We start from the raw sequence: 144,179 nt of genomic DNA, 5'->3' as shown, positions 1-144,179 counted from the left end.
CCCTCACATGGGCCGTATTGTGAGGTCGAAGTTGCGGTACGTACTTTTCTCGTAACCGGACGGTCACTGCACATACATCTTGCTTCTGGAGCTCCCTGTGTAGTAGAAGTGCGAAACAGTTCCTCTGGTGGAACTTAATTGGTCTTTGTTTCGTCCAACAGATACCTGGGCAGGTTCCACGATTTCCCGTTATGTAGTTGGCTGTCGAGTGCATTGCATAACTCGTCCCATTGGTTGCAGTTAGTATCGGGCAGTGCTCCTCGATATTGCGGTTGATTCCGCAATTTTCTTTCAGAGTTTCCGATTGAATCTCTGTCCCTCCCATCTGGCCAGGATTGAATTCTTCGCCTCAGTGAGATGCGCCAATCGGCTGTCCATCTTTTCAGTTTCAACCTGGTCTCGACAGTCTTGGTTGACACTTTTGCATCTGCAACCTGTGAGCAGTTCCAGGCTCTGATGTCCGTGATCGCATCTCCCGAAGACTGTTTTTGGTATCGTATCTTTCTGAAACCTTCCAAGTCGGTCTTTCGGAGTTTTCGCTTACTGCCCTGCGCTTGGCCGGCATCCGGGCGTGTATTTCGACGATCATATGGACACTCGCCAGGTCAGTCGACATGTTTTTCTACGTGATGGCCGTCACCATGGTATTTAGGATGAACGTCAGGTCCGGAGTCGCGTCCCTGGTAGTGGAGTTGCCAATTCTTGTTGGGTGCGCCGGGGCCGTAAGTAAGGTGAAGTCGAGTTCCTACGTATCTTGTCCGAGTTGTCTTTCCTTGGTCGTGGTGTATCTGTAACGCAATGCCGTGTCTGCCGCGTTGAAATCGCCCCCTAATCAGTGTCCGGGATCCGTCAATCTTGAGTGCCTCTTGAAACAGCACACGGAAGAGTTGGCGGTGTTTCGACGGGTTGCTGTATACGTTCAGTATGAATAACTTTGTTTCCTCTGCTTGGTGGATATCAGTTCGATGAGACCATGTTCCATCTGGACGCCGCTTAGTTCGTGGTAAACGAATGTAAGACGCTTCTTAACGAGCGTACATACACACCTCCCCTTGATTTTGCTGTTAGGGTAAAGGTAGCCAGTTAAGGTAGCCGCATTGGTGAGTGTTTCTTGGAGTAATATTATGTCCGCTTTACTATGCTGCTGTAGAATCGCCTTTTTGCCGACGAAGCCGCAGCAGTTCCACTGCCGTATTACTATCGCTTGATTATCGTTGGCAACGTTGATGCTGAAGCGAGTTGCCGGCTGCCCTTGATGGTGGCTCGGTCCGGCATCACTGCTCGCCGGTACGTGTCCGTGTTGCATGAATACAGAGTGATTCATTGTTGTGTTCATGTTTCCTTCGAGGTTAGTGGTCCTGTTTGCTAGCCCGGGGATTGTTGCGGGTAGAAATCTCAATGGTAATTTGCATGGTGCACAGCATTGTCTTGATGTCTGTAATTTCCGCTCGAACCTGGCTCTCGAAACCGCCTTCGTGCTGTTATTGTATCCCCATTTCTTCGGGTCGGAGGCGTCCGTGTCAGGAATGCTCGTTAGCACCTGTTGTTGCGCGATGTTTGTTTTGTTCCACCACGCCGCGCTCGCGTCTGAGCTGCATATCTCACATGAGCATTCGATTTACCGCTTTTTCTTCTCGCATTTCACATTCCCTTTCCTGGGTGCCTCTAAAATGCCATTATTGTCTTTGCGATTTTGCCTTGGGACTGCAGGCGCTGTTAGGACTTTTTGTTTGGTTACGCAAGCTTGCCATAAGGCATATTAAGACAACCCATGTAAACTATTTTCCGTAAGGAACCGGAGAAGGCTTCTGCACTTATCGTTGTCGGTGAGCCATTTGGAGGAGTCCTCTTCCCTAGTTGCGGTTAGTCTAACTTCCTGCATAATATGTGTCCTTGATGCCCTTGTCCCTGAACCTCCTCCCGCGCGATGTTCCGGATAGTTCCGCCCAGCTGACCTCGTCTCCGGGTGTTGGTGTCCTAGATCTCGATGTCTTCTGTCGCGACTGCACTTTTTCCGGCTGCGGGAGCGCAATCCGTCACGCGAACTCAACGTGGATCTGAGTCTTGGCGGCTGGATGGGCGGGAAGTCTTGCTGTGTTAGTCAGACATGTGCTTTTAGGCGTTCCCATAGTCGCCTGCGAATTACGTGCGGAGTCTTTTATCTTGCTTTGCAGGCCTTGTCAGCCGTTATGTCAGTGCCACCACACAGGTTACACTTGAGCGAACATTGGTATCCCTGGTAGCGGTTGCGGTCTCCCCATCCCCTGGAAGTGCGGTTGGCGGGATTTGGGCGAACGTCCATGCGGTGGCAGAGGCATCCGCACTGGTAACAGATGCCAGTTTGCTTGCGATACAACGTGCAACGAACGAGTGTTGCACCGTTCCTGACGATGTTGGGCACTGAGTCCGTCGAAGGCAATAACAACCATGGTCGTAGTTCCTGTGCGTTTGGCCGCCAGTGCCAGTAGATTTGTCGGGTTTACGACGTTCTCGTCCAGTGCTTGGGATCCGTGTTCCGTGATCACTCCCTTGGTTGTATATCGGGTGCCGTTTCGTACGCGTTGACTGCGTGAATTTGCCGCATTTTGGCATAGTGGTCCGCGTTCGTTCGTTTCGGTGTGCTGATGACGACAATGTTCCGGTATGAGTTGGGATTCCTCCTTCGGTAATCTGGGCATGCGTTCCGCTTTGATAACATTTCCCTTGACATGCTTGAGTTTCGTACCTTGCTGGCCGGTGCCAGGCACGTTCGTTCTTGCATCGATGTCCTCCGTCGAATTCGCACCACGGTCTCGGAGTTTCGAATGCCGGGCTTCAACGGTCTTCCATCCGGCTCTTCGGTAATTACGTCGGCTGAAATGTTTTCCTCCATCATTTGCACGCTCATTCTTGAGTCACGTTCGTCGGCTTGTGCCACTTCGTTCGAAACTATTCGTATCAGTGCCTCCTTAAGTTATCCGTGCGTGCAGCGTTGGGGTTCTGCCTTCCGCCAAACTCTCTCCCTCTATTGCCACTCCCTTTCTCAATAGAGCATAATTATGTCTCCGTCTCGCGGCCACGTCGCGAATTTCCAATGAAGCAGCCGCTTGCAGGCAACTTCCGCGAATTTTAATGACCTTCAAGATGTTTTAAACCAACTGAAAATTAAAAATAGGGCTACGAATGTAAAAGCGTGCCTGCACATGTTTCGCGCGCGCGCGTAACACACGTATTGGTACAGGACGTAACGCTAGCGCCACCACACAGTCCCTCAGCGAAACAGACCGCCAATTTCAATACTATGGAGACAGGCGCGGCGCTGCAGGCACTGTTCTTCAGGAGGCACTGTTCATATAGGTGGCACCATGTTCGTCGGCGGCGCTCAACTGTTGCGCCGGCTAGGCCTAGCGTCTGGCGTACACACCTATGCCCAGCGAGGCTATGGCGTGGTCGGAGCGAAGAAAAATCAATATCTCAGCGAAGAATGGTGGCCCACCTCAAAACTGGTTATCCGCTGATGCCTCTTGACTTGATAGATTAGTTGGTGAAATATCCGCGGTAAGATACGGTTGAAATTACTGCATAAACAACTGTAGAATACAGAGAAGATGTGAAAGCGTTCGCTCACCTCGGCGATCGCAGCGCCACCCACAGAACCACAGATGGTAGCACTCGACTATACTACCTCTATCTCCCTTTCTTTCACTGCCGCCTTCCTCCCTTCATTTATGGTGCGGTTAGGCATCCTCCTATGTGTGTGACAGATGCTGCACATTTCCGTGATTATAACGAATTTGCTTTTACAATAAGTGCCTTTTATTAATGGGTAAGCAATGTGCCGCTATGTACGCTGGTTTTGCGTGGGCATGACTTGTCGACGCTGTAAAAGAAGAACTAGTTGGTATTTCGGAAAAAGAATTGACCATAGAATAGAACCTCAAGAAAAGGTGTGCAAGCAACAAGATGGTTGACGTCGGTTAATTAGGTAACTATTTAGAGCTAATTAAGTGTGTAATTGGAAGCCAAGACGGCCGCTAAGAAAATTCGAGTTTCATTTCTTAGCTTCCGATGACCTGTCTTAGTGGATTCCACGCGTCCCAGCGAAACGCCCTTTTCGTTCCTCTGAATGCATCGCAGTTCACCTACGTTTTATGATTGGTTTACAGGAAAAGAAAGGCGCAGTAGAAATCACAAGCGGGATCCCGCTGACAACACCGCAGCGCACATTTTCCCAGTGCAGATTCGGCAGTGCTCTCGGAAAATTTTCCACCCGTCTTCCCCAGAATGCGTGCCGGGGGCGGGAAAGAGGACGCCCATTTCGAATGGAAATAAAAGTTGCGCAAAAAACCAAACAACTCACTGGGGTGGCTATATGCACAGCGCGTTCACCCTTATAATGGCAGCCACGTTTTACCTAGAGGGGAACTGCAAAAGACGTCCATGTCGTCTGCAATATTAGAGAACTTCGAAGCGCTCAGGTTCTTGAATTTAATTCGAGCTCTCCGCTACGGTGAATCTTTATTTCCTTCTTAATGCCATCATTACTACATTATACTTGACAATGCAGTTGTACTGTACGATATGCATTACTGCTCCTTACTTTATCCTTCCTTTAAAATTTCATCAAGTGCATGGTGCTCCACCGCGGTGATACAGTGGTTGAGATGCCCGACAACTGTTTCGTCCCCACCGCGGTGGTGCAGTGTTCAGAGGCCAGACTGCTGTGTTGACGAACCTGGGTTCGATGCCGAACGGCGGCTGCTACGTTTCGATGGAGGCGAAAGGAAGAGGCGTTCATGGGCTGTGCGATGTCAGCGCACTTTGAAGATCTCCAGGTGGTCGAAATTACTCCGTAGTCCTCCACTACGGCTCCTGTTTCTTCCTTTCCACTTTCACTAACACTGTTCTCCCTTCCCTTACAGCTCGGGGCAAGTATTCACAGAGCAAGTGTGACAGATACTGTGGCTTTCCTTTCCTGTGAACTAGTTATTATATTCTTGAGTGCAGTATCTACGTGCTCGCGATCGTACCCTGACCACGTGCAAATAGCCGCGCCCGGTAGGTGTTAGGTAATTGTATTCCTTAATAATACGCCCTAGTTAGTACACGATCTAAAAAAAATACAGTGCGCAAAACAAACGACACGGAGGGAAGAAACTGTATTTCACGATAAAGATACTACGCGATCACCATGGATACTGCGAACTGTGAAGACGTTTTGCATCTGTATCAGGCAGATGCTTTTATAGAAACTTACTACAGTCTGTATTTGGAGGTGCGATGCTTGCCATTTACCAGCGTTCATTTCTGCGTCAGTCTGGAGGTCGCTACACTAAGTGGAGAACACCCTAAATAACTGCCGAATGAGGCTTCAGTATCACATATTGGTGGAAAAAGTGTCTTTTTCATTCAACACGGCCCAGACTTAGCCTCATCTTTATTTGGAAGCGCTGAGGCAGACTAGGACAAGGGAAGTGGATGGGGCAAACACTTTTTTCTTTTTTTTTTATCTTTATTTGCACAAAAACAGCAACTCTTTCTGCAGCGATGTCATTGACGTAATGCTGACGCACCTTTCAACCCAAGCGTTTGTCCCGTTCACTTCTCCCGTCCTTGTGTGCCTCAGTGCTTCCAAATGTTATGATGCTATACCAAGTATCCCAGCAATTAACCTTGTTTAACCACAGAGCCTGATCTCTTTACAGGAGAAGGAGGATAAACATTTATTAAGTCAGGCAGGCAGAAGATTCCGCGCTAGATTGCCAGGAGCCATTGAGCTCTGGCGACCTGGGTTGCACCCTCGATGGCCCGCAGTTTCATTAGAGAGTGCGAGCTGAGCATAGCAGCCTCCCACTGCTCGAAGGTTATAGAGCTGCAGAGTATTTTCTTGGTAACGCAATCAGTAGTGACTGCGGCAATCTCAATGTGAACAGGTCAGAAGTTTCTACACAGCCGCCTTCTAGTTTCTAGACAACCAAATCATACATTACGCTTTCTGGAGTGTCAAACGAGGCTGGTGAGTTTCGAACCTCTGATAATAAACGGAGAAACATATATATGACAATGACCAATACAGAGCTCTCTCACCTGTGACTGTTCTGCAGGCCTCTAGGGACGTAGGCATACACGTTTATGTTCTCTTGTCTCCAAAATACACAGTGCCAGCCACTTCTTCGTCTTTTGGTTCTTCCTTGGCTCAAGCATGCACACGCACGAGGGGGATTGGCGAGCGTTCAGTGAATTCAGCCAAGAGTACTGTATTTACCTGATTGTTTTATTCAATCAATGATGAACTAAGAAAAAAGAACCTATCATTTAAGACTGTTGATATGGATAAAAGCAAAAAATATCGAGCGATGTTTCTAAGTTTGTAAATTTTTGAATACAAGTAAGGAGGGAATCTGCCCGCCACTTTGTTGATGTATGTATTCACATGCTTGAGAAGGTGGAGGTGAAAAAACTTTCTTGAGCAACCGAGTTTGGACCCTTCCAGACGTTGACAGTCAATGGTGGATAGCAAGGGATCGTCTTACAAGGCAGCTGTATATTGATAGCGCTGAAAACGAAACATTCCGAAAATGAGATAATGGCACAGCGAGAGCTGCGTTTGCTAAAATATCTGCCGCTTTATTCTGGAAAATACCGCAGCGGCCTGGGAAAGAGATGAAACCTACCTCTTTCGCCCATTCGGGGATGAAATGTTAAAGTGAGCACTCAAAAGAGCATCATATGTTTACTACAATGAAATAAGACAAAAGTTTGATAGTAAAATGATTGGTTGCACATCGCAGGAAAGTTTTAAATAAGCAAGCGCAACAGCCATAAACTGTGCTAAAAATATTTATATGTAATCAGGGACGCGGACCGAAAAACTTCAGGAGAGAGAAAAATTTCCGTGATAGACACGCATCAGTGACAATTAAAGTGTAACCTGGAAACTTTTCAAGGTGCTCCTCTCCTCAATGAAGTCACGTATCTAAAACGTTAGGTTCACATAAATGTACCATAAGAGAGTTGACGTTATTTTACATTTTCATTATATTATTTATCATTATGATAAAAGAGAATTGTACAATTCTACATAAAGTAACAACAATATTAATGTTATTTTAGAGCTATTTTTGTGTCGAAACATTATGCAATGTTCATCTCGTCCTGGAAAGAGGGGGCGGCTATGAAAAGTTAGAAGAGGTAGTGAAAATGTCAGACGAGTACATAATGTGTTCGCTATCTGCCCGGATGTCCAGACAGTTGAAAAAGAAAGCTGTATCACGCCATCCGAAACGACAGAGAAAGGACGGCGTAAATAGAATGTTATTGTTTGCATTGCGAAAGTGTCCTTAGGTGTTGAGTAACGCGTACGTCTGGGTTAAGATTACACGGGGTTTTGTGAGGTTCTTGCAGCGTTCAGTTATTTTCTGCTTGTACGTCACGGCGTATTCCGCTGCCGTGGAATTTGGGGACATCTATTCAAGGACGCCTGGACAGTAATATTCACGGGATATTGTTACATTGATTCAAGCTCAGTGGTGTCCACACCAGCGAGACTACAATGTTTGGACAAGGGAAGATACATTATAATAGAAAGTATTAAAGTTTGGGTAAAGTGCCTAGAACGTGGAAAAAATTTTCTAATAACTATAATTTGGGTTTCAGTAGCAGGCGCTGCAGTTTACGTAGGCTTTAGTGCCGCGGTATACATACATATATATATATATATATATATATATATATATATATATATATATATATATATATATATATATATATATATATATATATGTATATATATATATATATGTATATATATATATGTATATATATATATATATATGTATATATATATATTGTGAGATTTCAAAATTTGCCAAAATTGCCCGCCCGCACAATCCGACGAACACCCTCTCTTATTCTTGGGGAGATCTTTCCCCTCCTGGCCTCCTTCCCCGGCGCTGTGGAGGAGAGGGCGGGGGTGAGAGAAAGGCCCCTTCTTCACCCTCCCCTCTCATATCGGCGGTCAGGATCTGCATCCAGGGAGACGACGCTGCGTCCCCGGAGCGCGCGGATGCTGCTACGACAGCGAAGAACAACATTGGGCATTCCCAATAAACAACTTGGCCCGCTGGCTATGTGTACCTCGGTGTGTCGTTCTTCACGACCACGGCTGTGGTCATATATATATATATATATATATATATATATATATATATATATATATATATATATATATATATATATATATATTCCTCTTCAGGTGCGTATACTGCGTGCGTGTATGTCAACATGTCAGAGCGTGTTTTGTACGTGTATATTCTCACAACTGTCTTGTCCCTGCTGTGATACTTCGTTACGCTTGACGTCAAGCCTGATGGAGGATTTGTGCTATATCCTAAAGCGAAAGCTCGATTAGTTAAGTCGGAGAGGCGAGCATAGGGAATATAACGGTGGTGTTAGCCGCACAGCGCAACATCACTCATTAGAAGTAGAAAAAAATTTGGAGGACGCTTAAGCTTCGCCTTCAAGAGTGGAACGTGATAGCGTTATTGCACCTCGTCGAGAAAACTTACTAAACGCAAGGGTATTGGGGCATCCTCGCACCGGTACCCGCGCGGCCCGAAGGGGAGAAGCGGGTGAGCGAAGATAGTGATCTAAAGAAAGGAAAGACGCTTGATTCTACAACCTGTGAGGGTGCACGGCGAAACGTCAGGGGTGAGTGGCGCGCCACGTGTCGGGGCAGCGCCGCACATTGCGAGGAGGGGTTCTTCTGTGTTTGCCGCAAGATGGCTCTGCATGTGCGCAGAGCGCAGAAGAAATGTAGCGGAAACGTACTTCGCTACTCGTGTAACTGCGACTTCTGTAAGTAACATGCTCATAATTACCGATATACACTGCAGTATAACGGTCTACGGCATGTTTCTAAGGCAACACCGCATTCACTAGAAGCGCTTTTGTACCGCTTTCAAGCATCGAACTCGTGGCTGAGTGGTAGCGTCTCCGTCACACACTCCGGAGACCCTGGTTCGATTCCCACCCAGCCCATCTTGGAACTTGCTTCTTATTTATGAAGTGCATGTTTATTTATGAAGTGCATGCCGGGATTTATAGCTCACTGGACGCCGACGACACCGGCTTTTCTGCGACACGAGCTCTTTAACGCTACCGCGTTAAAACAGAGTTGGAATGAATTATATGGGCGGAGCGAGGTGCCTAGAGGGTCTCGTCGGAAGGTCCTGAAGACCCCCTACTGCGCTGTGCATAGGGGAGGGCTCCATGCTCCTGTGTAGTAGAGCAGAGTGCTTAAGGCATGCCTTTCAGTTTTCTGGATGCGCCCGTGACTGCAGTCACTCTTGCCTACAGAGCCAGGCCCGCATGGGCAGCATACATACTGCTATGAAATGAGTGAAGTTATAATTTTTTTCTTATTCCGTGTGATATGATACCTTCTTACTCTTTTTGCGGTGGTTGTCATACTAGTCCGGTATAGTGGTGCAGTAGTTTTTTTTTAATGTATTTTCCTCCATTGTTTCTCTTGCCCGTGTATTTTCCGGTTAATATAATCTGGTTTAGTGGCGGACGTCTTTTCGCATCAGGCTAGATTTAATAGCTTTTTTCTCTTAATGTTTTGTCTACGTTTTACAGTTCTTTCTCATCCCCTCCCTCTTGTCTGTGGTGTCGGCACTTTCTCAATTTTTTTTGTTTGAATCTTCTGCTCTTTAATTTAGTATTTTTTCTCCCTTTGTGAATTTGTAGACCCACGAATACAATGCCGTAGGAGACTGCGATTCTCTATTGTTCACCCCATTTTTATCTCATTGTTGGGGACTGTCCTGTTTGCTGTTCTCCCTCAGTTTGCCTTTTCTCTCATGCTTTGGGTTTTGTACGTCTGCCTATCTCTCCGTATGTTATTTGTCATTTTGTATGACTGTTGTTTTGCTGCTGTTCCCTTCTTTTTTTTGGTTCACGTTTTGTTTCGTTTGCAGGTCTGGATGCTACCTTTTGGTTTTTATTTTTATTCTTCTTAAGCCAGCGTGGACCACCTTGCAACATGAACCTCGTTTTTTTTAAATACCCTTTTTTCGCTTTTTAAAAAGATTTTTTTTTTATCTGGAGCTTCTGCTCCCTTTTATGTATTTTTAATTAGTTTTAAGCCTGGCAAAGCTTTTGCTGGTCCGAGCTCCCTCTCCTTTTTTTTTGTAAAATGGTAAAATGGCGCAGCGCTAATGCTCAACGAGAGAGCCACTAGGGAACCACCCCGTCTGCTGCCTACATGCTACAGCGATTTATTTCTGGCCCAACAAAAGTTGAATATTCCTACACCGTTTACTGTGGCAACGGAGCAGGCCACCACGTGTCTCAGTGCTCAGTGCTTACGTGGCGGTGGCGGCGGCGAGAAGTAGGAGTCTGCCACAGTTATTTTGTTATCGCATTCCGCTACTCGCTGTCCAGCGCGACAACAGAGGCGCTCACCTTTGATTAGAGCTAAGTTTCCTCAAAATCTGCACTTTGTTTATGGCAACAGAACTTTGGTTTGTGGGGTTTAACGTCCCAAAGCAACTCAGGCTATGAGAGATGCCGTAGTGGAGGACACCGGAAATTTCGACCACCTGAGGTTTTTTTCACGTGCATTGACATAGCACAGCACACGGGCGCCTTGCTTTTCACCTCCATCGAAAAGCGGCCGTCGAGACCGGGATTCGATCCCGCATACTTGGGAACAGTGGTCGAGCGCCGTAACCACTGCGCCACCCCGGCGGGGAACAGAACTTTAGACGGTACGCATGCATTCCCACAGTGAAACAACCTATGTGTAGCACTGACGAGACCACCAATTTGCATTTATTTCATCATCATCATCATCAGCCTGACTATACCCACTGCAGGGCGAAGGCCTCTCCCATATTTCTCCACTTAATCCGGTTCTGTGCTAGCTGCATCCACTTGACCCCTGCGAACTTCTTAACCTCATCCGCCCACCTAACTTTCTGCTGCCCCCTGCTACGCTTTCCTTCCCTTGGAATCCAGTTTGTTACCCTAAGCGACCATCGGTTATCCTCTCTTCGAACTACCTGTCCTGCCCATGCCCATTTCTTCTTCTTAATTTCCACTAGAAAGTCGGTAACCTGAGTTTTTTCTCTGACTCAATCTGCACGCTTCCTATCTCTTAATGTTACCCCTGCTATGATTCGTTCCATAGCCCTCTGGGTTGTCCTCAACTTAAGTAGAACTCTTGGTTAGCCTCCACGTTTCAGCCCCATAGGTGAGTACAAGTAAGATGCAACTGTTATATACTTTACCACTTTACGGCCAGCTCGTCCAGCGATGTCCCGCCGTGGCGCCAAGCATGGGTGCAGGGAGACGCCGTTAGTGAAGCTTTTTGCACTGCCACAAGCGCTCACTAAATGTCCTGCAGAAGGCGACAATAGGCGCGACCCTTGGCCCTCCCAAGTAGGCAATCAGCCCAGCGGCCTCCCGCTGTGTCGCGAGACATTGGGTCCGAGCAACGGCGACTGTACACTGCTCTGGGACAGTGCCCCCCCCCCCCCCCCCCCTTTTCCTCGAACGGGACGGCTGGGTGGCCTAGTCTCCAGATCCCTCGCCGCGTTTCTTTCACAAAGGCGCCAGCTGCCAGGTCGCGTCGCAAACACGCTGAGGAGGGGAGGCAAAGACAGGCGCCGTGTGAGAGGGTTTGGGGACCAGCGAGTGGAAAGAGTGTGTGTTTTGAATGTTTTATTTTTATTTGACGTAATTAAGGACCTGGGTCCGAGATTATTCCCAACCCAGTGGGGTTGTGGCATGTTTTTAAATAATTTGATTGGCTGCTTCATTTTCGGGGCGGATCACCTAAGGTGACCGCCCTTGGGTCTTTGTGGATGTCTGGTATCAAAAAGCGGTCCTCGGACCATGTTCGACAGTCAAGATTGAGGCTCCGTGCTTAGCATGTATTTACACCCCCTAGGCTTTAACCGAAACGCTCGGTAGGAAAGTGAGGGCCTGTAAAGTGACTTCTCTGTGTGAGAGTCTTCATTTTCTTTTAAGTTACAGTTGTCTGTGTGACTTGTTGCTGTAACTTTGCCTATGTATACTACTTTGCTTCTGTAAATATATGTCTCCTCCTGACCATCATCAAATCATCGTCTTCTGCTTCTTCACTGCCGAATGATCACGTTTGGAGAGGCTTCAGCCCCTCCGAAGATTGGCAACGAACAAGCTAAACATCACTATCCCCCGAGTTGCTTAGCAAAACAATGTCATCAGCAAATCGCAGATTACAGAGGCATTCTCCATCTACCCTTATCCCTAACTGCTCCCATTCCAAGTCTCTGAATACTTCCTCTAAGCAAGCTATGAATAGTAGTGGGGAGTTTGCGTCTCCTTGCCTAACACCTTTCTTTATGGGAATTTTGTTACTTTTTTTATGCAGAACAATGGTTGCTGTGCAGCCACTATATATCTTCCAGCACTTTCACGTATGGCTCGTCTACCCCCTGATTTCGCAATGCCTGCATCACCGCCGAGGTTTCAACTGAGTCAAATGCTTTGAATTTATTTATTTATACAAAATCCCCTAAATTTCCTCACGCATGAGGGTGTCAGCATAGTGGAGGAGGTACAGGCAAATTATGAAAAACTGACAAAGCCACGACATTGTTGCGGCGAGCAGCGAGAGCCTTTTTCGCAACAAATGCATTTTCGCTTCGAACTACTCTGGTAGTCAACAAAAAAAAGTAGAAAGCCACCGAATCATGCGGACTTACCACATGCACACATACGGTTAACCCAACCAGCGACTGCTATATGCTAATTTTTCAAACGGGGTTTTCATAGTTGTAGCAGAGGGCGATACAATATCAGAACTAGAAATTAAAGAAACAAGTGCGACTTTACTTGCAATATTGTAAAAATGAACCATCTGGCCCTAGAATTAAGCTAAATAGCACGAACAAACATAACAAACTCGTCGGTCTCTGTAACAATGACGCTGAAAAGCCGATGTGCATCACACACTGTAAAAGGAATATTAGCACTACGCAGCTTACTAAGGCTCTGGTGATCCGACTCCAGTGCAAGGGGCTATTGTAACACGCGCGAAAGTATGCAGTCCCGCAAAAGTTGCTCCGGCCGACACATGTGAACACGCAGCTTAAACAAAATCCCAAAATCATTACAGATTCTGCACTGGGCCGGTATTTCGAGTTAGCGTTGTTATCGTAGTGTGGCTATGTCACGTGACCTCGAGCCATCTGATATGCCGAAACGGCGGAACCGGAAAAGGTGGAAACATCATGTTCCGGCGTGTTCACCAATCAGATGACTCGAAGTCGGGGAGATAGCGACTTTCGATAACGACGCAAACTCGGATTGCGGGCCCTGGTCAAATTCGTAAGTGCTCCGCCGTGGTGGTGCATTGGTAAGACGCCACGACTACTGTGCCGGAGTTCCCCGGTTTGAACTCGACCATGGCGGCTGCGTTTCGATGGAGGCGAAACGAAGTTGCGTCCATGTGCAGTGCGATGTCAGCGCAAAGATCTACACCGTAGCCCTCCACTACGGCTCTTCTTCTCTTTCCATTTGCACTCCCACCTTCATCCCTTCCCTTACGGCGGGGTTCAGATGTCCACAGAGCAAGTGTGACAGATAGTGTGCCTTTCCCTTCATATGAACCAGTTACATATGTAAATGCGCAAGCCTGAGCGTTGCTGTATTGTCGGAAGGGTGGCAGTTCTTGGCCCAACGGGGCTGGGACTAAAGAGGTTTTAGCTGGGACGGTTGGCCATCGGGGGATAGCCAGCCACCGAATTTTTTCGATTGTAGGCCGTCATTGCAGCCGCCACTGCTTGTTGTTGTGGTTGTTGTGGCTGTAGGAAGAATGAAAAGAAAATGCACGGGTCTACTACTCGCTCTGTAGCTGAGCCACCTCCGCTGCCTGAATGATTGATTTATAGGAAGATAAAGGCGCACTAACTGTCTCACTTGTTTTCTGTGGACACATCAACCGTGCCGTAAGGGAAGGGAGGAAGGTGGGAGTGAAAGTGGAAAGAGTGAAGGAGGAGCCATAGTGGAGGGCGACGGAGTAATTTCGACCACCTGGGGATCTTTAACGTGCGTTGACATCGCACCGCACAGGCTCTGTGCGGACAGAAAAGGAAATAAAGAAGAAAGAAAAAGAAGAGGGATGCTGCAACAACAGCCATCGTCCACCAGCGAAACGGTGGCAGGTGAAACGACGGCCTACAACAGATAAAAATTTTGTGGCTGGCTAGCCCCCGCCGCAAGAGGCGTTGACCTACCATTCCAGCACCGTAGGGCCAGGAACAGCCACCCTTCCCGCCACTGGTTGGTTGCACAACTTTTAATTCCATCGCAAATGGGCGTCCTCTTCCCCGCCCCCGGCACGCGTGCCAGGGAAGACGGGGAGTCGTGCACCCGCGGATTAGAGGCTGGCAGGTAGCCCTTGGATTTTTGCGGCCTCTTCCGCCAGATGGACGGTGCGGTACTGGATCGCAAGGTCCGCGCTTCGCAGCAGGGTATCCCAGGCTACTCGTAATATTTTGCCCTATCCCTGGAGATTGCGGGCACTCCCAAATTATGTGGTCGAGGGTCCCTCTCGCCCCACAGTGTTTGAACAGATCATTATCAATAAGTCCCGCCACTGCTTCGGTGGTGGACGACGGCTGTTGTTACGGCACGTGTCTTTCTCTCCCTCTTCTTTTTCCTTTCTTCGCTATTTTCTCTTCTGTCCGCACCAGGCAGCGGAGGTGGCTCAACTACAGATCCAGTAGCAGGCCCGTGCATTTTTTTTTCTTCCTACAGGCACAACAACAACAACGATTGTGTTGTTGTTGTGCCTGCGTGCCAGGAGCGGGGAGTAGGGGCCTCCTAAATCTGCTGAAATTAAAATTTAACCATCATCATCATCTCCGCGACTAAGGACTGGCGAATATACATTGATTATTCGCGGCCTCAGCCGCCAGGCGGACGGTGTTTTGTGATCAGCGGGGACGTCGCTTCGCAGCAGGGTTACCCAGGCTTCTCTACTTTTAATGTTGTCCCTAGCGCTCGGAGACTTAGGGCATTTCCAAAGTATATGATCGAGGGTCCCCCTCGGTTTGCAGGCTTTACATTTATCATTATTTCTTTCATCTACTTGGGTGTGAAACAACCAGACAGGGTTCGGGAAATTTCCGGTTTGTAATCGCCGCCAGGCTATTGCCTCTTTATTATTTAAGCTAGGATCCGGTGGCGACATCAGACGTCTTCCTAATTAATAATTTTCGATTATTTCTTTATAGGTTTGAAAACGTTCGTCCATCGCCGGGCAGTCGGGCGGCTCTGCGATTGCGCGCAAGGAGAGATCTCCGGCTAAATCATGGGCCGCCTCGTTGCCGGGGACGGACGTGTATGCTGGGACCCAAATTAGGGTGATTTTGCGATCGATTTTAGCTGCAGCTGTTAGAATTCGGGCGGCTTCTTGCGAGACCCTGCCTTTTCCGTTATTCCAGAGAGCAGTTTTACTGTCGCTAAAGATCTATCTAGCCTTCGTTCCGACGCAAGTGAGCGCTATTGCGAACTCTTCAGCCGTGTCGTATGTTTCTGCTTTGGATGGTGGCGGAGACGACTGGTGCGCCGCTACCGTCGACTACCGCGGCGACTGCCGCCTCTGATCGGCCGCTTGCAGCGTCTACGTAGGCAACTTCTTTTACTCTGAATTCTTTTGCTCTTTTAACCAGTGCTTCTGCACTCTTCTCCCGTCTCTCCTTGTGGCATGGCAGTGAAACTGCCGAGGAATCCCGCGCAAGCGAGCGTTAGTGCAACAACATCACGAGCAAATAGTTGAAAAACCTCTAGCCGTAGCCCTACAGGAAACTGGCCAAGGAGTGATTAAATTATCAGGATATCAAGCGTTTGCTAGTGGACGGGGAGAAAAATATCGGGTCACTACATTCGTCAAAAGGAACGTAGCGGTGATCGAACATGAAATTAGTTCTCGCGACATTGAGGCAGTTTTCGTTGAAATCATCACGGGCAGGAAGAAGGAACCCAGTATTTTCGTCCTAAACATATATAGCTCTCCTCAGCAGCGCAAAGTTAGGTTCAAGACATTATTTCGCAAAGCAATGAAGGCAGCCGGAGCCAACCCCCTGCTAATTGTAGGAGACTTCAACGCCTGCCACCAAGAGTGGGGATATAATTGGCAAGATCAGAAGGGCAGGCAGTTATGGGAAGATTTTCACGAATTAAACCTCACCCTGCTGACAGACTTTGGCTACCCGACCAGGGAGGGAACAGTGTGAGCAAAGACACAACTCCAGACTTAACATTCACCAGAAACATAGAGAAGCTTAGGTGGAAGAACACAGAGCTCAATTTTGGAAGCGGTCATTACGTCCTCGAAATAACGCTTAAAAGGGGAGTCAAAGTAAGACGAGAAACGATCATCAGCGCAATCAAATGGGAAAAATTCAGACACATTACGTAATCAGCAAACATGGACGAAAATATTCAGAACATCGAGGATTGGGCAGAAACCCTCATGCACCACGTTAAATCCGCTACCATTACCCTAGAGGGTGATGATGCACCGAAAACAGTCGACAAAAAACTCCTACACATGTGGGAAGCAAAAAAAAGGTATGGAAAGACGCCTCTGGTGTCAGAGATGGAACCGAAAACTAAGGCGAAAAATAGCCAGGCACAATAAGGAAATTGAGGATTATGCAGTTACACTCTGTGAGCAAATCTGGTGCAACGGGTGCGATGAAATGGAGGGCAACATGAGTCTTTCAAAGACGTGGAGCCTGTTACGATATCTTCTTGATCCTGACAGTTCGAAAACACAATCAAACACAACAATAGTAAAGGCAAGACAAGCGTTCGAGAGGCCTGACGCGGAACTAACAGCTAAACTGGTAGACACATATGTCGGCGATACATCCCTCCCTCTTACGCAATGCGCTGGTCCTCCGAACAAGGTCCTCGACGCGCCCATCTCAGAAGCGGAAGTTAGAACCAAAGTCCTGAGCTTAAGACGCGATCAGCTCCCGGTCCCGATGGAATAACAAATAAAATGCTACGAAACCTAGACGAAGCTTCCATAACGGCACTCACCAACTACATGCAAGAAGTATGGAGTAGCGGTCGTCTTCCCCAGCAGTGGAAAACTGCAAACGTTGTGCTAATTCCAAAACCTGGCAAGTCACCGCAATTGGAAAATCTCAGACCTATTTCTCTAACCTCATGCATTGGAAAGCTTATGGAACGCGTAATCCAAACAAGACTAACTAATTTTATGGAGAAAAACGACCTGTGGCCGCACGAGATGGTCGGGTTCCGACCGGGCCTGTGCACACAGGACGTAATGCTCCGATTACGTCATGACATAATCGACTCGAAATTCAGAGACGCGAAGGTAATTCGGACTTCCGGTTATGATGTCACATCATATGACATCATCAGAAGTCAACCAGTCAGGTTTATAAACGTGACCTCCACTTTTATGGCTGCGGGCGTTTTGACCAAATTGACATATTGGTCCACCTGAAAGCAAACAGTGATGTTAACGCGCGAAAGGTTGAAGCAGTGTCTAAATGCGCGCATTAGAACAACGGGACACAGTTACTTCTTTAGGCACGCACTGTGTTCTTAAAACACTATGTGGGAGGCGGTAGTGACAGCGATGGGGCTGGGACAGGTAGGGCACCACCGCGGCGGAGGCTTTTCTGTCACCGAATTTTTTTATCTGTTGTAGGCCGTCATTGCGCCCTCCACCGCTTCGGTGGTGGACGGCGCTGTTGTTGCGGCACGCGTCTTTCTCTCACTCTTCCTTTTCTTCTCTATTTTCTCTTCTGTGTGCATGAGGCAGCAGAGGTGGTTAAGCTACAGAGCCAGTAGCAGGCCCGTGCATTTTCTTTTCCTTCTTCCTACAGCCACAACAACAACAACAACAGTATCACTTCAAGTCTTGCAAATTGCCACAACCATTCGACACCACCAGGATCTTGCCTGCGCAGGCGGCATCAATTTTGTCTCCAGCGTTTGGACGGGACGATGCACGCTTTTATGCGTCAATGACATGCAGGCCACACACCTCCAATCTACTTCGACCAGAGTAGCGGCTTATTGTACTTGTTGTTTCCCAAAACGCATCTCTCAGGCGCCGTTCGACAAGTGTCAATGGCATTTTATAATGACGCCAGTTACGAAATGGCATGTTGGGGCCAATGTCCCATTAAGAGGCAGTGGTAATTGAACGGAGAAGACTGGTCCCTTTGCTTGCATCTCGAAGTGACTTCTCCTTGTTATTGTTTCATGGCAGGTAATATTAAGAGCTAGACGTATTGAGGTGGTAGTGCGCCAATGAAACTACCAATGGTTACTCGTAGAAGGTTTTCGTATCCCCGTTAAAGGCTCGGCAATGAGATGAAGTGTTCCACCAGTGAAGCAGGTCCGGAACCAAAGATTTTGTTCTGAAGGATTCGCTGTACAGCTTGTGGCAGAGGGCACAGAACGTGTAGTACGTCCAGTTCCACACTTCGTACTTGCTTTTCCATTGGAAGTACCTGCTGTAGAGGCTGAAGCTATTGGCGACTTTTTCAAGGTATAGAGCCAGGTGCTTCGGCGACCGGAAACTTAGAACGTCAATGAATGATCCCGGTGGCGCCACGCGGCTGTAGTTGGCCCCCCCGAAGACCACGGGAACAATATCGTAGTTGAGGACCTTGAAAAACTTCTCTGTGACGTAATCCTTGCAGATGCAATTCTCGAAGGACAAGTAGAAAAAATAATGCGAGGCAAATAACTGGTAGCAATCTTCTTCCTTGCTGCGAGGGCACTCATATTCGCCGCATTCGCCATACACATCAACCAGCATGTACTTCTGCAGCTCACGCACGTACTCCTCGCGCTTTCCAGATGTATTGCAGCTGCTGACAGCCCATGCGGCCATCCTGCTCTTCTTTTGCCACAAACGCCTCAGGATACCATTGGAGTACACCTCACGGCCGGGTTCCTGGACACTCACCGCACCATAGGTGTCAAGAATGTCGGAATCCATCCTGCGAAGAGATAAATATATAGAGGGATACGAGATTCAAAGAGACATGCTGTTTCCACACTTTTGATTTTTTCTTTATGCATTGAACATTGTTATGGAAGCGACTGGTAAACTTACAAGGGAACTATAAATCAATGCATCAGTAGGCGCTTGTCATACGGCGGTCATAAAAGGTTAATCAGGTGATTAACGCCTATGAATGAAGGTACTTATTTCGGTTGCAATAAATACCGCAAGCAAATGAAGCAGATGCATCTCAACTAGGCAGTCAAAGGGCATGACATTCGACGCAGTGTCGCACAAACAAAGGTTGCTTCAAAATTTTAAAATTTAAAATTCTCTAGTTTATTCCTCAAGCAAAAGTTTACGTGGAGGGCAGGAAAAAAACTATCAAAACATCTTGAGGAGCCCAGCCTGACACCCCTACCACGCGGGCAGCAGAGAAGCCCGCGGCTGAGGAAAAACAGAATAATAAGATGAGAACATACATGATTCATAAAACATCGTTTGAAAAGGGGAAATTATAAATCAGTGAAAGTGAAGTTTCTATGTTATATTATTGTGCAAACACTGAGTGCAGTTCTCGTGGCGATATGCTGCTACGAAGACGAAGTAGTGTTGAGGAGAGCCAGGAAAAGGAAGAAGGAAATTGAGTTTGAGGGTTGCGCGTTCTTTTGGACCTTGCTTGGTGGTGTTTGTGCTACTGTCCCGCTTGCTGTGTGAACTTGGCCTGTAAAAGCTGGCAGAAAGTCCTTCTGGCCACGTTAAGGGCGTGCCATTGTGGTTGAGGTACCGGAGTAAAGATCGTAGACACTATTTTCAGCGCAGCTACAACTGGAGCATCGTAGGAGTCGTCGCATTGCTGGCCTTGAACCATTGACCGGTGCCATGCAACCTGCCTATGAACTGCCAGTAGCCCACAGTGACGCTGCAATCCAGGCTAGAGACCGGCCTGCGGGCGTAGGGACCGATTTCTCGTAACATTATCGGGAGCCCCGGACTTTCGCAGGAGCGACTGGTGAGAACGCTGACGAGTGGCTAACCCACTATCAACCGGTGAGGCGCTACAACCGATGGGATGCCGCTGCTCAACTTGAGAACGTGGTTTTCTTCCTGACAAATACCGCGTCAGTCTGGTTCGTAAACCACACGGACTCTCGGACAATCTGGGATTATTTTGTTACCCATTTGCGCCTGTGCTGTGGTGACTGCCTTACGCGGAAAAAACGCGCTGAACACTTGCTCGCACAAAGGGCTCAGCTACCGGGAGAAACGCGCGCGCCTCGAATCCCGAAGAGCGGACACCCGATTGTGACTCTTCTTGTCGCCAAAAGTTTCTACTAACATTGCATCCAATTCTTCGGCATTTCTACTCTTCTACCCCCCCTCCCCCCCTCCGGCAGTGCATACTGACGCCAGTGGTGTTGGCATCGGTGCTGTGTTGATTCAGCGTTATTGCGACAAGGAACATGTTATAGATTACGCCAGTCGCTCCTTAAACCTGAGAGCAATTACACAATTGCGCAAGATTGGCTCGCCGTAGTTTTCGCAGTTACGTGGTTTCGGTCATAGGTGTTACTGATAACCATTCCCTGTGTTGGCTGATCAACCTCTTTGACCCGCATGGCCCCCTTGCACAGTGGGCAATCCGTATGCAAAAAAAAAAAAAAATTGATTATACGTTGCCATACAAGAGCGTGCGCTGGCACGCTGACGAGGACAGTCTCGCACGTTTGGCGGTTGCGAAGACCGAAAGTGACGCCGACAAATTTGACGATTACATTGCTGCGGTATTATCTCCGTTCCTTGGTGCCCGCGCGTTCCGCACTGAGCAGAGGCAGGACGAGAAATCGAAGCCATTCTTTACCGCTGCACAGGTCTCTGCAGCTTCCCGTCCGTTTTTGTACGTAGCGTCCTTTTGTACAAGAAGGACAATTGTGGCACTAGCCTCTGCAACCTTCTGGTGGTACCCCACAGCCTACGATCCTCTGTTGTGTGCGCCATGCATGATGATCTCACTCCGGGACACCTGGGATCCGCGAGGATAGTCCATCGCATCCAAGAACGTTTCTATTGGCCGCGGATGCGGGAAACCACTGAGAAGTATTTGGTAAGCCGTGAATAGTATGCAAGTCAAAAACATCCCACTAATGCTCTCCTTGGTCTCTTACACCCTGTGAAGCCGCCAAGATATTTTGAGTCGGTTGGCGTAGACCCACTAGGGCTTTTTCCCCATTTTATGACTGTAACCGCTGGATCGTTATCTGCACTGATTATCACACGCGTTATTGTGAAACGGCAGCCCTTCCGTCAGCTACAGCACACCAGGTCTCCCTCTTCCTTTTACACTTCGTTATACTTCGCCGTGGGCAACCACGAGTATGGATCAATCAGCGACTGACGTCTCCAGTTTACCGCAAATGTTGTGGAAGAACTCCTGCGCTTGTGCACGACGCATTTGTGACACTCTAGACCTTATCATCCTCATGCAAGTGGACTTACCAAGCGAACAAACCGGGCAGTCACCAACACGCTTTCAATGTACATCGCCGCCGACTACAAGAACTGGGACTCTACTAACATTTATAAAACACGCATACAATACCGCTGAACAGGAAACAACACGTTACAGTCAGTTTTTTTCTTCAGTATGCCCGTCCTCCTCGAAAAACGCTCGACAGTATGCTTCCATTCTTCACAGACGCCGATCGTGTGGTTGCCTAGATCCTCTGGCGGGCTGAAGAAGCCCGCCGGATAGCCCGCCTGAGAACGCTCGTCTCGCAACAACGCTCTAAATACCGCTACGATGCCCATCAGCGCCCCGTCGCCTATCTCCGTGGCGGGTTGGTCTGGCTTTGGCGGCAAACACGGAAACGTGGTTTAAGCCAACAAATGCTTGCGCATTATGCCGGTCCCCACGTGATCTTGGACAAAATTAGTGACCGTACCTATCGGTTTGCGCGCCTCACCAAAAGTGGCCAACGTTTCACACGCACTGAGGTCCTCACGTGGCGAGACCCAAACCATGCCATCGTCGTCCTGACGAGTGACTCACCCGGAGGGCTTCGTCGAAGGAGGGGGAAGTGTTAAGGAAAAGTGTTCAATAAAGACAGGATAAAGGAAGAAAGAAAAGGAGTTCTAGGGGTGCGGTATCCGTTGGACCTTGTCTGGTGGCGCCTGTGCTAATGTCCCGCTTCTGTGTGAACCTGGCCTGTAAAACCTGCCAGAAGGTCTTCCTGGTCACGTTACGAGCGTGACAATGTCAGATGTCAGTCAATTGCTTGAATTATTCTATTTAGAAAGGTGGGTATTTTTAATTTCATCATCTGATGTTCACTTATGTTCTACACTTGGTTACACACCGCTTTTAGGATGGCGTACTTTATAACAAGAAAGTTTTCATTTAGCCGTGCTAGGCTTTGTATAGCATCATTATATTTATTAAATCAAATTTATACACACTTCATAGTTTGTAAGCATGCATTGATGAAACATGAATTATGTTGTGCTTCTTAATTCAACCTGCAGTATGAAAACGATATGGTACTTCACACGCGAGGCGTAAAGCTCTTTTTTGGAAGGCTGCAAGTTTGGTAATGTTTCCAGCTGTTATTTTTGACAGAAAAAAAACGCTTGACTTAATAAAGAAGAAAATAAAAATTATGTACGAGCATGTAAACAGAGGTAGAGAAAATTACCCCTGGTGTCGCATAATGCCGATCGTCCTTGACAGTTTATTAATAGTGTGGTTCACGTGATCATCCCATGTCATGTTTTGTGAAAAGTACACGCCAAGTGATTTAAAGTTTTCAGCCACTTCAATTTCTGTGTTATTTAACAAAATATGGGGCAATCGTACATGTGTGTGGCGGGGGTGAAATAAAACAGCATTCGTTTTACTATTGTTTAGTCTTAGGCAGTACATTTGACCCTCTCATTAATTTTAGACAGCGCTTTTCGTGTGACTACCCAAATCGATACATCTACCTGAAAAAAAAAAAGCTTCTGTCATCAGCATAAAAAATATTGTAGCGTTCTTGATGTTGCGACTTAAGGCAACGCTACTGCGACCAAACCACAATACACTCGACCAAGACAGCAGCTCCTCTACCACACACGTCTTCGTCCTCCTCCACTCTCAGCTCCTCTTCTTCATGCATCTAGTCTTAACATTTACCCCCCCCCCCCCCCCCCCCCTCTTTCGCAAACAAAGCCCTCCAGGCGAGTCAGGTGTTGTCACGAGTATGACACTTCTTCAGGCGGGCGACATGCGTAATCTCAGTGCGGTTTAATTGATGCAAACTACCTCATTCATGTAGCGGATGAATAGAAATGGTCCCAAAATGCTTCCCTGAGGGACACCTGTTATAATGCATTTTGTCGAGGAATGTTCTCCAATGATGACAAACTGAGAACGACATTGCAAAGAAGCTTTAAATAATTTGTGTGCGATCGCTCTTACGTGATAGTGATCAAGTTTCGCAATTACAATTTTATGATGTGATTAAGTCAAAGGATTTTCAAAAATTCAGAAAAAGCCCAAGTACTATATTTTTGCAGTCCATTTTTTCTAAAATTTATTCAATTCGGTCAAGTAATGCGAGGTTTGTAGATATGGTTTTGCGGAAACCATAACGTGAACACTTTATCAAGTTGATGCGGTGAGTAAAAGAAATCATGCGCTTAAAATATATTTTCTTCAAACCTTTGAACAACACAGGTAAGGTCGATATAGGACAGTAGCTGGACATGTAATTTCTATCACCCTTGTTTAATAAGAGTTACGTTTGCTATTTGCATATTTCGGTGAAAACGTCCTGTCGACCAACAAATATTGAAAACATGGGAAAGACAAAGTGCTAGTAGATCAATTGCGTGCTTTACAGGCTTCATTTCAATACTGCCTGGAGATACTGCTTTCCTATTAGTCAGGGTTCAAAATCTCGTTACAACCTCACTAGTTAAGACTGGCTCTAAAAATATGGTTTAGTTACTTTGCTGATTCATATATATTAGGTGAAAACTGTAGGTGGTAGCTTCACCGAGTGAAAAAAAGAAGTATTTGGATTCGTTGGCTAACTCAGCGCCTTGAATTTCTATACCATATTTAACAATTTTAATTACCGATTCTGATACACTAATAAATACGCTGTTAAGTGCCTTTTGAAACCCTTTCTGTGCGTCCCTGTGTAGAGTTAAACAGGCTAGAATAATATTGCTTCTTAGTATTACAAAGGTGTTTGGTCACAAAATTTATGTGGTTTTTGCGCTCTTTTAACGCCTCAAGGGATTTACTTATTTTTGTACGAAAGAGGGGATATCTGGCGCCACATAAAGGCCCATTTGTAATGACATAGGAGCAAATGGCAAGCGGCAGGCCACCAATGAAGAAAACTGTCTCTAGTAGGAATATCGGTTGCGTATGCGGCCATCCCATTCGCCTCATGGGATGGCATCGATCATGTTTTATGTTTTCTTTATATTATGGTGATGTCACAAAGTCAAGTGGCCTTGGTACCACTTCTTGATGCCATATGTTCGTCTTAAAATACCCGAAGCTCTCTAGCTCTGTTCAAGACCCTCACCAAATACTATCAGCCAAGGAAGCAGATCGGTCACGGCTCCAGCGACTAAGTACCTCCTATAAGGACCAGCGCTCTCGCTCGAATAGCCCTCCAAGGGCTTTCTTTTGCTTTGTGCGAGGGCCCTCCGTACATGGAGGAGCTTTCAAATGCCATGTAGGGGGTTACGCTCCCACCCTCTGTAATATTGGCAGTAAATGCTTCTACCACCACCGCCGCCGCCGCCGGCTGCCAGGCCACACTTCTGCGCTGCTATCACTTCAGGGAAACCACTTCTGGCCTCAGTTGAGAAGCTTCGCCCTCGTTCTTGTGTGCTGATCCTAAAATATTTAAGGCTGTCTTCACCTGCTTTGCAGCTGACGCATGCCATGGAGAGGAGCGCTTATTGCGAGTAGCTGAACGCATGGCACCCTCACGCAGTAGCGGAGCAAGTGGACGGATGCAGGGCGCGAAACCACTGCACTATGAACAAGGTGTACTTTTTTTTTTATTGACAAATAATTTATTTTCCCTGCATGCTAAAAGTTTGTCCTGCGTATTTTACGTTCCCATATGCGCCTTGCCTGCTTAACAGTTAAAAGCATTGCTGTTTGGCGCGCATCTCTGGTTGCTCTTTTTTTACTGACGCGTAACGAGAGAGCTTATGATTCGATACACACCGCGCATATCGTATTTGTGCAAAGAGTGAGCGCGTCGTAGTGGATTCGGGTTTATTTCTGACACCAATGCCGCATTGTCTTTTTTCTTGTGTGTTGCTACGATTCCGGCTTCATGGTGCTGTGCAATACTAAGCCTGGTCATCAAATGAGCCCGGTTGATTGGTTTTGTGCGAAAATGAATAACTGAGTTATTTCAATACCTTGTTTGTCTTAAAATTATAACGCGACGGTTAATTTTGATCAGGACCTTGAGAGTGAAATAACTAGAGATAGGGATTATTAAATAATCAGACATCAGAGCTCAAGAGGAAGTAATGCATGATCAAGAGGGTTAGGCTTGCATTTGTATAATACTAAAGAATCCTGGATAAGTGAATTTTCAATGGGATGTTGTAGAACAGATCTTTATCCTACTGATACACGTATTATAACAAATACAAGGTTTCGCATCGACCTTTAATGTGGGCTTCCCTCCACCATAAGGAGACCAGATGACAAAAGCCACAGAGTGCGCTGCACTATACGGCACTGGCTACCTTTGCGACGGTTGCGAGATATAGGGAGCGTTCGAATACTCGGTATTAGACGTCTACTTAGAAGGGGTAGCCGGATGGCCGCCATCTTGGGACACGTTTAAATTCTAGCGAAGGTATCCAAGAAGACTGCTTGGCTCAAGTCAACATCGATGCAGGCTACTTCGCTGTCTTAACATGGCGGACAGAGCGCGGGTCGCGCTGAGCGAGTCGTGTTCTTTGCAAGCGCCGGAGTACAGATATACACGACCTTTCAAACGTGAGTCATTACGAGAATGTGTACGCTAGCTATTTCAGCGGTTTTCATTGGCGTGAGATTCATAGCACTGCAGAATCTTCAATCGCGCAGAGCAAGGCGTGTCGTTGAGAGCTTTGCTAAAAGTTGGATCATGGATGCTGTTGGCCTGTTTGCTGCAGATCGGTTTTTAATTTCACGTGGACGGTTGCTTGAGCCTTGAATTTATCGACAAACTCTTCGCTCATTGGGCACCTCGCCGGGCGTCAGAACGCATGTTTGCGGCACGCAGATGTTTGTTTCTTGCTGTAGCGGCCGTATCAAACTCCTCCGTGCATTTTCAGTTAATCTAGGAAGAACAAACTCGCCTGACGATGCCGGTTTGTTGCACATTAATTTTACTTTGCTTGTAGATTATTGAAAGATTTTGCTGTTTTTGGTTTCCTCTTCTAATGAGCGCAGACGACAGACGTAATAACACGGAAAGTTCTCTCTTGAGTTATCTCAAGTTTTTAGCCGCTTGTATATTTTCATGCTTACAGGACAGTGTGGACGAATAAATCCAAGAAGAATGTATACCTCAGCATTATAAATTAAGAAGTACAAGCGTCCCTGTCGTTCTATTCTATCAAGCCGTGAGCACTGAGCTTGCCCGTTGTACGAGCAGTACTGCTACAGTAGACCGACCGATAGTCGATTTACAAAGTGATGATGAAACATGCAAAATTATTGCTGCGAAAAATCTGCAAATGTTTTTCACCTGTATTTTCGCAAAGTTTTAAACAGGGAACGTTATAATAGTTGTTCAAATGTTTTCGTTAATCGATTGTGCCGTGAGGTGGCGTGAGGTGTAGACGCGTTCCATTACACGAATTCCATTCCTTTGTAGCCGTATGGCTGCGCTTGGGTGGATGCAATGAGTAATTACTCCCTTATAACAAAACTACTCCACCTTGGGGGATTCCCCTAAATATTTGACCAACACCATTCCCACTTCGAGTTATAGATCAATTCGCTCTCGCCCTACCATCTGTTCTGCTGACCGTCCTGGTTAGCTCAGTCGGTAGAGCGACTGCCCCGGAAAGGCGGTGGTGCCGGGTTCGATTCCCGGATCAGGACGAATTTTTCTTTAACTACGAAGTTTCTGAGAAAGCTGTATAGCTTTCCTTTGTAGCCGTATGGCTGCGCTTGGGTGGATGCAATGAGTAATTACTCCCTTATAACAGTTCCATATTATATGATTTAAATCGGCCCTATCATTACATTTCTCTGCAATTGTATGAGTATTGTCTTTCGTAATAGAAGCTGCATAATTGGGGGTTTGGAAATGAGTTAATTTGGAGTCGTCCCCAAACCAATAAATTTATTTCCAGACAGAAATCACAGCGCGTTGTCCGTGAGAATACCTTCAGCCATTGGGCGGCACGGAAGTGAAATCATCCAGCCAATGATAGTGATAGATATCGAATAGCCTATCATTTTTCATTGGTCTATAGCTAATATAGCACTTGAGATACATGTGATGCCAAATGACATCCATGTTTTCTCGCTCAATATACAGACTGGTACAAAAGGTAAAATAATTAGAGGGTCCCTAAGATGTCTCCGAAGAAAGCGGCGAAAGCCTAGTTATAGAAAAGCCTAGTTTCGCAGTCGTGATGAGTCACGCCTAGTCATTGTAGCGATCACCCCCATAGCTAAACCTTTGTACTCATTTGAAATAAGCTGCGGTCATATAAAGTCATCGTGTGACATATTGGTCGTTTCGTAGTCATGATGAGCCTTGCCTAGTGCTTGTAGTTATTACCACGCATAGCTAACCACGTTTACTCCTTTACAATTAGTCGCGGACATTAAAAGTTGTAGTTTGACATTGTGTTCCTTTCGTAGTCATTAGCAATCATTACAAGTCACGCCTAGCTATTGTAGTCGTTACCACGCATCGCTAAGTAACTTTACTCAATAATTAAGCAGTTGCGGTCATTCCGAGACATTGTTTGACATATTAGTCATTACAAGACATTTTAGTCCTTATGATTTATCATTATTAGTCCTTAGCATTAGTCATTAGCTTTATCGATGTCAATAACTTTTATTAATTACCTTTCACTATCAATCGTTTTTATTTTCAAATCCCCCGCCTCATACGTCCGCTATTTGCGCGTGACACATCAGCGCACAGATGCTACGTACAGATCATGCACACAGCTCCCGCGCACAGTTTCGCTCAATGAGCCTAGAAGGGGTTTGTCCCTAAAACCTAGGGTTTACAGAGTGATACCGCCCTTCAATCTGCAAAGCATCGCTGCCCAACTTGGCTTGTTAATTTACTTCTTTTCTCCTCCCTCGTTGAAGTCAGAAATCAAAGAAAATATTGCTAAAAGAGACGCGCTGTTGTTGCCGGCGCCTCAGCTATGAAGGCGGCGGGCTCGCCTGGCCCGGCCGGAGACCGGGGCCATTAATGGCAAAGCACTGCTTGACGTCGTTGACGCCAGGAGATTTAATGGGCGGAAACTCCGAAAAGCGCCCGCCACCGCGCGTCCAGCCATAGCCTGGTCGCGCGTGGGCCGAAAGTAGGAGTTTTTATAGATTGGTTTGTGGCGTTTAACGTCCCAATGCGACTCAGGCTATGAGAGACGCCATGGTGGAGGGCTCCGGAGATTTTGACCACCTAAGAGTTTTTAACGTGCGCTGCATCACACAGCATAGGGGCACATTTCTCTTCGCCGCCATCGAAAACCGGCCGCCACGGCCGGGATTCGAGGAATTTTTAAAACCTAATTTTAAGTTATTTGGCAGCTTATGAGGATTTGGACGCGATTGCACGTTCAGTGGCATTTTGCTCTTCATAATTCAAGGATCTGATAACCAATTCCTGGGTCCCCTTTGAGGGACTCTTTAATAATAATCTTGAAGCCCTACGGAACTCACCTGTAGGTGAAGGTCCAGTTGAATGTTTCCTTGAGACCGGTGAATGTTTCCACAGGGGTGTGCCAGGGAGGCTCGAGGGACCAGAAGACCCATTTCTGGAACGGACTCCTTTGTTCTGGCATGAGGCTGGGGATCAGGTCGTGAGCGTAGAATACCACAGCGTCGCTGATATTTAGCGTACGACGGTCGTTGGTAATGTAACAGCGGTCGGAGCAATCAGCGGTCTGGAGCTCAGGATCTCCCACGTCTAAATCAGAAAACCAGTCGCCATAGATTTTAGTCCAGAAGAGGATCCTTGGCAGATCGGGCCTCAATCGGCGGTGGAACGAATTCCAAGCCCGTTTATCCATCAGACTGCCTGTGAGAGGATCCAAATATTACATCATCCCTTCTGACCGTAGACATCATATGTTATTATTTCTTGACGTATCAAGCTACAGACAAGATGCGTGCAATTAATATGCCGATGACAGCCGTTGCAGTGAAGTGTGGTATTCTTCAAGCTTTCTGTTCACACATGATTCTTGTGCGCGACACGCATCAAGTAAGACCACGAAAGAATATAAACGAGTAGATGTGTCGCATGCTTCACACGTACAACGCAATGCGATGGATTTAACGCAAAAGTTCACCTTCTCTTCAGTGCCGCATCAAGCGTTAGAATCCTAGCTCTGTATTTTTGCGGACATTCTGGTGACGCGTGTGCGCGCTGGAGACGACCTCAACATTTTATTCGACAAATTTGAGTATTTAGAAGCTGTCGTAAGGAAAACGTTTTCTTTCTGCTCTGCCACGGTCATTTAAACTTAGGGATTACTACCTGAAGTCAGAAACACTGCAATCCTACAGAATTCAGAATGAATTTGGACAATATATGTCGCGGTGTGACACTATCAAGCTAATTTTCCCGGTGGCCAATGAATCGTAAAAGAGTTAGCTCAGTATCATTGTTCGAGATCAATGTGATGGAGCGGTCGTGCTTTAAAAGTAATCGCATTTTTTTAGCTCCGGTTTAAGATAGCACTGTTGGGATATAATTCGCCCTATGAAATTGGAGGAAGACACAGTTTCTTTGCATCTACCCTTTCCCATAATTTTACATGGGGTTCCAGTTTGCTTACTGTTAGTTATGTATCTGTCACTTCTTCTTTTATGCATAGATTTCCACGAAAAATGCGTTGGCGGATTCCTGATTGGTTTATGCATTTCCTGAACGCTCTACTTTGTGTCAGCATAGTGAAAAGGTGCAGTTGGATAGTTAAAAAGGGCTATAAAATATGCAGCAGTGGTGGATTTAGGTACCCTTGGCAATCGCCGTATATTACAATGGCCATCACTGGTTTCTGAGGTGAACAACTTTCATAAAAGACGAATAACACTACGAGAACACTCCCTAGTGCGTAATGTAGCAGTTGCTGCACGTGACTACGATCGTTGGCGAATTAGAAACAAGCGTAGTTTTATTTTCTCAACAGTTTGGCCAGTGAACGTTGCCCCCTCAATTGAACCTCAGATGCTGCGAGAAACTGAGGACGAACGGAGTGAATTAAAAAGTTCCGGCATAGGATTCCTGAGCCATGCTAAAAACGAGGAAACTGAAACTCCCGAAACAGAAAACTCCTCGTGCCAACACAACTACAGATAAATTTAACTGGAAATTCAGGTGTTTTGAAATTGAACTGCTAATTACATTTCTCACTGTGCAGTGAAAGCAACGTCGTAGGAATTTCGGTTTCAATGTGCTTTGGACTCCCTTTACTCGTTTTTCCTTTCTGGAGTACAGCAGCATACGTACAACATTTCAACGTGCGTAGCACCACATCACCCTATGCACCATTATAGCTTATTCAGGTGTCTAAGTTTCTCCTCTGCAAACGCAGAAATGAGCCCGAGGATGGTTGTTGCAAACATTGAAATAAGTGGTATAGATAGTCTCACCCTTACCGATTCATTTTCGACTTTACTGGCCTCAACTTTTTAGATTTTCGCAAATACTGGCCGGTTTTAAATATGATGGTTGCTTTCATGCTGCCACCCCTTACAGAGGAAATATAAAGACTAAAGTTTAGCGCTGTATTCTTGCCACAGTGACAACTAGATATGTATTTCGCGTCTTGCCAGCACGCAGTGGGGTGATGCTTGTGTTGATCACGTGATGCGCGAGGCGCGCTTTTGCGATATTTCTTCAAAATAAACCGACAACACTTTGTCATGTCACACGAAGCGTCGCCATACCTCGGGTTCTGTTTGTCGTGAGTCCAAAACCCCATGTAGCCATTAAGTCCTAAAGAAGGTGGTAACGTAGTTTGCGCCTGCCGTTACTTGAGGGCACTGATGCGGAATCGCGAAGTATACAACCTTCTCTCGCTCACTCTCGAAAGCCCGATGCAGAACAGCAGCGTCGAGCGGTTTAGACCCTTCCACGTCGCTCGACATCCAGGAAATAATGCATGCTTGAAAGTCGTGCGCCATACGCCACTCGCAGTAACCCCGCTGCAGTGGCACGCAATATCTTGTTCTAAAAGGGGTCATAAGATCCGCGTCAGGAACGAAACCTGCTGTTCCGGAATGAGATTCGGGCAGTTGCATCGGCAGAAAACCACCAGGCTTCGCTGGTATGTAAATAATACGTTCGTCATTCATCATACAGAAATAGGTGGCCAATCGCGTTTCGGGGCTGCGGATGTCGCACTTATAATGTTTAGACCAGAAGAGGATTCTGGGCTTCTAGCAGCGATGGAGTGTATTGTGACCCCATGTTTCTACAACATCGCCTGTGAAAGGAATCTAAAGAAATACATCGTGTATCCTAATAGAAAACGGGTATTCATCGGATAAGCTTCAGAAGATGTTTCAATGCATGCATGCTTTTTAATGAACTCATAAATTATTTAATGTAACGTAATAAATATGTTATATATAACCATAAGCGTATATAAATACGGTTCAATATTTTAGATACGCACCAACTAGACCAAATGGTTACATTTGTTAAAGTTCTTTAATATGTTTCACACATTCTGTCCGTGTGCCAAATTAGTTCACAATTAGCTGATGCAGAAACAGCCTAATTTCAAAACTGAGTGTGTCAACTTCATGCATAGATTTACGACAACTCCATCAAACAGACGGAAAGCCCTACTTTGGCTTCAGAACAGCATACGTCGGCATCACTTTATTCCCAGAGTTCTGTTTGGGTATATACTTCTTGCCAGACTCGAACAGTGGTGTTTGACTTTTTATTGTGGGAATCAATGTTCCGTGACTCTGGACGCATTGTGACACGAATAAATACTCGTTTTGTTTCCTAAGGAAATAGAAAGTGGAATGCTATACCAAGTAAAATTGTTAACATTGCTAACTCTGATGTATTTTTCCAAAAAGCTGAACGTTTTTTTCGACGATAAAATTGATGTTATTTGACTGTGGGGGTTTTCAGTTTCTTATTTGCACTGTTGCTATGTGGGAGTGACTTGAACTACTCCTCTATGAGCCTGAAGAACGGTTACAGTATTAATAAAAAAAAAAACTACAAGACTTTGGTTGAAGTAAGTGTCAGTGGTCGCCATATATTGTAAATGAATATTTGCATTGAGCTCACTGGAGACACTTTACATACGTCGATCGGCTTGAAAACCAGTGGTCATTCATCTAGGGCGTACACTATTAGGGGAGATACAAAGAATACCTTGGAAAAACTACACTAATCCTGTCCTAGCATTTATTATGTTTGTGGTCTTCCGGGCTATCATTATGAAACACTGGTATACCTGTAACGACTTGCCTGCACCTGTTCAGCGGCTCGCGTACCTTTTGTGCGGATCCAAGTTTGTATAATGAAGTATTGTTAGCGTCATTCCGCCATACACCCTTCTCTGGGAGAGCTGTTATGTGGCTTATACTTTCGGAGCAGCTCCGCACGCACCTCAATCCACTTCTACGTCGCACCGCATCTTGCTTGCTAGCTATGCTTCCCCCTGAACCAGTGAGGTGGCGAGCGCCCCTTTCAGCACTAAATCAAAGTGGCTATTTTTACGCAGCGAAAACAGCAATAGTATTTTTGCATTATCTAAAGACCCGGTAACGGTTTACGTAGACTTCAGGGTTTATGCCGAGATTCACAATAGTGTGGCCGACAATCAGAAGATGCCAACTATCAGAGCTTTTATCAACAATCAGGATCATTTGGGGACGTCATCGAATGCAGTGACGGATTCGCAATGAGCTTGAAGCTACTACCTTGCTGGAAGACCTCACGAAAGAAGCGTGACAGATACTGTGCGTTTCCTTTCCTGTGAACCAATTTTTGTATATAGGAGCGAGCACTCTATTAAATACACTCTCCCTGTCAATGCCAAAACATAGACACCTGGAAACGAAGCCCATGAGTGAAAAGAGGTGGCGAATGGTCTCCCGCTGAAATCGTCTACATCACCGAAAACCAACATTTTCGCCAAACATTAGCTAACATTGTATGAATCGCAGAAATATGTTTGTAAGATTCACTATTCACGTTTCTTTATTTTTCCATATTCTCGTTTGTAACTGCTCCCCTCTTTAATGCCTCCGACCCTGAGGGTGCAATGATTAAATAAATAAATAAATAAATAAATATAGCCCCACCTCCCTCATTGCACCATATGTTGATACAGTAGAACATCTTAGACTACAGAGAATAAATTTTTAACCACGCCAAAAACAACTAACCTCCACAAACTCTATAGACAGGACGAGAATATAGGTGAACATATTCTATAACCTTCATATTTTAAACAAAAATAATCTAACAAAATCACCCAGGTTACTACCATTGATGGGAGCAAGCACCACGTTCAAGTAGACCATATATCTCTTAGGAGTGCCATGGAAAAACTCATAAAATGTGAATAGTGGCACACCTTCAAAGTATTATCTTTTATAAGCGTTTCGCCTCTGTCTCGCTTGTGCCCAGCGTTCTGACGACGATGACAATGAACCTTCCACTTAATAGCAGCGATGATCCGTCTGGATTATACTTACAAATTTAATATACATTTTTTTTTCTAAACAAAATCCTTGTTTCATTAACTACTATTCCTATCACCTCAAAGGTTTTCCTACTCATTTTAGCAACGCTAATTCCTAATTAAGAAGTTACATATCATAAGTCTAAATAGACATGATGAATTCTATTCTTACACCCGCAATAAACTCCGGCCAATCCGCCACTGTGGGTATGTCCCATGTGTAGTGAGAATGAAGAAGTAAAGAAGAAGTAAAGACGAAGTAAAGAAGAAGTAATGAAGTAAAGAAGAAGAAGAAGACAACGAAGCTAGCGGTGTCAAATTCAAGAGGCCAACAACAACAACAACAAAGTCATACGGTGCCCGAACACTCTTATGCACCTTGGCATAGGGTGGATGTGCTGCTGTTCTGTGTACCCTTAAAAAGTGCGCATCAACGGGGGCAGTGTGATCAGAGCACCCTTTAAAAATGCTGAGGCATGACAACCGTTTCTTCAGCAGTTTAGAACTTATGGCCATTTATGTTTTACAATGCACGCACCATTCGATTTAAAATTCATTTCGCCGCCACTGGTAGTGCCACTTTTCCCAGTCCGCCCACCAGCTTGATCACATGTCTCCACTTTCACTGGGCGAATGTAGTTCTTGCTGGCATACTGCGAGAAGAAGACGTAAGCAGCCAACGCTAGTGTCACAAGTGCACCAGCCCAAAGCCTCCGCCGCACCATCAGATCTGCTATACGTCGTTTGAACTCGGCAAGAGGTCCTGCAAGAATGGCAGAACTTATCAGGCAAAACCTGGAGGAAGGTAATGGTCACATTAAACGCGATGTCTTTCAGCAAAGGAGAGTTCAGTCGTTCAGACCAGTGTACCTAATAATTTTTATGCATATAAGGCCGATTAGCTTTTGCGTTGTAATCGTCCTGTATACGTGCCTGTTTCGCATTAAGATCTTTCAAACAAATAAACCAGCGGCTACTCTCTCTCAGAAATTTCATGTACTGTGAGCTGCTGTCTTATAAGTACCAGACAGCTGAACGGGTGGCGCCGCCTCTCGGTGCAGCGCTCATTGCTGGCATGCGCCGGCCCCAGCCGGCTCATTGCCTGCGTATTGGAGCGCGCTGTTTGTCGTTGGTTTGTGTGGAAATCGGAAATCCGAATGTTTAGATGATGTTGTGCGAGAATATGTCCTCAGGAGAGCAGAACGTTTGGCTAGTGTGTGAATATGTCCGGTAAAACGAAGTCTGGCCAAACAAGGCTGGCGAAACGTGGTGCGTTGTTAGCTGCACTGGCATCGCGAACTCGTCGGACGCTTTTAAATCGATTCATTTCTACGGGTGCCCACACAAGCATGAGTGGCGGGTGACATAAGCACTGTTCTTTGAAAGACAGAGGCATGCATCTACGAATTTGGTTACAGTGTGGTCGCGGAAAGCGCCGGATTTTTTAAAAATATTTCCTTCCCCAGGAGTGACGGCACAAGCGTCTCAGAGACGAAGTCGCACTCCTTCATCTCTAGTCACTTATTGACAATTGGAAATCGAAGAAGCTTGACAACGCAGGCTGAAACGCTAGTATTGTCCCGCCTGCGTTCAAGAAGACTCCAGCACGGAAAAGGAAAATGCAGCCACCATCGCCTTTCGGGCCGCGTTACGAGCTTCAATGATGGGCAGAGACAATGTTTGTGCAGCTACTTTCGCTGACATAGTTATAGAGAATCCTTTTTTCTCTTAACAGAAAGAGCAGATAGCAGGCATGGACAATTCCTATTAACATGATCTTGTACGTCCTTTTTCCTCTCTTCGTTTGTCAACCTCTTAAAATTTGTTAACATTTGTTTGTGGCATCTCTGTCTCGCCTAATAAAATCACTTATTTCAGAACTCATTCAATACCGCATGGTCACAAAATCTGCTATCAGCTTCATACAAAAGGCGAACGAGAAAAAAAAATACATTTTATTCGTTGGAAATGAGCATGAGCGTAGCTTTTTTTGTTTAATTTCGAAGGCACGCAGATTGCCGTTTAGAGTTTTAATAGGTTCCTCACATATTTCTTCTCAAGTAGCAAATATATTTTTTTTTATTTCACATTCACGTTGTACTTGACACGAGTTTACGTTTTTTCTCAGCAGTGCCCATTTCCTGGCCCGCCTAAATACAGTGTTTCTCATTCGCGTTTTAGTGAACCAGAGATTTCCTGATTATGGTGCAGTAAGGCAAGACCGATTTACCTCTCAGAAATTTCTTATATGGCCAATGCTGTAAACAAGCGGCAGTGTGGCAAGCTGCAGTGACAAGGTATGTAAAAGGAATGACTTTCAGTTATCCGGAATCCTTGGTGTGCAAATAGAAAACTACCTATACGGTCGTATCCCCTCACACTTATCAGGTATCGCGGTCAGGTATCGGCCCCAAAAGTTCGTGGTACGCTGAGAAAGTAAATCACCTTAGCGAACGAGCCATAAGAGAAATTCCTTTAACAATAGAAAGCCTTCTTAGTTGTCGGTGGCTTATCTTACAACACATCACACTGTCGGATTTTTTTTTTGAATTGTATTTAACAGTTTGGCAGTATTGGACTACTGCCTTCAAATGCTCAAGGCAGCTGCGGTCAATCACATTGAACTTCCTGCGCTGGGAGAACGCCTAAATAAGCAAAAGCTAAATACTCCCAAGACCCCTCTTTCCTACCAGGTGCGCGAAAAAATAGGGCCGCTCATAGCAGGGAAATTATTTGTTTTTCTTTTCGCTACCTCCGCAGCATGTCGATAGAAACGTATATATATCATAACATTTTCTAAGTCAATTATCCGCAGCAGCTCAGACGTGTTCAACTAAAGCATTGTCGTATACCGGGTGTCCCAGCTAACTTGAACCAAGGGTTACAAAATAATATATTTGAGGTAGGTTGTGAAACCAGTTGCATACAACTACCAGCCTGCTTGCGCACTACAGGCAATTTTTTGTTTTGCAATTAGTTAATTGGCTAATTATTTTAATTTTTATAATTTAATAAATATTCACCTTAGACCAAAAATGTGAATTGGAAAGTTGTAGAGCACCTTCAGAAACCCCCATTCCATTAATTACGATAAAGAAAGTCTCACGTGTATCTTTTTCTCCGGGCTCAAAAGAAAGCCCGCGAAATACAAATAATACCACGTGACTAGCGCATTTGAGCGCAGCGATCGTGGTGCTCTCAGTCGTGGTTTGAGCGAACGAAATCAGCTGCGGCCGTGACCCGATGGTCCCGTTGCAGCGGCAGGCAGAAATGTTGGCGATGGTTGGAGCGAGCTCGAGCTCGCCCGTCGTCCCCGCGATCTTGGCCAGGCCTGTGCACCGCAGCAGCCTACATCACGACAGGCGGATGACGATAAAACCGGCAAATGAAGGTGCAGCGCTAATTTTAGTCGAGTCACATGATGTCATCTCGCCCCTTTACCCAAGCCTGTATGCGCAGATTCAGTGGCTGATACCTTATCGCTCATACGTTTGCCGTAAAGTTCGCTGATGGGAGAGAAGGAGAGTTTGTTAGAATCCCGGTGCTGTCGGCTCGCCGCTCTCGGTGCTACTTGCACCATCACGTGGGCCGGCTGTCGGACGCGGGCGAAGAAGCCATCGCAGGCATATCGGCCTGCCGCTTTAGAGGGGAAAAGGAGACACGGCCGCAGCTAATTTCGTTCGCTCAAACCACGACTGAGAGCACCACAATCGCGGCGCACAAATGCGCTAGTCACGTGGTATTATTTGTATTTCGCGGGCTTTCTTTTAAGCCCAGAAAAAAAGATACACGTGAGACTTTCTTTATCGCAATTAATGGAATGGGGGTTTCTGGCTCTACAAGTTTCCAATTCACATGTTTGGTCTAAAGTCGATATTTAATCAATTAGAAAAATTAACATAATTAGCTAATTAAGTAATTGCAAAACAAAAAATCGCCTGTAGTGCGCAGTTAAATGCAATTGGTTTCACTGACCTACCTCAAATGTATTATTTTGTAACCCTTGGTTCAAGTTAGTTGGGACACCCGGTATATAGAAATGATGCTGAGGTAGTATTACTCATTTCGCTTATATTAGGATTAAGTTTCATAGTCCAAGACAGGGTCCAGTGACCTATTGTAGCGTAATTTTTCAGGAAGTCCTATAAGTAAGTTTGTTTGCTTTTCCTACCATAAAGATAATCCTACTTTTGCCTTTCTTTATTTTTCTCTCTTTCCAGCTCTCGTTGGGAGGTTGAAGGCGGAATGTCATCTGCTATTATTCTATTCTGAATCGTTTGAGCCTATTACCAAAAAAGACAGGTACAGCATCTTTTTCATTTTACATGAACGCTGACCATTACAACTACCACTACTATGGCTACACGGCTCGGTGGTATTTGATCTTCAATCGGGTTTCGACAAGAACACAGATAAGATAAACTCGCAGTGCAGGCGCAGTTTCCGTCTCCGAAGTCGTCTTCATAAGCACCTAACGAAGGCGTTTCTAGCACATGGTGAAATCGCTCGCTCGGAGTTTTCAAGTTATAAGAGAAGTAACATGCGCAGAGCGCTTTCACACACACGCGCAAAAAAAAAAGACAAAAAAAACACGCACGCCCTGCCGAGAACTGCCCTTTCCTTTTTCAAGATTTTCTGGTAGAAAAATACTCCTTGCGATTACTCAAAGTAGCTCAAAGCCGCACTGCAAAACGAAGGGTAGGGACATGCTCGAGTACGCCTCGCAGAACGGGAACGACTGCGCCGCTCAGCTGCCTCGGCACTCCGCTGCTTCGGCACTGCGCCGGCACTCCGTCTACATAATTTACGTTGTAAACGTTAACATTCTCGAACAAGCGTCGTGCGTTTGCTCGTAAGGGTGGTTGGAAGCTGCTTTGAAGACATACGATGGCCTTAAAGTCGCAGAAAATGACAGCCGAAATGCGTTCCGCTGTAGTATTGCAATGCAACAATACCGTCATACCATGAACGGTGCTTGGAGAGACCAAGCGAGCGATCGACGAGCAAAGGAACTACGCGTGTGCCTTGAGATAGTGTCTAGGTGTATTAGCGTTTGTCCGAATCAGTGTTTCTAGCAGTGCAAAGCTGACCTGTCAATATAATCTCTTCCGCTCATCTACTTGTGCAATTTATTGTCCCTCTCTTAATTCGTAAATTTAGACTTAACAGAAACGAGGATGAGAATTCCTGTTTTTGCGTGTGGTGTGACGGCATTCAACGTGGAACCGTGGTTTTACTGGGTACCGCGGATGTTGTTTCGATCTATTTCTCTATTTCAAGAAAGGACCGAACGCTTGCACGAATTGTTTTACGCCAGCGGCAGAGGTGTATGTTCGCCACCTGTCGTGCACTTGTGCAGGGACAAGGGCGTCAAGGAACCATTATACAGGAAGCGGTACTGCGGGCGACGAGGGAGAAGGATGTCTCCAAGTGGCATACTGACAACAATAAGAGCAGAGACCTTCTCCTGTTTCTGCTAGAAAATGGTTGGCACAATTTCACACAGCATGCCTATGGCAAGTTTACGAAGTGAAAAGAAAAATATGCAAGAAATCATGCGATGTTGTGATATGTGCTACCAGCTGTGCTTGTTTATGGCGTATGCTCCTGCAGTTCCATTCCAGCCTTATTGTGTCGCTTGACGTGATCAATCGGCCTTGATGCTAACCTTTTCCCTTCCTATTATGTTCTGTGCCATGTTGAGGGGCTGGAAATATGGGACTACAATGGCCGCCGGATCGATTATGACCTCGCTGCCTTCGCGAAGGCAGTCCAGGGGGTTACACATTCGAAAATATGAAGGTGATGGTATTTGGTGTCTGTCAACTCGCATTTTAAACTCGGTATGTAATCTGCCGGTGATTGCCTGATAGGCTGCACCTGGGATTGAATGAAGTGTTGCTGCATTAGGTCTAATATGTCGGGCAGCTATAGTGTCTGCCATAAGTGGCTTATGTCCGAAGTTCTTTGGAGGGTATACAGGACTGTACCTCCTGCTTTGGCATGTTGGTGAGGTTAAGGGAAGTGACAGTGGAAGTCGCATGGACGGGCTTGTCAACCATTTCAACAGGGCCGAGTGTTGTTCTGAGTGTAGACTCATGGGGTAGTTGTGCCTCCGGGGCCTGTGTTGACCTGGGGTAGGTCAGTAGCGGGAGCTCGAAAACTTTGTAGGGCGCTCGGTGGAAGCTGTCGGCGCTCGGGTTCTCCGTGGGATCCTCAGAAGCACCGCCTTCAACCGTTATTTTTGAGGCATCTTGCCCTCAAAGTTGTCATCCTTAAATGAGAGCCGTACCTATTCGGAAGGTGACAGAGCCTTTAAAGAGTTCTTTCGCGGTGGGAAATGGTAACATTCCTCTCATCGATGTCTAGACAGGAGCGGTCAGACGATGCCACGTGCCTGCAAATTTCATGAGTGACTGCGTGGAACTAGACATCGGCGATGTGGTGGGGTAATCTCGCAAAAGTTTATAATACGTGCACCCCTAAGAATGCTACTGGTTACTTTATTATTCTCTCAGTGAAATGCAATATCAACAACTGAATGCGTACGAATGCGGCGGTTTCTTTGGAGGAACGGTTAACTCGAAATTCTTGCGTCATTAAGTACTGCTCATGGAAAAGCTGTTCGTTACAGAGGCATGCGGCAAACGTACGGAAGTGATTTCAGAGTGTCACGAATTTTCGTGCGAAGAATACAACACGAGCTTAGTCGGTAGATTATTGAAACGGCTGAGGCAGCCGCCTTTCAATGGGGACGAAACATAAACGGCAACCATCTGCTGCGCTATGCCATCGCGCGCTAAAGCGCCCCAGGTAGACGACATAATAAAAACAGAATACTTTTGCTGCAGCAAACTTATGTTACATTGAAGGCACGCAATACGTTCTCATTCAGTCATTTTAGTCTTGTGTGTTAGCGTGGCGCACAGTAAAATTATCGCTTTTGGTTCGGTTGTTTGGTTTATGGGTTTAACGTCCCGAAGCTACTCAGGCTATAAGATACGCCGTATTTATAATTGCGCTTTTTATTTTAACAAATTTATTAAAATCTACAGACATTGGTTTCACTTCGAAAGGATCATTCACGGTAATAAGAATTGAACAGCGTCCAATTATGAATACATCGTATAGTAAAGGCAAAGTTTGCAGAATAAAATAAAGCTCCACTAGTACCAACACAAAATATTGCCTCAGTGAAAAAAAGGCATCCACATTAGTTTTGTGGTTGGAGAATTTCAGCCGTAAAATATGTATTATAGACAATATAGTCGATGTATAGTTGATGTTCGGGGCCTTTACTACAATCAGGGTTTCATTATCTAAAAAATAAACTTGCTTTAAAAGACTATAATTACATTTTATCGTATGAACATGAAGCTTTTTCCTCGCAAGGAATTTAACAATACTGTCAAATTGGAGGCCGGCGGCGTCAAAGACGAATGCATATTTAAAATATCCAAATATGCATTCATCACGGACTTAAGCGAGCGGAAAGTGTCAATAATTGAACCCTCACGTTCCGAAAGTACCTAACGCATTTGAAGGCTGTGAAACGAGGCAGCGTTTGCTGGACGTCAGGGAAGCCGGCCGACGTCTTTTCTGTGTGCACTACCGGAGATTCGTCGTTTGGGGAGAGGCAAGGCCACGTCAGACATGCGCACATGACCCAGCGTTACTTCGCTAGAGCTCATGACGTAGCCACCTCACTCGTCGCAAAAAACTGCGTTAAGTCCAACGGTCGAGCGGACCATGGCTAAGCCTTCCGTGTCTCACATGCACCCCCGTTATAACGACCCTTTTCCAGTGCCGACACTTGCTGCACTTCTATATTTTTGCTTTGAATGACTAAACCAATCGCACAGACTCTGTCTGGGGCAAGTTCAAATACACGAGTGCTAAACTTTGGCGTCTACGTGACTCAATCTTCACGACGAGCGCCACCCAAATTAGTCTGTGCGAAGGCAGCACAGCACCGCGAAAGCGATGCCTTCCTATCCGGCTGCCGCTTCAGTGGCCCGCCGGCATCGACTACTGTCACCTAAATGACTCCATAAGCCTCAGCGCCTTAAGCCTTACCCGCCTCGCGCGACACCACCTACGTAGACGAACGCTCGAAGCCAGCCCTCAAAGCGCGGATGCTCCGATTCCTCCGCGGCCACCATAATTGTGTCGGAAGGTGCCATTCGATACAATCCTGTACTTACCGTTTCTGCGACACCCGAGTTACCGCGACATCCTCTACGCAAAACACACCATGTTGCGATTGCCAACCCGGCTGTCGGCGCCTCTGCAAGGGGATCTCAAGATTATCCTCAGTTCACAGCTAGGGTAAAACACACCACGTGTCGTGATTGCCAACACGGCTATCGCCGCCTCTGAAAAGGAATTTCAAATTGTCTTCCTTTCACAACTAGGTGTGCAGCTCCTTCCATATGAGACATTACATCCAACTGGGGAAAGTGTATGTTGTTGAGGCAAAAGACACAGACATCTGTGCAACTTACGGATTAATGCACCGCCTCCAGCATTGCGACAGCGAGCGCACCGAGAGCAGAGACGGCAGATGTTTTGCGTGAGGTAATTCTGCTCCCTGACTGAGCACCAACGGGTGTACAGTCACACGTCGCACTTCTAGACGGGATCAAATGTGGCGTTATTCAAGGCGTAGACGAGGCAACTACAATTTACTACCTTCTACCTAACCAACGCATTCGCATGCTGAGAGTGAGGGCTGTGGAACCGCCAATGTAAGAGGGCTCCAACTTTTCGTGAGCACCGAAACTCCGTTTGAAGGTTAATACGGGCCAGTGTTAATCCCTTCTTTCTGCGGGTTTCTTGCCCCCTCATTAGGTCATGGGCATGCATTTTATACTCGTCTATTGCTTAATCGTTTACTCTATGCATGTGCTAAGAAATTTAACAAATAGTAGTGCGTATATAATGGTAGGCTAGGACACCATGTAAAAGTTCACCTGGCATAGATATGAAGCCCCGTTTAATTATGCCGTCTAAACTTCAGGTCCAATGTTCCCGGTGGGTTCGATTTCCATCCCACCCTCACATTTGAAAGGAGCTGCTTGTGTTAGCAGCTCCTGCGATCTGAACTACGTCAGGTGGCCGTGTGATGTCACACAACCCCCGACCCATCATGTAACCTGTCATCTAAAACTTGTAGTAGGCAAGCTACCAACAGCGACTGTGGTCGCCTGTCGCCCTTTTCGACAGCGCCGCCTGGCTTGTTACGGGCGCTATGAAATGGGCCATGGACAGACCCAAACGACGACCCACTAGGGCAGCCAGAAAATAGGAGTAGTGAACGCTCTCGCCTCAGCACTTTTCACCAGTGCATTTATCAAAGTATTTATAGTATTTCTACTCCAATTAAAAATGCGGCGTAATTAAAAATGCGGCATGAGTTTTGTAAAGAGCTCTCTATACAAATTTTGGTCGCGGCGGCCACTTCTTGATGCAGACAATAATTAGCTGTGGTTTAGCTCTGATGAAACCTGGATGGAAGCAGAAACTTCTTTTGCCTAGCTACGCCTGTGACCGAGCATGTGATTAAACCCACGGTTAAGCAATGGTTTAATGGTGTCATCTTTATTTATGCCAATGAGTAACCTGCGTTGGTCTTTGAAGTAGTGAGGGTTGGTTTTTACCTTATTTATCTGCATAGTGGAGCTGGCGGCTTTGCGCTGTGGGATAATCGTCCAGTTCCACCGAAAACCGGCTTCTGCCCCAGTCGTCTTTCCTACTCTCTTATAAACTACTATCAAACTACTATCACGATCTATCAACTTGATTACGTAGTCCCGCCCATTGTCCGTCGGTTTTCACGCTTCCAATAGTGTCTTCTATTTTCTTAGACATCGAGATTCCGACGTTTTTTCAGTCGTATAGCTCGTTCTTCTGGATTTTTGGCATGCTTCATCTTCCCGACGTCGTTCCATCGTTTCATGTTCGCTTTTCGCCGAGCTATCATAGCAAGATGTTCGTCCTCTTCTATTGCAAACCGGCTTGCAAACCGGCTTGCAAACCGGTCGTCTTTCCTACTTACTTATGTACTGCTACTGACGTCAGTAATGACGTTAGGGGACAATCCATCAACTGTTTTGCGTAGTTCAGCCTATTGTTCCAAGCTTGTTCAATCCCCGCACCGCAAACCGACTAGGTGACAATAGACATTTCAGTTTACCTCTGACCTTTCGATTTACCTTTGACGTAGCACATGGCCAAGCATACTTGCATCTATGGCCTACCTGACATCGCTTTAAGACTTGACCTTCAAGTTGCTCAAAGGCAAACCGACACTGACGCTGATGGCTTGAGCTGGCTGCCGTTTCAAAAAGCAAGGCCCCCGTGTCCTGTGCGATGTCAGTGCGCCTTAAGAATTCCATGTGGTCGGAAGCTTTTAAGCTTTCTACTATGGCCTCTCTCATAGCCTCAGTCGCTTCGGGACCTTAAAACCCGCAAACAAAAATGAACCAAACCTTCGTCCTCTAGGCCTACGCAGCATGTGAGGCTGAGAGGCCGGAAACTACACAATTCTATTATGGCTCTCCAACACGTCTTTGCAGCCAATAATATAGCCAAGGTTTAAATCTACCTCTCAATGGAAAGTAGACCAGCTGATACGTGCCTGCAATTTTGAGCACACTACGGCTTGGTTCCAACCAGCTGTTCGTAGTTCCACTATACGCCGGTTTGTACTTCTCGGAAACCTTAATTGTCAGGCTACAGCTAATGTGCAGCCAACATCGTTTATATACATTACTAAACAAATTCTTTATTTTTATAATCTTCATCGTTATAACCACTGGCATGCATCCGGTGGTGGCGTGTCTGAAGAAGATGTAATTGGCACGTTTTCGCAGATGCGCACTAGCGGCCACCTTAAAAACGGTCAAATGCGCTGCTGACTAGCGTAGTGTAGCTCTCGCTACAAACGTGTGACAGATACTACGCCTCTTCTTTCCTGTAAACCAATTATTATTTCGGAAGGAGCTTGTCGATATTGCGAATGAGATTTATTGTTACAAGTCATCATCATGATCAGCCTGACTATACCCACTGCAGAGAAATATGGGCCTCTCCCATATTTCTCCACCTAACCCGGTTCTGTGCTAGCTGCATCCACTTGACCCCTGCGAACTTCTTAACCTCATCTGCCCACATAACTTTCTGCCGCCCCCTGCTATGCTTTCCTTCCCTTGGAATCCAGTTTGTTACCCTAAGCGACCATCGGGTAAGGGCAGCGACGGTAGACGTGGCCTGCTTCTCCGCAGTGGAAGCATAGTGGGCGTTGGTCGGTGTTCCTCCACGCGTCAGCCTTGCTCATTCATTGCTACTGCGGACGAAGATCGTACACAGGGATACGGGGTTGTGCAGGCAAGTACTGACGGCGAGCAGGCGGCGGTGGTGGCTGCTGCGGCGGCGGGCGACTAGCAACGGACGCGTGCGTCTCAATGGGCTGAGTAGGTGAAGAAGCAACGGAGCACTGTGGATAAAGGGCACGTTGTACTTCTTCGCGGACAGCATCCGTGAGGGCGCAGGATGCCGTACCATCAGCAGATGGAAGCAGCTTCCGTATTTCCTCGCGTACAACTTCGCGGATGATCTCGCGTAGGTTTGCGGTGTCGAGGGAACCAACAGGAAAGCGAGCAGCTGAAAGGTTCGAAACGCTGGGACCTCCAGCAAGGCGACGATAATGGTCCGCTCACGTAACCAAGGCTCGCTCGATGTTCGTCGCCTCATTTACAAATTGTGCCACTGTAGTCGGCGGATCACGAATAAGCCCGCCGAAAATGTCACTCTTGACGCCCCGCATGAGTGCACACACCTTTTTTTCCTCGGTGGCACGGGGGTCGGCACGGGAGCTAAGTCGTAGGACGTCTTGAACAAAACTCGTTACAGTTTCGTCGGGTCGTTGTACTCTTGTTTGCAGAAGGCCTTCTGCTCGCTGTCGCCGATACTGATTGGCGAACGTCCGTCGCAGCTCTTCCTTACAGGTGTCCCAGGATGTAAGGGAGGCCTCGTGGTTTTCGAACCAGTGCCGAGCCGTACTGTCCAGGCAGAAATACAAATTTTGAAGACAGTTTTCGGCATTCCAGCCATTGTGGCGGGCCACACGTTTGTACTGCTCCAGCCAATCCTCCACATCTTCGGAGGCATCGCCATGGAACGTGGCAGCCGCTCGAGGAGCCATCGGTAGGTACACCACGGACGGTGCGAGAAACGAGTCCGTCTGTTGACATTGGGTCGTGGTACTCCGGGCCATTGTAAGTCGTGAAGAGCCTGAGTTCGACAACAGACCAAATTCAGGACCAAGCCCTTGAAGTCGCCGGCTGGCACGTATCTCGGCCTCCTCTTCGAAGGGGGCGGCTGAGACTTGGGGTAGAACTCAGAGTAGCTAGGTTTGAGGGGCTGTGCTGCATTTACCCCGCGTCTCCACCAGAATGTCACGGGTTCTACCGCTACCCAGACGGCAGTCCAGAAGGACAGGGTCAAAGGACAGGGTTGAGGCACAGGAGGCAGAGAGCAGGCGCTTGACCAGGCAAAAGCAGCGGCGTCCCAGAACCACGCGCACTCCGCAGAAAATCGTCTTCTTCTCCCTCCAGAACTGACACGGTTAGCGCGGGTTACAATACGACTGGCCCATCCCAGCCTGAGATTGCTTGCGCGAACGCGGCTGACACCGCGGTGGTCCCCGAACCATCGTGCGAGCCTTCAGCTATCGAGGCAGCTCCTGCCATATCGTCACCGGAACCTCAGTGCACGTCTCAAGTTCGCGGAGTCCAGGCCAAGCATGGAGTTCGCGGAAAGAAGGTGCAGTCGACATCTAAGGCTTTGGCTCCACCGAAAACCCGTGGTGCCCTCGGAACGCAGGCTGATCATATTATGAAGCTGGCGGGGACGCCGGCCACTACTGGCGTTTCTAAGATTCGCGGAGCCTTGGAGAAACAAACGGGGCGCGTTAAAAAACTACCGGCATTACGAAAAGACAAAGGAGTCACCTGAGGTTGTGAGCCAAAAACAGGATGTGGACGATTCCAAAAGCTCTTTCAGCCTTGGTGCCGGACACTCCCCGTCACTTTCAACGCTCAGTGAGTTTGATATGGACATCGAGCTCCAGCGAGAAGGGAATAAGCGCTGTTTCGTCGCTGACCTCAGGATCGGATGTGGCACAAGATCCCCTGGAGGAACACCCTCCCAAGAAGTCCCGTCCTTCTTCAGGGGGGCTGGGAAGCTCCACCTTATGTGAGTGCAAAACACGTTCGTGGTGCCACCTCAGGGCGCGCATCTGCCTTGGTGGCGTTCCGAACGCAATACCCAATAAGTAATCAAGACTAAAAATTCTTTCTTTCAACGCCCAGGAGTTTCGTAATATGCGAAAACAGACAGAAAGAGTAGATTAGGTTTTCCGAACAAACTGTGATATCTTGTCTTCAGGAAACAAATTTTACTACTTTCTGATGTATTGGCCTTTAAGCGCGATTTTTTATTGGAGTACTTATCGTTCGCCACTTAGCGCTCGAGTGGCGTAGGAATTGTGCTGAACAGATTCCTTTTCCGCGATCATCACTTCACATATGATGGGTTTCGGCGTGTGCTAGCGTTCGATTGCTTATTTGAGGCTTTGAGGTTGCGCATCTTGTGCATTTATGCTCCGGTGGACTCCAGCAATAACTCCTTTAAAGGGTTGGATGTTTACTTTTTAGATGACCGCCATGTAATAATAGTGGGCAATTTTAATTGTGTTATAGACTCATACGTAGATGTTCAAGGCCCTGGTCGAGGGTGACCGACTTGGGACGCACGTGAACTGCAGCGAATGGTTCAGCATTTTGCGCTTGTTGATGCCCACGAACTCATGCATGGGTCAGGTTTCTTCTGGACATGGCGACGTGGTTCATCTGCGAGCAGACTAGACCGCGCATATTTACCACAGTCCCTTTAACGTATGTGTCGGCTATGGATGTTGTGACCTTGCCTTAGACGCCCATTCATATTTCTGACTACCGGCCAGTTATGCTCAGCCTTTCCTTTCGTAACGCTGGCTCATTTCGTCCGGGGCGTCTTGATGTGCGCGTTCTACGCGATTCGCGTTCGCGTGAGAGCTTGTCGCGAGCTTTACGCGTCTAGCTTTCTGACAGTACAGAAAATGAATGGGACACGCTCAAATCAATTTGGCGCATGCACAGTTCGGTAGAGAGGTGCCCCGCCGGGGTGGTGCAGTGGTAAGACGACCGACTACTGTGCCGGAGTTCCCGGGTTCGAACCCAACCGCGGCGGCTGCGTTTCGATGGAGGCGAAACGAAGTGGCGTCCGTGTGCTGTGCGATGTCAGCGCACGTTAAAGATCCCCAGGTGGTCGAAATTACTTCGAAGCCCTCCACTACGGCTCCTCTTTCTCTCTTTCCACTTTCATTCCCACCTTCCTACCTTCCCTTACGGCGCGGTTCGGGTGTCCACAAAGCAAGTGTGACAGTTACTGCGCCTTTCCCTTCCTGTGAACCAATTTAACTTAACTTTAAGCTTTACGCGTCTAGCTTTCTCACAGTACAGAAAATGAATGGGACACTCAAATCAATTTGGCGCATGCACAGTTCGGTAGAGGGTCGTGCATAACGTTGTCGCATGTCTCAGGAGCTGATAGACACGGCTGCGAAGATCCGCATCGCACACAGAGTGGGTTGGCATAACCCTCTGATGCGCGCATGGTGCAACGAGTTACATAGTCAGCATCAGTTCCTTATTGGAGCCTCGTCTCTTTCAGCGGCAGCCTGGAGTGGAAGACGTAGTCCATCTGCACATCCTGAGATGCTGCAATTTGCACGGAGAACTTACATCCATAACTCAGCATTGAGCGACCGCCCCACTCTGCGTTCCATCAAACTAGGGATTGTATGCGTTTCTTGACGCACTTCAAAGGCATGGCGAGTTCAGATGCTACGATTGATGTAGGAGCTGTAGAGACGCATCCAATATTAGCTGGGTTGTCGCTGGTCAGCCCGGAGATACATGATAGGCTTTGTGCACTTCCCTCTTTAGAAGAGGTAAAGACAGCTTTGGAGTCAATGAAACGCGGGTCAGCGCCTGGGCCTGATGGGCTCCCTGTGTAACTTTATTTGGGTTTCTGGGACGTGGTCGGTACAGCACTGACCAATGTCCTTCGACAGTGCTTTGAGCATTTAGATTTTCCGGCCAGTTTTTGAAGAGGGAGAATAATTTTTATCCCAAAACGTGATCCTAAATCATCCCGACCAGAAGAGTGGAGGCCGATCACCCTTCTATACGTAGACTACAAGGCTCTCGCAGCCATCGTGGTTCGGCGCTTGAGGGGTGTGATGGCCTCCCTTATTGGTTGTCATCAGGTGTGCTCTGTTCCTGCAGGGAAATACATAGTTTGTCGTATGCCACTAGAGACATTATTGATTACACACAGAGATGCTTAGCTAGTGGCATCCCTTGTTTCTTTAGATCAAGAAAAAGCTTTTAACCGGATAGAACATGGCTACATATTGGGCGTTTTGGATGCTTTTCAGTTTCCGCAAAATTTAATATGTTTAAATAAAGCATCTATGATGGCATTCAAAGCATACTGGCGATAGATAGGTGTGAAAGTGCCCCTTTGCCTGTGACCCGAGGTGTCCGGCAAGGTTGTCTCCTCTCGCTTTGTTTGCTCTCAGCTTAGAGCCTTATTTGAGGGCAATAATTACAGACCAAAGTATCCGTGGCCTCCCTCTCCCGGGATGTCAGACGCTGCATGTGACTGCTTACGCGGATGATAATATGTTGTATTCGTGTGATGAGGTGAGTCTGCTGCCCTGCCTTCATCTTTTTGACAGATACGGCAAGGTGTCTGGGGCGGCTCTCAATTTGAAAAAAAGTAAATATCTTCTAATTGGCAGGCCAGAAGCGCTTCTTAATGGTGCCCTATCAATTATGCACAGTGAAACCATCCGCATACTTGGAATTGATTATGAGGTACGTGGGATACCAGCGTCCTAAACGAGGTGCGCAGCAAGGTGACCACAGCCAGTGCCTTTGAACCACCCATGTTGGAGAAACGCTACCTTGTCCACACTGCCTTCTGCGGGCGAATATGGTATCTCGCACATGTAGCGCGTACACCTCTCAGAATTTTTACGTTAACTTCAGTCTCTTTTAAGTTAATTTTTTTTGGGCAGGTCGCACGGAACTAGTATGCCGTGCGGCACTCGGCCAGCCACGTTCGAAGGGTGGGTTTGCCTTCCCTTCTTTGTCAGTCTGCTGTCGGCTGCTGGCTCTACGCTACCTTCTTCGTTTGCTGCAGGGTGATGAATGCCTAGCACTGGTGCTTGCTTTCTATTTTTAGGCACAAGTGTGAGGGAGCTTGTCCCTGACATACCACTCAACAGGGGCCCTCAGGCTTTCCGGATGCCTGTTTTTTATTCGTGTATAGTGGCATTTCGTCGCCACGCCCACCACGTGAGCCCTGACTTAGACATCTCGGCGAACAGAGTAGTGGAGTCAATGGGAACGTTACTACATCCGCTGGTGCCTGCGGAACGTAGCCGAAGGGCGGATTCCGCTTGTTGGTTACTACTCACAGCGTCGTTTCTCCCAGGGCATTTACGTGACTTTATGTGGCTTTTCTTTTGAAGTGGGGGGGGGGGGGGGGTGCCGACACGAGATCGGCTGCAGCGATGGGGCATTGTTGAGAGCGCAGTGCCCCAACTGCCCACTTCAAGAATCCAATCGTCACAAGGCCCAGAAATGCGTCGTTGTTTGCGTTTTTTGGAGGACAGATCATGCCGGTTTCTGAAGTCTAGGTATTAATCGATTTCAGTTAAACGGTAGATGTCCTCGCGGTCGTCTTGCACGATTGCTGGGTGTAGCTGGCGCTTTCGCGTTATGGCGCAATGGTTGTGAGGCTGTCGCATCGAGCCGGCGCCGACGTGCGCTCTTCCCTATCCTGGCGTATCAACCAAAGTAGATCGCAAGCTTTCTGGCTGAGGAACTTTTCTACCTTGGTGAACGAGAGTTCCTTCGCCAATGGTCTTGCCTTTTTTTTCCGTGTCGGATGGACGTGTCCGGGTGGTTTTTAACCCACCTTGGTACCTGTAATATAATGTAAATATTTATTCCAACTCACTCCTGTATACATCTCAACACAGATGTGCATCCACACATGTCGAATGGACGTGTACTTGGTGGTTTTTAACACACCTTGGTACCTGCAATATAATGTAAATATATATGTCCACTCACAGCTGCTCACAGCTGCTCACATTGAAACACCCATGTTCAATACATAATGTGCAAACGATTGCTGTATATGTTTATATTTATTTTATTTCGAAACTTTTCTACACTGTCTATACATTAATGTACTTACATTGCCATTAAAAATTTTATATATCATCATCACGAGTTGCTCAAATTTTGTTCTGTATGTAAATACTCATCTGTGATGTATTTGTTCGTTAGTATGTATTTTATGTACACTTTCCTTTGTTGTTAATCATGTGCAATTTCTGTTTTGGTAATTTGTCGCCGCTGATGTGAATGTCTAATGTGAATGTCTTATGTCTAATAAAGCTTTTTCTAAACATGCCGATACAAAGTCGCCTCTGTTAATGTTAATGTAGGCGACCTACCAGCCATACATATCAGCGAACTAGTTGCCGTTCGCAGGTTTTCAGCTGATGAGGAACGAGAGATCGCGGTCCCCAAATGGCGAGCGTGGGCAGCTTGTCGGTTGCTAAATGAAGTGCGAGATTTTGACTGGCTTAGGCGCTGGGGCGTCCTTCCAACGAGACAGCGCCGTGCCAGATGGGGTATTGTACCCAATTACCTGTGTGTCAACTGCAGTGCTCCCGAGAGCCTCTCGCATGTTTTTTTCGAATGTGTAGTTGCGAGAACAATGTGGCTGGCATATAGGATGTTTAACGTCCGCATGAACCCCGGCGTCAGGCGCCGGCGCAACCCTTTTGAACACCTTGTGTTCACTGTGGTTCTGTTTGTGTTTTTTGAGGTGCCTCGCTGAGGCGCACCGCACTCCAGCCCGCGCAATGTACCCAGTCTTGCAGAAGCTGCGCCCCATCGTCGTCTGGAAGCATCTGTATGGACAGTTAGAAACGGACGGCGAGACGAAGTTTTTGCGGCACTGGCGTTACGGGGGTATTTTAATTCGTTTACTGTTGCTCATGGTGGCTTCTTCGAGACGGTCTTTTTAGTCAGCGTACGTATAGGCTTGGGGAAAATCAGCTGGTGACTATATGACCATTATTTTCACATTTTGTGGGAAGCAGTATATGAGAGGTAAAAACGGGTGGAGAAATATGAAGCGGTTATTCCGAGGGCACTTCTCTATTATCATATCAGATTTCAACACCACGATAGGGTTTCACATGGCAACCTCCCCGTTATGTGAAACCAGGCGGGGAGAGGGGGGGTGGCGCAGGTGACAGTTGGTCTAATGCATGTGGATATAGTGGGATTTGCGAAAATTCAGAATTCATGGTCTGCGGTAGCGGTATATTTTGGGGGCGTCAATGGGTAGCTGCAATGAGCGTGGCTTTAACATCAAAGGAGAAGAGCTAGCTGAGAGCATTTTTCTCCATCCTGGGACTTGCTGAAAGCTAGAGCATTGTGACCGGGGCGGTACCGAGGGAGCGGGTGCGTATCGCAGTATATTCGATCCGCTTATTTCCAGGCGTGCTTGTATAGATTCGGGCTCTAGCAACAGCATAAACCTGAGGGCGAAGATCGCTGTATGTGTCGTGAGGGCCTAGGCGTGGTATTCATTGGTATCAATGTGATATATTTGTTCTCTTCGCGATCAACGACGTGCGCGGATTAGGATACTGCCCTATATATGTCCCAGCTGCGCGTTTTACCCGACCTATGCTGTGGCAGATTTGTTCTCTTAGCATTGTATCGGTCGGCGCGATTGACAGGTCTGGCCACCGTGTTGTTCACATGATATTGTTCCCTGCCATGTTGCCAGCCTGACGGAAAGGTGTGCACCTCGGACTACACGCCACTTGCGTGTTGTGTCCGGATCGGGGAAAGTTCCGAAAACCGAGACGAAGAGAGCTTCGTATCTGTCCAAGAGCTCTTGGAATGAGGCTTACAACCTGTTCGCCATGTCCTGCGTGAGTAGTGCCTAGGACCGTATCAGCTATGTTGGTTGTAAGGACCACATGAGCGGTACGTCACCGGGGAAGTGAAGTCTCGCTAGCCGACTGCAACCACGACAGTGCCTTAGCCCGATACTCTCACTGAAATCACATACCCCGAACATGGTTTGTAACGACTCCACCTCTTCCGCCTCTTCGGTAGCCTCGCTCAACCTATCCAGTGCGGCAACGTTCATACAGACAAGCGTTTGCCGACCCTTCCTCATTGGACCCACCTAGCCAGCAGATGCATTCAGAAAAAAAAAATTGAACTTACGGTTCGATGACACCTGAACTACCGCGAAATCCTCCACGCAAACCAAACCACGTGTGTTCACTGACGACTCGGCAGCCGCCGCTGCTGCACAAAGGATGCTTAAAAATTGTCTCCAGGTCACAACAAGAGCTGAGGAATATTATACACGAAATATATCAAACGATTAAATCTATTGTCATAGTAGTGAGCGGCCAGCTATCTGCGTACTTGATGGTTAGTGTGTACGTCTGTTCCAACAAAGCGAGAGTGAGCCTCAAAAGACAAGACAGCAGATGTTCTGTGTGAGCTGACTTCGCTATGATTAAACGACAACGCATGGGCGCGCCATGCATACGTTGCAGTTTAAGCGAGCTCAAACGCGGTGCCATTCACGGCCTACGCACGGAAACTACAGTGTATTTTACTTTACAGCCAACCTGCACGTTACCACGCTGGGAGTATGGGTTTCGAACGCCGGAATGTTAGGGGGCAGCACAAATGTTGTGTTCGCGTTCTGATCGGCTCACCGTTATGCGATTGGTCATACTCGTATACTGGAGGTTAAGTCAGCTGTCGTGTTTTCCGGTACACTGGTACAATCCTTAAATGGTGCGGTCAGACGCAATTCACACATGCATTAGCGATTCTTCACATGTGCCGCGACTGCGCACTGTGTACCCTCCAGTTTTATATTGCTGCAAAATCAAATGTCTTCTCTACATCCAACGAAATGTCGTTGGTACCCGTGAGTGCCGGCCCGTTTACAACAATCCTACAACTCGTTCATTAGGTTTCAGGCATCATCCCATACCACCATCACCCCCTACAACACCTTGTCTCAGTATACTAGAATTGCTATTATTTCTGATATTTTCTTGCTTGCTAGTTGGTCAGGGGCCTTGAAATAAGGACTGCTCTTTTAACTGTCTTATGAGCTGCCTTCCACTGTGCCGTTCCTTGTGGCCCTAATTGCTTTGAGCTTTTATTCTTATAAGTCAAAGAAACCTATTTGCTCAATTCACAAATAAAATACTTTCATAACCACCACCATCACTGGCACGTAGCAGGGTTACAAAGGCAAATCAGGCATCGCCTTGGCAGAGCATATTTTATTTTGCACTATTTTTTATTTCCCATTAGGTGGTTTAAAATTGTTCCTAAGAAGGAATAACACATATATCTACCAAAAGTTTGCTGATCCTATTGACCTGTATTTTACTGTCACAGTACTGACTGCTGCGTGATCATGAGCCATGCTTTGTAGCGAAGATGAAGACGCCCTATGAAATGGTTCTGACTTTACCTTGTTCTTGCTAAGACTTACATTTTTTCAAGTGCCTTTCCATCGGCTGCAGTTTTTCGAAGGTGAGGTGCCTACCGTATCCGTTTGGCCTTTAGGGTAAGCGAAATTCGTTATTTTGTAGTGGCGGAACAGATTGCGTTTTCTATGCCAAGTGTAAAAGCAAGAAACCTTTGCCATACCATCCCGAAACGACTGAATATCGGAAGGCCGATATTAGCGAGAAGACATTTTATTACATTTATGAAGCATAAGATTTAGTTTTGCTTTAAGGGAAGGAAAGAAAGTTGACTATATCCCCCCTGAACACCTAAGTCGTGCCGTAAGGGCCGAGAGGTTGTGGCAGCAAACGACGAAGAGAGAAATGTGCGTTGGTAGGGGAGGGCACTGGAATAATTTCGTCAACATGGAGAATTTCATTGTACACTGAAACCGCACGGCAGACAGGTGGTTTTTGTGTTTAGCATGCAGTGAAACGCGTCCGCCGTAGTCGGCATCGAGCCCCGTTGCTCATCCTTAACCGAGCCTTTTACCACTCAGCCACCACGGCGGGTAAAAACAAATTTTCGATTGAACAGCGTGGTCATTGAAGAGAGTTGAAGAGTCAGAACGTGCCAGGCAGGTAGAACTGACGGACTGATAGCCCTACTTGATCTTCCTATGTGCCAGCTACGAGGTCAGCGAAAGAACCTCTACTGTGAACTATAGTGTACGGCAAATGCATGGGATCACGAACGTTAAATCTTGAAGTACTATGAAAGGGTTGCGGACGCACAGCCATAGAGTATGTTGAGAAAAAGCGCCGGAAAGTAGACATCATTTGTGTCTCGTGCCTTATATTGTCACGTAGTGGTGACGAGGTCGACAACACAAATGAGGGGTCGATGACTGCACTAAAGAAACTCTTTATTTGGGCTGACTTGCACCCGCAAAAGAACTAAGCAACTCGGCGGCGGCGATAGAAACAAACGTGCTCGTCGATCGTCGAACAAAGAATGCTCGTCACTCGGCAACGCTCAATTTAAAGGCTGCACAGAAGAATCTAGATAACGTCGCAAACAGCTACCAGCATGGGCTGGAACATTGTGGAAAGACAAGCGAGTGGCCGGAACCTTCGAGACAGATCTCGGTGCGTCTTGCGCTACAACAAAACTGATAAAGGTGTGACTCGCGACATCGAGCAGTAACAAACAAAGATTACGGAACTGATACGCGGTCCAGAATCAGAGTGATAAGCCTGTATGCCGGCGGCTGTTAAAAAACAACAAATACTGTTTCGAAGGTTTCGCGGCATTACTCCCCCCTTAAAAAAAACATCGCCTCGATGTTCCAAAACAAAGAAACTTAAACATAAGCACTGCAAAGTTTAAACACCACAGATTCTTTAACGCGCGTAATATGGCTTCAGTCGTACAACATGTACAATTTCTGGGCGTGCGCGTCGCCGTTGTGATGCTGACGTTCCGTCGGGAATGACTTCATAGTCCAGTGGTCCGACGCGGCGAAGGATTTTGTATGGCCCGAAATATCGACGCAACAACTTTTCACTTAATCCGCGACGGCGAATTGGTGTCCAAACCCATACTTGGTCTCCTGGATTGTACTCTGCATGGCGTCGTCGTAAATTGTATCGTCGGCTGTCGGTGCGCTGTTGGTCTTTAATACGCAGCCGTGCGAGTCGTCGGGCTTCCTCTGCACGCTGCAGGTAGGCGGCGACGTCAAGGTTGTCTTCGCTGGTTACGTGCGGCAGCATTGCGTCGAGCGTCGTCGTGGGCTCCCTGCCGTACACAAGCTTAAACGGGGTCGCTCTGGTCGTCTCCTGGACTGCCGTGTTATACGCGAAGATCACGTACGGCAAGATGGTGTCCCAGGTCTTGTGTTCAGCGTCGACGTACATAGCGATCATGTCCGCGATCGTTTTGTTCAGGCGCTCCGTGAGGCCATTGGTCTGGGGATGGTATGCAGTTGTTCGTCGATGGCTTGTGTGACTGTATTCCAGGATGGCTTGCGTCAACTCTGCCGTAACGCCGTTCCCCTGTCCGTGATGAGCACTTCTGGGGCGCCGTGTCGCAAGAGAATTTGTTCGACAAAAAATTTGGCGGCTTCTGCCGCGCTACCATTTGGTAGTGCTCTTGCTTCGGCGTAACGGGTAAGGTAGTCAGTGGCCACGATGATCCACTTGTTACCCATAGACGAAGATGGAAAGGGGCCGAGGAGATCCATCCCAATTTGCTGAAAGGGCAGGATTGGGGGCGGAATCGGGTTTAGTAGTCCTGCTGGTCTGATCGGTGGCGTCTTGCGTCGTTGGCACTCACGACACGTCTTCACGTAGTGGGCAACTTCGGCAGGCAGTCGCGGCCAGTAATACTTCTCTTGGATTCGACGCAACGTGCGCGCAAATCCGAGGTGGCCTGCTGTGGGCTCATCGTGCAACGCCTGCAGAATTTCTTGCCGAAGGGTTTTAGGCACTACGAGAAGCTGCGCGGTCTTGTTGGGTGCGAAGTTCTTCTTCACGAGGAGGCCATTGCTTAACGTGAAGGATGATAAATGTCGCCTGAACACACCAGGAGGGGAAGCGGTCTTTCCTTCCAAGTAATCGGCTAGCGCTTTCAGCTCAGGGTCTGATCGCTGTTGTTCTGCGAAACTGCTGGCGCTTACCGGTCCCAAAAAGGCGTCGTCGTCATCGTCCTTCGGGGGAGCATCGACGGGAGCGCGGGATAAGCAGTCTGCGTCGGAATGCTTTCGGCCCGACTTATAGACTACAGTCATGTCAAATTCTTGAAGTCGTAGGCTCCATCTGGCAAGGCGGCCGGAAGGATCTTTCAAATTAGCCAGCCAGCAGAGCGCGTGATGGTCGCTTACCACCTTGAATGGTCGGCCGTATAGGTATGGACGAAACTTAGAAGTGGCCCAGATGATTGCAAGGCACTCCTTCTCGGTCGTCGAGTAATTGACTTCGGCTTTTGTGAGTGACCTGCTAGCGTAGGCGATTACTTTCTCCTGTCCGGTACTCTTCTGGACGAGAACGGCTCCTAGGCCCACACTGCTCGCGTCGGTGTGAATTTCGGTCTCGGCGTTTTCATCAAAGTGACCAAGTACGGGAGGGCATTGCAGGCGGCGCTTGAGTTCGTCGAAGGCTTCTCCTTGCGGCGCTTCCCATTTAAAAGGTACGTCAGCCTTTGTAAGCTGCGTCAACGGTTCGGCGATCCGCGAAAAGTTTCTGACAAATCGTCGATAATAAGCGCACAGCCCAAGGAATCGGCGCACAGCTTTCTTGTCGGCAGGCGGTGGGAATTGTGCGATTGCAGCTGTTTTCTCCGGGTCTGGGCGAATACCGTCCTTGCTAACAATGTGACCTAGGAACCGGAGTTCTTCGTAGGCGAAGTGACACTTCTCTGCTTTTAGCGTTAGTCCCGATGACTTGATGGCTTCCAACACTGTCTGTAGTCGTTTTAGGTGGTCTTCAAAGTTGGACGAGAAGACAACAACGTCGTGCAAATATACCAAACAAATTTGCCACTTCAACCCTGCCAGGACTGTGTCCATTACTCGTTGAAACGTGGCTGGTGCGGAGCAGAGGCCAAATGGCATCACCTTGAACTCATAAAGGCCGTCCGGTGTGATGAATGCGGTCTTCTCGCGATCTCTTTCGTCGACCTCAATTTGCCAATATCCGCTCTTTAGGTCCATCGATGAGAAGTACCTTGCATTGCAAAGTCGGTCGAGAGTGTCGTCGATGCGGGGAAGCGGGTAGACATCCTTCTTCGTTATGCTATTCAAGCGGCGGTAATCAACGCAGAAGCGAAGTGTGCTGTCTTTCTTCTTGACCAAAACGACTGGCGCCACCCAGGGGCTGTTCGATGGCTGGATTACGTCGCACGCAGCATTTCCTCAACTTGATCGCGAATGGCCTGCCGTTCTCGCGGCGATACACGATAAGGGCTTTGGCGCAGAGGTCGGTCGTGTTCGTCTGTTATAATGCGGTGCTTGGCCAGTGGTGTTTGTCGTACCTTCGATGATGACGAGAAGCACTCACTGTAGTTTCGAAGAAGACTGCGAATCTGGTTTTTCCTGCTGTGGGTCAATACTGGATTGATGTCAAATGTGGGCTGACGGAATTGGTCCGGTGCGTCTTCCAGTGGTTGGTCGTGGAAGGTGAATACGTCTTTGAGGTCCGCTAATTCGTCGAGAAAAGCGATGGTCGTGCCCTTGTTTAGATGCCGGTATTCTTCAGTGAAGTTTGTTACCAGCACCTGAGCTTGTCCTTTCCGGAATTTCGCGATGCCTCTTGCGATGCCGATACCTCGTTCCAAGAGCAATTGGATATTTCCTTCGACGATGCCTTCAGCGGTTTCAATGTCTGTGCTACCTACGCTGACGGCGACGCTTGATCGGGGCGGCACGGTCAATTCTCCGTCGAGGACGTTTAGAGCGACGTGTTGCGTCGAAGTCGTCGTAGCAGGAATGGCTTTGTCTGCAGAGAGCTTGATGAGCTTGGATCGGAGGTCGATGATAGCCCTATTTTCATTTAGGAAGTCCATGCCTAAAATCACGTCGCGGGAGCACTGCTGCAAGACCACAAAGCTGGTGGGGTAAGTACGCCCATTTACGGTTATTCTTGCAGTACACCGTCCCGATGGAGTAATCAGGTTGCCACCTGCGGTGCGAATCAGCGGGCCATCCCAAGCGGTTGTAACTTTCCTGAGATGGGAGGCTAACGGTCCACTGATGACTGAATAGTCAGCTCCGGTGTCTACAAGGGCAGTGACTCGGCGACCGTCGATATCAACTTCAAGGTCACTTGTTCGCGTCCTCGCATTGCACGTGGGCCTTGGCGCCCGATCTCGGCTGCGTCGTTTCTTCAGGTCATGGCTGGGGCATACCGTTGTTACTTCGCTGGGCGGCGGTGTCTGCTTACACTCTGGTCGTGTTGTCGTCGATGTCGTCGTGTGGAGCGGCGATGAAATGGTTGCGTCGTCGTTAGTGGTCGTCGGCGGCGGAGGATCTTCGTCTGTTCGCCGTTGAGCAACCTCACCTCCAAAGGTTGCTGCCTTTAGTTTCCCCTGCGCGGGCTTGGGGACCTTCCGGGCATACTCTCATAGTTACGGCCTGGCGACGCAAAGCGGGCCCTGTACGGCGATGGAGATCTGAACCGACGGCTTGGTGGCGCAATCTCACCGCTACGCAGGTAGTTGTCAATTTCTTGTGGCCGTTCACCTGGGCGTGGTCGTGGAGCGTCGACTGCAAATCCGCGGAGACCGATTCGTCGGTACGGGCAGTGGCGTAGAATGTGGCCGGCCTCACCGCAGTGGAAGCATAATGGCCGGTTGTTTGCAGTCCTCCAGGCGTCGCACTTCCTGGGGTTTGGGGGTCGTTGGTAGGCTTGGCGGGCGGGGGCCAAGGGGCGGTTTTCAGTAACAGGACGGTAGCGGCGAGGGCTGGGAAAGTCATCACGTCGGGGCGGAGGGCGACGTAATGCACCAGCGTAGTTCATCGCTAATGCTTCTTGTGCTGGAACAGTCGCAGCCGTCGCTTCAGGAACGCCCAGCGCCTGCTGAACTTCTTCACGGACGACGTCCGCGAGCGTCGCCACCTGGGGTTGTTGCGATGATGGCTGCATTCGGCGGAGCTCCTCTCGCACGATCTCCCGGATGAGGTCCCGAAGGTTCTCTCCGCTTGCAGATGCGCTGGGGTAGCAGCATGAGTAGTCTGGTTGAAGTGGTCGCTCGTAGTGGCGCATCCGGGTGTCCAATGTCTTCTCAATGGTCGATGCTTCACTTTCAAATTCTTCCACAGTTTTCGGCGGGTTCCGGACAAGCCCCGCAAAAAGCGACTCTTTAACTCCTCGCATTAGGAATTTCACTGTCTCACATTCGGTCATGTTAGGGTCGGCGCGGCGAAACAGGCGTTTCATCTCCTCTACGTAGGCCAGGACGGGCTCGTTTGGTAGTTGAATTCTTGATTGGAGGAGGGCCTGAGCTCTTTCTTTTCTGACAGAACTTGTAAAGGCCATCAAGAACTGTGCTTTGAATATCTCCCAATCCTTGAAAGAAATCTCGTGATTTTCAAACCAAACTCGGGCATGTCCTTGAAGAACAAAGTAGACCTGCCTGAGTTTCGCAGCGTCGTTCCAACCGTTGAATTCTGCCACACGGTCGAAAAGGTCCATCCAGTCACCCGCATCTTCATCCGCTCGTCCATGGAAGCAGGGGGGCTCACGGGGTTGGACAAAAACAACCGGTGCTGTAGGCTGGGCCATTGTCAGCGTCGATGCCTTCCGAGATCGACTGGGGTCAAGTAGCAGTCCGTGTTCGGGTTGTAGGCCTTGAAGTCGGCGGCTGGCTCGGTGACCTGTAGGCTGGTCTTCCAGGGCGTCAGGAACACGGCTTGGGTCTTCGCTTGAAGGATCAAAGGCAGCACCTCCACCAGATGTCACGTAGTGGTGACGAGGTCGACAACACAAATGAGGGGTCGATGACTGCACTAAAGAAACTCTTTATTTGGGCTGACTTGCGCCCGCAAAAGAACTAAGCAACTCGGCGGCGGCGATAGAAACAAACGTGCTCGTCGATCGTCGAACAAAGAATGCTCGTCACACTCGGCAACGCTCAATTTAAAGGCTGCACAGAAGAATCTAGATAACGTCGCAAACAGCTACCAGCATGGGCTGGAACATTGTGGAAAGACAAGCGAGTGGCCGGAACCTTCGAGACAGATCTCGGTGCGTCTTGCGCTACAACAAAACTGATAAAGGTGTGACTCGCGACATCGAGCAGTAACAAACAAAGATTACGGAACTGATACGCGGTCCAGAATCAGAGTGATAAACCTGTATGCCGGCGGCTGTTAAAAAACAACAAATACTGTTTTGAAGGTTTCGCGGCAATATGCTTTTTTCTCTTATACGGCATAAGGAATTGTCCACTCGCTCCACAGACAGATGCGCACATTGCAGTACCAGCTCACTTTTTGTGTTCGTTTTTACCTATACTGTCACAACATTTGTATAGTTAGGCAGCCTGCATGGCAGAGCCTTTTAGCGTATTGCAAAAGAAAAAGAAATATTTAATGGAAAAGCGGTTCAGCCAAGCATGGACGCGCAGTCGTGTACTGAAATCATTCTTACTGTGCAGACTATGAGCCAGAAGCGAAGGGTCACACTTCCTGGTCCCGCTTTTCCCGACGAACAGGCGTGAGTATGCTGCAGATGCAAGCTATCTTCTGCAAAAAAAAGAACAATAGAACATTTTTTTTCTTTATTTATTGTTTGGTGTCCTCACTTCGTGACTCATTTTGCCCAGGTCAACTTTAAAGCGCACGAATAGAAACTGTCAGACATTTTTAGTGTAATTATTATAATAATAATTGATTCACAGGAATGAAAAGACGCACTATCTGTCACACTTGCTGTGGGGTCACCAGAACCGCGCCGTAAGAAGGGGGAGCAAGGTGGGAGTGAAAGTGGAGAGAGAGAAAGGGAAGAACGTAGAGGAGGGCTACGGAGTAATTTCAACCACCTGGGGATCTTAACGTGCGTTGACAACGGACAGCACTTCGTTTTGCCTCTATCGGAGCGCAGCCGCCGCGGTCGGGATCGAACCAGGGAACTCCGGCACAGTAGTAGGGCGTCTTACCACTGCACCACCGCGGCGGGACAGTGTAATGGACCCCTTGCAAAAATCGTTAAGTTGGCTTTCCCACGCTGCTTCTTTCCCCAAACATGGCGTCACTGGCCGCCAGAAAAACGCCGATATAGATCTGAAATCGCATGTTGCTTCTACACAGATGCATGTAGTGGTAATAGAGCAATTATGCGAATATGTTCTGATGCATAAATGATATGAATTATGGCCATAATATAATGTTTCAATACATTGCTGTTCCGCCATTAGAGGGGAATGCAGCATAGAGGTGAAGCTGACTTAACATTTAGTAAAGGGGTCTATTAGTATGGCCTTCTTTTAATTTCTTCTAATTGTGCATTTCGTTGAGGTATTCAAAAAATGTGGTACGTCTAAATTACAAGGTACCAATCATACACTGCCGCTGGACGCTCAACTCATATTGCCAAGAATTTTGCATTGCTTCGACAGACTTCTCAGTTATGGCACGGCTGCAGAATCAGTGCCGGATTGAACAATAAGATAGTTTTGCTTTCCGGTTTCCAAATGAGAAAAAAAAAGGGGGGGGGGGGGGGGGGGGTCGGAGGCAGTGACATCGAAAGATGAAGCTCCAATTGCACCCGGCGTTAAAATAAAACACTGCCCGCGTCGCCTCATCAAATACGCCTCTTCCGCATCAGCGCTTGTCTTCACTTCACCCCATAGCTTATCATTTTTATTACCACCGCTCTTTTATATTAGGGCACATGGGCTCAATCTCTCCCATTGGCTTATAAAATGAATGACAGCCTTCTCTTCGTTTTGGTATTTTATTAAACTAGTCATGTAAATACAGGCCTGCTACCCCAGTGCATGATGCACTGTCAGAGAGAAGCAGAGGAGGAATCGAACGTAACATGAACACACTTCCAATGCGTGATATATATATATATATATATATATATATATATATATATATATATATATATATATATATATATATATATATATATATATATATATATATATATATATATATATATATATATATATATATTGGTTTTCGGTTATTAAACTATACAAATATGCACTATTTGGCGATACTGTCATATGAACAAATTTACATCAATCAAATAACCGTCGTATTCAGTGCCATTAATTTGAGCAGGGTAAATAGATGAACCTTAGGTCACTCCTTGCGCATTTCGTTGAGCTCTCCTTTAGTTCGGTGAACTCACTGAGTTGGCTTGAGCGCACCGCACGTTGGAACACACTGGGGAGGCGGCTTCCCGACGTAGCGAAATTCCTCTGAGAATAGAACTTCTCTTTCATAAATATAGTTCGGATAGTGCCGCTCTTGTCGAGCCTGAATAAATGTTTGCGCACCTCCTGCGCAACGGTAATGGTGCGATGCACCGGAAGCGGAACATTTTATATTAGTGTGCCCTGAGAAAGCTGCTGAACTGATTGCTTCTTCATCTAGGTAAGAGCAGGGTGGGACAATATGTGTGTATAGCTGCGAGCTCAGATATATGCAACGTGCCCAATGTATCTGTCCGGAGTTCGTCGTGTCATTACACGAAGTAATGTTTGTTGTGCATGTACACAAGTAGCCGATTCACCTTATGGAAATGACACAGAAGCAGATGGGGTGCGCGTGCAGATTGCCGGCGAATATGTATGCTGAATACTCACGTTTCTTCACCATATGACACAACGACTTCAATATGGCACCTTATGGTACAATATGTTGTTGTTGGTAAACAATACATTTGGTGATTTTACCCCTCTCGTGATCGCAGTAAATGATGCCAGAAGCGTAACAAACAAGCAGCTTTTCTTGTATTCGCTCTGCAATTGAAGGCGATTTTCTGAGAGTCAGCTTGGCAGCTCGCACTATTTGAGTATTCTCAGCAAGTAAGCGTTCAACGTGGAACCATGAAGCTACATGACTTGTTAATAATATTGGTAAGCAGATACCGGCTTTATACGACTTAAAGAAGTTCAAAAAACCAACTCACATCCCGAGTACGTAAGATCAACCGCCTAAACATGTGCGTCTCCGCTGCTGTAATTTATGAATATTCCTTTAGTGCTTCTGGCATTCTAGGCACCTTCCGATCAATTTACTGCAGTTTAATTTGTAGCGTCTTCGCTTAGAACTACTTGTATTCTGGCTGTCCCAGCACGTTTCATGCGAGCCAAAATTAGCTCAGCTCGATTGAACTAAAGGTGGTAGACGAAAATCTCCCCTCAATTCACCCCACCCTTTTAGTTGCGCAGTCCCCACAATATCTTAAGTATTTGCTTCACAAAGTCGCAATGGTTCGTGAGGTGCTTTGTATGAGCAATTTTCATCCCATGTACCTCTCTGAGATGTGAAGCCTGCAGTGCTTCATTGCGCAGAGCAGTCGTCGACAATGTCTCTTCTAATCCCGAATGATAGCAGTTGCTGTTCATCAAAAGGGCGATGTCTTGTGGTAATTACTCCAAAACCCCCGAAAACTGCCTTTAAAATAAAGTGGTGTCTATCTGCTCGTGGTAGTCGCCTGTCTTGTTAACGTGAAATATGTCCAAGCAGCCGTTGACGAAGCCTGCCCCGCCGGGGTGGCGCAGGGGTTACGGTGCTCGACTACTGTGCCCAAGGAAGCGGGATCGAATCCCAGCCTCGGCGGCTGTGTTTCGATGGAGGCGAAACGGAGTGGCCTCCGTGTGCTGTGTAATGTCAGTGCACGTTAAAGAACCCAAGTGGTCGAAATTTCCGGAGTTCTCCACTACGGCGCTCTCATAGCCTGAGTCGCTTTGGGACATTAAACCCCACAAGCCGTTGACGAAGCCATCCTCGCTGCTGATGTGCGTCACGGTCAGATGCTGCCCCTTCCCTGACGGCTCTGCTGCCACGTCATTGGTCCTCGCTTGAATGCTTGGTGTTGAGAAAAAAAAAATCATGTCCGCCCTCAAGTCGACAGAGTGTGTCATCCAGTCAATCAAGTTTCGTGTATGCAGAAGGCCTTCATTTCCTTGCAAGGGTGAAGGAACAGGCTAGTTGGTAAATCATCTTGGAAAGCAAAACAGCGCACTTCAAAACACAGACGCAGCGTAGTGTTCTTTCCTTTCTGTATCTGTGTTTTGAAGTGCGCTGTTTTGCTTTCCAAGATTTCAGTTCCTGTGCGCAGTATCCTACGATGTCATGCAGCTGCATTTTCTGGCTTAGGACGGTGTAGCCCGTTAAATCAACAGCCGTTCCCGGCCCTCTCACTCCTGAAACCTATATAAAAGAGCGGTATTTGTAGAAATATGCGCCAGACGTCTTTACTCTTGGGATCGCATTGCGAAGGAAAACCCAGCGTACTAAAAACAGGAACGCACACTGCGTGAAGTCCTCGTACACTTCTTAGTGTCATCTCTTGCCTCCACCTTTCGGGGGACTTCATGAGGGCGTCGGAATGTTTATATCATTTCCCGTCGCTTTCTTTCCCCAATGACTAATCTCACACCAACACCAGGAAGATCCCTCAACACGGAGCACATTTGTTCATCTCCCTCTAGCGACCGTACGAATTTCAAGTTACCTCCTGTCGACACCTGAGGACACGCCCGAGCTGGTATTTCACAGCATTGTGACATGTGTTAGCACACAACAATGTCGAATCGCATTGCAAATTCGTTTCGTTGGCTCCCACGGCGGAAAAGGGATGCGACGATGCGTGGAACAAGCAAGTGGTCTCGTCGAAACCCGCAGGTGCTGAAATTGGCCGCCAACAATATAATTGCAACTTTAATTTTTCGTTATACCTGTTCAGTTCTTATGGAAAACAAAGTGTTAAACCAGGATAAATATTTCGGCGGGAAATCCCCGCACTTTTAGAAATCATTTGCGAGCGCGGACACAGTCGAATGAGACGCGCTACCAGCGGTACTCATTCTGCAAGGCAATCCACGGTGATATCGGTGATTAGTATACCCTGTTGGTTGCAGGGGGTCCTCTGAAGGTGTAATGACACGATGTTGTTTCTTTATATTTAATCCTTCTATAGCCATTCGTACGCAAAATATTTTGTATGGCCCAACGAGTATTTCAGCGACTTTGATCTAATTAGGACAGTGTTGAAGATCATGTGAATAAAGGACGAAAACAAACTAAAACGTCATTCACAGTAAACCACTGTGCAGCATGGAGGACACTGAAATTTATTCATTTCAGTAGGACCTACACACAACTTTGTAATGTAGTCAAATCACATGAGATAGCGGGGTTTGCTTAAGAACGAATACGAAAGCCAGTTGCCCTAAAGGCAAATGCCTTTAAGTTGAAGTAAGCCCAATTCTCGAGTTGGCATTCTCCTCATGAACGACTACATTTCCCTTGCGGCCTCATCCCGAGGAAAATGATTTCCAAAATAGAAATATTTTGATAGAAATATTGCTTGCCTCTCACAAGTGCACCTAAAGGGGTTTTGGCTTCGATGAAGGCTGTGTTATATTTTTTTCCACCGTTTTGTTGTCTTGTGTCCAGCATATTGGACACTGGGTCGAAAAGGGATAGATAATGCAAATTACCCAGTACTCACAATGATCATTAACCAAACGTCAAGGCTGTTCAAATTGTTTTGCATGAATTTGAGTCATATAACATTCCAATATTCCAAAGCGAACTACAAAACATAGGCGCAATGTATTTACCTCACTATGAACGGAATATCACATATAATGCTCACTCTTTACCTATCTGCAGAATCGAGACAACTGGTTTAAGATGAAGACGCAAGACGTGGGCTTCGAGTAACGCCATAGTTCAGGGCTGCTGATTAATTTAGAATAGTTGTGCTTGTTTGACGTGAGCAGATAATCGCACACTGCAGGGCCTTCTTGTATTGCTCCGCACCAGCTGGTATCGAATGAGACACCAGCTTGGCTGCCATGGCAGGTCTACGTTTATCGTGTCCACCTTGTGCAGTGTCCGATACGAACAGATTGGCCAGGGGCTGCTTCAGTTCACGCTGGACCTTTATCGACAGCTGCGCCTCTCGGGCCGGACGGGTAACATCCTCTTTTCGCCGTACGTGGTGGCCAGCACGCTGGAAGTGCTGCTGAACGCCGCCAGGGGTGCCACCGCGAAGCAGATCGCACAGGCGCTGCATCTGCAACCCGTTCGCGGCCACCACCGGCCGCGCACGGACGACTACTTTGCCAAACTGCACGCCCAATGTCGCTCCTGTCGAGGGTGAGAGCCGGTTGTCGTCCTGATCGTGTGCGGTAGTTTCATTAAAAACAGGTCAAAACGTCAGCTTTCTTACTGTTCTTGCCAATTAGCGTGGTGCCGTTCCCGTACTTAAATTGCTTCAATTTGAGCAAGCGCTGAAGAGTCGTCGTTTCATGCTACGCGTGAGCATTACAGGGATTTGCAGTAAAGGATTTCTCTACTACCGTCTTCAGTTCCCATCGACTGGAGAGGTTAGTTAAATAAGAGACAGGGAACTAAAGAAAGATGATAGAATTTGAAGATAAATACATCTTATTTAAGCGCAGTTTTTCAACAATCTTATGAAACAATTACCTTGACTTATACAGTGTGTTTCACATTATTTTAGCGAAAACGTCCTGCGATACTGCTTGGTGAAACCAACGGCACATATTGTCCCTCTGTATGCTGCTCCTCGGAGCTTATTTTATTTAAGTGTCACCTAATTGAATATTAACTAAATATTTGGGTAAAACATTTATTATGCAATCCAGGCCCAAGCAAGTTTCGTCAAGTTAAAAAGCAAGCATTCTGATTGTTTCTAACAATATTTGCTCTGAGTGTTTTTAAGCATTTATATGAAGCCACTCTAAATATCAAAAAGACGTGATTGCGTTAATGCGGAGACGTATTGTGGCAGCGTGTTTTTAATAAACGAGACATGTGCTCTCACCGGATCAGTGAACTGCTGACTCCAATTTTTTAAGAACATGCGTGAGCACATTCTGCATAAGCGTAAGCATTGGTGCCTTCTACCAGAGCACCTGAGCCCGCTGACAGCCAATTTACATGGAGAATTTTATAGGCTCATGATTGTGGACAGGGTTTGTGCGCGTGTGGAGGGTGTCCCACCGTCATTGTCGAGAATTTATTGATTGGTGAGTAACATAATGGTTGCATTAGGTAGAGCGTGAAAAAGATGTGTGTGTGTGTGTGTGTGTGTGTGTGTGTGTGTGTGTGTGTGTGTGTGTGTGTGTGTGTGTGTGTGTGTGTGTGTGTGTGTGTGTGTGTGTGTGTGTGTGTGTGTGTGTGTGTGTGTGTGTGTGTGTGTGTGTGTGTGTGTGTGTGTGTGTGTGTGTGTGTAAATTTCGTTGAATTTAAGTAGACAATCAATTAGTGCCAAAAAAGTGAATTCGACATTACATAGCCATAGACGTCAAAGTTGTGCTAAATAGGTTACGTTTAGGCAAAAACGTACAAATATTTTCAAAGCTTAAATGTCAGGCCTCGACATTGCGTTATATTATCGAAAAGAGACAGTCAAGACTAAAAGAAACAGAGTAGTAAAAAAGAATGAACAGTTAAATAAGAAAAAAACAACCAAAAGAGAGAAAAGAGGAAAGAGTAAAAGAGAGCCAAAAGAGAGAGTGCAGCAAAAAGAACAGGAAGCAAAATAATCTAGTGAGTGAAAAAGCAGCAAAGGAGTTCGCAGGAAAGGCTTTCGCCATACCGCACTTAAGAGAGATCTGAGTGTTCCAACAAATTTTTTTACGAGCTATCACCGAGAGAAACCAAAAATAGGAGGACAACAATGAGTCTATGCAGTTCTAGGCACCGTCTGTCTTCTATTGCACGATTATGTAGCACTTCGAATTGAGCCTTTGGTTTGCCATAAACTGTTGTACGATTTGCTCTTGTCAAGTAAAATGAGAACACTAAGAAAATTCATTTGAGTTGATGGTTACGTTTAGGTGGAACTAAAGTTTCAGTGTGCGGAAATAAAGGTATCAGTGAAGCGAAGAGCTGGTAACTCTGTGCTTGTCCATACCAGAGAAAAATCACCTTAAATAATTTTTAAATGTAGGTTGGACTTGTCAATAAAACGTTTCACTCCACGTGGTGCGTGAGGCTGTGGATAGTTTTCTGCCATTCCTGTGCCCATAACGGTGCCACTTGTAATATTCAAGTTCAAATTCGATGCTGTATTCTAAGACGGTATTATTCATTTACTATTCTGCAAGTATCATGATGCCGTTGGCTTTGGGAGCAATTATGCATCAGTATATGAAATTTATGGGTACAAGAAGGACTTCGTCTGGTAGTAGTAAATGGCTATTCCCAAGGGAAAGTGATTGTTATCATTTATAAAGAGCCGCAGCGTGAAAGGTTAGTCACGCGAGATACTTTGCAATAATTTGTGCAATAACGCTTATTACATAAATCATTGTGCTTCCTGGTTTGCCGGGTTTGACCCTTTTTGGAATCATGTAAAACCGCCTAGGACGGTGCTGTTTGCACAGTTTGGAAGAGATTTCTTTGTATAATATGGAGATCTAGAAGATATGAGGTATAGTTTGTAAATACTGCCCTTGAGGTTGCTTTGAAGCTGTTTTTAAAATATTGCTCAGTACGTTTTCGGATTCCTTCTTCTAGATAGTCATGTGAGTCTCAATTATGAATGCTTGCCCCTTTATAGGCTGGTTTAACGCCGACAACCATGCCTGTAGAGAAGTTCTGAACGTTGTCTCGTCTGACCTGACCCTCTTTTAAAAGTTCTAATTATGTCAATGGAGACCGCCGCAATCATTGTCAATGCTTTTCTCGTCCCTTGTTGGTATGTCGGTATTCTTCGGTATTCTCTTGGCTTGGCTTAGAAAAATATCGGACATAGTTCGCTTGTGAGCTCTTCAATGTTCTTTATATTTGAACATCTTTATATTTGCTCGTATAGGGATTAAATGTAAAACATCAGGGTACAACAATAGCTTTCTTTTATGAGCGAGTTTTTAACAAGTTAGTAATGTTGTAAAGATTTTGATAACTTTCTATTGTTGCTGTTCTTCTTTCCACTGCAAATAATATTTGTGGTGGAGGAATGCCGATTGGCTTATTGTGCACGTCTTGCCATGGTTTGCCTTTTTCTGATGTAACATTGTGTGCCCCGAAATGGCCCACATTGTCGAGGACGACAGCGTATGAATAGACCTTTCACCTAACGCAAAACTACTGACCATTACTAGCACCCACCGCCCGCGCATATTCGCACCATCCACAAACACGTGCATGGGTGTCTACAGGAACGTATTGTGCCCATCGCAAGATCTTTAAGGGAAATTTCATGCTCAGGGCACTCCACGGCATCTTTTGACGCATAAAGGGACCACAATCCTGCTATCGCACTGTCACATGTGATCTGAAATGAAGTGTCTCCCCATGCTCTGGATGTTAACTTGTATGCAGTGTCCCAACGTGCTCATACTTGAGGCGCTCCCTACGCACCTAGAGTGTGATGGACCAAAAGCGTGTTAAATCGCATCTGGTGACTTCAGTGTTTTTCACTGCTCCACTCAATCGTACGTGGTCTACGCGAATCAAAAGGTGTATCTGTTTCATATCTAAGTGGGTGTACTGTCCCATTCCACAGAGCATAGCCGACACATTAGAACTTTTGCTCTGCGGAATGTGCTTCCGCCCGGATCAGAGAACTCTGAAACAAAAAGCCAAAGTGTACATACCATTAAAGCAAGCACCAAGTTTTGCAACTGGGGCTTGCAAAATGTAGTTGCTGGATGAAGAAAATGATAAATTCATTGCAATGAAGTAGAAGGTGACCACGGATCCCCAGGGAGTCTCACAGTCCAGAAGTCGTCTGCGTGCTGCGTCCAACCAGGCCCTGTCTGTAAGTTTTAGCAAGTTATCGGTGGCTAGGCAGCATAGCCTTGCCCTGGGAGGCACGTCGAGGAGACCTGATGGGAAGGGGGATAGGAGCGCTACCATGAGGTGTTTAGATTCCCATAGGGAGTAGAGTAAGCCGGGGTATGATCTTTGGCATGCAGTAATGTGTGGTTAATGGAGGGAGCGAAGTTTGTGCTCAACAGGTAGACGATGAAAATCATGAAGTTAGATTGTTTCTGGACAATGCTTTGGGTCCACAAGAGGAAGTGGCCTGGAGGTAGGCGTGTCGTTCGACGTAAGGAGTAGTCGAACACATTGTTACGTGGAAGATTTACAGTCCCAAAGCTGTCCGCACAACTAACGTTGATGAGGGCACCGATTTCACAACACTCAGCGTCGTCGTCTTCTCCGAGTCTGTTGCACTGCTTCATCCTCATCACGAACAGCGAATACAGCTAAGTCACACTACCCCCCCCCCCCCCCCCCCCGAGGGAAAAGCACCGTCCCGGTGCGGTCCATGTTAGTGAAATAGAACGTTGATGATAGGGCTTTAGACGGGACACATGCCCTATTTCGGAGGTTGGAGCTGTGGACGGGGACTAGATTCAACTTCGTAGGTGACGTCGGTCACGGGGCGCAAAACACAGTAAGGACCAGCGTAACGGGACAAAAGTTTTTCACACAAGCCCACTCGACGGCACGGGAGCCACAGCAAAACGAGATATCCAGGAGTGTAGTGGACATAACGGTGGCGGCTGTCGTACCGGATCTTTTGAAAGTCTTGGGATGCAGAGAGCCTGGCATGAGCTATCCGGTGGGCATCATGAGCGCGGGTGACGGCATCACTGGTGTAAGTACTGGTGGCGTCTGCCGCGGGTAGAGAGGTGTCGAAAGGTAGTAACGGGTGTCGGCCAAATAATAAATAAAATGGGGAGTACCCTCACAGACATGGCCAGTATGTCTGTGAGGGTACGGTTTAGACGTTCCGTGAGGCCGTTGGTCTGGGGGTTATATGCGGTGGTGAATTTGTGGCGGATGGAACACGAACGGAGAATTTCGTCAACCACTCGCGACAAGAAACAGCGGCCACGGTCAGTTAGTAGTTCGCGAGGAGCACCATGATGAAGAATTACGTTTTCTAGAAGGTAGTCAGCGACGTCTGTGGCGCAGCTGGTCGGGATGGCTCGGGTAATAGCGTACCGAGTAGCGTAATCGGTGGCGACGGCGATCCATGTGTTCCCCGAGGTGGAAACTGGAAAGGGGCCAAGGAGGTCAACGCCTATACGGGAAAATGAGTCAGTTGGTATGGGTATCGGCTGCATATGACCTGAAGTCGAAATTGTGGGCTTCTTCCGACGCTGACACAGTTCACATGCGGCAATGTACTGCTGGACAGAGCGGTAGAGCCCCGGCCAGTAGAAACGTCGGCGCAGGCTGTCGTATGTGCGAGAGACATCCAAGCGGCCAGCCGTGGGAGCATCATGGAACTGTTCAAGGATGGTGGAACGCAGGTTTTGGGGAACAAGGTCTGTGCCATCTGGTCGCATATTACGTCAGTATAGGGTGTTCTCGTGGAGCACAAATAAGGCGAGAGATGGGTCAGGGCGGTCGGAGGTAAGACGGAGGATAATGGAATGCAGAGAAGGATCTAAGTGCTGTTCCTTGGCAATGTTGGTAAAGGTGGAGACAGACAAGACATATGAATCATCGTCAGAGTCTGTAGGACTAGGGGAGTCGACGGGATGACGTGACAAACAGTCTGCATCTTGGTGAAGCTGGCCGGACTTGTAGACGACGGAAAAGGTGTATTCTTGTAATCGCAGCGCCCAGCGGCCCAACGGCCAGTAGGATCTTTCGAGAGAGGAAAGCCAGCACAAGGTATGGTGGTCTGTTCTCACAGTGAAATGGCGGCCAAACAAATAAGGGTGGAATTTCGTAATAGCCCAGACAAGCGCCAGGCACTCTCGCTCTGTAATAGAATAATTTTGTTCGGGTGTTGAGAGAAGGCGGCTGGCATACGCAATCACCCTTGTACGGCCGTGTTGTCGCTGAGCGAGTATAGCTCCTATTCTATGGCCACTTGCGTCGGTAGGGAGTTCAGTATTGGCGGAAGGGTTGAAGTGGGCCAAGACTGGTGGAATAGTTAGAGCAACAATAAGTTCTGAGAAAGCTGAAACTTTTTCAGGCCCCCAATAGAATGTAACGTCTTTCGTGAGGAGTTGGGTGAGCGGACGAGCAAGGACTGCGAAGTTCGGGACGAATCGTCGGAAATAAGAACATAGGCCAATAAAGCTTCGGACATCGCTGGATGAACGCGGAGTGGGAAAATCTCTGACGGCACCTATCTTGTCAGGGTCAGGCTGAACACCGGAAGCATTAACCAAGTGACCAAGCACTTTGATTTCCCGATGGCCGAAACTGCATTTCTTTGAGTGGAGTTGAAGGCCGGCGCGGCGGAATAGCTCGAGAATGGTAGAAAGACGAGAGAGGTTGCTGTCAAAAGTGGACGAGAAAACAATGACGTCGTCTAAGTAACAAAGACAAGTCGTCCACTTGAAGCCGCGCAGCAATGAGTCCATCATCCCTTCGAAAGTTGCAGGGGCCTTACATAGGCCAAAAGGCATGACTTTGAATTGATAAAGGCCGTCAGGGGTGATGAACACTGTTTTTTCACGGTCTCTCTCGTCGACAGAAATCTGCCAGTAGCCGGAACGAAGGTCGATAGATGAAAAGTAGCTGGCTCCGTGCAAACTATCAAGCGCGTCGTCGATGCGCGGAAGAGGATATACATATATTTTGGTTATCTTATTCAAATGACGGTAGTCAACGCAGAATCTCCAACTGTTATCCTTCTTCTTGACCAACACGACAGGGGATCGAATAGATTCACTTCCACCAAGAGATGTTACGTGGAAGATTTACAGTCCCAAAGCTTCTTCATCCTCATCACGAACAGCGAATACAGCTAAGTAACAATATGTACATGAAGGTAATGAATTTATGCTATTCATCACCCCAATCGTAAAGTGACAACTCCGCCCTAACTGGAAGTAAATTTCACAGGGATATGCATGGTCGTGATCATTACCAAGAATTTCACTTGGTTAAGAGGTTCAGGTGCGTCATCTAGAATGCGAGCAGCAGACTTCAATAATGTACCGCGCAAACGTAATTCCTAAGCTGTTTGCGAATCAGTACCGGTGGTTTCGATATGGTGAGATAATGTCGTGCAAGTGTGGTCTGTCAGCGAGGGCGAACCCATAGATTCGTCTGCAAACGTCCGCGCCGCGAAGTCATACTACCAATGTAGTTGTTGGGTATTCGGCAGCTATTGCGGCCTCGCCTGATCTGAGTGTGCTTCTTGGGCGTCGTCCACTCACGTCGACCCTAGTTTAAAATAATTGTGTCTGTAAGCCCTCTGTCAAAGAGAGGCCTGCTTTATGTTCGGTGTTAATCTTTTAGGAAGTGGCTTAGTGTGGACGTTGCAAAAGTAATCGGGTGAGGACGCGTCATATACCATATTGGAACTGGTATTCGGAATGAGGGAACCCATGGGATATTTGATGATGGCCTGCCGGTGCTGAGCAGAGGTGTTTTTGCTGCATTAAACGCTGGTTATCTACGATTTTTTCAATGTGTGGGCGTAGGATGAGTTACATGGCTGTACGAATGGAATCACCGATCGGGCCATTGCAACAGGCTTCACAATTCGCATGAGCATTACGCTGTGAGAAAAGAAGGCATGCATGTTAATCTACTTCCGACCTTCAGTCGACTACGAAGGAGTAGGTTATATTTTTTGATGAGGATATAATTCCGTCTGGGATATAATTCCCAACACCCTGCGAACAAAATGCATCACGTGATTGATTTGCTATTTTAGTGTGTTGTGTACTTGGCTATAGTATAGCATTGCTCGTAGTATAGCTCAAGTACTCGAATTCCTTACAGTGGGAACAGGCGATCTCCCCACGATCACTGCAGTGTTGGCTGCAAGCTGGGATGGTTAGTGACTGAATTTCAAATCTTGGATTCCAAGAACTCTGTGGTTTGTGTAAAAAAGCACTATGTTGAGCACTAGCAATTCTGTGGATGTTCATTTTTGACAGCAGCTGAGAGCGTATGACGAATCATAATCATCGTTTGCTTCATCAAGCACGCACCAGTCATTTATACGTGATGTGAAACCATCATATATGGCGGCTTTTAAAACGATAGCTTTAAAAACACCGTTCGCCTCAAATTCGACTTCGCAGTTGGCGTTGTGAGCATATAAATCAGGAACATGACGCTGGCTGGAGGTAGCTGACAGCTGACATGGCCGCACACTCACTGGATGTGGGGTTGCCTGACGTTACATTTGTCAGGAACTGTCACCTCAGGCCTCCTTTTAAGGCGAAAGCCTTTAGTGACTCATATTGTCGTTCGCAGAAGGTTTCAAAAGTTGCGGCCACCCTAGGTCAAGGTGAGCCACCTTGCTCACCTTGACCTAGGTGAGCAAGGCGTAGGCCTTAATACACTTTCGTTACGTTAGAGGCGGTAGCTGGCAGCTGACATGGCCGAGCACGTAGGGATTCCTGACATTACGCTTGGCGGAGCTGCCCACTCGGGCCTCTCCTGTCATATAGGAGGGTGATATCAGAATCAGCCTACCAAGATCCTTGTATTCATGCTGTCCCCAGGCCACGCAGGCACGTTCATACGGCGTCGTTAAAGCGGGGCTTTATATGTTGGCTTGTAGCTTACGCTATCGCGTCATACCGATCCAGGTGTCCGTGCGGTGCCTTTCATTTGGCGCTTCCTGGAACGCCACAACTCACAGCCTACAAAAGCGGACACAGTAAAAGCAGGAATCATTGAAGTTTGAAACAAAGGCTTTCGCCTTATCGCACTTTAGTGGTCCAAAGTGCAACACACATTTATTCATATAGAGAAGGTGAAGTCAGAATAAGCCTTCCAGACTCTTGCATTCACGTTACCAGGCTACTCAGGCACGTTCATAGGCCTTGGTTAAAGCGAATCTTTATATGAGGGCTGGTAACCTACGCTATCTCGTCTCGATTACTACGCTATCTCGATTACTGTCTGTCACTGAATATTGCAATAGGGTTGCAGCTGATACCTCCGTCACCACCTCCAGCCGCTGAGCAGGAACTGTTACCATCACTCCTTTAAAAACCTTACCATTGGAGCTGCCCACGCACGGGTAAACGCGTTCACCACTTCGAGCAAATCTCAGCAGCCTCTTTAGTGCAGATGTACCAGATGAAGCGGAGCGCATATCTGACTCTCATTGTCTTTCACACAATTTGGTAGCTTCTTTTGGTGAAAAGACAGATAATGCGTTTCTGTCTAATGCAATTATAGAAAAACTGCAGTTGGAAAGCAGCCGAATTAAACGGCCCATTTCCACTCGCGTTCAGCGTTTACGTCGCTGTACCAGATGCCAATTCTTCGCTTTTATTTTAAGCTTCATTTTTAAACTACACAAGTATTTCGTGCTGCGGGCTTGATTATGCGATTTCAAGTATGTCTTAGCCGGAAAACCATCTGCCGCAAGAGGTCTGTTATCGGTGTCCCAGCTTCTCCAATGCCATGTGTCCTGCTTTCGAACAGCTTTTATTCCAACTGAATGCGCATGCTGCCAAAAGGCACTAATGTATCAGCACTTACCACAAGTGTAGTCTCACTGCTCTCACTGCAAAGTAAACAGAAGGGTTATTTATAACAAAATATATCTGCTTTGCATTTCTGTTTTGTTTGCTTTAGTTTTAATTGTGGGGTTTGACGTCCAAAGCGACTGAGGCTGATAGATGCCGTAATGAAGGGCTCTAGACCACTGCCCCGCCAAGGCAGGATGCTTTTATTTCTGTATCAAAGGCCCAGTGCCGCATACGCGGAATGTCTCATAAGCAATGATAAGCAGCCTTACCAGCTCACGAGTGACGGTTCGGTTCGCAGCGTGTCATCCCTGCGCCTACAATTGGACAACCTCATCCACCACGACCGGGAACTGAAGATCCGACGAGAGTTCCGGCGGCGTTCCGGGGCGCTTGCCGTTAGCTTGCGGGCGCATGACCTGGCTGGTGACCCGTCCCGTAGCATAGAGCGAATTGCGGAAGAAGTGCGCCAGGCAGTACCCCGACTGTCCACTCACGAGATCCTGCCAGAGGCGGCGACCGAGAAGGCAATGGGCGCAGTTTCCAGGTCGCTTCTCATGCTGAGCTTCCTGGATTTCGCCGGAGGCTGGCGAGTGCGATTCAGCCGGGCGCAAACTACAGATGCCCTATTCCACCTATCATCCGGAAAGACAAAGAAGGTCGGCAAATTGTTGACAGATTTGGTTCTTGCATGGATCGAGAGAGGATAGTCTGTATGGTGTCCTAGGCTTAGTTACCCGCGCAACCGGACACCACCCCCGTGTGTGGAAAAATGAAAAAAAAAAAATGTGTCCAGGTTCTTAAGCCATGCAGCTTGAGCACCACCAGCGTAGCCCTGAATCACGGCCAAATATCTCTCTACAGGTGACGGTAGCAAGTTTTCTCACGCAGGCTATAAGAATCTTCTTAATCTAGCGCACAGGGTAACTCATGCTCGTTTTATGTGGGCGCTTTCCTGAAATCTAGCCTTCCTTCAACACTAAATATTCAGCTGAAGATGGGCTGGAAGATATTACGCGTATGAAGAGGTGAATGTTTCGAGGGACAGTGAGCAGCATGCTCTGATTTGCGTCATAGCACACAGGCATTGTGCGAGTGCATTTGCATACAGCGACCGGTCTCCTCAGAAGCGCCTTTCTTTTCTCAACGAAATAGGGGCAGGGACATGGAAATGAACGTGCTGCAAATGTAAGATGCTTTGTAGGCACTGCACGCATTTATGCTTTTTGTTGCTGGCTGCAAAGCCAAGGTGTCTACGGGCTGGCTGAAATTAGCCGTCAAGAAGAGACCGCTACCAAGTGCCCTAATTCATAAGCAGTCTCCGCTTCTGCATCATCTCCCGCCTGACACTTCCTGTCATCAAAGGAATGAAGCATAGCGCTCAGTCTCCCGGATCCAGAGTCATTCCTTAGCCCTGTGGTCAATCACGGGAGAGAAAAAAACCTGCCAAGATCAGCTCTTCTTTGGCTCTTACCCCTCGGCTGGTAACACATTATTCTGTCTCAATCTTCGGTTCAGGTAATGTCGGCCCATGTCGTCTCGCAACCTGAGCTAGCGTTTCTGTGAGCAGTCATCTCTTATCGTATTACATGATAACACTGCATCCGTCTCATTGATAATAAAGCACGACATAAACTTAGCTTTATCACGTTGTGCGACCATGAAGGCAGAACTCCTCCCTTATTTAACTTCGTCGTTTTAACATATGTCTCTAGAAGCTCTCACTAGTTCATGAAAAAACAAAGCTTGAATGAAATTGCACAGGATCTTGTTGTCCACCCTCCGGCCTCTTGTCGTTTATATTTGTTTCAATATTGCCTTCTTGTTTTTCCGGTTTTTATCAAACCTGTCTTTTATGCCGTTGAAATAAGGAGGATGTTTTTTGCAGATCCTGAGTGCGCAATTACGTAACACAAAAGTGACGTAGGGTCTAGGTAGCTCCTGCGCGCCTATGGGTGTTCATTATGTTTTTTTTTTCGTTTTACTGGAGGGAATGAGAGGGTGGCTGCAAGCTGTTAAGTGCAGTGCGCGGGAAGGATGCAAGGAGGCGCTTGATCGTCGGAGCGGGGCTTCGAGCTGGAGGATGTGGCGTGCTTAGCCGTCCTGCGAGCAAAGCACACAGCAGCACGCACGCACGCTTTCTGAAAGGATGAAAGGAGAAGTGGGCAAGCTAGACAACGTATATAGCGCGGTTTCAAACCAGTGACGGCTTGGAGCTGCCCTCGGCAGAACACAGAGCAGTCCTATCGTATATTATTTTCCTAGCAGTTAGGTATGGGCTGATTTGACCTGAGCGGCAACTTAGGTAGCGCTAATTATTTGACTGCCTCTGTGAGCGCGTATAGTTCTCAATGAAATGTTTTTGCATCTTGGATTGCGCCTCTAATGGGAAACAACTATCGAGACAAAAAATTGTCTGCCCATTAGCTAAGGAACATATTGTATAATTTCACAATTTAATTTCCAACATCAACATTTACGCGCCCTTGGAGATGTTCTCAATCGTGACAGTTATTTCTTTTTTGCCATTGCAAGATTGCATGTGTGTGGGCGCGCGTGTGTTCAGATAACTTATGCTACGATACTGAATATATGGACGGCCCCGCATACGGTCAGTGCTCTTCAAGTTTTCATTACAATGAGGAAAGCAAACACACTATCCTTGCAGCGCGCTGCGAAGACGCGGGCTCAAGACTCCGAGTGCTCCGAGTCCCTGTATCGCCTCGAATTCCAGCCACTCTACCAAACCGCCGGAAGAAAAAGAACGAAAGCTAAAGAATGCGAACGCACAGAACCGGCGCTCACTGCCGTCACTGGTTTGAAACCGCGCTGTCTACTGGCTAGCCTAGCCGCTTCTTTCATCCTTTCAGAAATCATGTGTGCGTGCTGCTGTGTGCTTTGCTCACAGGACGTAGGCAAGGCGCTCCACCTCCTCCAGCTCGAAGCCCCGCTCCGAAGGCCAACCGCGTCCTTTCATCATTACGGCATTGGACTTAACACAACGCCACCTAGCTTGTAGCCACCCTCTCACTCCCTCCAATAAAATGAAAAAAATTAGTGACGTAGACCCTACATCACTTTTGTGTCACGTGATTAGCACTCAGGGCCTGCAAAAACAGCCTCCCGTTGAAATATAGCGGTTGCAGATAACGTAATGAAACGGTCATCATCAACCTCTTTTCCAATATGCGTTGCACTCATCGTGGGAACCCTTTCCACTAATTTCCCTCGGTGCACGTGCAAAGCCAGTTGGTAAACCGACCACTAGTCTTCGCTGTTGGTCTGGTTTTCTTTTTGAGCGATACTTTTTGCTTCAGGACATCACAGGTGTATGTGCTGAAGGATGAAGAAATTATTAAATTAAGAGAAAAAGGTTTGCTAATTTTCTCAAGTCTAGGAGGGCGCAGTGACCTGATTCCTGCGTCCAGGCCAAATACGAAGCAGGATTTCTCAATGTGAGGCCGATCACCGTCATGGCATCATCATCATCATCATCATCATCAGCCTGACTCTACCCTCTGCCGGGCGAAGGCCTCTCCCATATTTCTCCAACTAACCCGGATCTATGCTAGCTGCATCCACTTGACCCCTGCGAGCTTCTTAACCTCATCGGCCCACCTAACTTTGTGCCGCCCCCTGCTGCACTTTCCTTCCCTTAGAATCCAGTTAGTTACCCTAAGCGACCATCGGTTATCCTCTCTTCGCACAACATGTCCTGCCCATGCCCATTTCTTCGTAATTTCAACTAGAATGTCAGTAACTTGAGCTATTTCTTTGACCCACTCTGAACGCTATCTCTTAATGCTACCCCTACCATTTTTCGTTCAGCAGTCCTCTGAGTTGTCCTCAACTTAAGTAGAACCCTCTTGGTTAGCCTCCACGTTTCAGCCCCATAGGTGAGTACAGGTAAGATGCAACTGTTGTATACTTTCCTCTTTAGCGATACCGGTAAGCTGGTAGTCATAATCTGCGAGTGCTTACCAAATGCGCTCCATCCCAATCTTATTCTTCTTGTTATTTCCTTTTCATGGTCCGGATTTACGGTTACTACCTATCCTAAGTAGACATATGCGCCTACTACTTCCAGTGCTTCGCTACCTAACGTAAACTGCTGTTCCTTCCCGTTCTAACCTTCGCTAACCTGTTCTAACCTGCTGTTCTAACATTTCTACTTTTCCTGTCTAGGTCATCAATCATTATTTGCAGTTCATCCCCGAGTTACTTTGCAAGGCGATGTAATCAACAAATCGCAGATTACTGAGGTATTCTCCATCTACCCTTATCCCTAGCTGCTCCCATTCCAAGTCTGTGAATACTTTCTCTAAGCAAGCTGTGAATAGTACTGGGGAGATCGTGTCTTCTTGCCTAACACCTTTCTATATAAAAATTTTGTTACTTTCTTTAGGCAGAACTACGGTTGCTGTGGAGCTAATATATATATCTTCCAGCAATTTCACGTACGGCTCGTCTACCCCCTGATTTCGCAATGCCTGCATCACCACGGAGGTTTCTACTAAGTCAAACGCTTTTTCGTAATCAATAAATCAATGAATACAACACCGTCAGGTGTTGCATTCTTATCGGTTTCAGTGCTGGGCAGTCCCACAGCATGTGGGAATATGCCTTAAAAAATTTTGCATTTCTATATCGGACACCCTGGGTGGGGATATAAGTTGCGTAAATGAGGCCAGGTCCTAGTGAAGGCAGGAGGTGTGGGCCACCCCCGACACGAATCCTCCGAAGCACAACCTCCTCCGCACTGGTGAGACCGCGGGGGAGGGATACCGCACACGGAGAGATAAGAGCACGTGTGCAGCGCGGGAGGTGTTCATATATTGATGAAAGGAGAGTAGTGTTGTCTACATGAAGCAGCCAAAGCAGTGAGGACCCTGGGGTCAAAAGGTAGGGTGTTAAATCTGCTTAGCTTTCAAAAGGCAGTAAGTACCGCGTTCGCTTGTCTATCGCGCGAGCAGCCACAATTGGAAGAGCACGCCCTATTTTATGTGTCGCATGTTTACTTTCATAGCAGCAGGTCCTAGAAGGTGCTATCCGAAAATTTACAAACGGTTTGGCATTATTTGGCAACAATAATACTGTCTCTTCAGTGCACAATTTCTCCGAAGAGCGTAAGAGCGCATCACAACCATATACACCTCTGCAGTCTGTACTCAAACTATTGTGAATACAAGGCTTCAAGATGGCGGCACGCGCACATTGTCCCGCTGTGCAAAATACTGCTTGTCTGAAGCCGTGAAAAAATTTACGTTAAGAAGCACTTGTGCTCGAATGACGCAGCGAGCGCCTGACAGCTAGCTCTACTGTTGTGGCTTGCACAGGTCCGTATGATGCACCAGTCAGGCCGTTTTCTGATGGCCGACTGCCCGTCGTTGCATGCCAGCGCACTGGTGCTGCCGTACCGGCGCTCGGACGCAGCCATGGTGCTCCTCCTGCCTACGGACCTTGATGGTCTCAGCAACCTCCAGGAAAAGATCAGTGTGAAAGCTTTCGAGTTGAGGTTCCGAGAATACGAAGTTGACGTCAGCCTACCCCGATTCCGGCTGAGACAGGTAATGATAATGTGCATTCTTGAGGCGAGAATGTCATCGATAACGTGTCGCATATGACTTGTGACTCAACTGTTGTGTCATCGATTAAAATATTGGAAGTAAAACACGCCAGGAAAACGTCCAATGACGTCTGGCCATGGACGAACTTGTACCAATCACGACGTATTCGGGGTTTTGTAAACTGGATGCACATAAGCCTTATTTATAAAGGCGGAGTCACACTGCGGAAACACAAGGGCGACACCAATCGAACAATTTCGCCACACAAGCCGCGAACAAGTTCCCGAACCAACTTGTTCCCAGCAGCATGTCACACTCCACGAACAGCCTGGAGGCCGAACAGGTTGCTACAGCGTTGCCTCGATTTTACAGGGTTCAGAAAATTAAACAGGCGATAAACCACGTTTGGAAACACGGTTCGGCCTGTTCGCCAGCCAGATAAAATTTTCTGGCGCCAACAAAGTAACCAAGGCATGCATTTTGTAGTGAATAACCACTGCTGTGCATTCCGTGCAAGGGAATATATTATATAGCTCAAATAATATTTTCAATCGAGTACTATAGTCAAGCCGCATTGCAATCAGAATCATCCCACCGAATATGTCGTTTAGCTACTTTGGCTTAAGCACGGTACCTATTTTTCGGATGTAGTAGAGCGCATGCATCAGCTTCGTGACCTTAAAGAGAAGGCCTACGACTAGATCGCAGCAGCGCTGGTACCTGATTTCACAGGTGGGCATGTATGTTCAGTGTTGCTTTTTTTTACCGCTTTTTCTCACTTATAACGCGAATAATTACCTCTACCATGCGCCAAACTTGATACGGTCATATGGGCACAATAGGCGTGCTTGTGCTGCTGGTCTCATTGAAAGCGTACGTGCCGCCACTTTGTCACTGTTCCAGGTAGTCAAATCTATAGCTGTCACGAAAGGGTCAGGCTAAATAAAGCTGAGATCCGCCCCCTTCGTCATTCAGTGAATTCATGTTGAGTGTTGAGTTTTTATCGCTCTCTCGCGTTTATCACGCAATTAAATCACCCACTTCTACACTACGCAGAGACCATGAGGTAGGCGCGAGAGGCTTGCTTATGGCACGGCCAGTCTCAAGGAACGTGCTCGCGCAGCCACTTTTCCATTGTTAGCGGTAGACAGCTGGGTGTCACTGAAAAGCGGTCAGGCTAAATAAAGGTGCTATTCGCACCATTCCTCATTCCGTTAAACTGTGTCTTGTCTATTGTACAGCGGCTGATGTCCGGAAACGGTTTTTCAACCTGCTATCGTAGTTTCCTCGGGAGACAAAAGGGAACGCCTTGCAAAAGTTTGGGGCCGGGTCCGAAGACTTGTACGTGCCGCGTTGGGCACACTTCGAAGATCTTTTCCTACTCAGCCGGAGCCCGCAGGATGACAGTCATTCTAATCATATGGAGTCTGCAATAGTGCTCAAAAGGTGAGTAACATCAAATACTTCCTATAAATATACTCTAGTTATGATGAAGCTGTGTGGCATTTAAAACGCAGTGTAAAAATATTTCTGTATATATAGATTTCTGCGCAGTTTGCACAGTGTGTACATAACAGTCGAAAAAATAAAAGCGTCTTGCCAAGAATTACTATTGTTGTTGTTTCTTTGCACCAAAATATATCTAATTATGCACGTTTGTACAAAACATTTTACATTCGCAGGTGGAGCTACTGGGCCAAACTGACTGCTTCCCTAGCCAATGCAATGATGGCACTTTGCAAGACACAGGAAATATCAGCATGCCAACACCAAACTCCTTGAATGTCGATAATCCACAACCTTCTTGCAGCAGTGCCGATACCAGTGACAGGAGCAATGCTCATAAAAGCCAGGGAACAAAGAGGAAGCCGGCAGAAATCTTCTCCAGCTCAAAAAGGCTGCCGGTGGAATCAGCTGTACAAGTTTAGGTTCTGCAACCGGCCGCAAAGGTATCAAGATGAATATGACGATTTAGGGATCAGTGTGACCAACGCTCTCCGGCAAATACCAGGCCAACATAGGCAGATGGCCAGCTTCTTGGAATTTTGAGGCTGTCGTGAAATATCAAATGAGTCCCAATCTTACAGAGGAAGATGCAATTTCAGAATCATCAAATGAATAAAATGTTTCAGAAAAGTGATATGGGGTAACTATTTATTCAGGCATAATGCACTATGTCAAAGCTGGAGGTCTCACAAGCATGCTTATGTGGGAATGAAACTATACAGGACTGTCGACTGGCGCCAACAGGATGCCATTGCTGCATGAGTACAGAAGTGGAAAATAAAAGGTGACAGAGAGAACAGATGATTTTGTTTTTAGCTTAAGATCCCAAAGCAACTCAAACTATGAAGGATGCTGTAGTGGCGAGTGCAAATATTTTGACCAACTGGGGTTCTTCAACAGGCACCTTGCTTTTCGCCTTTGTTGTAACAACAAAGTCGGGTTTGAACCCGTATACTTGGGACCAACAGTGGAGTTCCGTAACTAATGAATGCAATGACGTGCACAAATGGAGCACATGTATGCGTAGTCACCTCGGTAATTATAACTGCGGCCCTGTCCTCAAAAGTGTACCAAGTTATACGCTTATGTGCAACACACTTTAGTACATTTTATTGCACATTTACTTGGATGCAGGGCACATTATTAAGACGTGATTTTTCCTTACAATGCTGATAATGCGCTACCAGAAATAGTTGGCAGACTGTCTCTTCGACATGACCAGTGCGGTTTATTACTATCATATATTGTTCGTTATTCCATGTGTTAGGGAAAACTTTTAAAACAACAACATGAATTTTAATTCTCCAAACTGCACTCACTACAACACTGGTCGGAGAGCGCCTCAATGAACCATGCACCGCACTGCTCCGTAAACGCTGAGTCTCTCTTCCACTTGAAGGGAGCACGTGCACGAGCGTCCCTCTCGCGCGCCACCCACCGACCACACCACACAACACACGCGCACACAGCCGTGTCCCGCGGGGAAGAATGGGCGATTCCAGTCCGTGTACGTCCATCCTCCGTTGTCAGTGGGATGGCCCAAATGTTGTGCCGTGAAGACCGCGGAGGCAGCACTCGGATTATTCAACAGATATCTGTTGTCAATTATTCATGAGTAACTAGACACAGGGGCCGCAATTTCGGACGCATATGCAACAATGCTCCACTGCCTGTTCCACTTCTCTCTCACTGAGAAAATAATTCGTGTACAGGATGTGCCCTGCTGTGGCGCCAGCACTGCTGTTTGCGCCAAGTCCTCGGAACTGCTTCATAGCTCCAACTGAGCTTACACCTCCTCTATGTGACCCGGGTCCTGTCATTTATACTGCTAAAAATGTCACAAATTAGAAGAGTACAGTAGATATGAACGCACCTAATATGTTTTGTGTTATGTTTTATGGCACATAGGCGACTGAGGTCATCATGCGCCGAAAGTAAGGGTTAAAATATCCACTTGGTGTAAAGGCTGTAAACGTTATTGTCGGTTCTATAGATTATGTAAAACATTTGCTACTCTTAGGGACAAAGATATGCAGTAAATGTTGTGTGACCTTTCTCCCAAACGTAGGCTTGGGCGTAATGGGATATGTTCATCATAAACTCATGGGAGGTGCTTCGGTGTTAGTTCTTCAAGTCTTGTACATGTAATTAAAATGTGGTTAGTGGTGACAACCTCTTCTCCAGAGTTCACATGTAGGTACATCTTGTCTTGCAAGAAGGAAGTAAGTCCTCCCCACAAGACAGCGCCTTGCCAGATGAAGTAGCGCATCCAATGGTGGCTGGTGTGCACTGCGGTGCTTCCGAGAGCCTCTCGCCTGATATTTTTTTTTTGAGTGCGTAGTTGAGAAAACAATCTGGCGGCTCGCATATAGAATCTTCAACGTCCGTGTGAGCGCCGGCGACAGGCGCCAGCACAACCTTTCGAACATCTTGTGTTCACTGTGGTTCTGTTCGTGTTGTGCGTCGTGCCTCGCTGAGGCGCGCCGAATTTCCGCCCGTGTAATGTACCCAGCCTTGCAGATCCTGCGCCTCATCATTTGGAAGTATCTGTCTGGCCAGTTAGACATGAATGGCGAGGCGCGATTTCTGCGGCGCTGGCGCATGCGCTTGTTTATGTTGTACGGGCGAGCAGACTTGAGATGCCAGTCGTACTTTGATTTCTGCGGCGCTGGCGCATGCGCTTGTTTATGTTGCACGGGCGAGCAGACTTGAGATGCCAGTCGTACTTTATTAGAACCCCCCCCCCTCCCCTTTATTGTTTTTCCCCTCTCTGAGAAATCATATGTATTTCAGTTTTTTTTATAAGTTCTTTACAGTGTTTTGTATATTGCTTTTGGTCTGCGAGTAATATGAGTTCTTATATGATGTGTACAATCAATTCTCTTTGTGTTTATTTATTGTTTATATCCTTGTGACATGAATCTTGCCGTTTCACTTTCATATTTCCTTCTACATATTTTATAGCATCTTCTTGGGTACGTTTATTTTTAATGGTATAATAATACTAACAAAACTTTTTTTAGAGGAAAAAAAGGCGGAGCATTTCTCACACTTGTTCTGTGGACACCTGAACCGCGCCGTAGAGGAAGGGAGGAAAGTGGGAGTGAAAATGGAAAAAGAAAACTTTCTATTTTTGTGTTCCGACCGGCTGTTTCCCATACATCAGCTCGTTCATTGCCACATATCCCCTATATAACTTGGTAGCCAGCAGAATTTCACTTTGCGTCCTTGCGTTTAAGTAGTTTTTACATAAGGTATCTCATTTCCTGTCATTACACTGACTGAGTCAGTGTAGATTATACGTTTTTCAACGTTGCATTTACTACAGGTAAGGAGATAGCATAACGTCCATCAGTAAAAATTGTTGCACACAGAGGTAACTAAACTATTTTTTGGAGTTTGTCTTGTACTACACCGCAACCAACATAGAAAGCAGTTTTAGAACCATACATATGAAATTCTGTATGTTTTTCGTGTGTTTCGCTTGAGGCTAGGAACGTTTATGTTATACGATCAGGTGGTGTCTGCTTTTACGAAATTGTGTTAGTGCGGAGTCGGATGCAGAAAGGAAGCTGTAGACAGGGGTAATTGGCTCGGGGATATGGGCAATGTCTGCCACAGTATGAAGTACGCGTATGTCTAATTCCTTACATTTCTGTTCAAAACGGAGAATTAGTGGTCTTGTTGCTTGGGGTTTATTGTTAAAATTGTTCTAGATGGACACTTTGTGACTATACAGTAATAGAGAAGTTTTGGGATGTAGGAACACATAAGCATTGTTCTTCTGTTTTCGAGGGGTGGATTTGTTTCTTTCTACATAGAGGCTATTTATGGGGCATGTTCTGTAAGCACAATTGAAAGCTGCAGGGCACGGTTTTTCACACGATCTAGGTTTGAGTCAGAAGGTCCTGCTGACCCGTACACAACACACCCGTAGTCCAGGGAAGAGCGTACTACCGAGTGAAAGTCGTGCGAAGTGCAGGTTCTGTCAGATTCTCAGAGTTTCCGTTAGAGTACTTTTCATATATTTAGGGATCGAGAAGCGTTCTTTATGATATTGTTGATATGTTGTAGAAAAGTGAGTTTTTTGTCAAAAGTTACACTTCGACATTTGTTATGATTTCTTATTGGCATTATAGCTTCCTTTAGGTGGTGTTTAAGATCAGTTTGTAGGCCTCATCAGGGAGAGAATGGAAGAACCGTTGGTTTTGTGCTAAAAACTGAAATTAAATTTGATCTGCCTGTCACTAGCTTATTAATGGAAGCTGCGTTTGTCTTTCTCATGTTGATGCATTAGAATTTGTGTCCACTATTTGTAGGTCATCGACATACAGTGAATACATTACAAATTTTGTGATTATTTTGCTTAAGGTATTCAGTTCTACAAAAAATGTAGAAATGTATTTATCTTGATGTCCTCCATTGGCCAGCACAATGTTCTTCGAAAACGTTTACCCTGAGCGCACGTGAAGTGAACGATTCGACGCGAAGTCCTTCAGATAGTTTAAGATCCTACCGCAAATGCCTAAATCTGTTAGGTCATGAAGAATGCCGAACCTACATGTCATATAGTATGTCTTCATATCAACGAGGACGGAAAGACAGTGTTGTGTATGTATAAATACATATACCACCTAATCCACATAATTGCATATGTTGATGACAAAAAGGCGCAAACCTTTCAAGACGCGCAAATGAATAAACTTTATGCTTACATGTTGTATAATAATCAAATAAGTGCGATAACTTAACAAAACCGACAAATAGGCTACAAAAATACACTATACAAGACACAAAGCGCTGACCTTCCACTGAATTTCATTCTCCAAGGGGCGCGCATACTTATGCACACCCTATAGTCACAAACACATAAAAACTAAAACAACAATTCATGGAAAGCAGGATAGTCGATTAAAAGATTCTTTTGAAGTTAAAGCTACCGAAGATTCACTTGTATACTCGGCGCCGTCCGTGACCGAAAAAACGGTAAAGGCTTCCCAGATCGCTTCCCACGACCGATTTCAATATCTATGTCCAAAAACTGCAGGCGCTTTTGATGCGCCACTTCATGTATTTATCAGAGTCCTAGATGAGCTCACTGAAATTCACTCACTGTGTTCGGCACAATCTCGTCAAGTGCACAGCCCGTATCGAAGCACACAAGAAATCATCAGCATATCTGAAGCATAAGTGTCCATTTGTCGCATTCTCTTTTGCAACACTCGGTCACCCCTAGCAAGAAAATTTTAACAGGCACTGTTAACAAGCAGATGTTCAGGTATGTTGATGATTTGCTTGTGTGTGTCGACGCGGACTGTGCCGTTGACCAGGTGTTGCCAAAAACAGTGGTTCAATTTCAGCTTGCTCATCTAGGACACTTATTCACACCTGCACTGCTGCATCGCAACTGCCTGAATTTCATGGAGATAGTTATTGAAATTGGTCCTCATGTGTGGTGGTACTACAAAACAAGAAGCGAAAAGGGTCTACATCCCAACGATTTAGCATATTCTAAGTTAAACGAAACGTTGCTGATGCGTGTTTTTAACATACGTTAAAAACGTCGTGCATCATAACGTACATGACTGTATGAGCTTGCAGGCCACTCGGCTTAGATAGCGGGCTATCCGAACACAGTGTTGGTGGCTGATAAGGTGCTCAAGATTGTCGTCAAAGAGATACCACCAAAGTTGAAGGAAAGCAATAAAAGGCCCAATATTTTGACCTTGCATTCATGCGCTGTCACACAGGCTAAAGAAGGCAGCAGAAAAGCATGAAGTTCCGGTTGTATTTTCGGCACCTCAGAAGCTTGAGAACCTGTGCGCCAATGTAAACTACAAGAAAAGATAAGGACCGAACAAATAGTTTTGCGGTATGAGGCACAGAACAGTTTTGTTGCATGTGCTGAGGGTGTGGTATATAGATTAAAACTTTCTGTGAATACTTTCTCTAAGCAAGCTGTGAATAGTACTGGGGAGATCGTGTCTTCTTGCCTAACACCTTTCTATATAAAAATTTTGTTACTTTCTTTAGGCAGAACTACGGTTGCTGTGGAGCTAATATATATATCTTCCAGCAATTTCACGTACGGCTCGTCTACCCCCTGATTTCGCAATGCCTGCATCACCACGGAGGTTTCTACTAAGTCAAACGCTTTTTCGTAATCAATAAATCAATGAATACAACACCGTCAGGTGTTGCATTCTTATCGGTTTCAGTGCTGGGCAGTCCCACAGCATGTGGGAATATGCCTTAAAAAATTTTGCATTTCTATATCGGACACCCTGGGTGGGGATATAAGTTGCGTAAATGAGGCCAGGTCCTAGTGAAGGCAGGAGGTGTGGGCCACCCCCGACACGAATCCTCCGAAGCACAACCTCCTCCGCACTGGTGAGACCGCGGGGGAGGGATACCGCACACGGAGAGATAAGAGCACGTGTGCAGCGCGGGAGATGTTCATATATTGATGAAAGGAGAGTAGTGTTGTCTACATGAAGCAGCCAAAGCAGTGAGGACCCTGGGGTCAAAAGGTAGGGTGTTAAATCTGCTTAGCTTTCAAAAGGCAGTAAGTACCGCGTTCGCTTGTCTATCGCGCGAGCAGCCACAATTGGAAGAGCACGCCCTATTTTATGTGTCGCATGTTTACTTTCATAGCAGCAGGTCCTAGAAGGTGCTATCCGAAAATTTACAAACGGTTTGGCATTATTTGGCAACAATAATACTGTCTCTTCAGTGCACAATTTCTCCGAAGAGCGTAAGAGCGCATCACAACCATATACACCTCTGCAGTCTGTACTCAAACTATTGTGAATACAAGGCTTCAAGATGGCGGCACGCGCACATTGTCCCGCTGTGCAAAATACTGCTTGTCTGAAGCCGTGAAAAAATTTACGTTAAGAAGCACTTGTGCTCGAATGACGCAGCGAGCGCCTGACAGCTAGCTCTACTGTTGTGGCTTGCACAGGTCCGTATGATGCACCAGTCAGGCCGTTTTCTGATGGCCGACTGCCCGTCGTTGCATGCCAGCGCACTGGTGCTGCCGTACCGGCGCTCGGACGCAGCCATGGTGCTCCTCCTGCCTACGGACCTTGATGGTCTCAGCAACCTCCAGGAAAAGATCAGTGTGAAAGCTTTCGAGTTGAGGTTCCGAGAATACGAAGTTGACGTCAGCCTACCCCGATTCCGGCTGAGACAGGTAATGATAATGTGCATTCTTGAGGCGAGAATGTCATCGATAACGTGTCGCATATGACTTTTGACTCAACTGTTGTGTCATCGATTAAAATATTGGAAGTAAAACACGCCAGGAAAACGTCCAATGACGTCTGGCCATAGACGAACTTGTACCAATCACGACGTATTCGGGGTTTTGTAAACTGGATGCACATAAGCCTTATTTATAAAGGCGGAGTCACACTGCGGAAACACAAGGGCGACACCAATCGAACAATTTCGCCACACAAGCCGCGAACAAGTTCCCGAACCAACTTGTTCCCAGCAGCATGTCACACTCCACGAACAGCCTGGAGGCCGAACAGGTTGCTACAGCGTTGCCTCGATTTTACAGGGTTCAGAAAATTAAACAGGCGATAAACCACGTTTGGAAACACGGTTCGGCCTGTTCGCCAGCCAGATAAAATTTTCTGGCGCCAACAAAGTAACCAAGGCATGCATTTTGTAGTGAATAACCACTGCTGTGCATTCCGTGCAAGGGAATATATTATATAGCTCAAATAATATTTTCAATCGAGTACTATAGTCAAGCCGCATTGCAATCAGAATCATCCCACCGAATATGTCGTTTAGCTACTTTGGCTTAAGCACGGTACCTATTTTTCGGATGTAGTAGAGCGCATGCATCAGCTTCGTGACCTTAAAGAGAAGGCCTACGACTAGATCGCAGCAGCGCTGGTACCTGATTTCACAGGTGGGCATGTATGTTCAGTGTTGCTTTTTTTTACCGCTTTTTCTCACTTATAACGCGAATAATTACCTCTACCATGCGCCAAACTTGATACGGTCATATGGGCACAATAGGCGTGCTTGTGCTGCTGGTCTCATTGAAAGCGTACGTGCCGCCACTTTGTCACTGTTCCAGGTAGTCAAATCTATAGCTGTCACGAAAGGGTCAGGCTAAATAAAGCTGAGATCCGCCCCCTTCGTCATTCAGTGAATTCATGTTGAGTGTTGAGTTTTTATCGCTCTCTCGCGTTTATCACGCAATTAAATCACCCACTTCTACACTACGCAGAGACCATGAGGTAGGCGCGAGAGGCTTGCTTATGGCACGGCCAGTCTCAAGGAACGTGCTCGCGCAGCCACTTTTCCATTGTTAGCGGTAGACAGCTGGGTGTCACTGAAAAGCGGTCAGGCTAAATAAAGGTGCTATTCGCACCATTCCTCATTCCGTTAAACTGTGTCTTGTCTATTGTACAGCGGCTGATGTCCGGAAACGGTTTTTCAACCTGCTATCGTAGTTTCCTCGGGAGACAAAAGGGAACGCCTTGCAAAAGTTTGGGGCCGGGTCCGAAGACTTGTACGTGCCGCGTTGGGCACACTTCGAAGATCTTTTCCTACTCAGCCGGAGCCCGCAGGATGACAGTCATTCTAATCATATGGAGTCTGCAATAGTGCTCCAAAGGTGAGTAACATCAAATACTTCCTATAAATATACTCTAGTTATGATGAAGCTGTGTGGCATTTAAAACGCAGTGTAAAAATATTTCTGTATATATAGATTTCTGCGCAGTTTGCACAGTGTGTACATAACAGTCGAAAAAATAAAAGCGTCTTGCCAAGAATTACTATTGTTGTTGTTTCTTTGCACCAAAATATATCTAATTATGCACGTTTGTACAAAACATTTTACATTCGCAGGTGGAGCTACTGGGCCAAACTGACTGCTTCCCTAGCCAATGCAATGATGGCACTTTGCAAGACACAGGAAATATCAGCATGCCAACACCAAACTCCTTGAATGTCGATAATCCACAACCTTCTTGCAGCAGTGCCGATACCAGTGACAGGAGCAATGCTCATAAAAGCCAGGGAACAAAGAGGAAGCCGGCAGAAATCTTCTCCAGCTCAAAAAGGCTGCCGGTGGAATCAGCTGTACAAGTTTAGGTTCTGCAACCGGCCGCAAAGGTATCAAGATGAATATGACGATTTAGTGATCAGTGTGACCAACGCTCTCCGGCAAATACCAGGCCAACATAGGCAGATGGCCAGCTTCTTGGAATTTTGAGGCTGTCGTGAAATATCAAATGAGTCCCAATCTTACAGAGGAAGATGCAATTTCAGAATCATCAAATGAATAAAATGTTTCAGAAAACTGATATGGGGTAACTATTTATTCAGGCATAATGCACTATGTCAAAGCTGGAGGTCTCACAAGCATGCTTATGTGGGAATGAAACTATACAGGACTGTCGACTGGCGCCAACAGGATGCCATTGCTGCATGAGTACAGAAGTGGAAAATAAAAGGTGACAGAGAGAACAGATGATTATGTTTTTAGCTTAAGATCCCAAAGCAACTCAAACTATGAAGGATGCTGTAGTGGCGAGTGCAAATATTTTGACCAACTGGGGTTCTTCAACAGGCACCTTGCTTTTCGCCTTTGTTGTAACAACAAAGTCGGGTTTGAACCCGTATACTTGGGACCAACAGTGGAGTTCCGTAACTAATGAATGCAATGACGTGCACAAATGGAGCACATGTATGCGTAGTCACCTCGGTAATTATAACTGCGGCCCTGTCCTCAAAAGTGTACCAAGTTATACGCTTATGTGCAACACACTTTAGTACATTTTATTGCACATTTACTTGGATGCAGGGCACATTATTAAGACGTGATTTTTCCTTACAATGCTGATAATGCGCTACCAGAAATAGTTGGCAGACTGTCTCTTCGACATGACCAGTGCGGTTTATTACTATCATATATTGTTCGTTATTCCATGTGTTAGGGAAAACTTTTAAAACAACAACATGAATTTTAATTCTCCAAACTGCACTCACTACAACACTGGTCGGAGAGCGCCTCAATGAACCATGCACCGCACTGCTCCGTAAACGCTGAGTCTCTCTTCCACTTGAAGGGAGCACGTGCACGAGCGTCCCTCTCGCGCGCCACCCACCGACCACACCACACAACACACGCGCACACAGCCGTGTCCCGCGGGGAAGAATGGGCGATTCCAGTCCGTGTACGTCCATCCTCCGTTGTCAGTGGGATGGCCCAAATGTTGTGCCGTGAAGACCGCGGAGGCAGCACTCGGATTATTCAACAGATATCTGTTGTCAATTATTCATGAGTAACTAGACACAGGGGCCGCAATTTCGGACGCATATGCAACAATGCTCCACTGCCTGTTCCACTTCTCTCTCACTGAGAAAATAATTCGTGTACAGGATGTGCCCTGCTGTGGCGCCAGCACTGCTGTTTGCGCCAAGTCCTCGGAACTGCTTCATAGCTCCAACTGAGCTTACACCTCCTCTATGTGACCCGGGTCCTGTCATTTATACTGCTAAAAATGTCACAAATTAGAAGAGTACAGTAGATATGAACGCACCTAATATGTTTTGTGTTATGTTTTATGGCACATAGGCGACTGAGGTCATCATGCGCCGAAAGTAAGGGTTAAAATATCCACTTGGTGTAAAGGCTGTAAACGTTATTGTCGGTTCTATAGATTATGTAAAACATTTGCTACTCTTAGGGACAAAGATATGCAGTAAATGTTGTGTGACCTTTCTCCCAAACGTAGGCTTGGGCGTAATGGGATATGTTCATCATAAACTCATGGGAGGTGCTTCGGTGTTAGTTCTTCAAGTCTTGTACATGTAATTAAAATGTGGTTAGTGGTGACAACCTCTTCTCCAGAGTTCACATGTAGGTACATCTTGTCTTGCAAGAAGGAAGTAAGTCCTCCCCACAAGACAGCGCCTTGCCAGATGAAGTAGCGCATCCAATGGTGGCTGGTGTGCACTGCGGTGCTTCCGAGAGCCTCTCGCCTGATATTTTTTTTTTGAGTGCGTAGTTGAGAAAACAATCTGGCGGCTCGCATATAGAATCTTCAACGTCCGTGTGAGCGCCGGCGACAGGCGCCAGCACAACCTTTCGAACATCTTGTGTTCACTGTGGTTCTGTTCGTGTTGTGCGTCGTGCCTCGCTGAGGCGCGCCGAATTTCCGCCCGTGTAATGTACCCAGCCTTGCAGATCCTGCGCCTCATCATTTGGAAGTATCTGTCTGGCCAGTTAGACATGAATGGCGAGGCGCGATTTCTGCGGCGCTGGCGCATGCGCTTGTTTATGTTGTACGGGCGAGCAGACTTGAGATGCCAGTCGTAATTTGATTTCTGCGGCGCTGGCGCATGCGCTTGTTTATGTTGCACGGGCGAGCAGACTTGAGATGCCAGTCGTACTTTATTAGAACCCCCCCCCCCCCTCCCCTTTATTGTTTTTCCCCTCTCTGAGAAATCATATGTATTTCAGTTTTTTTTATAAGTTCTTTACAGTGTTTTGTATATTGCTTTTGGTCTGCGAGTAATATGAGTTCTTATATGATGTTTATATCCTTGTGACATGAATCTTGCCGTTTCACTTTCATATTTCCTTCTACATATTTTATAGCATCTTCTTGGGTACGTTTATTTTTAATGGTATAATAATACTAACAAAACTTTTTTTAGAGGAAAAAAAGGCGGAGCATTTCTCACACTTGTTCTGTGGACACCTGAACCGCGCCGTAGAGGAAGGGAGGAAAGTGGGAGTGAAAATGGAAAAAGAAAACTTTCTATTTTTGTGTTCCGACCGGCTGTTTCCCATACATCAGCTCGTTCATTGCCACATATCCCCTATATAACTTGGTAGCCAGCAGAATTTCACTTTGCGTCCTTGCGTTTAAGTAGTTTTTACATAAGGTATCTCATTTCCTGTCATTACACTGACTGAGTCAGTGTAGATTATACGTTTTTCAACGTTGCATTTACTACAGGTAAGGAGATAGCATAACGTCCATCAGTAAAAATTGTTGCACACAGAGGTAACTAAACTATTTTTTGGAGTTTGTCTTGTACTACACCGCAACCAACATAGAAAGCAGTTTTAGAACCATACATATGAAATTCTGTATGTTTTTCGTGTGTTTCGCTTGAGGCTAGGAACGTTTATGTTATACGATCAGGTGGTGTCTGCTTTTACGAAATTGTGTTAGTGCGGAGTCGGATGCAGAAAGGAAGCTGTAGACAGGGGTAATTGGCTCGGGGATATGGGCAATGTCTGCCACAGTATGAAGTACGCGTATGTCTAATTCCTTACATTTCTGTTCAAAACGGAGAATTAGTGGTCTTGTTGCTTGGGGTTTATTGTTAAAATTGTTCTAGATGGACACTTTGTGACTATACAGTAATAGAGAAGTTTTGGGATGTAGGAACACATAAGCATTGTTCTTCTGTTTTCGAGGGGTGGATTTGTTTCTTTCTACATAGAGGCTATTTATGGGGCATGTTCTGTAAGCACAATTGAAAGCTGCAGGGCACGGTTTTTCACACGATCTAGGTTTGAGTCAGAAGGTCCTGCTGACCCGTACACAACACACCCGTAGTCCAGGGAAGAGCGTACTACCGAGTGAAAGTCGTGCGAAGTGCAGGTTCTGTCAGATTCTCAGAGTTTCCGTTAGAGTACTTTTCATATATTTAGGGATCGAGAAGCGTTCTTTATGATATTGTTGATATGTTGTAGAAAAGTGAGTTTTTTGTCAAAAGTTACACTTCGACATTTGTTATGATTTCTTATTGGCATTATAGCTTCCTTTAGGTGGTGTTTAAGATCAGTTTGTAGGCCTCATCAGGGAGAGAATGGAAGAACCGCTGGTTTTGTGCTAAAAACTGAAATTAAATTTGATCTGCCTGTCACTAGCTTATTAATGGAAGCTGCGTTTGTCTTTCTCATGTTGATGCATTAGAATTTGTGTCCACTATTTGTAGGTCATCGACATACAGTGAATACATTACAAATTTTGTGATTATTTTGCTTAAGGTATTCAGTTCTACAAAAAATGTAGAAATGTATTTATCTTGATGTCCTCCATTGGCCAGCACAATGTTCTTCGAAAACGTTTACCCTGAGCGCACGTGAAGTGAACGATTCGACGCGAAGTCCTTCAGATAGTTTAAGATCCTACCGCAAATGCCTAAATCTGTTAGGTCATGAAGAATGCCGAACCTACATGTCATATAGTATGTCTTCATATCAACGAGGACGGAAAGACAGTGTTGTGTATGTATAAATACATATACCACCTAATCCACATAATTGCATATGTTGATGACAAAAAGGCGCAAACCTTTCAAGACGCGCAAATGAATAAACTTTATGCTTACATGTTGTATAATAATCAAATAAGTGCGATAACTTAACAAAACCGACAAATAGGCTACAAAAATACACTATACAAGACACAAAGCGCTGACCTTCCACTGAATTTCATTCTCCAAGGGGCGCGCATACTTATGCACACCCTATAGTCACAAACACATAAAAACTAAAACAACAATTCATGGAAAGCAGGATAGTCGATTAAAAGATTCTTTTGAAGTTAAAGCTACCGAAGATTCACTTGTATACTCGGCGCCGTCCGTGACCGAAAAAACGGTAAAGGCTTCCCAGATCGCTTCCCACGACCGATTTCAATATCTATGTCCAAAAACTGCAGGCGCTTTTGATGCGCCACTTCATGTATTTATCAGAGTCCTAGATGAGCTCACTGAAATTCACTCACTGTGTTCGGCACAATCTCGTCAAGTGCACAGCCCGTATCGAAGCACACAAGAAATCATCAGCATATCTGAAGCATAAGTGTCCATTTGTCGCATTCTCTTTTGCAACACTCGGTCACCCCTAGCAAGAAAATTTTAACAGGCACTGTTAACAAGCAGATGTTCAGGTATGTTGATGATTTGCTTGTGTGTGTCGACGCGGACTGTGCCGTTGACCAGGTGTTGCCAAAAACAGTGGTTCAATTTCAGCTTGCTCATCTAGGACACTTATTCACACCTGCACTGCTGCATCGCAACTGCCTGAATTTCATGGAGATAGTTATTGAAATTGGTCCTCATGTGTGGTGGTACTACAAAACAAGAAGCGAAAAGGGTCTACATCCCAACGATTTAGCATATTCTAAGTTAAACGAAACGTTGCTGATGCGTGTTTTTAACATACGTTAAAAACGTCGTGCATCATAACGTACATGACTGTATGAACTTGCAGGCCACTCGGCTTAGATAGCGGGCTATCCGAACACAGTGTTGGTGGCTGATAAGGTGCTCAAGATTGTCGTCAAAGAGATACCACCAAAGTTGAAGGAAAGCAATAAAAGGCCCAATATTTTGACCTTGCATTCATGCGCTGTCACACAGGCTAAAGAAGGCAGCAGAAAAGCATGAAGTTCCGGTTGTATTTTCGGCACCTCAGAAGCTTGAGAACCTGTGCGCCAATGTAAACTACAAGAAAAGATAAGGACCGAACAAATAGTTTTGCGGTATGAGGCACAGAACAGTTTTGTTGCATGTGCTGAGGGTGTGGTATATAGATTAAAACTTTCTGCTGGTGCGGCTTACGAAGGCGAGACGGGTAGATGTGTGAATGACACAAATGCGCGAATGCACACCCTTGTTGGAGAGTACTTCAGTGTTGCTTAGGTTACAAAACACGTTCGCAAGAGAGATCTGGGAAGCGTTTACCATGGCCTCGGTCACGGATGGGGCCGAGTATACAAGTGAACCTTCAGTATCTTTCATTTCAAAAGCAATATTGCTTTTATTAACTAAAAAGGTAGCTATCTAAGACTTCTGTGCACAGGACCCCGCGTTTCACTTAGCTATCTCGTTTCCCTTGAATTGTTGATTTAGTTTTTTGTGTATTTGTGACGATAAGGTGTGAATAAGTATGCGCGCCTTTGAGAATAAAATTCAAAGTCGGGCTTTGTGTCTCGTGTCGTGTATTTTTTTTATCCAATTTGTCGATTGTGTCAAGTTATCGCACTCCTGTAATTAGTATGAACAATCAAGTAGGCCCGTTAAAACATTATTGACATGTTTTATGTTTAGGGCTAATAATATGCCATCTCATGGAAATCCATCTTTTGTTACACTTTTTACATGGCACTCAGGAACTACTCACCAGTCAAAGATGCCTTCTATATCGGAACTCTCTCTAAAAAAATAAAGAAGTTGTCTTGTCCTTCTTGACACCAAACATGTTTGGAGTGTTAAAGTTGCGAACACAACATCAATATCTCGTTCTGGCTGATGGCACAGTGGTGATCGGAACAATTGCCAGCGATTTGCCAGTATGCTAAATGCATTATCTGCTCTACGATTTGCAAGTGAGTCGGAAAAAAAACATTGAAAAAGAAAGAGGGAAAATGCTAAAAATGCTGGAATGCTTACTGAAGGAATGTAAAAAGTTTCCCATTCGTCTCCCTTACAAAAAAGACGGCGAACCGCGTTCATGTTTTTTACTTAAATAAAGTGAGTCAATAAATGTCTCACAAAAAGTACATACCATGTTATGGATATCCTGCCCACATCTATCGAATAGTGGTACACGAAATTGTTGGCTGTTGACTGATTGGTCATATTTAAGTTGTTTACTTAACACAGAATGTCAACACAGCATTATTTGCACAGCACAGCAGTAAGCATCACGTTTTTGATTGATCATACTACAGTTGAGTTTAGACATTGTGTCGTAGTTATTCATCATCATCATCAGCCTGACTATACCCACTGCAGGGCGAAGGCCTCTCCCATATTTCTCCACACAAAATATCAACCTTAAACCCATTCAGGTTATGTGCGCTACGCGCGGATTACTGTTAAGAATAGTAATCGTAAATACAAAAAAAACGTAATGTCTGTTTAGACTGCTCTCGCATTGAGCTTAAGATTCGCAACCTCTGCAGCCAGCATGGGCGACTTTTATGACTGGCACAGATACGTCTGTTACTGCGCGACCAATGCATACAGCTGTTTCGATTATCCCTTTCCATTCACGGGACTTCCGATTCTCCCATATTTCGCGCGCAACCTAGCTAGCAGGCGACATCATCCAACCCAATATCACCAATAACACCGGCAAGCCGAGACATTGGAGCAGAATAGGAGCTACTCTGCTCCAGTGTCTCGGCTTGCTGGTGTTAGTGGTGTTCGGGCCGCAGCCTGTTCATGTGCGGTGCGAAATCATCTTCGCTGTGTAATTATAAGCGTCTACTAAAAGAAGTTCGGCAGAGGCCGATTCTCTACAGCCAGTTGGTGAAATCGCACCGAGAAATATGCAACACGATGCCTGGCTGCAAGTTACCAGTGCTCTGAGTCAAAGCAATAAGTGCTTTGTATTTTTTTGTTCATGTGCAAACAAACTCGCTGCAATACAATGCTTCTAGTTGCGAAAAGTCGGCGGGGGATGCCCACTTCATCCCTGTGCATTCTCGCAGCCCATCGGCTTCGTTGACAAGTTAGAGAACAGTTAGCCTGCAGCGAAAGGCTGATAAAAGGTGAGGTTGGGGCTCGGGCCGCTAAACAGAGCTGACGCGGACCCATCGATGTTCGAAAGAGGCTAAGCGTTAAAGGAGAAAAAGCGACTGTCTCTAAAGGGGGACGAGGTAATGATACGTGTTTCACGGACGTTTCCGTACATATCTGTCGCGAGTCTCGGCTCATTGTTTGTAGTTAGTAATATGATCTTACATGTCCGTCGCGAGTCTCGGCTCATTTTTGTAGTTAGTAGCTATGGCATTTTGTGTCGCCGCCAGGAACCGTCTCCAAGACCGTTCCGCGGCACTGGTAAGCTAGATATCGCAAGCAGGGATGCAGCCTGACCGCGCGCCGAAACTACGTGCGAGGGGGTTGTCGAAACAAGACATGCTGACTTGCTCCTTTGACCTAGTGTTGCAGGCGGTGTTGGGGACCTATGCTTATAGGCCCCATAGCGGCGCATCATGCGTTTGCCAAGAGAGTATTGGGGAAGCTCGAGGACGGAACTTGGCGTGCAAGGCCATTGTCAGACCATGCGGAAAGGCATACGCTACCGAACAAAGATTGACGAACCGAATTTGTTTTATTACGCATCCGTCCGCGTAGGTTGAGCGCACAGACGATGATAAGCTCATTTTTAGCTTGAAGAGCCTCTACCTTCGCTAGCAGACTCTTGCAAACCGGCACCATATTGAGAAATGCGAGACCAAATTGTCTCAAGTCGGTGATTGGCGAGTCTTGATGAACGTATATTACCGAACGGCCCAATGTGAACATGTGTGATCGCAAGCTGCGTAAGCGGGACTTCCAGCAGCTATGCGCACTGTGATAAAAACGGTACTTACTTTTTCTATACATCCAGGAACATAAAGTTGAACTCAGCCTTAACTAGGGTCATTAGCACCATGCTAAAACAAAGCCTTTGTAGTTTCTTTACTTGGCAGCGATGTTTGCAGACGGCATCACTGAAATGTGCTTTCCGTAGACTGCCCATGCACAGCTGGGAAATTGCCATGGGTATTAAAAGCCTTCGACAATAGCACTCCATTGATTGTGGCTACTGGGCACCTGCAATGAACCATTTTTTATTATAAAATTAAACCCACACACCTGTCACGGCAATGAAGCTATGCATTCCCTTCAGAATGCACTTTGGCCTCTCCGTTCTACTTCTTCAGGTTTTGTTCCTGTGATACTATAACCTCAATCCTCATTACAACTTGCTCTAAATTCCACCTTTATGTGTTCTAAACTGAGTAAACTGGTAACAAATTCTACTGAGAATCTGGAGAAAATACTTAATGCTCTGTATCATTAAAAAGTTATAAGTAAGGCACTGATCGAAGATTAAAATGTACGCAACGGCTGCAATGTGTTACAGCGGGCGCTCACATGGCCATAAAAAATTGAACTCGCCAGTAATGCATTCATTACAGTTTAAAAAGTCTTGCTGCAGTGAACTCTTCTCACCGTCAAAACATTTTTAGGGTGTCATACATTGCTTTGCATACATACCAATAGATACCAGAAATTGTATTGCTCTCTTCTAGACCACCACTGGAGAGACACCTGGTTGTCCCGTGGAAATCGAGAATAAACGCAAGTTTCAATTCAGAAAGTTGCATGCACCACCACTATTGTCGAGGACACACATGAAACGCCTATCTAGAGCTCTAATTCAAAGCACGTTTCATCAACTCCAGATAATGTTTTCGGTGCTTCGAATATTATTTGTACAAGCGGTCCTCTTCAATTCATAAGCTAATGTACCGTTTAATTCGATCCTTAAATAAATTGTGGCGAAAGCAAGTTATTGCACGCGCCACTGGCGTCTTGGTTCTATACCTATCCTTCTGCCTCCGAGAACAAGAGCACGTTAACTCGCAGATGTTGCACTCTTTACATTCAGTCAGGCCAATACAAAAGATCGTGCCGCATTTGCAAAACTCACCCATAGCGAGATATCGTAAAGTGAGAGCCAGCTGCTCGCCAGCTGGAATACACAGCCTGAAATTCATGTTTTTCTTCTCAACCAATGGCCGCACTCTTGCAAGCAGCTCTTCGAAAGCGCTGATATTCATTTGAATTCTGTGCCGGTAGGCATCACAATCTTCAATTGCCAGCTCCTGCATTTGGTGTCCATACGCGCCGTGTTGAGGAGCATTCTGCAACCACGTGCTCACCTATTTATTTTCTGCGGCAGCTTATCATCAGCTGAATCCACAGCCTACAAAAGGATCAAGGCAGCAGCTGCTGCAACTGCGGAGGTTTCGCTGTCGTCTTCTATTTCGTGCTTTTCACTGAAAACCATAATTGGGCACAGTGTAGGCAGTTAGGCATGACTCCGAAATTCTCTTGCAGCGCTCGCAGCGGCTCTTCGGTTGACTTGAAAATCTTGTTGCCTAGAAAAAAAAAGGTCTTTTGCGGTCTACGTTTAAAAACCCTCAGAATAGCAAGTTCGAAGTAGCAGCAGGTTCCTTATTATTTATGCACTTCATCTCTATTTATGTTCAGATATTGTATATATAACAGTGTTTGAATGTCCCGTTCTTCCTATATATGCCCGTGGGGAAGCCTCAGAGGCCACATCGCGACGCAAACGAATGCCCGAGCGATGTTATTCAGGTTATTCGCCACAATCGAAGCAAGTGCAGAGAAACTGAAAGCCGCCGTCACTGTCTACGTTCACAAAAACACACACACAACGCTGCAATTTCGACGGAATTATAGCAAAGCGAGCGGCTCCTGAAAGCGGAGCTGCAAACAGCAACAAGTTCACGCGCTGTGACATGGTGTTGCCCAGCTATGGGAGAACAAGTTCGCGACAGCTGTTGGTGGGCGACAACGACATGTTTCTAAATAGTTCGTGTCGGTGCGCCGTGACGGGGTCGCCATCATTAGGCGAGCACGCTGTTGACGAAAAGAGCTGACCAACGGTTTCCACAGTATGACTCCGTCTTAAGCACCAAGTCCACTGCTCATCAACGAAAAATGTTGAAGTACATCATTATATGGCCTTATGTCCGGATGTTCTCTTTTGTGTGCCATAGCACGCCGTTAAAGCACTGCCGTGTGGTGTTGTTATATTCACGTTCACATACCTCTTTAGGAAAGCATTGCTTCATACTAAGCAAAGAGCGGTCAACAAACAAATATTATTATGACAGGTGGAGAATGCAAATTTTCTGTGCTTTACAGAGCCTTTGTGTCATCAGCTTGGTATCCTCTGGCCTAAACATGTGAGGTTTACCTTCCTTACCGGACAGAATATCATCCTGGCTGGTATAAGGCCCGGTTGTGTTATGTTATGTTATATTATTATATGTATGCTATGTTAAGCGTGGTAATGAGGCATCTACACTTGACAGTATGTGATGCACAACAGCTCTGTAATTTATTTGACCCAAACAGAGCGCATAATGATCTGAAGCCTTTAAGGCAGAAGTCATTTGAATTTTTCAAACACATTTATTCATTTATTATTTTTATTTATACTCTAGCGATAACTCCTCATCAAGCTACACATTTTTCTGCCTCGTCAGGACGAACAGTGATATCATTTTCAGGAGCCTTTTCATCGGTTACAAAAAAAAAATAGCTGGAAACCGTCCCGATTAATGCGGCCTGATGATGGGCGCAGGTAGATTATGTCGTTCCAAAAGTGTCCTGAGGTATTCATATTCCCCATAGGACATACTGTGATGTTTGCAGGTGTTTTGTGCACCCTAACTTAATGGAAGGGTGGAAGCGAGTACTACAGCCACTAATCACTTACCGGCAAGGCAATTTGGCTGCACCTTCAATCTGGATTACTTCAATTTTTATGGGTTGCTACTAGGAGTTTTAAAGCGGTATTGGAGTCGACAGTAGGCTCGTACCTAATCCAAGAACTGTTGGGAAAATTGTTCGCGGTGGAAGTAGCAAAGACATACTCGACTTGTGCGCTCTAACTTCAAATTCGAGTAAATGTATCAAAGCCCAAAAATCCGACTATGTTATTGCAGAACTAGGCGTGCGGTCCAGCGTAAATATTCAGATGATGCAGTTTACAACTACCAGCTCTTTCCATGAAGAGAGCGAGTTTATGATTGGGGGTCGATTTACTTACAAGTGACATCGTTTAGCTTTTTGGAATCGGGACTGAATGTAGCTACAGGCCACTAGTAAGAAAAGTGATGGGACAGAGACACTAAGCTATTTATAAGTTCCACCTTGGCCAAACTCATGCTGCCTGCTGACTGGGAAAACTGAACTGCCCTTTGAGCGGAGCTGGCGTTTCTTTTCAGCCACATGGTTTGGCAGTCGTTGGACCACTCTTGCGAAATGAACGAGCACAGTGAAGACCTTCCCTTATTCCTTTAATCACAGGTGACAGATCTGAAGCGAGTGCTTCCCGCTTTGGGTGTTGAGGACGTGTTCACCGAACGCGCCAAGCTATCCGGCCTGAGCAAGGCGCGCGGGGTCAGGGTGGCGCTGGCACGCCACGCTGCCTGTTTCTGCGCCACAGAGCGCGGAGGCAAGCCAGACAAAAAGGAGCCGAGCCTGGTCTCATCTTCCGTCATATCCGCAACGAGTGCCGTCGGATCTGCCCCGCGCCCAGACAGCACAGCGTCTACTTCGAGCAGCGGTGGCATTGAGCGACGGAAGTTCGTTGTCGACCATCCCTTCATGTTCTTCATCTTGAGTGATGATGTGGACTTTCTTCTTTTGTTCGGGCTGGTTAAAAAGTGACAGTCGCTCTGCATAGCTCATTTGGGACAGGAATGTAGACTTGTACGGTGCTCGCAATCGTAACAGTCATATTTACATCAAAAAGGGTCTATTTCTTGGGTGCTGTATTTGGTTTGTCTTTAATGCATAGCTTTCGTTGTGTGCTATAATGGAACCTTCATTCATCCTGCATCCTTCTTTCATCGCTCTTTCAGCGAGTTTGAAAATGTGCCTGGTAAGACCATATGAAATGACTGCTCATGAAGCTCGCGTTGTCAGAGCAAAGTCTTACCTGTCCACATTGCACGCGATCTACGTTTGTGACATTCTTCAAACAGCAGTAGTTTGGTAAATTCACGTTGCTGAATTTATTTTCTTCTGGTTATGCGAAACAAATAAAAAAACTCTCGAATACGATGACGTACAGGTTAGTTACCAGCCCGACTAATCTTCCACATTAACAATATCATGGGCGAAGGAAACCAAAACGGCAGCTTCCGCAAAAGCTGTCGCAACTTGCCCCAGGCGCGACCACGCGTTTAAACTACATCGGAAGCAAGTAGTGTTTCGGAGACAGCGATTCGTGAAATTAGATCGATATATATCGAAGAGGTCGAGCAAGGCTGAACAACATTGCTTAACGCGTCAGTCCATTTCTAATGGCTCGCATTCTCCTAAGTACGCACAAGTTTTGTATGTCAAAATAAGGCGCTCTCAAAATAAATAAGCACCATACCGATGCTTGCTGTGATGCGGTCAAAGCGCTTTCAATCTGAAGCTGGCTTCATACAGCTGCATCTACTGAATACAAATGCCGAATGCATCTTTTCAATCTATGCATCAAAAGAGAAAGCAAGAAACGGAGGCTTTTTGTATTTTTTTTTGGACTTTATGGAAAATGTTTGGGAATTACTTGAACATAGGGTTCAGAGTGAATCAAGCTGTACTGGAGGTTTACCGCACGTGAAGACCCAAATCAAGTACTAAATTCAGAGAACATATAGGCTTCGTCCTGAGGGTGTATAATGCAACAGCTCTAATGGCTCCTGTCTGCGTATGCCATAGATAGTTCTGCACTTGAGGATCTTCGTTTGCCTTTCCTACGCACTTTATCAATAAATTGTACACTGCGCCTATTTGATTGTAAACATCCTAACTAGCCTGCAAACGTACGCTCAGAAATAATTCCATCATTCATTCATTCATTCATTCATTCATTCATTCCATTCATTCATGCATTAATTATTGCCCCCTCGAAGACCCTTTTGGACAATTACATAAAGAAAGAAGGGGGGGGGGGGGGGTGAGAATAACACAACGTTAACACAGTAAAATGCAATCCGAAAAATGGGACACATGTGAAATTTTACAGTGCAGTTCTAATCAATACATAGTGGCGGATAGGCTAACGTAAGCAGGAGTAACACGAAAAATAAAATGATGCAAGTCAAAACACTGGGTTGATCTTTCATCTCCACTAATGTTTGATTAGTGCGTCTCTAAGTTTAGTCTCGTCACGCTTGTGCGATACAATTCGACATTAATACGAAGCCCCATTTTTACTAAGCATACACACCTGCCTGTATTTCTCATAGGGGCACACGTCCTGATTTGGGATCCACGCGGCCCGAAGTGTTCGACTTCCATCTTACCCTCCCACCTAAAGGAGGGGCCCGAGTTGGCAGTGCTGGCGAAACCAGTCATGTATATGACGCCATGCAACCCACTGACCCATCAGTGCCCGTGAAAGTCAGCTGTCCACTGCAACCTGCTAGAGCGGCATTCTCGCAATATTTCGCTCACGAAACCGATAACGCCGGATTTTCCGGAGGCTAGAGACATTAATTTTCCCCAGTAAAACCGCTGGGGAAAATTAGTGCGCAGTTCCAGTTCGATATTACATTTTTATATCGATCTCGCATAAATACGCAGCGTACATGCCTCTTGCAAGTACCTTCATCACGAATTTTTGCACGGAATAACGCCTAGCGCTACCATATTTGCAGCTTTCAACGAGATAGTCCACGACCAGAACTACGGTAGCGGCGATGAGATTGAAGAAGCGGTGCATACGTTACTGCGGTTTGCAGTGCAAGTTTTAATCATTAATACAAGATCGCCGTCAATTAGAGTTAGAAGTGCAGATGAACAGTCATCTATATTGAAAACAGAAAAATAAAATAAAAAATAAATAAGCGCAAAAGCGAGAGCAGCGAAGTAAAGTCAGTGTAAAGTCGAAATGTTGATTGTCGCCAGGTATTCTCGAATAAAGTAAATGGCGCCAGGGGGACATATCCCACAGTTGTTGTTTTTTTCAGTGCTTGTATTTTCAAACTAGTAGCGTACCGTATGCTTGAAGAAGCAGTTTACTAGTAGTGCGGGCTTACGCGTCGAAAGCCTCTCCCAGCCAATATGGCGACCTTTCCACTACCCACTGTCTAAGGCGCTCCTGCAGCTGTGCTGAGTTCGTTAGCAAGCAGAATTGGGAGGTGACGTTGCGTTGTGCGGCGGTTCTGTCAAAAACTGCTTTCGCTTACAACGTTGCCATCACCGTGGTTTTACAAGAGTTTCAGTTTCCTATCACAGCGATCCTCCGTGTTCCACAGCTACGCACATTGTATAGGTATAATTTCAGGCGGGAATACTCATCTGTCAACTGCAGCGTAGCGTTCCGTAAAGTTTAGTGACCAAAGTCTGCCTCAGAGTTTCAGCAAATAACAGTGATACAGTTGCAGATTGCGCTGGAGGACACGCTGCGACCTCGGAAGAAAAGTTGCGTTTCTTGTGCATGCTAATGCCCCTCCTGCAGTCGACACTTGAGGCTTTCCGTCGTACCTAAAGCCTTTTTCATTACCCTAACTTCTAGCTCACTATGCTGAAGAAAACAAACTAATTATTTTATTGTGCTAGAACAAGATAACCCACTAGCGCTAACGTCGTTATGCTTCTCGTAGCAGCGATGTCGTGAGGCTCACGCGCCACACTCGTGCATCTACTGAAGAAGCATATGTCCCACCTCGACGGTCAATCGGTGAAAGTGGGTCATGTCAGCTGCAGCCTATGGCAGGAAGAATCACAGCCCGAGCTGCAGCCAATAGAGGCTCCTTCACACACCTCTTTGCAGAGCGAAGTCTGGATAAAAATATTCAGCAGTGACATGAAATGCTAAGGTCCCTAAGCTACATCTCGCTTAGCCGGGTAAATAGGGACCAATATTTTTTTTTTCTTTTCTACCCCAGCAAGAGCATTGGTGGAGCGCCGGGACTCTAGAATCGAAGATGCTGAAGACAATGGTGTAAGTGATGTATAGCTTTTCCGCATCAATAGGCATTTGCGAAAACAAAACATTCGACTTTTTGATGAGTGCCCTTAAAACATGCCTCGTTTGCCACTAGGTATTCCGGTCACCTGTAATTAGCGAGCAATTAAGGCTGCTTTACGAATGGTTAACATTACTTTTGCTACCTCTGGACGCGAAAAACAAAGCATTCTATGCGGCTTTGGCGCCCTCCTGCACCAAAAGTAAACAAACGTATGTTGTAGCTCCAACAGCGAAAAATAGAAATGGATGCAGGGCAATTGCGAATTTCAGAACCTCTGTGGCACCTCCTTGCACCTGTTCGCACTCGCACAGTCAGAAGGGGGCGAATGTGAGATATGGCTAACCTAATACGACATTTAATATATTGAGGCTCGAGATGATCATCAATATTTGGCAAGAAGTGTCAGCTTGTATACCAAACTAGTGCAAAAAACGTTGGCTGTGGTTTGACCAATAGCCATCCCGAGTAAAATTGCGGAAGCAACGAATTACGAAGTTTTGCTAGCCTAAGGCGATGAGACTTTCCTCGGCTCAACTTCTCCATGGCTGACTGCGCCGGTACCGGCGCGGTGCCACATATATACACTCCGCGCATGCGCAGTTGCTCCAGCGTATCAGCGTTCCTTGGACGCGTTCGTCTCCCTTTGAATGCTGACGGCGACCCAGACTGCAGCGCTCCGTTTGGCCCCAGCGGCTGTAAAGCTCGGAGGGCAACCCCTCTTTATGGAAAGAGTGCCGCGTTCGTCACACCTGTCATTCTAGCCACCCTACTATAGTGGAGGGTTAGGGAGTAATTTCGACCACCTGGGGATCTTTAACGTACATAAACATCGCACAGAACACCGGTAAAATTTGATGCATTCAAAGGAACACTGAGTTTTATGCAACGCTCGGTCGCCTACAGTTCGCTCCACATTCGGTTCATCATCATCATCATCATCATCATCATCATCATCATCATCATCATCATCATCAGCCTGATTATACCCACTGCAGGGCGAAGGCCTCTCCCATATTTCTCCACTTAACCCGGTCCTGTGCTAGCTGACATTCGGTTTAGCAGCGTTGAAACCGTCAAATTGTTTTGTAAGAGCAATGACGTCAGTGCGCATGTGCGGCACGGCAATCGCAGCGGCGGCGGTGCCTCTGAGTCACCCGTGTAGCGGAGGAGTCGGCAGTGGCCCCAGCACCATAGCTGTGAGCCACGTGACGTAACTGCTCCTGGAGAATGCACAGCTAGCGCAGCGGCGACGGCACCTCGGAGTCACCCGCGCAGCGGTGGAGTCGGCGGCGGTTCCGCGATATCTGCGCTGCTCTCCAGATGTACGCTATGTAACGTCACTCGCTCTTCGCGCATACGCAGTTGGAGCTTTCCGGGGCTCCGCTAAATCGCTCTGACCTAGTGTATGGTTGCCTCCGCTACAAAATGTACTAAGGTTAGAGTACGCCTGGTTCGTACCAAGCGATTGCCTTTGAATGATGAACGAAGTATTCATTTTGAAAAAAAAAAAAAAAACGAACTATATTGGCAAGTTCGCTTGGGTGCTCTGACCCATACACACTAATCTAACGATCCCATATTTTATACAGCTTACATTTTCCATGCACGTGTACAGTTATGTAAATGCTTACACGCACTTTTTTCACAGAGTGGATGCTTCTGCTGGGCAGTATGCTTCCTATGACGGTATGCTTCAGTGGCATGCACTGTCTCAAACATTCACCGCCAGCATTATCTTTTCTGCTCGTCATAACGAGCGCGCAAAATCACCTCTGGGACACCTTGAAATCTTGCGGCTCTAAACGGGGGCCCAAGCTGAGAGCCAGATGCGTGGTAAACAGGGAGTTGAAAGGTGTGTGGCTGCGCTGCTTCCGAGAACGAAGAGACACACTTTTCCGAATAAGATGTATCTCGTCACGACCGCTCCTCTGTTTGCCCCCTGCTCTATGTTGGACACTGAAATGGTGTTAACGCTCACACAGGTATCACCAGACGTTAGTTACGCCGATAAACCATAGATTCTTATTTGTCAAAACTCCAGCGTCTCTCTGTCTCACCACACTGTAACGTCAATAAAACATGTTACATTTTGCTGTGGCGGTTGACAGTGCACTAGTCATGCGACATGCCGGAGCGCGACAGCAGGTGCGGCGCTAGTTATCAGCTGCATTCAATGTGTGTAGGCGTACCTCCACAGCTTCACGAATTAGGTTTGAATGGAGCCGTAATCAACGGAGTGTCTCTCGAAACAGGCAATCCACTTAAATGCAGAGAGTGGCCGAAGAAATATGCGGCTGTAAACGGAGGGCCTTAATCTGAGCTTATGCCCGAGCAGCAATCACGAAGAAGTTAGCCGCGCGAAATTCAGATATTATTGCTACCGCATTTTCAAGATATGACGTAATTAATGATTGCCTAAAGTTTGCACCTTCCCATCGCCATCTCGGACATATTTTTGTTCCCTTATCTCTTGATCGAGGAGGGAAGGGGGACAATGATTACCTTCATAGTTACATCAAGCACCAGGTGAACGCGCACGAATTCGTCCCCGGCAACCAGGCGGCGCATGAGCTAGCCCGAGCTCTCTACTTCCGGGCAGCCGTAGAGCCGCCTGATTGCGATGGGATAGACGAGAAGTTGCAAACGTATAAGGAAATCTTAGAACACTACAGACTTAGCAGAAGGTCTCTGCCACCACCGCACCGAACGCTAAGTACCAAGGAGGCCGTAGCTTGGCGGCGCCTGCAGGCTGGGAATTTCCCAAGTGCCGCCTGGCTTTTCCACGCGCAAGTGGAGGAAAAGGCGGACGATAGATGCGAAACCTGCGGAGAAAGGGGTACTCTGGATCATATAATCTGGCAATGCCTTGATTCCCCTGGCGCCAAGGAAAACATAAATAGCAGAGAAGCCTGGGAACTGCTACTGCGGAGCGAGTCCCCCGCCAACCAGCAGAAAGCTATTCGCCTGGCGGCTGAAGCCGCGAAGAAATACTGTCGCTTCGCCTGTCTTTAGTCGCAGAGGCCCCGGCCTCCGTCCCATAGGCCTGTGTGCCGGGGGCAGTGAGTAGGGGGCCTCCTACATCAGAGAAAAAATAAAGTTCTTAACAGCAACAACAACAACATAAATGTAGCAGTCCTTTCGCACTGAATTGGGGCGATTGATTCTACTGACGCGAACAAAATGTGATGGCATTTCCCTTTCACTCGCCAGTAAATCCTAAATATGACTGCGTTGCAATTTCGATTTCAATATAATTCTTATGTCATTCACTCCGCTAACTTTGACATTTTTGCTGAGTCATTTTTTGCCTCATCTCTCTTTCCTCATCCGCTAAACTCGGAAAGGGGAAGGAAGATGGGTCTTGTACAGGCCTTTAAACTTCTACTCCCTAGTTTGCACGTACAGGCTTCATGCAGGTCATACGACGCAGTTATCGAAAATTCGAAGACGAGGTTGGCAGGTTGAGAAAGGTAAATCCCCTGTAACACTCCTGACACCGGCCACGGTTGACAGGTAGAGGCTTCACACAAATACCCATGCACCATACGCTGGACACCTTCTTCTTAGTTGGCACTCCTAATCTGAACAATTTAATGATCAAACCGAAAACATTTTATCTTCTAGAAGTACAGATACAAGGGAAACATTTTCGGGAACACTGCAGAGCCTGCAGTGGAGGAATGCGAAAGCGGGAGAGTTGCTGCTGCGGTTGTTGCGGCACCGCGAACGAGTCGTCGTTTTTATTTTTATTCGAGTCTTTATTTTGAACTTCTGTTTTCATATTTTTATTTCTGTCACAAATGTTATTTCTCTTTTTTGAGCCCTTTATTTATTTCCCTCTCCGCTCTACAGCGTCTTTATGTTAAACCAGGAGAATCATGGATGCGCTCGCAGGAAGTCGGCGTATACACTTTGTGGTTCGCGTGCTCACCTGGTACATGAAAAGACTGTGCGTCGATTCCAGGCGTGGGTTTCATTGTTTTTTCTTTAATATCAGTTCATGAGAATTCGCTTTAGCTACACGCTCTGATGACTTCACTGATGAGGCAAGAACTGCTTTATCATTAAAATATCCGCTGATGGGAAGTGTGCCCCGAAGGTAAATGCTGCAGTAGCACCTGTAATGTGTCGTTAGCAGTAAGTTTTATGACCCCAAACATTAGTCCGAGCGAATGGCTTTCGGAAACAAAATAACCTGCCACTGGCCTATCAAATATGCAAGTAGGATTTTATACATGCAAACATATGTTGCGCGGTTCAAGTACCACATAACAACTACAGAGGGTGTGCTGGCTGAATATGATTTCTTTATTGTCAAGGAGAATGCGCGACAAGATAACGTAGGAAATTAATAAAGTATTCCACAGCAAGCCTCCTCCCTGAAGTTTAAATGCCGCAGACTCATGTAATTTTGCCATCAAACATCAGCGGTACGAAATTTAGAAGCTAGGCCTTGTGTGACATTAGGTTCCTTATAACGTGGCAGCATAAAATTCTTATCGCCACAGAAATCGGCTGCCGGAATTTTCACAGGGCACATTCAATATTAGACAATTCTCTGATCTACGGTGTGACGGTCCGTGGAAAACGAGCACCAGGTAACAGACACAGTGGTGCGAGCTGTCGCATTGTCGCACGTAACGGTATTTAGTTGGGCAAGCACACGAGAAAAATAAGATATCGCCAGTATGTAAGTTACTTTCCTTTTCTCAAAGTCTCACGTTCAGCCCGGCGCAGCCACATGGCGAGGCAATAGGAGACAATACTTTGAAGAGGTCGGGAGTGGGGACAGTATACGTCCACACTTTGTCAACATGACTAAGAGGTTTCCTTGTCGGAATTGTGTGGGCGGAGCCCTTGCAGCAACCGTTAATGTTAGCTTCTCTAACAGCAAGAACTTCCGTTTGATGATATATCAGGAACTTTGCAGATGAATATAAGGTATACAGAACGACCCACAAAAAGCACTTGAACTATTTATTTCTCGCAAACGGTATTCACTCCTATTTACGTACCGTGTTGTATTTAAATTATTTTATTATCCACAGCGGTAAGGATCTCGTCCTGTGTGGAACCCGATGGCGCTAGCGATGGCGTGCGGATAACAGGGTTTCTGCTAAGAGGGCCTGGTGTCAGACGTGCAGCGGCGGCTCTAAAGACTAAATGAACTGCGCTGAGAAAAAATTTACGAATGATGGCTGATTAATCGAACAGGGGCTCTCGGATACCGCGACATTCAGACAGCCCTTCGGACACCAAGGCTTTTTCAAACAGCTTGGTCATATTGGGGCTTTATTTTCTATGAGGGGGTCGATAAGGAAATAATGGTAGCTTCTTATTGTATTCTGATATGTATTTCTTAGATAAGGCGGGCAAAAAGAAGTAATGCCATCTCAAATTCTTGCAGAAAATTCCTAAACTGCGTAATTTTATACCAACTGCGTGCATTATCGTAATATTTTAATTAATTATCAGCTTAAATTATCGCACGTGTGTAAGCGCAGCGCAGACTCATATCCTGTGAGGGGTGAGTACAGGTGAAACAGAATCCACAAGAAATACCACTAAGAAGAGCATTAACACTGTCTCTTACTGCTCTTAAAGGCCACGCCTATGTGACCTCTAATTGTTAAGGCCTGTCACGATGCATTTCCTGAACAAAATGATCTTTCGACGCCAGTCACTGTCAACAGCAGTGCCTTTATGGAGTTCTCAAGGCCGGCTTTCCGAATATTGCAACCTTCAGCCGACTGTGTTGGCTCATTTGCGGGGTGTAGAGCGATGTACATAACACTTCGAGATTTTGAGGTCATTTTATGGCATCTGCAGAATAAACCCCTCGGTACACGTGTCCTGGTCAGTTCATGTCGGTGGAGAGAATTGAAGCGCGTATATAATAACCAGGCGTGTTATAAAATAATTGTGCGAAATGTTCAATGTCGGGGAGTTAGTAGCCAGCCTTAACAAATAAGTGTTGTTTCGAATTGAAATATTGAACTTTGGAATTGGAATTCAAATTTTTTTCTCGATTATACGAAATCTCGGAGCTCACAGCTAAAGGCAGACGGGTTTACCTGATGAGGGTCCGGTTCACACTAATACGTAACCACAGCTACAGGGTGGAGCAATGCTTAAAAAAGGAAAAACTACATGAGTACAAATTTAAATTTGAGACCGCTGCATGAAACACAACGCATCGCATGAAAAAACACAACTGAACAGGCCTGAAACATAACGCATCCAGCAAATTCGTATTAATAAAACAGTGTTAACTGCAAAAAGGTGAAACCACGAGGTCCCTCTGTGACCTGCAGAAAACGTTTTGTCGCTCCAGAATCAGTAAACGATCTCCTCCTGAATGGCAGGTAACATTTCCTCTGTAATTGCACTAATTAATTGAATCCTCTTCTGCACAACGTTTTACTACAACGCATTTGTGATTTATTAAAACTTCTTCGTTCAGTTCGGGCGTATCATTTCCTCTTTTCACAACACAACAGTTCTTTGACGCAGTCGGGCCTTCTGTGTACAATCCGCGTCAATTTGTTATGACAGCTCGAATATAGAGTTTAATGTCTATATTCCCCTTGTGCATCTAAGCCATATATGCGTATGCACTAGCGGTAGATTTCCCTTCATTTGCTCAATACCGCCAGTTCAATCTCTTTGGCAAACCAAATAACTACTGCGCGATTGCGCTCATTGCCGCAAACAAAGCAGCTCTCCGTTTGCAGACCAGTAGTCACTTTTAGATAAAATGAGGTCTATTTTTTTTTACTTAGAAAGTATTCGTAATCGTCTCTCTAAGGTGATTGTTAGCGACAGAACTGCTGCCGTGGTACAACGCCAGCGCACCGACTTACAATCACTATTGCAAAGTCTTAGTAACCCGGTTCCAGGTCCGGCAGCGGGACGACGTGTTCCACCACTGAAGCAGGTCTGGGACCACAGACGTCTCTTTATAGGAGTCGGAGTACAGCTTCCGGCAGAGCTCGCAGTAGGTGTACGAAGACCTAAACGTCACGTTATACTTACTTTTCCATGCGAAGTATCTGCTGTAGAGGTCGAAGCTATTGGCCACTTTCTCGAGATATTTCGCGAGGTCTTTCGGTGACTTGAAGCTCAGGGCATCAATGAAGGAACCCGGGGGCGCCGCACGGGTGTAGTTGGCTCCTCCTAGGACAACGGGGACGATGTCATACTGCAGCACCTTGAAGAGGTTCTCTGTGACGTAATCTTTGCAGATGCAGTTCTCGAAGGACAAGAAGAAGTAGTAGTTTGCAGCGAAAAAACGGTAGCAGTCTGCTTCGTTCATGCTGGGGCAACGTTTTTTTCCACAGGTGTCGTACGCATCGACATGTATATACTTCTGCAGCTCGCGTACGTATTCCTCACGCTTGCCGACTGTTTTACATTCCCGGGGCGTCCAAGAAACTATCTTGGTCTTGCCTTGCCAGATGCGCTTCAGTGTGTCGTTGGGGTACCTTGGAATGCCGGGTTTCACCAGGGTCACGTTGCCGTTGGCGCCTAGGATATGAGAATCGAGCCTGCGCCCAGGTTGAACAAATAAATAAAAAATTACACGAGGAGACTGGGAAAGCGAAGGGAAAGCATAGTTTTCTACAATTATTCGTAGATATATTCGATATCATTATGACAGTGATGTTTCGATTCAACATGCGGCGTATAAATTAGCATATTTACGTGTTATGCATTATCCGGAGGTATCTACCTTTGTACGAACAGTGGTTGAGGCGCTTGACTACTGTACTTAAGCATAAGGGATCGAATCCCGGTCCCGGCGGCCTCTTTTCGAAGGCGGCGAGAGGCAAGACGCCCGTGTGCTGTGCGATATCAGTGCACAGTGAAGAACTGAAGGTGGTCGACATTTCGGGAGCACTACACTACGGCGTATTTATAGCCTGAGTCGCTTTGGGGCGTTAAACTCCATAAGCCAAACAACCAGCCAACCGACCCACCGATCAACCGACCCGCAGACCCACCGACTCACCGACCCACCGACTAACCGGACAACCAACCAACACTCCAATGTGCGTCGACGAGATATGAAAATGAACTAGAAAGCCAAGATCACAGCTAAAAGAGAAAGCATACCACCAGGGAGCTCAGAAAATGTCATGTGGCTAGCAAAATTGCTGCTATCGGACAAAAACGTTAGCGCCATGAGGAGGTGCTGTTGGGAATTGCCTTGAAGTGCTAAAGTGAGTGAATAGCTTGAATTGTAATACCGCAGGGTAACACAGCACATTAGGTTTGGTTGCTTTATCGGGTTTGCCGCCCCAAAGCGACAGAGGCTAGGAGGGACGCCGTAATGCAGGGCTCTGGAAGTTTCTACAGCCTATGGCTCTTTAACGGGCACTGATATGGCACAGCATCTATGCCACAAATAGTTCATAAAACGAATATTGGCTTTTAGAGCGATTATTGAGCATTGTGTACAGATGTGAAGTGTACGTTGCGAGTGAGAGCTCGTATTTAGATAGAGAGCTCAGCTTTCCGCTGATTCTGCTGGCGTTCGTATGAGGCAGCGTCAGGTAAGTCGAAATATTGTGGCCTAAGTCAGCAATAAAATTCTAGAACATACAGACATGCACGTTGTATTCACTGAAATGCCCAACTCGAATCAAGCTAGAGGTTGTCTGCCGCTCACTGCCCAAATCAAATAGTTTATGAACATAGAGACACGCGCCATCTACTCGTGCAGCATCAAAGACGACACCACAGGAGCCTCCAGTGGCGGTTTACCGCGTCTGACAAAAGAGCCGTTTTATAACCTCACGTCGCAACAATTATTCCTTGTTCAATTATCAGACCCTTAGCATACAACGACGATGTGTGTCGCCAGCAAATTCTCTCCGATTGCAACTACAGATTGGCCCGTCTTTCCGCTGTTTTGAATATTTTCGGAATTTGGAAGCAAAAAGGCATAATTATGCGCTCACTGTGCAGCACTACTTTGTACGTGCTGCAGTCGCTGCTCTTCGCCTTGCAAGAACGAATTACTGTCCAGTGCTCTCTAAGATGGAATTCAGAGCACACGGCTATAAAGGAACGTTCCTTCATCCTAAACACAATCGTTTGGAACACGCCAACATGGTGTATGCATCAAAAGTAAGCTCTTGTGGCCAGAGCCCGGACAGAAAATAGCCCTTTCAGTACCACTGGACGTTTTGCAGCCGCTCTGTGTAGAAACAAAATATAGGTGCGCCTTTCGACGGTGTTGGATCACCTCTTTCACTGAGAGGTAGGCACTAAGAGTGGGTGGTTGAGTTCCGGTGCCATTAGGAGGTCTCGGCTGTCAGAACCGCTTCGCGTCCAGCGATAAAACTAGGAGCTGTATCGCTGCGATGAGTTAATATATAAGGAGCTTCTCCGCAATGGTGCGCGTGCATTGCATCACACGAATCGATAGCGCACGTCGCGACGCAGACTGAAGCACAGCGTAAGAAGTAGAAGCCTTCCGATTCGACCGCCTCATTGGGCAAATGTGTTTCTTCGCGATGAACTCCTCTTTACTGGGCGCCTCGCGAAGCGGTGCTCGTAGCCCGGACTTGTTAACAATAGCAAACGATCGCTCCGGAGCGAATGATTTTTCATCATAGAGGAAGGAAAGAATTAAACATAAACCGTTACTATAGTGTACATATAGTGTACACTATAATGTTAGGTCTCATCGTTTGAAGTCGGTCCGAAGTTACCACGGAATCTCAATTCCTGTAATAGTAAAACACACGGCGCCCGTTGACAAGCGAAGGCCGACTTCACATGTATTTTGCGTACAAAACAGCATTTCTCTCATCATGAGGTTGGCCCGCACCCTAGCTAAAGGGGACTCACCGGTATGTGAACGTCCAGTTGAAGATTTCCTTCATATCCTTGAGCGTTTGCACAGGCGTGTCCCAAGGAGGCTCGTAGGACCAGAAGACCCACTTCTGGAACGGGAACCTGTGCTTAGGCATGTGCTTCGCATCCAGGTCATGGGCGTAGAACACCACGGCGTCGCTGATATTTATTTTATTCTCCTCGTCGCTGATATAGCACCGATAAGGGCAATCTTTGTTCACGTTGTGAGGACCCCAACCAGTTCGGGCAAAACTTGGAGCCGAGTTGCCACGGGTCCAGAAGAGTATCCTTGGAAGATCGAGAATCATGCGGTCGTAGTATGGAGTCCAAGACCACTCTTTCACTATATCGTCTGCGATAGGAATCAAATGACTCAATAAGCTCCCCGTGCAAACACATCTAATGAAGTAACAATTTTGGGTGCGTAAAGCTTCAATAACTGAATATACATTTCAGATTGACGCGTAACATTGCGAAGTGCCGCTCTATTCTACTTGCTTCCTCTATGTGCGGATCGTTCGTACACAGTATGCAAAGGCAGGACACGAAAGAATTCAGTGCACAGATGCATGATGGAAACACACTTCTAAATAAAGCAGTGCTTCGCACTTTCTTTGCATTCACGTTTGCGAGTTAATTTTTTTTTTTTCATTGCCCGCTAAAGATATCTTTATCTCGCTTGCTTCGTCCTGTCAAAGTTTCATTGCGAAAGCAACACTATGCCATCCAGCTCGGCTCGCCGCGTATGCTCATATGCCTAGCCCCAAATGACCTTGACAACTTGTGTCTCTCGTTTCACATGGGATGGTTATGTCAGAATCAGCCTGCCAGGATCCTGGTGTTCACGTTACCCCAATAGGCTACTAAGTAAGGCACGTTCATACGGCTTGTTTAAAGCGAGGCTTTATGCTATCGCGTCATATCAATAAAGACGGAGCTTAAGTGTCTCCCATATTTAGATGCTATAAATGCCTTTACCACAAGAACCTAAAAGGCCGGTAAAATTTGATAAGTTCAACGGAACGCTGGTTGTGTTTAATGCAACGCTCGGTCGCCCGCAACCAATGTTTCCACTCCGCACTCGGTTCACCAGCAGTGAACCCATGTATTTTTGTTTATTCGCTGAATGCCTCGGGCCTCATGTAACTCTTAGCGGTTGCTAGAAATTATCACTGTAAATACTTTTGGACGATCAGTATGGTGGAGTAAGCGTATCATATTGGTTCCTGCTTAATATGTCAGCAACGGCTACGCATTGTATCTAATAATTTCTATGTGTAAAGAGGCCAAGACACCTGATATTGGAGTTAAACTGAATAATACATATCAATCCACACACCTTAAATTTTAATGCCGCGACATTTCAGCTCATTCGGATTAATTTATAAATTGGAAAGTAGTTTCTGGTCTGGCAACCATTGATCGCTGACGTCACAGCGACATATCATTCCTATGTCGTCTGCTATTCGCGGTGACGGCTGCGTATGCACGCCGTTTCTTCACCAAAAAGTTTTATTTGCATATTCCTTTCTTTCCCTGAGAAGCCTTCACTGTAATATACTACCTTAGTGATACTCGAACTAGTTTAGGGCTTCCGTTTAGAGATTGTGGAGGAAGCGGATATCGATAGGATAATGGTGTAATTTTTAAACTTACAATCAGAAGCATATATTATTCGTACGTTATGAGAGTCGGTTTATTTCAACGACAAGCGCTCCCGCATATAAAAAGGTACATGTCCAATGTTTCCTTTCGTTGTGTGCGCCACGAAAGGGGCAGGGATTAGCGTTGTGTTACGGATTTCCGAGCTATCGCCCGTCGCTCTTTTGGTACAAAAAGTAAAAGGAAAACAAGCATACGCTGACGTGAGAGCTACCTTGCATCATTAGAGGAGGAGACAAAACTTTTGAACGAAGCGGTACCTCTTCCCTTGCTGTTATATGAGCGTGTTAGTCAAACTACATTATTTTTGGCTGGTAAAGCATTTTTGCAAAATTATGTTCAGTCTGGGGCCACGGGCAGCGCACGAAAGCATGCGCCACCGCCGCTCCAGTCCCTGCATCGCAAACCCCAACGCGATTCGAATGGGCTTCATTACCCGCACCGAACAAGAGTTTCCCAGCCGCCGCTGTCTGTCTCGCCAACCCCGCAGCAGCGCGCTACTGGGGCCGAGAGCTGAGTCTAGCCTCGCATATTTGCAGTGCTTGTTCAGCAAATGGCTCGTGAGTACTTCTACGTAAATATACCACTTTTAGTATTTAGTGTGCGAGCCCTAAACTCCCACAGGAATGAGCTGGCCCGTGAATTACAAGTTGGCCCCAGGCGTGTTGTTTACATATAGCTTTTGTATGACAGAATGTACGCTGCTCGTTCGCATCGCATAAAATGCAAGCCGAGCTAGCAATACGAAAACTATCCACTTATTTTCATACCACTCGCAAAATTATCTGTTTACAAACCTCAAACAGCGCCTTAAGAAGCGCTGTAAGTGTCATAGATGCTACGTCCTCTGCTTGCGCCGGATACCCACAAGCGGCGCCACAAGCTACCGGCTGCACTCGCCAGACAGGGTCACATCGTTGCTTCCCGCTCAGTATGCAAGCGATTTGTGATGTAAGCAGACGTCGTTTCCGGTCACTGCTGCTATAACTACACTCGATGGCCACGTGCAACCCCTATGTGAATGTGTGCTCCATAATCGCCGAAACTGCACACCCGAACCCCCTGTACTCACGCTAGGCCTACTCGTCGCCGAACGGGTCAGCATTTCGGCGCTGACTGACATTTCCGACCAGCGTCATTACTGATGAGAAGCGGGAACATATAGAGTGTAGCGGCTTGTTTTCCTTTTCATAACAAGGCTAAGCTGTTCAGGCTGTTAGCTCATCGGGTATCAAGGTCTCGCTCCGCCTGACCGTCCGCAGATCAGTTCCGTCGGCGTCGCGGGGCCGAAAGAGTCACGCTACGACGATAGGCGACCACTGGTCGTGCTGGCTTCATCGCCATTGTAATGCGACAGATAATGCCTCGATAAGCTAAGGAACCTAACCGCATAACCCACTGACTGTGACCATGCTGAAAAAATAGTTAAAACATACCTTACTCTATATCGCTTTTGTGCAGTAACATCATCAAGCACTTCTGCTTCAGCTGCTTGGAGGACGACCATTGGAATAATCATCCACAAAAGAAAAAGACATCTGCTTTGATATTGCAGCCTGCATTGCAGATGACGCTCTGCCACCTGTTCTCTTGCGAAGTCACACGATCGAGCATTTCAAAATGGCGGTCGCTCCCGGTGGGTGGAGTTTCCCCTTTCTGATTTCTATCGCGTTTTTTGCAACATGCGCCGCATGCCAGGCCAGGCAGGTACGAATAGAATCACAGACCTATATATTATTTATAGAAGTATAAAATTGCAATACACCGCCTCTTTAATAACAATAATACAGGTCATAGTATAGAGCATTCTTTCCTTGCAGCCTTTTTTTCCTTTTTCTGTGGTAGAGACAGCAACACTAAATTGCGAAAAAATAAACTACCTGAGCACTTAAGTATCCTTTCATGCTGTGAATGCACTGGCAATATTATTCTCTTTCTCTTGCCGTTTTTCCCACATTGGTTCTGCATTTCGTTCTCGTCTTGTATTGTGCGATGCCGGAATAATTCTGGCTGCCGTTTCTTACTCTGTTTTTTTTTTTTTTAAGCAAAGTGGTATCAGAACTCTTCCTGCATCGCGTTGAGACAGATTTTACGCTCGACGCCCGCGCGAATTGCAGTCGCCAGGCCAATGCACACCAGCAGATGTCGCCTGGTGTCAATTGTAGGAGCGCGCCAGCAGCGTGCTTGCGAGCGCAAAAAACATCTGGTTTATAGATTGCGCGCTCGATGATATCAGAACTCTTCTTGCTGCTTCGTGGTGTTGTTTTGCGGCGCTAGTGAATGGCTTTGATCTCTCTTTTACCATTGAAGGTCACTCCAGGCAGCGTTAGTGCTCAGTAAACTGGAGCTCTATCGTCCGTTGCTGATGTTCTCCTCTCTTTTTGTGTTTTCTCTCTCTCTCTAACTCTATTCACTGTTCCATGGTCATCCATCATCTATCCTACAAACTTCACATTCACTTCTCGGCACCATTCTTCTGATCCACTGTTTTTGCCCTGATCATTCGTTCACATTCTGTGGACGCTGTAGGCTAACGGCACGCATGTACCATGTAATTTTCAGCATTATTACAGAACTGGGGGTAAAACTTCAGCTCCTCGTTTAGAGGCATGGCCAGCAGCCTTATGGCTCGTGTCCGCCAATTTTCGCTTTCATACTCACTTCATCCTAGCATTCAATACATACATCTATTATCCCACACGTTAGCATATAGCCGTAAGGTACTCTATTATGCGAAAGACCCTCCGACATGGTCATAACGCACCACTTTGACCAAGCCGTACGATTACGTCTACGTGGCTTACATAGGCAGCGTGTCAAACTCGGGAAACAATGCTCCTGGAATGCTGGATGCCGATCACATCCTCCCATATCTCAAAAACAAAGCTTGAGTCACAACGCAGCCAATAGATCATGTGGTCGTGTGGTCTTTTGACGTCGCACAACTAGATCACCATTCAGCACACGGCTATGTCTCCTTTGCACTATAGAATGTGAGAGCCATACCCGCGATATTTCGCTTAAAACGCGTGCCACCGAATATTCTGGAGAATGTTGTTTTTAACCATTTTGCGGTAAAAATTCTGTGTGACTTTTCTAAAAACGAGCAGCAGTACCACCTGTATGTTTTTCATTGTAATTCCAAATATTATTTATATCAACTTGAACCAAATAAACATAACCCTCTGGATTAGATTTAGAACAAATTAATAGTTCCGCCATTCTCATATACCGAAAGAGACACGTCCCAATTTTTTTTTCGGAGTTATTGCTTTAAACAATTTAAGAAATTTAAGCTTCAGACTGTTTTAAAAGATCTAAGCATTTTGTAGAGAAATATTCAGCGAACTTAGTCAAGTAGGTTTTGTCAAAATTTATATCAGAGCTAGAAAATTTTCCAAAAGTGGTATCGAGAAAAACTCCATTTCATTTCAGCAATCGTAGCAGAATAGTTCAGAATGCATCAGCAAAGTACACAGACTGTCTGGCTTTCTTTTTGTCCTCTCCGAAGCCATTCACTGAATTATTTTATTTGTTTTCAGCGTTCTTTTCTCTCTCTGAGGAGCTTCACAATTTAGCCGTCTGGACACACTTCTTGCCCATTCGGTTGATACTAGCTTCAAGCTAACCACTTGATTGCATTCCCAGTGTTTTCGAAACAGCACTCTGCTTATGGTCGTCATTATAACAGGGCACGAGCTGTTGAGCAGCAGTTCCCCTGATCTCAGTCCCAACACAAATTTTATCAGAGGGGCAACACCAGGGAAGGTGATTCAGCGATTCATGGTTGTTGTGTGTCCGGAAATGACGGCACTTTATTAGACGACTTCGCGATGATGAAGCCTGGACTACTCGCCTATCAACTTGTAGTAAAGCACTTAGCAGGCTGCCTTTGGGACATCGTGCCTCACAGCTATGAAGGCACAGTTGCAACCGGGTGATTTTCGTTTTCGAAAACCCAGTCTTCGAAAACGCCGCTACACTTCCTCGTCGACATTGTAGGCGCTCTCCTCATGGTGAAACACAATACTTGGCAGGATACGGTTTGAAAGAGACAACACATGTGAAAAGAAATAAAAAAGAACAGCCTTCAGTGCATTCAAAAAGCATCTGATGGGAAAATGTGTATTAATGTGTATTGAAATAAAAATCTATTGACCTCTTGTAGCCAATTTTGTATAAACAATCCACACACGCGCGACAAAATGACGCCAAAGCGCAAAGAAACCTCAACGTGTTAAAGAACGCGTAACAAGACACTCGAGCCATTATTTTGAAGGACTTGGGGCACGCATGCGCTGTTGCTGCTGCTGCACAGATTTGTTCCTAACGGAAGAACTATACTTTGTAACAAGGAAAAAGCATCACAATTTCTGTCGATATTACCACACCACCCCATTAAAGGTGCGATACCATCTGTATGTAAAACCTTCACCCCGCCAAAGTTTATACAAGACCGCTGACAAAATAATTGAAATTAGGCATGCCCCCTATAACTAATCAATTTTACCAGCTGCAATTCAAGAGGGGAACCAGCTTCCTGAAAATGTTGTAATCGAACGTGAACTGTCAGATTCAAAGATTGTATGACCATGTCATCTTACATCATAAAATGCTTTTTCTTTCTTTTCATCACAGCACCTATATCATTTGTAGAGAAAATGAACTTGAGCCTTTTTTTTCTGTTCTATGCTTCTCTTTTGGTCATCTATATATTATTTTTGTGTGTTACTATCCCTCCCATTAAGTGATACCTGACTGGGGCCTTTTAAATGACGCTGAATATGATAATGATACTGATTAAAATTATGCTCTGGTAGGTACGTAACTGTATGCCTCCGCTAATACATTATTCAACCAATGGGACGTGATATGGTAATTGTCACGCTCAGGCACGTAACTAACTTAAACACAATAGTGAACTTTATATTTGATCTGCCAACATCATTGTCTGCATTCGTTACATGGGCTTTGACCTATTCCCATCCTAGTCCATTTGTTAGAATTCGCCTAGGGCAAGCATGTTCCGAGTTTTTCACCTTCCTAGTTTTTCCTGGTTTTGCGCAGTTAGGCATTCGAGATGGGACAACCAGGTTGAATCGTGCCTTTCGTCTATTCAGATGTCTGAAAAAAAAAAAGAGCAATAGCTTCACCATTCACTCTAGCCCTTTTCCAAACAAAACACTGCATCACATAACGCCGGGAGTAACGCCGCGCTGACCGTCATCTCCTTGCGTGCGCAATTACGCAGATGGAGCGTAACGTTCGGCACACTCTTAAACTATGACCTGAAGGATATGACGAAAGGGTATTGTTGGGATTCTAAAAAAGGCTGTGCGCCCTTTTACGATACAGTGTAAGGGCCCCGTGTCACAGAAAAGCTTCTGTTGCTGCTGTTGTGTGTTGTTCTAACGCGAAAATCAGCATGCGGCACCCACAGGAAAACTCGCGATCGCAGTGCGCTGCCGCAGTACAGATGGCACGCTTGCAGTGCGCATAAAAGGTGCTCCTAGTGTATGCTTTACTGTACACCTGTATGCTAATAATAAAAAAGAAATCTTCAACATGCCGCAAATTTTTTTTTTTTAACATCGCTTCACAGACACGGGCTCTGTTTTATTTTTCATTTACTGCGAAAAACCCAAAGCCCGCCATTAAACAAGTCGAACGAATGCGTCAATTCGTACAGTCTTGGAGGAGCGTGTCTGACTCAGAACTTGGCAGCCACTGGTCCGGTTCCTATCTAGCTATAATAGTTTTCCTTCAGTGTGGTTAGCACTTTATATTCCTGAATGTAACAGTAACCCTAGGATTATGTAGCGACTCTGCAGCCAATGCCTGTCTCATGTATCCGTCAGAGTGAATTTTGTGAGACGTATTGACCCTTTATAGGACAGTCCGGTCCTTGTAGACACTACATTAAGAACAACACCTGCGTCGCGTTACTCCTTAAGTGCACTTCCCTGTGACTAGAATAACTCTCACAGATGGATTTGTGTAGGATTATTACTGCTTCTAAATATTGTTACGATGAAATAGCAAAGGGGTGTTTATTTACAGTGATATGGCAGTGGGATAAGGTGAAGCCTACTAGCCCCAGGCACCGACGCTTCGTCTTCTTCTTCTGCCTCACCATCACCATCCCTCATCGTCGTCATTAGCGTGACATTTCCCCCCTACTCAGACAAAGCCCTCTGGGCGTGTTCGTGAGTCGTGCGAGGCTGACACGGCTTCAAGCGGGCAACATGACACAGTTCGGTTTTGGCAGACCGGCGACCCGATGCTGTCAGGCGGGCTATCCCATAAGTTAAATCACTAAGGCGTTTGATAACCACATATGGGCCGTCATAATGGGCCAAGAGTTTTTGATGTAGGCCACGGCGCCGAATTGGACGCCATAGCCAGACTAAATCACCTACAGAGTACGTGACCCGCCGGTGACTGGAATCGTATCGCACTTTGGAACGTTCTTGTGAAGCACCAGACCGTAATCGGGCGATTCTCCGAGCTTCTTCGGCGAGACAGAGGGTCTCAGCCAGGCAGGGGTCTTCACGGCTTGTGAAGGGCAGGATAGTATCCAGAGAGTAGCGTGGCGGTCTGGCGTAAAGCAGAAAAAAAGGACTGTATCCAGTCGTCTCATGCGTGGCGGTATTAAACGCATACGTGATGAAGGGCAGTATGGTGTCCCAGTTCTTATGCCCTGCGTCCACATACATGGCTAGCATGTTGATAAGCGTTCTGTTGACGCGCTCAGTCAAGCCATTTGTCTGGGGATGGTATGGCGTCGAGTGTCGGAAAGTTACGGCGCATAAACGCATGAGCTCTTCAACAACATCAGCAGTGAATTGTCGGCCCCGGTCAGTGATGACAATTCGTGGCGGCCCGTGTCGTAAGATGACTGAGTGCAGCAAGAAAAGCGACACCTGATGCGCCGTAGCAGATGGAAGAGCGGCGGTTTCACAGTAACGTGTGAGATAGTCCACGCAGATTACAATCCAGCGATTTCCATCCACGGACTTCGGAAACGGACCTACGAGGTCAATGCCTACTTGATCAAACGGTGCTGTCGGGGTCTTCACAGGGTGCAGCAAGCCAGACGGAGTTGCAGTTGGACGTTTGTGGCGTTGACATTGCTTGCAACTGGCAACGTATTGTTCAACCGTCGAGCGCATTCTGGGCCAGTAAAATCTTTCTTGAGCACGGTGGAGTGTTCTAACCGATCCCAAATGCCCAGAAGTTGGATTATCATGCATAACACGCAATACGTCCGTGCACAACGTCTTGGGAACTACGAGTAGGTATCGCTGGCCGACAGGCGAATAACTCTTTTTCCATAGGAGGCCATCATGCACACAAAAACGGCTTGTAGGTACGTTGGCTTGGGCAAAGAGAGGCTGCAGACTGGTATCATTTTGCTGTTCCGTTTTGAAAACATTCGTGTCGGGGAACGCTGGCTCGAGGGTCGATATATAATTGTCGAAATCGTCGCTTTCAGGTCCAGTCGTGGCCATTGGCATCCTAGAAAGACAATCTGCGTCTGCATGACGCCTCCCGCTTTTGTAAACCACGGCAAAGTCATATTCCTGTAACCGGAGGGCCCAGCGTGCGAGGCGACCACATGGGTCTCGAAGGTTCCGCAACCAACAGAGTGAATGATGGTCAGTTACGATAGTAAACGAACGTCCGTACAAATATGAACGGAAACGCTGCACAGCGAAAACTACAGCTAGGCATTCCTGTTCGGTGACTGTGTAGTTTCGCTCCGGCTTGCTCAGGGTACGACTTGCGTACGCGATAACATGCTCTCGTTCATTGTGCCGTTGGACAAGGACTGCACCAAGACCGATTCCACTAGCGTCCGTGTGTACTTCTGTCATTGCAGTAGGATCGAAGTGACGTAAGATGGGTTTCGATATTAAAAGAAACTTCAGTTGACGGAATGACGCATCGCAGTCTGGTGTCCAGTTAAAAGTAGAGTTTTTGTGGAGAAGGCACGTCAATGGGTAAGCAACGTCAGCAAAGCGATGTATAAAGCGTCTAAAATACGAGCACAACCCTAGAAAACTGCGCAACTCCTTCACTGTCTGCGGGGGTTTAAAAGACTCAACAGCGGCAGTTTTCTGGGGATCCGGCATTACACCATCACCATTGACAAGGTGTCCTAGCACCAGCGCTTGGCGCTCTCCAAAGCGGCACTTTTTGGAGTTCAGAATTAGGGCGGCGTTGTGCAGGCAATTCAAGACACGTACTAGACGGTCATTGTGTTCTTGGAAGGATTTCCCAAATATCACGACATCGTCCAGATAGCAAAGACAAATGTCCCATTTTAAGCCGCGCAAAACTGTGTCCATAAAGCGTTCGAATGTAGCTGGCGCATTACACAGCCCGAATGGCATAACATTAAACTCATAAAGGCCATCTGGCGTTACGAAGGCTGTTTTTTTCTTATCTGCAGGGTCCATTGGAATTTGCCAGTAGCCAGATCTGAGATCAAGACAAGAAAAATAGGACGCACCAGAGAGGCAGTCGAGGGCATCGTCTATGCGAGGAAGAGGATAGACGTCCTTTTTCGTAACAGAATTTAAACGCCGATAATCGACGCAGAATCGCCACGAACCGTCTTTCTAGCGTACAAGAATAACAGGGGCAGCCCAGGGGCTAGATGACTCCTGTATCACCTTTTTCTGTAGCATGTCCTCCACTTGCTCATGAATGACTTTGCGCTCAGATGGGGACACGCGATATGGCTTTTGACGAATGGGACGAGCCGAACCAGTGTCGATGCTATGATGGGTCCGATGCGCAGGGCGAGAGGTTGGTCCATCTGTTTCAGAAAAGTCAAACATAGGCGAAAAAGGTAGAAGAATATCCACAAGAGTACGGCGTTGAGGTGAGCTGAGATCGGCGCTGATCATGCGGGAGATTGAAGTTTCATCAGCAGGCAAAGGTACGGTGGCACTCGTAGCATCTGTGACCAAAGCAACGACGTGGGGCGCATCGGGTCCACAAGAGGCAAGCTTCAATCCCGTTGGTAAAACTGCGGGCTCGGACGATGGGTTGATGGTCCATAACGAGGCACTACCATGATGCACGGATATCATACAGTGAGGGATAATTACATTTTTCTTCAGGCATGCTGAGTGAACTGGGACACCATACTGCCCTTCATCACGTATGCGTTTAATACCGCCACGCATGAGACGACTGGATACAGTCCTTTTTTTCTGCTTTACGCCAGACCGCCACGCTACTCTCTGGATACTACCCAGCACCTCCACCAAGTTGTTACGATGAAATAGCAAAGGGGTGTTTATTTACAGTGATATGGCAGTGGGATAAGGTGAAGCCTACTAGCCCCAGGCACCGACGCTTCGTCTTCTTCTTCTGCCTCACCATCACCATCCCTCATCGTCGTCATTAGCGTGACAATATTTATTGTAAGCATTCCCGTCAACTGCACCTTAGTAAAACTAACATGATCCATTTTAGTTCCATAAGAGCCTTGTGGTGTAAAATTATAATTTTACGCCCCACCCCCTTGGTCGCATAACTTATATTCAAAGTGTTTTAATTTCCTGTTATCACCTATTTTTAACAAAAATCGAAATCCCAGTTTCGATCACGCTCTTTAATACAATCCAATGCTTTGAGGTAATTACTATTCTACAAGAGCACAGGTTTTGATCCTTAACAACAGGGTAGATATTTCATAGTTTAACATAATCATGTGATTTGGGCCGTGTGTACGTTTTCAGTGAAAGGTTTAGTATGTTTCCATGGAGGAAGAGTTATCCAGGACCCGTGCAAACATGCAACGTGAATACATTATTCCGTACTCTAAGTATCAAGCAAGCATATTTGGGTCACGATGTTGAGCAGCACGTCTGGTGAGAGGTCGAGATTCGGCTTTCCGCATAAATTAAACGGCGTCTTTTTTTACCGCGCGTGATTCAGCGAAGGCTTTCAAATCTTTAAAATATGAAGTTTTAATTGCAAACATAACTCTACCACGATACTAGACAGTTGTTTACAGTAAAAATATTGCATTACCAAATTAAGAAAATGTCGCAAATTAAATCTTTATTAACAGGGTAGGGTAGTTGGTGTCAATGGAGTTTCCAAGCTTGGTACAAGACAACGCCGTATCAACTTTGAAACGAAAAAAAAAAATCAGTTTTGCAAACCCTGCAGCGCGTAATGGTTCGATGCGTTCCTCCGCTAAAGCCTACACTGGCGCATTCGGCTCTCATAGAGCTTGCTTAATGTGGTACGTCTCGAAGTTTCTGCTGGATATCAGAGCGCGCGTGCCGCACTAAAGAGTGTGCCTAAACAATCGCCGGTCAGGTATGAAAAGAGAGCCGTGAGCCCGTTCTTGGCTGTTCTAAATTACTGACGGGCCTTAATGAGAATTGTAGTCTTAACGCACCAGCAACGCCCCCCTGCACCCTTCACGACCGCAGCTTTCTGCGGTCGTGCTACTGTGGGTACTCACGATCGCTTATGCCTTCTCCATACCGCGCAGTTTGCCAACTAATCCTATCTGAAAATGCTTGCACTTCCGCTGGTGACGCGTTGCAATGACTATGATGCCTTAATCACGCCGCTTGCTTTACTGTGCCTTGCCATGTGCTTTCTTTTCCTGCGTCGAACTGAAACAAATGACAGCGCAGTTGGCAATGTCTGTTCTTTTCCTAACAGTGAGAGGCAAAGTAAAAGAATCTACATGACATAGACAACTACATCCGCATGTCATAATGTCTTTTGACGTTCTACCGAGCTTCGTGTACATGTACTGCGCTCAGTAAAAAGTATTTGAAATTGTGCTCTCTGCCCCGTTAAATGGCTCATGGTTGTATTCAAGTGTCCAGCGTGTCTCACAAAATACAACAAAACAAAGAGTAAGTAGAACGTAGTCTTAAGCAGGGCGATGTCTTCAAGGATGCAGGAAGTACTTGCTGTGTACGTACTGTCCAAGGCCGCCTTCGGTCCGTCGCAGCTGCCTGTGTCATTTTGTTCGTTAGGTCCACCGACGAGGGCTGATTTTGGCACCGGCCCTGGTTCAACGTAGCTCGCACCTCCATGCAGCGAGAACGTGGTGTAATAAGCGGCCAGTGCCACAGCAAGAAATGCACCAGCCGAGACACCCCTTCGCAGCATCGGTCGTTCCATGTTTCGTCTAGACTCGGTGCGGGCTCCTGGAATGAGCACAAAACTCACGTGGTCAAACACTATAAAGACAGTTGATGAGGGCAGTTTGATGTTTAGACATACTTTATTGACAACGATTATTCTATGATACGTAGCAGCTGCAGCCTGAACCTTGTAGGGCAAACAGCATCTTTGCATGATTGCTTCTAGTATCATATATAATAATAAGAACAACAAGAGCTCTATTGAACTCCACGGTGAATGCCGTTGTCGAAGAGGTAGTACTCGTCATCGTTTTCAACATAGGAGGTATAACTTCCTCCAAGAAGTTCAAAGCCGATCACTCTTTCCCATCTCCCAATACACTCGATCAACCTGACTCTATGTCTTACCTTGCCATGGTTGCCATCTATTAAAACAGCACTCTTCATTTTTATCTCTGGCTCATACATATCAAACTAATGGTGTCTTTAACTAAGACGCATTGCCTGCACGCACGCGCGCAGGCAGTGGTGTCCCCTGTGCCTCAACCGAACGTGCGAAGCACTCGCACAGTGCTGTCGCTCATTCTGCCTCCAGCTATCCGGGGTTTCGAAATAGAAGACCTCGGAGGCCAATTTAGATTCCCAAATGTGATGTGTAAAGAATGGTAAGGAGGGACTCTGGCGAATGGTTGCGAGGTGCTTCGGTGTTCGTTTGTCAGCCACCACACCACGGCGTTATGCTTGCCGATTTCTATGCTTACATTGTATGATGCAGAAATTGTAGAAACTCAAGTGCACACTGGTCGTCGGCCTTTAGACTGCGTGAAGAGCGCTAATTGCAGTTATGCATTCAACAATTATCTACATTACGCCCAATTTAAATGGTTCGCCTTTCTGTTCTCTTTGGCCAAGCCTCGATAGTTAACTAGCAGAGTTGAGGCGCCGAAGAGACTGCTACCGCGCCAGCATCGCCCAGGAATGTATCATTATCATTCCTGGCGGTTAACATTTATAGCTGCGTACGAAATTCTCACCAAGATTCCAAAATGTACGAAGATAGTTAACCCTGCTTTGAGTTGCGACTGAAGAGAACCCTCAGGAACCAAGGTACTCAGTTAAATGCTCGAGTTTTTGTGAGCCGAACTGGCGTGAAAGCTAATGACACGGTCGCCTTACGAAGTGAGACGCTAGACACTTACCAGGCCATAACTGTTTACTACAGAGAATTTAGGGCCAGTATACCTCTTCCGCATTCGTTACCGAGCCGAGATCGAACCACTACATAGAGGTGACTGTACACACCATCGCAACAGTTTCTGTGTATCTGTGCGAATATTCTTCCTTATCTAGTAAATCGTTCCTGTCATTTGTGCGGCGAGTCGATAACGCTGGATCACAGTATATGGTATTGCGCAGAGGATGCGTACCACGGTTGTAGCTCTTATAAGTTAAATTAAGTTAAATTGGTTCACAGGAAGGGAAAGGCGCAGTAACTGTCACACTTGCTCTGTGGACACCCGTACCGCGCCGTAAGGGAAGGGAGGAAGGTGGGAATGAAAGTGGAAAGAGAGAAAGAGGAGCCGTAGTGGAGGGCTACGGAGTAATTTCGACCACCTGGGGATCTTTAACGTGCGCTGACATCGCACAGCACACGGACGCCACTTCGTTTCGCCTCCATGGAAACGCAGCCGCCGCGGTCGGGTTCGAACCCGGGAACTGCTCTTATCGGATGAATAGGAAGCTGTTCCCCCAAGCTCCGACCAGGACATGCAGTCCAAGTTTATTGCAAGACTGAGCGAAGTCGCCAATAGGCTTATTGCCCTCAGCATGGACAGCTGCGGAAGATCACATATGAAAAATACCAAGCAGCTGACAATAACAAAGTTTTCATTCATTCATTTCCCGCCCCGCCGCCGCGGCGCACTGGTTAAGACGCCCGACTAGTATGCCAGAGTACCCGGGTTTGAAGCCGGCGCCCAGCAGCTCCGTTTTGACGGAGGCGGAGAGGTGGCGGAAGGTGGAGAGGCGTCCATGTAATTTGGTACGTATGTCAGTGCACGTTAATGAATCACGAGTGGTCAAAATTACACAGTAGCCTTCCACCTCGGCACCTCTTTCCTCTTTTTCGGCTTTCGCTCACAGCTTCCCGCCTTCCCTTACGGCGCGGTTCAGGTACCACTGAAAATGTGACAGATATACTGCGCAATTAGATACCTATAAACTAATGTATTGTTATTTATGCGTAAGCACTGTATGGTGATATAGGCGTATTTCGCGTGGCCATGACTGTCGGCGCTGTAAAAGAGGGACTAGTTATATCGAAAAAGGAATGTACCATAGGATAGAGCGTCAAGGAAAGGTATGCAATTGATAAAATGGTAGATGTGGTTTAATTAGGTTATGAATTAACGTCAATAGCAATTGGCTCACAGAAAAGGAAAGGCGTAATGTCTGTCCCATAGTTCGGTGTACACCCTAACCGCGCCGTAAAGGAAGGAGGATGGGAGTGAAAGTGAAAAGAGTGAAGGGGATGCCATAATGGAGGGTTCTAGAGTAATTTCAACCACCTGGGATCTTTAACCCGCATTTTTGCCTTCATTGAAACTTATTTAGAGCCAGTTAAGTTGTTTACAGGAAAGGAAAAGTCCAGTATCTGTCACTCGCTGAAGAAAACTGATTCATTTATTCAGTTTGTTTGTTTTTTTCACTCGCTGAAGAGGAACTAGCTCTTATATTCGTAAGAATGAATAATACCCGCGGATAGAAAATCAAGAAAATATGTGAAAGTGACAAAATGGTTGGTGTGGGTTAATTAGGTAATTATATACACTTGAGTGGTTGAGGAAAGGCCAAGCAGTTTATCATTCACGGAATCCCGCTGAGGCATCTGGCAGACAACACAGCAGCGATAGGCCTGCGCATTTCTCCGAGCAGATTGTGAAGTAATCTCATAAAAATATTTATTCATTTTCGCCTAAGTATGTAAATTAGTTTAGAGAAAAGGATAGGCGTATTAGCTTTACCACTTCTTGGTGGACACCCTAAATAGCGTTATGTGGCCGCGCCGTCAGGGAGGGAGAAGATGGAATGAAAGGAGAGACATAAAGAGGTGTCGTAGAGGAGGGCTCTGTAATGATTGCGACAACCTGGGGATATTTACCCTGCACTGACATCGCACAGCACACGGACGGCTTTGCGTTTCGCCTCCATCGAAACGTCGCCGCCACTGCCGAGTTCGAACCCTCAACTCATTTTCACCTCTAGCATGGGGTGATGAATATTCCTTTTACGGCACTTGAAAGCGCTTTAACTGTCTCACAGACAGGTGGACACCATGACCGCGCCTTGAAAGATAAAAGAAAACAATTAGCTCTGGTTTCGATTCGGTTTAATCTAGTTTGAAGCGATAGCTCTGGTTGAGGCGGATGGCGCGCCTCCATGTATACTCGGGATTGATGTCAGCGAGTGTCTCGCCACGCATCTGCTCACGCATTAAACTACTTTCCTCATCAGTGGACCTTTGACCTTGACCATGAACTCGATATTTGACCTTGACTTTGTTTTTTACCTTCACTTTGGTCTTTGAGGGGAACATACCTTCGCAAAGTGGTTGTGGATTAAGTTCTAACTTGACCTTAAAACTGTTTAAGGTCATCAGAAGCACACGGTGACCATGACTATCTTGTTGTTGCGACTGAAGGAAGAAGCAAATGAAAATGCACGGACCTGCTACTGGTTTTGTAGTTGCGCCCCCTCCGCCGCCTCGTGCGGACAGAAAAGAAAATAGAGAAGAAAAAGAAGAGGGAAAGAAAGTCGCGCGTCGCAACAGCCGTCGACCACCACTGAAACTGTAGCGGGTGCAATGACGGCCTACTAAGAGATAAACATATGGTGGCAGGATAGCCCCCGCCGCAAGCGGCAGTGACCTACCATTCCCAGCCCGGTAGGGTCATGAGCAGCCACTTACCTTATCTTGTATAGTGAAGCTATCGCTTCAAAATGTGACGGTGCGAATCGCTCGGAATGAATTTAAAGCACATGGGCATATTTAACGTTCACTAACGCGGTATCGCACAGGAGTGTGGGTAAGTGTTTTTGTTGTTGATCAGTGCGTTTTTCACGAGCGTACCTCTATCCAATCGCAGTCGTACTAGAATTCTAAGAAGTGGCCTTGGACTTGCGCAAACAAACGCCACACCCACAGAAGGGCACAGACAGGTCGTTGTGCAAGGCCGGCAGTCGATACTTGTAGCGCATTTCCCCGCCGGCGTAGTGTAGTAGTTAAGGCACTCGACGGCTGTGCACAGGGATGCAGGATCGAATCCCGGCACAAGCGGCCGCTTGTCGATGGATTCGCCTGTGTGCTGTGCGATATCAGTGCACGCTAAGGAACCCCCGTGCTCGCAATTTCTGGATTTATCCACTACAGCGTCTCTCGTAGCTTGAGTCGGTTTGGGACGCTGAACTCCTTAAACCAAACCAAACATTTAGTGCATTAACCGTTCAGGCCGGAGTGCGACCACAAAGTACTAGTTGGAGGTTTCAAAATAAAACGAGAAACGATAAGATTTGTCCGCAAAAACGGCTTAATCGCAACTTCAAATCGCTTACAATTCAAACAAAAGCTAGATTTTTACCTTCCATCATTCAGTGCTCTGAATCATCCTTTCGACCATTCCTGTTATCACGTTGAAGCAACAGGTGCATAGCATCAATGAATTGGGCTCACCCTTCCTTCCGATATCGAGCCAGAAAACATATGGACATTCTAGCACGTGAAATGAGCTTACCTGTTAGTGTTTTCCTGTCATCTATAGCACCCATGTCCTCACTGATGCTCATTCACTACATCCATGTGCCCGGAGTCGTTCACACCTATGACCTTCTTCTTCCTTTATTTTGTTCGATTCTCTTGTTGTATTGTTAGTCGCGTTGCCACACGTGAAAATTCTTTTAGAATGTCGTAATATTTGTCGTAGTCGAACTCAGTATTTGCTGCGTTAAAAACATTTAAAACAGAAATAGCGCGTTCTGATCTCCGGAATACTGCAAACAAAAGCTTTAATGTAATATAGTGATTTATCCACATTAGCTGTTATATGGCTTTTCGGAAGACATGTAGTGTCATCTAGTGAGAAGCGTCTACAAATAGGGATCACGTCCATTTAAAACTATCGAAATTCAAAACTCCTTCATCACAGGTCGGAATCCGCCGTCAAAGAAGAAATAACTTTTCTGGAACGCAGTGTTAAGCGTCGAAAATGTCCTGGACCAGAGTCACCAAGACCAACAGGTTTTTCAGTTGTTCAGAGGTTACCTAAGACGGCGAGGTTTGGGGAGAAGGATGCAGAAAGTAAAATGACTGAATTGCGATAAGGCAAGGTGTCGGGGCTAAGTAAATTTTAAAATGTTTTAAGGAAAGAAAAGGCGAAGCAGTATTTCTTACAGTTCTCGATGAAACCACGACCCCAGTCGTTGCGAGATTGGAGTCAAGAGTAAGAGAGATGCCGCAGTGTAAGGTTCTGGAATAGCTCGACCGGCTACGATTTTTAACGCGGGCTGTGACAGGTGGGTCACCGCCGCTTGCGGCTGGGGCTGGCCTGCCACAGAATTTTTATCTGTTGTAGGCCGTCATCGCGCCCGCCACCGTTTCGGTGGAGGACGACGGCCGTTGCGGCGCGCGTCTTTCTCTCACTTTTCTTTCTCTATTTTCTCTTCTGTCTGCACGAGGCAGTGGAGGTGGATATAGCCAGTAGCAGGCCCGTGCATTTTCTTTTCCTTCTTCCTACAGCCACAAAAACAACAACGCGCGCTAACATCTCATTGCACACGGACGCATTTGCGTTTCGCCTCCATCGTAATGCGACCACCGTGGTCCGGCTGAGAGAGAGAGAGAACAACTTTTATTTAAAATGCCTGCAGAATCGCTTAGGCTCCCTCCACGCAGGGAGGACAAGCTTTTACCGCGACGCGGCCACTACGTCAGTCTCGTGCGTTGTGCTCCTTGAGGTCTTGTTACGTCCCTCGCTACTTCCGCGGGTTCGAGAGGGCCGCCGCACCCTTCTTGGGGGTGCTACCCCCCCTCTCCTCGGTTTCGCTCGGTCGCTGCCTCTCTAGAGCTGCCGAGACCTGCTGGACGGCATTGAGTTGTGTCTCTTGATCACAGCTCCTCGTTGCAGCCTCTAGCTGCGGCGGGATCGTCGTCTTCTCGCTGGCTTCGCGCGGATTTACGCTACAGTCCCAAAGGATGTGAGCCGCGGTGGCTCTCTCCTTCGCGCACAGTCTACACATGTCGCTCGCGTGCACACTCGGACACATGTGCTTAGCTAGCACCGGGGTGAGCAGGGACCCCGTCTGTAACTGTCTGTATAACACTGCCTCCTTCCGGGTAAGCCCCGGGTGAGGTGGCGGCATAGTCTGTCTGTTCAGTCTGTACCATTTCACTATTTCGTTGAAGGTGGTCATCTTGTCCTTGGCACTGCGCCGCGACCAAGACTCCGAGTCGGCCGTGCTTTCAGCCGCGCGGTTGGTTAGTCCTCGCGCGGCCGAGTTGGCCGTCTCGTTGTGGTTCACGTTTCCGCGTTCCGACACGTCACTGCCCATGTGTGCCGGAAACCACTTGATCACCACAGGACTTTTGCATCCGATGTCTTCGGCCTTGCGCAGTATGCGCGCGGCCTCACTACATACTCTACCCTTGGCGTAGTTCTTCACTGCCGTTCTAGAGTCACACAACACTGTAGTGCATCCGGGGTCGGAAACGGCCAAGGCGATGGCCACCTCCTCCGCCTGGTGCGCTTCTCGAGTCCGGACGCTCACTGCGGTCTTCGTTGCACCCGTCGATGCCCCGACAACCACCGCCGCGTATGCGTCGGTGTTCCCTCGATACTCCGCCGCGTCCACATAGGCGGCGCCTTCTTCTCTGGCGTGGAGGTCTACGAGAGCCCTGGCCCTCGCCAACCTCCGCTCCCTGTTGTGCTCGGGGTTCACGTTCTTCGGGATCGGGAAGACCCTGAGGTTTCTGTTGATGCTATCTGGTATAGGTACGTCTTTCTGCTGCTTGCCTTCCCTCGGTTCGAGGCCAAGGTCCCGCAGTATCTGTCTTCCGGTTCTCGTTTCAGAGAGACGCTCGAGTTGCGCCGTTCTCTGTGCTTCGGCTATTTCGTCCTGCGTGTTGTGGACTCCCAGCGCCATGAATTTTTCGGTGCTCGTGCCCGCGAGGAGACCGAGTGCCGCCTTATACGCCTTGCGTATGGTGGCGTCTATCCTGTTACGTTCACTCGGCCTCCAGTTGTGGAAGGCGGCCACGTACGTTATGTGGCTAACTGCGAAGGATTGAACGAGCCTAGTCAGGCTCTCCTCCTTCATCCCCGCTTTTCTGTTGGACACCCTCTTTATGAGTCTCATTGCCGCAGCCGCTTTGCCCGCGAGCTTGTTGACCGTTTCACCGTTGGCTCGGTTTCGCTGGATGAGCAGCCCGAGCACTCGAATCTTCTCGACCTCCGGTCCGGCTCGAACCCGGGTACTTCTGTGCAGTAGCCCGGCGCCTTAACTACTGAAACGCCGCGGCAGGTGAAACGAAGGAAAGCATGATAGAAGAAAACCAAAGAAAAAGTTGGGGTTTAGGCATGGCTTGAACCTAATGACAGAGCAAAAGCTGTAAAGGTTGCAGCGACTTTTCTGCGGACACCTGGATTTAATGTGCCACGGTCACAACGAACGAACGAACCTTCTGTCCTAGCAACTCGCTGTTGTCGTTCGCCTCTACCAACTGCCGAGCTATTTATGTTCTTATTCTTATCCTTCTTCTTCCTAAATTCTTTTTTTTCGTACTTCTCTTACACCTTCTTTTTCTTTTCTTCGTCTTCCACGGTGCCACGGAGCCTCGCCGACGGCATGGAAACCTACCATAGTGTAGCTTTCGCTACGAAACTTTCAAACGAAGAAAACCATAGGGAGTGCTCTTTTTAACAATATTCTTTATCAGAGACATTGTTTGCATGGCAGATAATTTCACGACACAAGGAGACAACCATGTGCCCACTGGTTTACTGCAAGACCTCAACCTTTGTACATAATCAAAAATCCATGCTACCACGGTAGCTGCCTAACATTCCACATTTTAGTGTGTTCTCCATTGCGAACGGCATACTGGGAACGTAGAGACATAGCAATTACATGGCCACACAGGGCATGATCCAGCTGATGTTCAATGCGACGCAAGATTGAATTAAAAGCATCAGGCACCTAAACATGCACAATACAGGTAATGACGATGCAAAGTCCGAGAGCTCCGCACAAGGGTGCCGTGAAGCCGGAAATGTTGACCGCCGACAGGGGTGTTAGACCCCAGCAGACGACACAACGACGACGCCGCCAACACCAGCCTGTGTTTGTAGGAGCTGAAAAATGCTGAAAAGTGTAGGATATATTAGGCTTCCTCTTTGACATAGTCCTGCTAAGTGGCACATAACAGACATGAAAACATACGGCTAGAACTAGCTTATATACTTTACGCAGAGACACTCATTCTAAACTACCGTCAGTAAGTATGTCTCGACTACGCAATCATCTCAGTATTCTCACTAAATTCCAGAGAACACAGACTAAAAGAGTAGTTATATTCTACCATTCAAGCTTTCCTGACAAATAATCATCTTATGGCTAAACATCGCCGTTTTAACATATTGTTAAGTGCTAGTACGCACGGGGGAGGGGGGGGGTTATAGGGATCGATCGGTGTAGGACCGCGGCGAACCTACTAACGTCCTTTTGCCTTTGCTCTTCCTCTTTCTCCGCCGATCCGCCCGAACTTTCTTCTTCTTCCGTTGATGTGACCGCGAAGCCGCGTGACAATATCTATGACGGTGTAATTTACTCAAAAATTTAGTGATTTTTTCTAACTTCCACTAACGATTCGAACCGCCATTTCTCTGCTGGGCATTGTGAGTGTAGGTTGCAGCATTTTTGATGTGCAATGTCAGAAATGTTTTCGTGTGTTTGATAACACGTGAGACTGCTAGGGTTTTACAATACAGGTTGAGAATATTAAAATATCCGACCAATCCAAAATAATAAGTCCGATGCAGGCACTCAGTAAAAAATTTGGCCTTCTCAACAAAGCCTAAAGAAAGCGGAAAGTATATCGATCACATCAGGTGGCAAACTTTCTTCTTTTTCACGTCTTTAAATAATCTCGGCAGCCTGTCTGGTACGACCATACTCTCTGTCTTTAGCGAGATCGGCGTATGTGTATGACCTATTTACCTTGGTTAAACGGAGTGGCGATAGTGGAAATTTAGAAAGACGACAGTGTTCAGTCCACAGCACGAAAGTGTTTTACCTTGGAACTTGGTGACGACGATGTTTACTGCACAGCGAGAGAGTACGTTGCAGTTTTACACGAGGCGTGATCGGCTGCGGGGTGATAGCATAGTGATCTTGTGCCCTGACACGACGATGAAGACGACTATGTTTGCTGCACAGCGCCAGAGTTCAAGGTCAAATGTCCGGAGCCAGGTGACCTTGAGATTTGACATAACGTGACACTATTTATTTTTCACGTCTGTGTCTTCTCTTGTGGCTCCTTGTTCGTGTGCATAAACTTAGCTACTCACTTAGTAACTAATCTCATATGTTGCTCTATTCTTTCATACGTACTCACTCCACTCGCTGTGCAGATTGCAAGCAGTATGCGCCGCAGCATGAGCAGTGTTCAGCAGTCATTGTTCTCACACTAGGACCCTCTAATGAAACCTGGACACTATTTTGCGCTTTTGGTAGAGGACACTGTCTATATACGACTGCGCTGTAAAATTCGGTTAAAAGAGCATTTAGTTGGTAACGGACATATAGAAGTCATACAGATCTTCCCCTGCAGCCATCGATGCGCAGAAACATCGCCGTAGTGCTGCAGATATAAGCTAGCACAATATTTTACCCTGAGATTTGTTTATTCAAAGCATAGATTTGTTGCGCAGTGTGCTCGAGGGGAACAGACATATGAGCTGGTTGCACGTCATATGCGTGCGCCTGAGGTGGCATTGCATGCTAATTGAACCAGTGCGCACTATCTTGCAATAAGCTAACTGAGTGATTTCAGGATAATCCGGAAACTGGAATGAAAACGAGACGTCTCCTAACATGGTATACGTTCGACGATAATACAGACGTAGCCATATAAAAGCGCTTCAACGCCCAGGTAAGCGACGTAATTGCACCCAAAGGGTGCAGGTCTCTTTTTTTATTCGAAGACTTACCATGGGGCATAGATGGAACCCCTCTAACTTAAAGAAAGTAGTTTAATTTATCGACTTCAAGAAACCAGAGCTAGCTCCGGCTCTGAATGTTGTCCACTAGCCACAAGTGCAGGTCTTCCTCCCTTGTAGCCGACAGTCCAACATCTACTGGCCGTCTTGTTCTTGATATCTGCATCCTTGGCCACGAGCATAAAAGATGGAGAAGATCCACCACATGCCCCTGGCCTTGGACACGTAGGGCACGCGATAGGTACTGGAACAACTTGCACAGCCCTTATGTGCCCTTTCGGTGTTTAAGGCGCGTCTCCGTCGGAGCCGTTGCCGGTGTAACCGAGCGAAACAGGGCCACGAGCCAAGATATAGTCACGAGCCAAAGAGTAGTTTTCAGAAGAAGAAAAAGAAAAGGGTTCGGGTCAATTTTTTAACGACCTCTGTGAGTCTTGTACGAACTTGAGTCTATAAAACATTTTTTCGCTTGTGCCGGCCGTTCGCTTCTATCCGTAGATTTTACTTAGAGACCCCTCTTGCTAGGCGAGGGCTTCCTCTAACTATTCCGATTCTCCTCTCTTTCGCAGCAAGCGCCAAGGGATACTCCTTGAAAACAGTTTGCGACTCTTTTCACGATTACATAACTTAATCGTGTAGACTCCACTGCTGAATAAGATATTATTGCTTTTCTTTTCCTTTTGATTTGTTTGTTCGGATGCTAGTTTAACACTCAAATTGTCTAAATACTTTATTCCTTCACCGCATATATTTACCAACTGCAATGCACCCTGGCCATTCCCGCGCTGTGAGTATGTGGCATTATGACTGTGGACATCATCATCATCATCATCGGACACCCAAAACGTGCAGCCGGACCACCCGTGAACGCTCTCTCTCTGGTTCACCGCTACTGCGCACTCCCCTCGTGTTCTCTTTCGCTTTGTGAAAAGAAAATACTAAAGAGCTGCGCTCAAAGTTTATCATTATAGGTAACGTGGTAATCGTCCGCAACATTTTTTTTGCGGATCAGATGTCTTATACAAGGGGCATTTGATTGGACTTTTGGTCAACATTATACTTTTTTCATTTTGGCAGCAGCTAGAACAGAGTTAAATATAACTTCTCCCAAGCTACTTACAAGATTGCGCCTTGAAGGAGAGGGAATACTGAGAACGCCTGTTGAGGAGTGTTACTTGCCATGCACTTAAGAGTAACTGACTTATCAAAGCATTCAAGTCCTTGCTATGCTCGTGTCAACCAACCAATATACCTAGTTAGTAGCATTTAATAGTCATCTTCTAATTATTTTTTATGTACATGCGTTGGATAGAGGGAACAGCAAAGCATTGATTTTCGTTTGGCGCTAAGCACACGTATTTGCGGGTTTTATGTTCGTACGCTATATATTGTGTGCTCGTTCTTCTTGCTATGGCGGAGGAGCTTTATGCTCAGCTTAAATAAAATTAGTAAGAAAGAAACCCATCAACGAATTAGCGGTGAGGGGGAGGGCAGAAGAGTTCAGGATCAAGCTACAGAATAGGTATTCAGCTCTAACTGAGGATGGCGACATTACCCTAGAGGCAAGGAACAATAATTTCAGAGATATCATTACTGAGTGCGCGGTAGAAGTAGGCGGTAGGATAGTTAGAGAGGATAGCGGTAAGCTGTCTAAAGAGACGAAAGATTTGATTAAGAAACGCCAGAGTATGAAAGCTTCCAATCCAGCAGACCAGATCGAATTGGCCGAGATATCAAAGCTAATCAATAAGCGCAAGGTGGCCGATATAAGGAAGTATAACATGGGCAAAATTGAGCATGCTCTAAAGAACGGGGGAAGCCTTAAAGCGGTAAAGAAGAAATTGGGCATAGGCAAAAACCAGATGTATGCGATAAGGGACAAGGCGGGCAACGTCATCACTAATATGGACAAGATAGTCAAAGTAGCCGAGGAGTTCTATACAGATCTCTACAGCAGCCAAAGTAGTCAGAACCGTAATGAGATTGGCGGTAGGGAAAAACAGTCAGACGTTCCACCAGTGACGAAAGACGAGGTCAAGAAAGCATTAGAAACTATGAAAAGGGGGAAATCAGCTGGAGAGGATCAGATAACTACAGATTTGCTAAAGGACGGGGGGGATATCGTGCTAGAGAAACTGGCTACCCTGTATACGCAGTGCCTGATGTCATCGACGGTACCGGAACCATGGAAGAATGCAAACATTATCCTCATTCACAAGAAAGGGGACTCTAAGGACCTTAAAAATTACAGACCAATCAGCTTACTGTCTGTTACGTATAAGGTATTTACTAAGGTAATCGCTAATAGAATCAGGACAACCTTAGACTGCAATCAAACAAAGGATCAAGCAGGGTTTCGGAAACGGTACTCTACTATCGATCATATCCATACCATCAACCAGGTGATAGAAAAATGCTCGGAATATAACCAGCCTTTATATATAGCATTCATTGATTACGAAAAAGCATTTGACTCAGTTGAAACCTCGGCGGTGATGCAGGCATTGCGAAATCAGGGGGTAGACGAGCCGTACGTGAAAGTGCTGGAAGATATATATAGTGGCTGCACAGCAACCATAGTTCTGCATAAAGAAAGTAACAAAATTCCCATAAAGAAAGGTGTTAGGCAAGGAGACACAATCTCCCCAGTACTATTCACAGCTTGTTTAGAGGAAGTATTCAGAGACTTGGAATGGGAGCAGTTAGGGATAAGGGTAGATGGAGAATACCTCAGTAATCTGCGATTTGCTGATGACATTGCCTTGCTAAGCAACTCGGGGGATGAACTGCAAATAA

At 46.6% G+C, this 144,179-nt stretch overlaps 3 protein-coding genes across 3 annotated transcripts; 1 reads left to right on the top strand and 2 right to left on the bottom strand.

The window, feature by feature from the left end:
- Nucleotides 1-18,009: 18,009 nt before the first annotated feature.
- LOC146199843 (alpha-(1,3)-fucosyltransferase C-like) lies at nt 18,010-34,734 on the bottom strand. The gene is made up of 3 exons (XM_084595259.1): nt 34,515-34,734; nt 28,971-29,328; nt 18,010-19,031 (listed from the first exon to the last, which is right to left on the bottom strand). The coding sequence occupies exons 1-3, from the start codon at nt 34,699-34,701 to the stop codon at nt 18,350-18,352; spliced, it is 1,227 nt and encodes a 408-aa protein (XP_084451385.1). The 5' UTR covers nt 34,702-34,734; the 3' UTR covers nt 18,010-18,349.
- A 25,611-nt stretch (nt 34,735-60,345) lies between these two features.
- On the top strand, nt 60,346-105,158 carry LOC146199842 (iris-like). The gene is made up of 6 exons (XM_084592817.1): nt 60,346-60,362; nt 61,851-61,889; nt 67,256-67,522; nt 77,117-77,474; nt 82,152-82,382; nt 104,796-105,158. The coding sequence occupies exons 1-6, from the start codon at nt 60,349-60,351 to the stop codon at nt 105,156-105,158; spliced, it is 1,272 nt and encodes a 423-aa protein (XP_084448943.1). The 5' UTR covers nt 60,346-60,348.
- Nucleotides 105,159-115,328: 10,170 nt separating this feature from the next.
- Nucleotides 115,329-135,942, bottom strand: LOC146199841 (alpha-(1,3)-fucosyltransferase C-like). Its single transcript, XM_084592205.1, has 4 exons — nt 135,909-135,942; nt 130,954-131,181; nt 118,319-118,676; nt 115,329-116,007 (listed from the first exon to the last, which is right to left on the bottom strand). The coding sequence occupies exons 1-4, from the start codon at nt 135,940-135,942 to the stop codon at nt 115,329-115,331; spliced, it is 1,299 nt and encodes a 432-aa protein (XP_084448331.1).
- Nucleotides 135,943-144,179: the final 8,237 nt, after the last annotated feature.

The sequence above is a fragment of the Amblyomma maculatum genome, chromosome 2 (genome assembly GCF_055883805.1).
Source record: "Amblyomma maculatum isolate TAMU_Amacu chromosome 2, ASM5588380v1, whole genome shotgun sequence".
Taxonomy (NCBI): domain Eukaryota; kingdom Metazoa; phylum Arthropoda; class Arachnida; order Ixodida; family Ixodidae; genus Amblyomma; species Amblyomma maculatum.
This window is presented reverse-complemented; position numbering and strand designations above follow the sequence as displayed.

Bases quoted from the DNA above. Each gene is read 5' to 3' on its own strand.
- LOC146199841 (XM_084592205.1), bottom strand. From the start codon at position 135,942: ATGGGTGCTATAGATGACAGGAAAACACTAACAG. The intron at 131,182-135,908 runs GTAAGCTCATTT...TGCTCATTCCAG, and splicing joins TGACAGGAAAACACTAACAG to GAGCCCGCACCGAGTCTAGA. The intron at 118,677-130,953 runs GTACGTACACAG...TTCCTATCGCAG, and splicing joins ACCGAAGGCGGCCTTGGACA to ACGATATAGTGAAAGAGTGG.
- LOC146199842 (XM_084592817.1), top strand. The intron at 61,890-67,255 runs GTGAGTATGCTG...CACCTTGTGCAG, and splicing joins GCTTTTCCCGACGAACAGGC to TGTCCGATACGAACAGATTG. The intron at 67,523-77,116 runs GTGAGAGCCGGT...TTCGGTTCGCAG, and splicing joins CAATGTCGCTCCTGTCGAGG to CGTGTCATCCCTGCGCCTAC.
- LOC146199843 (XM_084595259.1), bottom strand. From the start codon at position 34,701: ATGGTGCGGCGGAGGCTTTGGGCTGGTGCACTTGTGACACTAGCGTTG. The intron at 29,329-34,514 runs GTGCGTGCATTG...ATCCTCTCACAG, and splicing joins AATGAATTTTAAATCGAATG to GCAGTCTGATGGATAAACGG. The intron at 19,032-28,970 runs GTGAGTTCCGTA...ATCTCTTCGCAG, and splicing joins AACTGGACCTTCACCTACAG to GATGGATTCCGACATTCTTG.